Raw genomic sequence first — 108,008 nt, 5'->3', positions numbered from 1 at the left:
TCCTTTTTTAAAGGATGCCCCACTTCCCGGTCTCCCAAATAAAGACAAATAAAGGCAGCCTTGCCCAAAAGTATCCTTCACATTTTAATTTAAATCAGTTTACACAACTCCGCTTGAAGTGTTCTCAGGGGAAAAAAAGGGGGAGATAAGGGGGAAAGGAATGGCCTGTAAAATTGCTACCTTGTTTTTCACGAGAACGAGCCATACTTAGACATACCCTCATTCCCACCCTCTCCCAACACTTTCGTTTTCCTTGCTGGTGGGCGGGGAGATAAGTCAGCAGCTAAGGGTGGGAGGAAAGGAGCTTTTGGCTTTGGCCAACCCCCTTCCTCCCACTCAAGAGAGTCCCGTGACTGAGGAGAAGCCGGAACATCCGATGAGGGAAGATGGATGGCGTCGTCTCAGCCTCTTCCTGCCTCACTCCCGGGGCCGGTTGATGATGACCTCGCCCAAGGCCTCCAGAACTTCCCGCTTGTAGTCCTCAAAGTCTCCATCTATTTGGTTGATGGACTGGTCTTCCACCACCCACAGCTGGCAGTTGGTCTCGGTGATAAGGCGGGCGTCGTGGCTGACAATGATCACAGCTGGAAGAGGGGGCAGAGTTTTTGCAGGGCCAGAAACAGTCTCCCCCCCAATGTTGTGCCCATGTTTGGGGGGCAGGGGAGCCACCATGGACAAGGCCCTGCCTGCCCCCTTCTTCATCATGCATTTATTTACTTCATTTATGCCACACCTTTCTCCTCCGTTTACCTATTTATTTTATCAAATTTCTACTCCTCCCTCCCCAGCCGAAGCCGGTCTCACAGCGGGGATGGGGATCCAAAGCGGCATACATTGTTCCTCTCCTCCATTTTATCCCCACAACAACCTTTGTGAGGTATATTAGATTAAGAGTATGTGACTGGCCCGAAGTCACTCAGCAATCTTCCATGGCAGACTGGGGATTTGAACCCGGGTCTCAGAGTTTCCAATTACGGCTAATAACAGTTAAGAGAATGGCGTTAGTTTGTCCAATTTCCCATTTAAAGCCATTTCAGCTAGGGACTATCACTGCATTCTGTGGCAGTCACTTCTACACATCACTCATGCGTTGCGCGCCTGGGGGGGAAAGGCCCTCCTCCCTTTTGGCTCTTGAATCTATTGCCAGTCAGTTGAACTTGAAGCCTAGTGCTGCCACCTTGTGGTGAGTTAAGAATGGGACAGTTGAAGAGCAAAGGCTTATGACCGAGGGCACGCACGTCCGAGCTCCCACTCCGCCATGAAGCCACCGGGTGACCCTGCAACAATCACTCGCACAGCCCTACCTCACAGGGTTGTTATGAAGATGAAGTGGGGGAGGAGGAAAAGGTCCATATACACTACAAAATACTCTTTGAAGAAAGGGTAGGAGTAGAAACCAAGTTAAGAAATATTTAGGATGCACAGTTTAAGCGGGATTAAAAAAAAAAAAGAGAAAATTTTTGTTGCTTTGTTGTTGTTGTTGCTTTTGCATCAGGACTTTTATGTCCCCCTTGTTTGCTTGCGGCCAGATTTGAGTCCTAGCTAGAAGTTCTATAAAAGCAGAACGATGAGTGTGGCAGTATAGCATCGGTGGCATTACCAAGGGGTAACACATTCAGGGAGCAAAGGAGGGCCTGGTCGTGTCAGGAGGCCCCAGCAACCCTTTCTATCAATCCCACTAATGCCCAGCTGTTGCCTGCGCAAGAGTAAAAGACTGCCGTGTGCCTCCCCCAAACAAACGTCCGGCCTTTCTGCCTAACAGCTTTTTAGTGTTCTTTTGTGACCCCACCCAGATCGTACCACAAGGCCATCACTTACCCCCTTTGTATTCATTGATGGCATCTCCCAAGGCATCGATGGACTCGATATCCAGGTTATTTGTAGGTTCATCCTGGGCAGGGGAGGGGAAGATGAAACAGGAAAGCATTCACTCAAGGAGGAAAAGAGGAGGACTCGCGGCTGTTCGTTGTTCTACCAGAGTCGTGGGGTGGGAGGGCTCATGAGCTGCCTGCAACACTGGAAAGTTCCATGATGCAAAAACCATCACCAGCTCAGAGAGGCGCTACCACCCGGAGGCCCCTGACAATCATTTATAGGCAGTAAGAAAAACAGCAGGAGAACAAGGCCTGGTTCTTATTGAGGTGGTAAGTCCACATCTCGGCTGGGGAAAGACCTCAGCAGGGTATAATGCCATTGAATCCACCCTCCATAGCTCTAGTTTTATCCAGGGGATCTGATCTCTGTCACCTGGAGATCAGTTTTAATTCCAGGCTATCTCCAGCTGCCACCCCCCCCCCCGGAGATTAGCAAATCAAGCTATGTAGCTTCAGAGTGCCCTAACGTGGATGGCCCAGGCTAGCCTGATCTTGTCAGATCTCAGAAGCTAAGCAGGGTCACTCCTGGTTAGCACTTGGATGGGAGACCACCCAGGAATACCAGGTTCGTTATGCAGAGGAAGGCAATGGGAAACCACATATCTCTTGCCTTGAAAACCCTACAGGGTCGCCATAAGTCAGATATGACTTGACGGCAAAAAACAAACAAGCAAAAAAAAACTCAGACTGCCCATGAGTTTCAAATGACCAAATGCTCCTCCACACAAAAATATTTCTTGCACATAGAGAAAAGTTCTAGCCTGGCTTTCTCTCTGACATACAGTCTTCTAGGTGTAGGAATCTTTTTTTTTTTTTAATAGAGCACTTCATCACACAAGCCCCTCAGTAAGAAAATGCCTGCAGAATTACCGCCTTTTGTTAAAAAATAAATTAATTTTATCTACTTCATTCATAATCCCGCCTTCGCCTCCAACAAGGACCCATAGCAGCTTACGTTGTTAAGAACATAAGAACATAAGAAAGGCCCTGCTGGATCAGACCAAGGCCCATCAAGTCCAGCAGTCTGTTCACACAGTGGCCAACCAGGTGCCTCTAGGAAGCCACTAACAAGACGAGTGCAGAAGCACCATCCTGCCTGTGTTCCGCCGCACCCAAAATAATAGGCATGCTCCTCTGATACTAGAGAGAATAGGTATGCAGCATGACTAGTATCCATTCTAACTAACAGTCATGAATACTCCTCTCCTCCATGAATATGTCCACTCCCCTCTTAAAGCCCTCCAAGCTGGCAGCCATCACTACATCCTGGGGCAGGGAGTTCCACAATTTAACTATGCGTTGTGTGAAAAAAGACTTCCTATTATCTGTTTTGAATCTCTCACCTTTTGTTCTCCTCTCCTCTGTTTTATCCTCACTGCAGGGGCGGCTGACAGTATGTGACTGACCCAAAGCCAGCAAACTTCCGTGGTAGAGTGGGGATCTGAACCCAAGTCACCCTGATCCTAGTCTGACACTCTAACCCAGCATTTCTCAACCAGGGTTCCCCGAGAAATCACTAGGGCCGTGTTGGCAAACCTACAGCATGCGTGCCAGACTTGGTATGCCGAGCCCTCTCTGTGGGCACGCGCGGGTAAGTTGAGCAGCCGTCGCGTCTGCCTTCCCTGGACTGCCCACCGCCCAGCTGGGTGGCGGGGGCTTTGAACTGCTCTGCCAGCGCAGTTCAAAGCCCCCCTCTTCCCTGGACTCCCCGCCGCCCAGGGCTTTGAACAAACATTAATTGTTCAAAAGCATGCCAAATGCAAACTTTTACCTTTCAATAAAAAGTTGTTTGTATCATTGAAAGCTCTGTTATTGTGTTTTTCTTTTAAAGCAAAAGATGTTAATGTATGTGTTGTTTTTTCTACACTACAATCTCAGTATTCAGGTTAAATTGCCATGTTGGCACTTTGCAATAAATAAGTGGGTTTAGGGTTGCAGTTTGGGCACTCGGTCTCTAAAAGGTTTGCCATCACTGCACTAGGGGTTCTGTAAGAAATAGTGATGAATAGGCTAAACATATGTAAATCATATGTAATCATATGTAGAGGTTCCCTGAGACATGGATATTATTTCAAGGGTTCCACAAGGGTAAAAAGGTTGAGAAACGCTGCTTTAACCACTACACCACCCTGGCTCTCAACAAGAGTCCCTGCTTGGGTGCCCACTTAACAGATGCAGGGTCTGGTTGGGACAGCTTTAGCAGAGACAAAGAGGGGGTGCTCACCGACAGTCCAAAAGCCCCCCCTGCCGAAAATCTGACCGAGGGACTGGGGCAAATAGGAAGGGAGCTTAGATGGGATTTTTGGCACAGCGGCATGTAGACCAGGCGGTGGCATGGAAGGGAGGCAGCACCAAAACAACACGTTCCCTGAATTGTGGTATTAAAGCTACTTCCTCCTACAAAACCTTCCGCTCCTTTCCCTTAAATAAACTCACCAGAACAAGGACGTCCGGCTCCCTGCAAGCCAGTTCAGCGAACACTACACGGGCTTTCTGTCCCCCTGGAAAAGCGAGCAGACAAGGAAATGAGGGTAAGAACAGATGATGAAAGAACAGGAAGAAATCCTCTCTGCAAAGTTGGCTGGGGATGAGAGCCTGTGCTCCCAAGGGGGACCGGGGATGATAAACAACAACCCAACTCCCACCCATATCAGCTCCCAGTCAGCCTGTGGTGGGCTGTGCAAACTGCCCATCTTCATCCTGGCATTACTATGCCACTATATGGATCAATGAGGGAAATGTTCATTTTGCACAAAGCACACACTGCAGTCCAAGAATATCGCACACAAACACATACACACACTCCTATAGATACTTCATGCACTTCTGAACCCTCATCATTCCAAGAAAGGAGCCAAAGAGGTTCAAGAACCACGGGAGTCTTGGGCACGCATCCGAAGTTCACATTTTCCCACACAAGCCCTTGTCCTTTGATAGCCCTGGATGTCTGCCTGCACTGTTCAGTTTCCCAGGCCAATTCCCTCCCACCTCTCCCCTTCCTAATCAGCCTTTTTTTTTCTTCCTGTCATATCACAATTGACTTATGGCAACGCCGTAGGGTTTTCAAGGCAAGAGAAGAACAGAGGTGGCTTGCCATTGCCTTCCTCTGTGTAGCAACCCTGGAATTCCTTGGTCTTCCATCCAGGTACTAACCAAGGCCAGCCCTGCTTAGCGCCTGAGATCTGGCAATCCAGGTCATGGGAAATCAGCCATAGCTGGATCTTTCTCACCAGTAGTCCCTTGCCCAAGCCTGACTCCCACATAGGCCCTGTACAACCTCTTCTCCAGAAGCCAACCTCCCTCATACCAGAGAGCTTGCAGATCTGGATGGTGTGGGCGTGGCTCTCCAGGCCAAAACGCCCGAGGCATTTGCGCGCATCCTGGTAGGGCAGGTTGAAGTTACGCTGCAGGTACTCCGTTGCTGTCTCCTGCATGTTCAGTTGATCAGCGTATTGCTGGTTGAAGAACCCGATTTTCTACCAGGAGAAAAAACAAGAGGGGATTATTATGGCCAAGAAGGGGGAGCTTAGCTAGCCCAAGCGGCCCCTGCTTCCAGTCCTAGAATGGGATTGATCAGGCCTTGGGTTAGGAGATGCTGGTTTGCAGCAAAAGCCCGAAATGACTACACTGATATGCACAGCAACGTTAAGTGAAAGGGTTTAGTGAACAACGAAACACAGGAAAGGAGGAGGGAACAGGTAAAAAGGAGGGCCTGCTCACCCCGCCCCCAGCTTCCCCAAATTTTGTCCCACCTTCCCCAGAAGATCCTTACAGTATTGCCAATACTCACTAGCCTGTGGTTTTTCCTCATTTCTCCTCTTGTCTGGAAAGATATGAAGGGAGAGGGAGAGAAAAGTTAATTAGTATCCCACCCAAATTATGTTCCTGTGCAGATTCAGACAGAGATGTTATTTAAAACATGTGTGTGTGTGTGTGTGTGTGTGTGTGTGTGTGTGTGTTAAGTGTCATCAAGTAACTTCCGACTCATGGCGACCCTATGAATCAATGTCCTCCAAAACGTCCTATCTTTAACAGCCTTGCTCAGATCTTGCAAATTGAGGGCCTTTATAGAGTCAATCCATCTCTTGTTGGGTCTTCCTCTTTTCCTGCTGCCTTCAACTTTTCCTAGCATGATTGGCTTTTCCAGTGACTCTTGTCTTCTCATAATGTGACCAAAGTACGACAGCCTCATTTTAGTCATTTAGCTTCTAGGGTCAGTTCAGGCTTGATTTGATCTATAACCCACTGATTTGTTTTTCTGGTAGTCCACAGTATCTGTAACATTCTCCTCCAACACCACATTTCAAAGGAATCTATTTTCTTCCTATCAGCTTTCTTCATCGTCCAGAATAGGGAATACAATGGCATGAATTAACTCGATCTTGGTTACCAGTTAAAAACATGATCCATTAAAAACATGACCCGGCCACTAACAGGGCCAAAAGGCAGTGTCCTGTGTGAGAGCTCAGTTGGCAATTTGACTGGAAGAATCTTTTGTCCAGCTGTAAGACCCAAAAGGACTAGTTTAGATGCAACAGTAAAGGTTTAGTCTGGCTTCAACTAGCCCTTTTCTGTTTCTTTATTTTGGATTAAGAATGCTGGGCCCGTTGGCTGGAGTACTGGAAAGCAAAGTTGGTGAGGATGCACACCAGAACCGCCCTATTTCATTTTTGGCTTTAAGAGGATACCGAAGTGTAGCAGCCAAGAGAAGGGCCCAAGGAAGCAAAGGGTAACTTCACGCTTAGCACAATAGGAAGGTAAAATCACTATTGCTAAGCAGGGTTGGCTCTGGCTAGTATTTGGATGGGAGACCTCCAAGGAATACCAGGGTTGTGATGTGGAGGCAGGCAATGGCAAAACACCTCTGAACGTCTCTTGCTTTGAAAACCCTACAAGCAGGGGTGTTGAACTCATTTGTTACGAGGGCCGGATATGGCATAAATGTCATTTGGTCGAGCTGGGCCATGAGGGGGAGGGGGGGCTTCTTCGGCTGGCTCGCGGACAGGATAAGTGCTCCCAAAGGGGCTGAATCCGGCCCATGAGCCCTATGTTTGACACCCCTGCCCTATGGGGTTGCCATACATCAACTGTGACTTGACAGCACTTTCCGCCACCACGTCTCATTACTGACTATCTCCTGAGCATCCATCCTAAAATTCTCAGTGTTGTCAGGGAAAGGTCAGCAACAGATGTGAGAAAGGGTTGTCAGCTCCGTGTACCTCAGGTGGGACTGAGTTTGCCAAGACAACAGGAGGGCTTGCAAGCTGTACAATGGAATGCCCAGGCTTAACGTGACAGCGTACACTGGGCAACCAAAGGTCCCAGGTTCAATCCCAGGCGTTTCCTGTTAGAAAGATCCACCTAAGACATTAAAGATCCACTGCTTGTCAAAGTGGATAATACTAACCTAGATGGATTGACAGTCAGGCACTAAATGTATTACACCTGCCTCATACAATGTGGGCACTTTGTAAGCTCCATCTCATGTGGTATGTGTGTTAACTCTGCCTTCAAGAAACCCTCGTGTTTTTAAATTGATTTAGAGACATCGCTGGAGAAGTTCTTAGCACTGCTCGAGCGCCAATGAAGATGATCATTCCGGACTGTATTGCTGGGAGTGTATAAAAAAACACACACTGAAAATAGAGCAGCAGGAGCTACAGGGAGAAGGAGGTCCGAATGCAAAAAAGTAGAATAAGGCTCTCTTACCGGCGGCAGCTTCCCTGTTAACAGCAGCAGCAGCGTACTCTTTCCCACACCGTTGGGGCCCACGATACAGACTGGGGGGGGGGGGGAAGGGAGAAGAGGGAGAGGAAGCATCAACAGACTCCAACACTCTGCAGGCAGACAATCCTGAAGGTGACCCACTTTCCTTTCTTCCAGTGTGTAGAACAATTGGTTTGGCAGGCCACGTAAAAGGTGGAAGGGTAAGGGGGTGCAGTTTTAATTGCTAAGAACATTACCAAAAAAAAAAAAAAAAAAGTGTCATTGTGTTTTAATGTAAGTGTTGCCCCTGAAGGAACAGGTCCACAGCTTGAGAGTACTGCTGGATTCTGGCCTTCAGAGGCGAGGCAAGTGACAAGACAGGGCTTTTTCAGTGATGGCACCTCACTTATGGAACGCTCTTCTCTATGAGGCTCGTTCCCACACTGCTTTCTTTTAGGTGCCAAGCCAAAACATTTTTTGTTCTTTCAGGCTTTTAGTTAATAGTGTTAACACTATTTTAGTTTGGAAACTTATTTCAAGCTGTCAGAGGTCTGTTTTTGGTGTATGTTTTCAATGCTGGGATGGGTTTTTATTAATATCTTTTAAAGTTTTGTTTTTATTATTTTACTTGTTAAGCCATCTTAGGCAGATTCCTGGAGAGATGGCGTACAAATTTCCTAAGTGTCAAGTCAAGTTTATTAATACGGTTGACTGACCAATCACGTGGCCAACACATCAAAATTTCCAGACACAATAGTTTTGCACCGCAGAATCACAGACATATAAAGGTGTAAGGTCAATAGAAGCAACCCCTGGTTAAAATTATCATATTAAAATTGATAAAATTGTAAAATATTCTAACAATCATTCTCTAATAAAGCTCTGCCTATTTTAATAGCAACAGTGTAGAACTTGGCAGTTTGGAGCGTAAGCTGAGGGTCTTCTCCTAATAGGAGCTTCTTTGCCAAAAGCTCAACTGACTCGTCAGGGAATTTACCAAGTATGGGGGAAATAAACTTTGATCTAACTTTGTGGTAGAAAATGTCCCAAATGAATACATTAATAAATTGTAATTTACGACGGTGCAGGAGGATATAAAGAATAAAATAAACAAAACAATTTTTTAATGAACCAGCGCGCTGATGTGGTACTTAGAGAGAGTCAGAGTTATCATCGCAGGGACTCTCTTCAGATCACTTACTTCGAGACTCCAGGTCAATCCCAAAGTCCAGATTTTTGAAGAGAGGCTTCTGTGCTTCATAGCCAAAGTCCACACCTGTAAGAAAGAACAAAAAGGGGAAAACAGACAACAGGGGAGGAAAGAGATCTCAGTTTGGAGGCAGTACTCCCCGCCACAGCTACTGCTAAGACCTCTGGTGGCAATGACTGGCAATCTGCCAACCCAGGAGTGGCAGACTGCAGAGCCCACAATCAAGCAACGGCATTGTGGTTCAGTCCTCCAAATCCTTTCAAAAAGATGGCTGTCACACACATGTAACACTGGTCCTGTCTCTGCAAACAGATGGAAGCAATGCCCTGCACACACGGGCTGGTGTACCAAGCCACGCAAGCACACCTGTACTTGTGGAAGGGAGCTTTTCGGCCCTCGCCACTCTTGCTCCAATCTACCATGCCCCCCTAAAAAGTAGAAGAAGGGTCAGTTTTTCTATGCCGAATTTCTCTACCACTTAAGGGAGAATCAAACCGGCTTACAATCACCCTTCCCCTCCCCACAACAGACACCCTCTGAGGTAAACAGTGCAGTGCCCCCTCCCCCCACTCAAGTGGCTCACTGCCTCAGAACAGCCTGTCCCAAAGTCACCCACTCCATTCTAGGCCACAGCTTCCCCCTACCTCCAACCCCAAGAAAAAGCAGGCTTCCTACCATGCAGGCCCAGAATGGGCGGGCTGAGGGGTGGTGGGTTCGGAAAGGTAAATTTCACAGTGTACTCCTTAGGCCGCTTCAGTAGCTCAGGGGCTTCGTTGGCCTCTTCGTCTGGGTTCTTCTTGCGGCACTTCTGCTGCTTGCGGGTCAAAGCCTCCTTCGTCTGTTTTTCCTGATCAGAACAAATCAAATTAATGGACTGGATTGAAAAGTTTACCGGACGGCCTATCTGGGCCACTGTGTCCTTTCACCTTGCCAAACAGAAGAATTTCAGGGCACCCACCAAGGGCAACCAACGACCGACAGAATCACATATGAACTCATGAAGCTGCCTATCACACCCTTGGTCCATCAAAGTTGATATTGTCTACTCAGACTGGCAGCAGCTCTCCAGGGTCTCAGGCAGAGGTCTTTCACATCATCCACTTGCCTGGTCCCTTTAACTGGAGCTGCTGGGAATTGAACTTGGGACCTTCAGTATACCAAGCAGATGTTCTACCACTGAGCCACAGCCCCTCCCTTTGTTTCTACTGTCCCGTAGGAAAACCCTCATTTTTAGACCTCTGAGGGCAAGCTGAAGCCAAGGGTCAATTTCCCCTATTGTTACATCCATTTCCCAGGAATGAGGTAAACTGAAGAGAAGAATTACAAGGCATCAAGCTCATGGTACAAATTCTCTGCAGCAACCCTAATAGCCCAGACTTGCCCAATCTTGTCAAAGCTTGCAAGCCGAGCAGGGTCAATACTTGGATGGGAGACCACCAAGAAAAGACTGGGGTTGCTATGCCGAGGAAGGCAATGGCAAACCACCTCTGCTCACCTCTTGCCTTGAAAACCCGTGAGGTGGAATTTCACTTTTCAGCATGAGTCAGTGACTCTATGGCACACTTTACTTGACAGGTTCTCTCTCCTCAAGCAACAGAACTGCCAGGAAGCCCCTGGAGCAGGACGTAAGCTTGTGACATGTTGGTCCCATGTTACTGGCTCCTGGGACAGAATCCAAACCAAAGACTTACTGCTTGCTTGGTGGACTTCCCTCCAGCCTTGAGATCTTTCAGCTTCTTCTCTTGTTTCTCGTACTGCTTGAGCAGCTCCTTCTGTTTCTGCTGATACATCTTCTTGAAGGTCACTTAAAATGAAGCAGGGAAAGGGACGCCCCTTAATAAAAGCGCTGGCTGGCTGGATCCGATCTACCTAGTCCATATTTCTGTTCTCCAGCTGAGGCCAGCCAGACACCCCCAAGGAAGACCACATGGAGGAAGTGGCTCCTATGATATGGTCTGGTAATCTGGAGTCCGCTGCCTCTGAACATAGAGATTGCCATATTTGCAGTTACAGCCAGTGATGAAGACCTATCCTCCATCAACAAGCTTATGAATTACAAATGGCCAGAAAATTTCCTGGAACTCCACCACAGATTAGAAAGGTGTCCTTAAAGAAATCTCTTAAGGTAAAGGTTCCCTGTGCAAGCACCGGGTCGTTCCTGACCCATGGGGTGACGTCACATCCCGACGTTTACTAGGCAGACTTTGTTTACGGGGTGGTTTGCCATTGCCTTCCCCAGTCATCCTCCCTTTACCCCCAGCAAGCTGGGTACTCATTTCACCGACCTCGGAAGGATGGAAGGCTGAGTCAACCTTGAGCCGGCTACCTGAAACCAACTTCCATCGGGATCGAACTCAGGTCGTGAGCAGAGCTTTTGACTGCAGTATTGCAGCTTAACACTCTGCACCACGGGGCTTGTCTCAAAGAAATTGCTTAGCTTAGACAAAATGATTAGTTGAGCTGAGGCTTGCTGGCATTGAGCTTGGGGGTGGGTGGGACCCCTGTTTCTGGAACTATTGCAGGTTTCCTAGAAAAGTGTTTTGGTGAGAGCCAGTGTAGTATAGAGGTGAGTATCAGACTAGGATCTGGGAGATCCAGATTCAGAACCGCACAGGATAATCTTGGGCCAATCATACTCTCACAGCCTAACCAACCTCACAGAGTTGTGAGAATAGGATTACCAGAACTATATATGCCACTCTGAGCAACTTGGGTGAAAGACAAGATAGAAATGAGAACCTTGCATGGTCATGGGAGAGACAGACCTCTGTACTAAGTGGTCTAATACCAAGCCGCCACTCCTCGGACACATGCTTCTATTAGACTGACTCCTAGATCAAGAGTAGGGCTTCCAGGTCTAATAGTAGTCTACTCAGCCTCCATTCCTTGGACACATGCTTCTACTAGACTGGCTCCGAGATCAGGAGTACGGCTTACAGGAAGGCTCACAACCTCATTATATCCCCCATGCATACCTTTCTTAAAATATAGGTCTCTAATTTGCTACTATCATCAACACAGAATGTAAACGGGGGTGCTAGAATTCTGCCCTAATTCCTGCATAGAAAAAAATGCATAAGATGTCACAGCTGGGGTGGGGGGGAGCTATGACAATCAGAAGGCTGCCTGACAAATCTAAAAGCACTTGAAGTCAAATGGCAAAGTGTATTAAAGGCTCCTTTGTTTGCCAGAAGCAACACAAAAGGCACTATCATTGTTGCTTCTCCACAAGGCAGATACGGCCGTGCTTCTTCACCAGGTCTTTTCCTGAAGGACATTTTGCAGTAATTATTTCAGAATGCTTGTTGCCTTCTTAGTTCTACCGTATTCATATGTTTTGTTTTTTTAATTGTAAGACACCTTGGGCTGTTTAGGGAAAAGAGGGCAAAAACCAAACAAAAGGTTTGTAATCTGAAATTCTGACAGATTTCTAAATTTTGCAATACTTGGTTGCAGTTCTGTACATGAGGTACACGGGCAGTGTTCCCTTTCCGCCACACTGTCTAAAGTCACAACAACAGCATTGGCCTGGAAACACGTTCTTTCCTGCTCCTGCCAGTTTTCTCTCTTTCTTTCAGCCATGAGGAATTCAAGAGTGTGCTCACTGTAGTTCCCCCGATAGTAGAAGAGCTTCTGCATGTCCAGGTGGACAATGTCTGTGCACACGTCGTCCAGGAAGCCCTGGTCGTGGGAGACAATGAGGAGGGTTTTCTTCCACGTCTGGAGGTAGCTGATAGAAAGAACAAAGCAAATATGAAGGGGGGGGGAGTAAAGCATTAGGAACTTAAAAAAATTCATACCCCACTTTTCTCTCCAATAGGGACCCAAATAAGCTTACAATATCATTCTCCCTTCCTCCACTGTAGCTTCGCAACAACCACCCTGTGAGGTAGGTTAGCCTGAGAGAGAGTGACTGGCCAAGATCACTCCGCAAGCTTCCCTGGCAGAGTTGGGATTCAAACCTGAGCCTCCCAGATGCCAGTCCAACACTGTAATTACTACACCACGCCAGATCTATAATAACCTCTGGTCTCATTTTAGTTTCCGAGGGTAGCCAGGTTGGTCTGCAGTAGAATAACTAGATTCAAGTCCAGCAGCATTTTAGAAAAAACAAATCAGTGGGATATAGATCAAATCAAGCCTGAACTGACCCTAGAAGCTAAAATGACTAAACTGAGGCTGTCGCATTTTGGTCACGTCATGAGACGACAAGAGTCACTGGAAAAGACAGTCATGCTAGGAAAAGTTGAGGGCAGCAGGAAAACCCAACAAGAGATGGATGGACTCAATAAAGGAAGCCACAGCCTTCAATTTGCAAGATCTGAGCAAGGCTGTCAAAGATAGGACATTTTGGAGGACTTCCATTCTTAGGGTCGCCATGAGTCGGAAGGGACTTGACGGCACTTCACACAGCATTTTAGAGACCAACAAGATTTTCAGGATATAAGCTTTTGGGAATCTAAACCCCCTTTGTCAGATAAACATCTGGCGAAGGAAGCTTTGACTATCAAAAGCTCATACCCTGAAAATCCTGTTAGTTTTTTTTTATTTCACAGATACGGTATGAAATGTGTAACAGTTTGCTGGTTTACACTGAATGTGTGCCTAATGTCTACACCTAATGGTGTATTTTAATGTTGATGTTTTATGTGATTTTAGATGCTGCTACCCGCCCTGGGCCCGGTCTGACTGGGAATGAGGCCGGGCTATAAAAAATAATCTGTCTGGCGAAATAGACATGCTTTATTAGCACGATGAATTTTGAAATTCTATAAAAATTCACTGGTTGACCTTCAGTTAGTCTCGCTCAGTCTTTACTTCCCTCACAGGATTGGAGAGAGGATAAAATGGAGGGGGAGAGAAAGACGTACATTCCCCTGAGCACGCTAGAAGAAGAGCAAGGTGACAAAATACCAGAACTGAAGACATTTTGCCATGACCCACCGGGAATTCACCCCACCACTAGAAGTGCACCCCTCCCACAAACTGTGGCTTCTGGGAATTCACCAGGCATGGCTCACCCTCCTTAGGACTGTGGATCAGCCCCGAGGAAGCCTGCAGCCATAGAAACCCATCCAATCTTTCACACACTTGATTACTTGGGAACTTACTTGTTAAGCCAGATGACGGCATTCAGATCCAAATGGTTGGTGGGCTCATCTAGCATTAACAAGGTGGGCTCCATGAACAGCGCTCTGAGGGAAAAGAATAGTGAGAAACAGCTGCCCTCATAGCACCCTCTAAAAAGCCAAGCTCTTTCTGAGAAAGGGAAACCAGCTAACTGAGGCAGAAAGGACTGTCGAAATATTGGGGACGCCACTAATTTAGATTAAAGAGCAGGTGTTGCTCTGCTGAAAAGGGATAAAATGCTGATTGATAAGGGGATGGGAGAAGGGAGGCTGTTCCCAACGTATGGGAGAGGGGCACAAAGGAAAATGCTACATGTGCTGAATAGGAAACAATCAGCAAGAAAACACTACAAAAGTAAAGACTAGAACCTTGACCCTGGTATCAAACAAACACGGGAGAGTAAGTTAAGAAATCAGAGAGAGGGGGGACATACACTATGGCAGAAGGGAGAGTTGAATTTAGAAGATGAGTTCTGAGGAGGGAGTAGATGGTAGGATGGAAGTGGGTTTTCAGGCAGTCATAATCAGGGATAGGAATGTATAAAGCTGCCTTCTACAACTGATTGTCATTTATGATGGAACAAAATTTTCTTCTTTTAAAGTGTCCGTACAAACACATCTGGCAATGTGGTTATTATGCCAATAAAGGTTCATGTGTGTGTGTGCTGCCTTCTACTCGTCTCAGATGTTCATATACTATTCAAGTTTTATAACAGTTCAGGCCACTGGTCCATTTAACACAGTACTGCCTACCCTATAGGCAGTGTCTCCAAGAACTTAGGCAGAGGTGCTTCCCATCCATGTTATTCAAGGCCCTTTTAACTGGCAATGTTTTGAATTAAGCCTGGGACTTTCCAACTGTAAAGCATGCATTTTAGCACTGAACTAGTTCCTGCCAAAGCAGTTTTAAAAAAAAGGTACAGCCTCAGGTATCCAGTGCTTTTCAACCTGCTCATCAATGACCTGGAGTTGGGGTGAACAGCGAGGTGGCCAAGTTTGCAGATGATGCCAAGTTATTTAGATTGGTTAAGACAAAATCGGACTGTGAAGAGCTCCACAAGGATCTCTTCAAACTCGAGGAATGGGCATTAAAAATGGTAAATGAGATTCAATGTGAGCAAGTGTAAAGTGATGCATATTGGGGGCAAAAAAATCCCAACTTCACACATACACTGAAGGAATCTACAGTGGCAGCGACAGAGCAAGAAAGGGATCTTGGGGTGGTAGTGGATTGCTTGATAAAGATGTCAACCCAGTGTGCGGCTGCTGTTAAAAAGGCAAATTCCATGCTGGACATAATTAGACGAGGAATAGAGAAGAAAACTGCCACTATCATACTGCCTTTGTACAAATCTATGGTGAGACCACACTTGGAATACTGTGTACAATTCTGGTCGCCACACCTTAAAAAGGACATTGCAGAGCTTGAGAAGGTGCAGAAAAGAGCAGCCAAAATGATCAGGGGCTAGAGCTACTGCCTTATGAGGAGCGGTTAAGATGCTTAGGGCTGTTTAGCTTGGAAAGAAGGTGGTTAAGGGGAGACATGATAGGAAACCAACCCAGACAGGTTTCTGAGATCAAGGTATCTGTACAACTGGCTCCCAACAGGCAGACATTTGGGAAAAGGCATAAAGAGAACAGCACGCTTGACTGATAAGAGCAGTAATTCCATTACACATAATCATAATCCCTCTCCCTTTGCTTAAAAAAAATAGCATTCAAGGTGTGCATTAAAGTTCTGGTTTGGGGGTGGGTAGCACTTTAACACAAAGCTGCTTGTGGCAGGAGACAGTCTAAAGTTAATGCAGTAACTTTCCGACCCTTTGTGTGTGTGCGCGCCATTAAGTCACAGCCAACTTACGGCGAGCCCGAAGGGTTCTCAAGACAAGAGATGTTCAGAGGTGGTTTGCCATTGCCTACCTCTGTGTAACAACCCTGGGCTTCCTTGGTGGTCTCCCATCCAAGTACTAACCAGGGCCGACACCGCTTAGCTTCCGAGATCTGACTAGCCTGGGCTATCCAGGTTAGAGCAAGAACCATCTACTTCCCCCCCCCCCATTACTACCCTGGCTACTAGAGCCAGGGCTTTTTCGGACCTGGCTCTGGCCTGGTGGAGTGCTCTGCCTAGTAACATCGGGGCCCTGCAGGACATGAAAGAGTTCCGCAGGGCCTGTAAGACAGAGCTATTCCACTAGGACTATGACTGAGGACAGCCGCAGGTACCGTGAGGGAAAAAAGTATTTGATCCCCTGCTAAATTTGCCCGTTTGCCCTCTGATGAAGAAATGACCAGTCCATAATTTTAATGGTAGGTTTATTGTAGCTGTGAGAGACAGAATAACAACAGGAAAAATCCCAGAAACCCAGAAGACAAAAGTCAGAGATTGATGTGCATTATAATGAGTGAAATAAGTATTTGATCCCCTATCAACCAGCCAGATTAGGGTTAGGGTTCTGCTGTCGACAGAAGCAATCAATCCTTCAGATTCCAAACTAGCCACCATGACCAAGACCAAAGAGCTGTCCAAGGATGTCAGGGACAAGATTGTAGACCTGCACAAGGCTGGACTGGGCTACAAGACTATTGCCAAGCAGCTTGGTGAGAAAGTGACAACCCTAACCCTAACTGTCAACCTCCCTCAGTCTGGGGCTCCATGAAAGATCTCATCTCGTGGAGTTGCAATGATCATGAGAACGGTGATGAAGCAGCCCAGAACTACACGGGGGGAACTTGTGAATGATCTCAGGGCAGCTGGGACCATAGTCACCATGAAAACAGTTGGTAACACACTACGCCGTGAAGGACTGAGATCTTGCAGAGCCCGCAAGGTCCCCTTGCTCAAGACAGCACATGTACAGGCCCATCTGCAGTTTGCCAATGCACATCTGAATGACCCAGAGGAGAACTGGGTGAAAGTGTTGTGGTCAGATGAGACCAAAATCGAGCTCTTTGGCATCAACACAACTCGCCGTGTTTGGAGGAGGAGGAATGCTGCCTACGACCCCAAGAACACCATCCCCACCATCAAACATGGAGGGGGACATATTATGCTTTGGGGGTATTTTTCTGCTAAGGGGACAGGACACCTTCACAGCATCGAAGGGACGATGGACGAGACCATGTATCATCAAATCTTGGGTGAGCACCTCCTTCCCTCAGCCAGGGCATTGAAAATGGCTCGAGGATGGGTATTCCAGCATAATGACCCAAAACACACGGCCAAGGCAACAAAGGAGTGGCTCAAGAAGAAGCACATTAAGGTCCTTGAGTGGCCTAGCCAGTCTCCAGACCTTAATCCCATCGAAAATCTGTGGAGGGAGCTGAAGGTTCGAGTAGCTACACATCAGCCTCGAAATCTTACTGACTTGGAGAGGATCTGCAAAGAGGAGTGGGACAAAATATCTCCTGAGATTTGTGCAAACCTGGTGGCCACCTACAAGAAACGTCTGACCTCTGTAATTGCCAACAAGGGTTTTGCCACCAAGTACTAAGTCATCTTTTGCAAAGGGATCAAATACTTATTTCACTCATTATAATGCACATCAATCTCTGACTTTTGTCTTCTGGGTTTCTGGGGTTTTTCCTGTTGTTATTCTGTCTCTCACAGCTACAATAGACCTATCATTAAAATTATGGACGTCATTTCTTCATCAGAGGGCAAACGGGCAAATTCAGCAGGGGATCAAATACTTTTTCCCCTCACTGTATTATCAATGCTGGCCTCCCTACTTCCTCCCCCTCTTATTTACAACTATTATTGAATTGTGGGGGGGGGGTTGCTGACTCAGTTTGAAGGTTTTACCTGGTGTTGACACTTTGCTCTAGCAGGCACCATAATATACGGCACCTTGTGTTCATGATTTTAGAAATAATTTTAGAACGATATTTTATGGTTTTAATGTATTCTATTGTTCTGTTGTCTCAATGTTGTTACCCGCCCTGAGCCTGGCCTTAGTCAGGGAGGGTGGGTTATAAATATAACAAGTAATTAAGTAAGTAATTACCTGGCCAGGGACACCCTCATGCGCCAGCCCCCTGAGAACTTCTTGGTTTGTCGGTTCTGCATCTCTGGGTTGAAGCCCAAACCAGCCAGGATTCTCCGAGCTTTGGCCTCAGCCGCGGCAGCTCCCATCGCCCGCAATTCTTCATAGACCTGGGGGTGGAAGGAGGAGAAGAGGCATGTTGGGATGGGAGACAAACAAAGGAACAGACTTGTGGAGCAGACAGACGTTACCAACTGTGTGTGGAGAGAAGAGAAGATTTCTGACACTATTTGTTTACAAAATTTATATCCTGCCTTTCTGCTCTTACAACGGCTGGCAGCGGATAACAATATGCTTGGGGGGGGGGTGAAACCCTTTGCTCTTCCCCATCAACATGAAGATCAGCCATTGCTTATTTACTCAGGCACCTGCTGTTCAGAACTTTCATACTGTTGAACTCGTTAGTATCAATTCTATTTTCAATGTCAGTTTTTTATTGTATTTCATACTGGTTGTTTTAATTTTATTTTTCTTACTTTGTAAGCCATCTTACGAACTACCGTGAAATTGAAAGATGTAACACAGTATCTCTTAAATAAAATCCCAGTCTAACCAACCTGAAGTAGAAGGCTGTGATCTTGTTATATGCCCACAACTCTTAGCTTGTGGCTTGCAGCCTCTGGCCTTATGTGAGCTGAGCCAGAGAGGTTGAATTATACTGTCTTGTGTGTGGATCTATATAGGTTAAATTATGTTTTTAAAAACAATTCCACAAGCTGCTTAGATTTTACCAATGTGAGGAGAAAAGTGGGATAAAAATACTTAATGTACAATTAAATTGACAAGGGAACCATACCAATGATCATCTGAAGCAGTGAGCTGTGGCTCACGAAAGCTCATACCCTACCAGAAATTTTGTTCGTCTTTAAGGTGCTACTGGACTCTTGCTCTTTTCTACTGCTAGTGGCAGACTAACACGGCTACCCATTGTCATTCATACCAATGGTCAGAAAGCAGAAGGAGGTTCAGTCTAAGCCCAAGCCTTAGTCAGCCTCAAGAAAAACCAAAGGTATATAAATGCTTGAAATGTGAGAAGAGCTTTAGTGGCAGAAGAACATACTTCACATCAAAGCGCTCTATACTTGGGGAGAAGCAACTGTTTGCGCTGGAAACAAAAAGGGCTTTACTGATACAAAAATCCTTCCTTGTTTTAGTTAGGGGTTGCCAATACAAAAACCCTTCCTCATTTTAGTTAGGGGTTGCCAACCTCCAGGTGGCACCTGGAGATCTGCTGTTACTATTTATCTCCTGATGACAAAGAGCAGTTCTCCTGAAGAAAGTGGCTGATTGGGAGGGTGGACTATATCCTGCAGAGGTCCCTCCCCAGCCTCCACTCCCCCAAATCTCCAGGTATTTCCCAACTCAGAGCTGGCAACCCTTGTTTTACTAGCTGTCAGCTTAACCCAACACTGCGAACTCTCCATGCTAATATTCGCCTAATCATATGCCATACTTCATGCAAGGATACCGAATGTTCATGAGTACCTTTTCCAGCCGCTCCCCGGCGGTATCATCGCCTTTCTCCAGCAGCGCCTGAAGCTTTTTCTCTTCCTCCAGCAACCGTAGCCGCTTGGTGTCAGCTTTCAGGACAGCTTGCACTGCAGGGGTCTCGTCTGCAACCACCTCTGCCAGGGTGAAGAAAGCCACGGTAAATGACAGCGCAAGACCCCTGCCTTTGAGGCCTAACTCCAGAGTGGTTTGGAACTCTACACAGAAGAACGTTCGCAACTTCCCTATGAACCACCGTTTCAAGCTCCTTGCTTGGTCAGGGTTGGTCTTCCAGCTGCTCACCACTCCAGTTCCTTTATTTAAACCGTTCCATCCTGCCTTGTCTCCTCACTCAAGGCAACACACACAAATCAAAGCATCCCCAAAGTAACTTTTCCAACACACAGCACTGATATTGCATTCAGTGTAAATAAATAACAAACAAGAAATAAACTAAAATACGTTTGAGTGTTAACGATGCTGGTGATATGAAATGATGCGAATGGTAGTCTCTGCTTGTGTTCGCGGTTTTTAGTTGTCGTGCAAAAGGGAGATTTGTATGAACTCCCTCTTCACACTGCATTGAACACGTGAAGCTGCCTTATACTGAATCAGACCTTTGGTCCATCAAAGCCGGTTTTGTCTACTCAGGCCAGCAGTGGCTCTCCAGGGTCTCAGGCAGGGGTCTTTCACATCACCTACTTGCCCAGTCCCTTTAACTGGAGATGCCAGGGATTGAACCTGGGACCTTCTGTATGCATTTCATAGCAGCATTTTCAGGGTCATTCTGACCTGCAGCTGGAAAGGAGAAGTCCTGTTCCCCTGACAGAAATATCTTATGCCAGCAGAGATTTACCATGTGGCCCAACACACTGTCACCATAAAGTCATGATTCACAAACCTACTTCAAACCATGGTTTTTGATGCTTGGTTTGCCAGCTGACCACAAAACCATGGTTTTTGTCAACTTGCACATCATATCAGACCATTCAGTTAAGTTTCCTTACACCTGATTCTCTCAGCCTGCCTGCCTCAAAGAGGAACTGTATGGTTAAAAGTGAGGCGAGCTCATTCAGGTCACTTGGGAGCTCTTCAGAGAAAGGACATGATACAAGCATGAGAGCATATCAATACTGGACTTGGGAAAAACAGTGGGTTGCCAAGTCTGTGCCAGCCCCACTGCAGGGTGTTTCTCCTTACTTCTTTCCTTTAAACAGGGCATTTCCTCTCTCAGTAATTATTTTCCTTATTTTGCAAGACGGGGTTAGGAAACCTGTAGAATCAGCCTGAGGCACTACTAGGCTTACCCCCTGCTCAGCCATGAGTGGCCTTTGAGGGAGTTTGCTATCACTTTGGCTACCTGAGCTGGGCCTGATGTTAGGATACAGAAAGGGAAGACTATATTGGAAATTTGCTCTAAGCCCCCAAGACATGGAGAAAAGGAAGCCTCCATGGAGATATAAACGTAAAAACATTACCCTATTTTTTTCCAAATTCTGAAGCTGTTATTAGGAGAGTCTGTTTTCTCCAGTTGGGAGAGGCCGTGGCTCAGTGGTAGAGCATCTGCTTGGCATGCAGAAGGTCCCAGGTTCAATCCCTGGCATGTCTACTTAAAAGGACCAGGCAGTAGGTGAAAGACCACAACCTGAGGCCCTACTGCCAGTCTGAGTAGACAATACTGACCTTGATGGCCAAATGGTCTGATTCACTATTAGGCAGCTTCATGCGTTCATGTGTGTGCACAGTGCTATTGCAGTCATCCATGTTTCTAACTCCTCCCCCAAATTCCTGCCCAGACGGAATTCTGAAGGCTTCACCTTCAAACTCACCACATCCATACTTTGGAGACCAACAAAAGACCTCCCCCCCCTATACACACACACAACCTCTGTACCTTGTTCACAGAGCAGCACATCAATGTTGGGAGGGATGCTCAGAGCCCTGTTAGCAATGTGTTTCAGCAAGGTGGTCTTGCCTTTCCTGAAGAGGAAGGGGGGAGGAAAGACAATTATTGTGCCTGTGTAAAGGGAAAGGGCCACTACAGTAACCCACTCATGCCACCCCTGAATCACAATGAATGCATTCATACAGACAATATAAAGGTAAAGGTCCTCTGTGCAAGCACCGGGTCACTCTTGACCCATGGGGTGATGTCACATCCCGACGTTTTCTAGGCAGACTGTGTTTACGGGGTGTTTTGCCAGTGCCGTCCCCCAGTCATCTTTCCTTTACCCCCAGGAAGCTGGGTACTCATTTTACCGACCTCGGAAGGATGGAAGGCTGAGTCAACCTTGAGCCGGCTACCTGAAACCGACTTCTGTCGGGATCGAATTCAGGTCATGAGCAGAGCTGTGGACTGCAATACTGCAGCTTACCACTCTGTGCCACGGGGCTCCTATACAGACAATACTACTGTGTTAATAGAATAAATCACAGCCAGGCCTGTCCCATTCCCCCCTCCCCCGAAGGCTCTCTGCAATGTAGCTTCTTCTCGCATGGTTCCCTTATCAGATAAAGTAAGCAAACAAAATGGTGGAGGTATCCAGCCCGCCCCCGCTACTTACCCATTCGGCCCCACGAGGCCATATCGGCGCCCGGCCACAATGTACAAATCAGCATTAACGAATAACTCTTTGCCATGAGCCGAGATGCTAAATTTCTCCAGCTGTAAAGGAAGGGCAGGGAGATGATATTAGGGGATGGATGGAAGACCTATCTGTACCTATTCTCTTGGCAGCAGGGTGGACTGAAAGAAAATCAATTTGTTTAAATCTGATTTTAAAAAAGTCAGCCCTATATTAAGTGTCCCTTTAAAACTAAGAGTTTAAATTTTTAAAATGGTATAATAACATGTTAAATTGTACCCTTCTCTATTAAAACTGAACTCAACCTCTTACAGGAATTTAAGCTTGCTTGTCTGTGCCAAGAGGAAAAAGAGCATTTTTGGACAACCAAGAGCATTATCAATACTGTTATTGCGTATTACTGTGGCAAATGATGAATGCTTATGAAATAGCAGACATGTTTACTTTCTAGTAAATGCAGGAATGGGGCTTTTGCCTAATGATCACTGCCAGCCTGGTTTTGAAGCAGTTTTGGGCCCTTAGCCCAGTGCAGAGTTTGGTGTGCTGATCGAGGCCCATGGCCCCAGTCTTCTGGCTTGGTGTCCTTGCAGGGGTTCAGAGCACCAAACAGAAATGCGTCAGTTTCATAGCCACTCTCCCTCCTTGACAAGCAGAGATAATTCTGTAGTGCAAAAGGTGTGTTGGCTGCATATTAATAACGCTGTCATGCTCCATATGTTTTTAGCTGGAACAAAGCAGCCAATTAGCTTACAGTCATAGAATCATAGACTTGGAAGGTACCTCCAGGGTCATCTAGTCCAACCCCCTGCATAATGCAGGAAATTCACAACTGCTCACCCCCACACTCCATGCGAAGATGGACAAAAAAACCCCCAAAAAACCTCCAGGATCCCTGGCCAATCTGGCCTGAAGGAAAATCTCTTCCTGACCCTAAAGTGGCAATCAGCATTTCCCTGGGCACATACAGTATACAAAATAGGAAACTTGACAAATTCAGCCTTTTCCCCATAGGAACTTTTAAAACATCCACTTTGCTTAGCAGCTGCTGTGCCCCATTCCTAACAATCCGTTGTTGCTGTCTTTTACCAGTATATAGGGTTGCCAACAGGCCTGGGGAAAAAAATGTCCTGGCACTTTAACAGATGCTTAATGTGTGGAAGTGGGCAGGTGAAGCTTTTCATGGCATGGGGGTAAACAACATCCCATTAAGCTTCTTTGGAAGGGACAGGATGCTTCTCTCCAGGCTTGCTGGCAACCCTGCTGGTCCACCGTCTCTCTTCCAAAAGGCTCAGACTCTGCCCTTCCTTGATCAGATAATGGCACACACCACTTCCTTCTATGCAGAGCGACGACACAGAAAGGTCACTCGACCTCCTATTTATGCAGCCAGGAGTTATATATCAAAACCCTTATGTGGCTGAGAGATACAGTCGGCAAAAGCTCGGGCTGTTAGGGAAGGAGGGAGAGCCGACCAGCCATATCCAAACTACCAGCCATATCCAAACTACCAGCCATATCCAAACATTCCCCTCTCCACAACTCGATCACTATTTTTTCTTTTGCACTGCCAGAGTGGGCCGTGACGTCCTGAGGGATGCAGTCAACACTGAGCTATGTTCTCTGCCAGGAATCCTCTTGCGTTACAAACCCAGTGTAATAAAGTGTGACAAGAAGGCAGGAAGGCAACAGGAATAATCCAAATGATGATTAAATTGGGATAAAAGGCATATTTCCACTCAGTGTATATATTCATTGTGTATAATTGAACAGTAGATACAATATTATTGAAGTATTATTGTAATCCCTTATTTTCCCCTTACCCTTTTAATGTTTTTTTCCTTTATTCTTTTGAAAATAAAAAATAATTTAAAAAAGGAATAATCCAAAATAAGAGAAAAAGACAGGGATAGGGGAGGCAGGACATAAAGTGATGGTGGTACCTTGATATCAGAGGCATTTTCCAGCATAGCCTGTCGGGAGGACACTTCTGCTTGTGACACCGAGAAGTCATTCTCTGCTGCATTGGCTGCTTTCAGGGATGCTATCTGCCGTTCAAACTCCATCTGATGGAGAAAGGAAGAGTGCCAGTTGTGAAGCACCAGCAAAGGAGACCCCGTTGCCTATTCTTCATTACCCTTTTACCAGCCAGTTCTGTACAGCCTGAAAACTGGTTCTTCTCAAACATCATTCCACTAGGCCCCCTTTACCAAGCACTTCAATTTATGATTCTACAGGGGAGACTTTTTACCAGAGAACGTTCTTGCCTGGGTGGCGTTGCTTCTCTCTGAACATTTCCTCTTCCTTTCAACTTGGGAGGCTCCTTTGCTCACTTTTTGCTCCTCAGACCTTCCACACAATTTTTGAAAGTCTGAACAAGGCTACCACCTATGGTTCACTTGACTCCCCTCACCATTTTACCGAGCCAAGAAGTGTCCCTTTGTAAATATGTTTAGAACTGAGACTGGTCTCTCTCTCTCACACACACACAGGCTCCATGCTCCTCAATATACCTTCCGTTTTGTTCATGTATATTTAACTGTAACACAAACAAGTGAACAAAGTGGAATGATTCAAAACTCAAATATAAACAATTACCACAAATTGAAAACTGCAACACTGTTTCATCTATACATAGTTAAGAATTGTATTCTATAAATTATAAATATTTATATGTTTATGTGAATAAATTGGGAGAGCCAGCGCGGGTGGACTCTAATCTGGAGAACAGGGTTCGATTCCCCATTCCTCCACATGAAGCCTGCTTGGTGACCTTGGGCCAGTCACAGTTCTCTCAGAACTCTCTCAGCCCACGCAGAGGCAGTTAATGGCAAACCATGAATGTCTCTTGCCTTGAAAACCCTACGGCGTCACCGTAAGTCAGCTGTGACTTGATCACACTTTCCACAAGTGAATAGATTACATCAAAATAGTTTTGTCAGCTTTTTTTCTGATGCAGAAAAACGTGTCTTTGACCGCCCCTCCACCCCCAGAGAGTATTTCAGCTGCCTAGAAGCAATTCTAGGGCTTGACCAACAAACGGTTTAATTTCTCAAGTGAGAAGTCAGCCTTCTTTTCTGAAGCCTACTCTTGAACAAATGTATTTGTGTGTGTGTGTGTGTGGTGGTGGTGGTGGCTGTGGTTAGCCAGTGTTAAGGGAAAGGACCCGCTACACATGCCTAGAGGTACTCTCATCCTGGTGTTCATATCCCGCAGACCTTAACTCTGGGCTAACTGTATGTGGACTTCTCAAGTTCTCTTTCTGACAGACTTTCACTGAACAAGTTCCTCAGGGGGGCTTAAACATCAAAGGGAGCCATGCAAAGGATTTTGGGAACACACAGTTGGCAAAGCTCAGAAAGGAAGAATCTGTTTGCCCTATGAGGCTCCATTCAAACCCTCTCCCCTCCAATACAAAGCTAACCTGCTTCTTGAGTTTCTTCTTCTCCTTTTTGCTGAGGTGTGCATAGGGATCGTCTTCCTTCTTCTCCTCCTCGTCCTCTTCCTCCTCCTCCGACTGCTACAGTATTTAAAGCAAATGTGTGTTAGCAAGTGGGGACAGGCGGGAAAAGTCAAAAGCACTTACTGCTCGGAAATTTTACCTCAGGGCAAGTCACTTTGCAGCAAGACCCTTGCCCATCCTTCTAGTGTGGTGTAGTGGTTAAGAGTGATGGTTTGGAGCGGTGGAGTCTGATCTGGAGAACTGGGTTTGATTCCCCCACTCCTCCACATGAGCGGCGGAGGCTAATCTGGTGAACTGGATGTTTCCCCACTCCTACACCTGAAGCCAGCTGGGTGACCTTGGGCTAGTCAGAGCTCTCTCAGCCGCACCAACTTCACAGGGTGTCTGTTGTGGGGAGGGGGAGGGAGATGGTTGTAAGCCGGTTTGAGTCTCCCTTAAGTGGTAGAGAAATTCGGCATATAAAAACCAACTCTTCTTCTTCTTATCTTGTAGAAGGTCCACAGGGTTAAACTCTGTGGAACTTGAAGGGAATGTCTATTAGGAGGGCTGACGGTTGCACCCGTGTGACCTGCTCTAGCTCACCAGGGAACAATACAGTTGCCAGAATAAGTATTCTGAGTAGGCGGAAGACTGAGAAGCCTCCAGTTTACCTCCCCGTTGCTTAGCTAATCCACACTATGTCCAACACACACTGTCTTGCAGGAGGCAGACGGGAGCTTTATGGCACAGAGATATTTGAGTCATGATGTACCAAAGGTTGGAACATGTTTTAAGTGGTAGGGTGCAGAAACAAGCTTTGCAGTTCCCACGGGTACAGCATTTTGTAGGAACTGACTTGTGTGTACTTCATGATGGTAGGCAGAAAACACGGGCAGAGAATGAGATCACAGCGGAGAATTGTGTGCATGCTGAGGTTCATTCCCAAGCCCCACTGCATGTAGTCAGAGGCTGTATGAACAGGGCCAATTTAAACAACTGGTGTTGGATTCAAACTAAGCCATGTCTCCAGATGCAGGGTGAGGATTCCTTACTGCCTTGCTGCTCTGTTTAGACTTCTCTTTGCCCATTGCAGACTCCTCCTCCTCCTCGTCTTCATCACCGTAACTGTCATCCTCTTCTTCGTTCATTTCCTCCGCTTCCAGAGCAGTGAACTTGTTCTGTGGAACAAAAAAAAAACAAACCCCAAGAAAAGAGCTGAAAATTTATTACCTCAGACAGCCTGAGCCCAGCCTCACCAAAGACTATGGTGAACTGCAGCATTCCCTTCACTTGGACAGTCCCTCAAGTCTCAGGACCTTTCATTCTTGGGTAGGAAACTCAAGAAGCAGGGCTGAGAAATTTTTAAAGAAAAATCCTGCGATTGATGGGAATTTAGAATATGTCATTAAAAACTAGTAAAAGCCCCATGGCGCAGAGTGGTAAACTGTAGTACTGCAGTCCAAGCTCTGCTCACAACCTGAGTTCAATCCCAACGGAAGTTGGTTTCAGGTAGCCGGCTCAAGGTTGATTCAGCCTTCCATCCTTCCGAGGTTGGTAAAATGAGGACCAGTTTGCTGGGGGTAAAGGGAGGATGCCTGGGGAAGGCACTGGCAAATCACCCCGTAAAACAGAGTCTGCCTAGAAAGCGTCGGGATGTGACGTCACCCCATGGGTCAGGAATGACCCGGTGCTTGCACAGGGGACCTCTTCCTTTTACATTAAAAACTAGGACTACAAAGGCATTTTGGGAAGAAACAATGAAATGGTGCATCATCAGGGTGTCACTGCTTTCCAAGCATTTATACCATTGCTTTGCGTCCAAGGTGATAAGGAGGGATAGAAACGTTTTAAAGATATACATAAATATCCATCTTTGTCAGAGGGTTTTTAATTGGCGGTTGATCTCTCCTCTGCTAAAAACCCAAACAAATCAAATGCACATGAGGAGGCTAGTTGGAGAAAGTGGCTGGGAAGGACAGGTGCTGTAAAATTAGCGAAGCTAAGCAGGAATGGAAGCTCACAGGAGACCGCTGGTAGCCCCACATAAGAGTGAGGCATCCTTGCAAGAAAATTACATTTTGTCTTACAAAAAATGACTGGAAATCCTATTGAAACAATGGGAGATGAGGATTGCTTGTAAAGATTCATTTCCACTAAAAATGTATTTTTTTCAAGTTAAAAAAAAGGAAAATTGTAAGCTCCACCGTGTCTTCGTTCTTTCCTCACAACAGCCCATTCCCTCCCTCATCCAGTTCTACAACCTGAGTGGTGACTGGAACACCCCCCAAAATGATGCTCAACAACAGAATTGACTGAGTAGCTCAAAGGCCATACAGAGTAGAAGAGTTGGTTTTTTTTTATAGGCTGACTTTCTCTGCCGCTTAAGGGAGACTCAAACCAGCTTACAATCACCTTCTCTTCCCCTCCCCACAACAGACACCCTGTGAGGTAGGTGGGGCTGACTAGCCCAAGGTCACCCAGCTGGCTTCATGTGTAGGGAGTGGGGAAACAAATCCAGTTCACCAGATTAGCCTCAGCCGCTCATGTGGAGGAGCAGGGAATCAAACCTGGTTCTCCAGATCTGAGTCCACTGCTCCGAACCACCGCTCTTACCACTACACCACGCTGGCTCTCTAAGTTCCTAACACTTTGGTCAAATGTTTCAGGATAAGTTAAAGGTGGGAGGTACCTACGGACGCAGGAGCTCATTAAAAAAGGAAAGGAGACAGCCTTGCAAGTTCACGGTCCCAATTTTACAAGAACAGTAGTATCGTAAAAACCTTGGGAAGAAATGCTCTCCTCTCCTTTTTGTTCTCACAGATCCAGCCCTCCTTGTCACTTCCTAGCGCTGCTTAACATTTCCCTATTTGAAGAGTTGGCCCCACGTGATGACAGAAAAGGCAGCACCAGCTTCACCCCCTCAGGCATGCCTATTGCAAGCAGCCGTGAGAAACTCAGCGGCGGATGGCAGATCTTCCCTCTGCTCCACACAGCCTCAGAGGCCGACAGCACTGCAACCCCACCCCTGCTGGGCTAGACTGGGGCCTCATCTTCAGGTTCTCTTACCTTGGAAGGCAGATCCTTTTTCCCTTTGGCCTTTTTCCCAGCTTCGTCAGGTTGATCAGCCTCTCTTTCCACTGTCTGAAAGAACAGAAAGTTGTGAATAGGGAAGAGATGGCACAAAGGTTGCCATTACTGTGCCATCTCCTTCTTCCCTGCCTACAGGTCTCTTGGGACTCATTCCCTCCCTTCAACGATGCAAAGTTGTATCCTGCGAGGAGGAGAGTTAGCAGACACAACCGAGAGGTGATTAAATAATTATTTCCCCGAGATCCTCCCTCTTAGGAGACCTCTTCCATTGATATCTCAAGGAGAGGGGGCTGAGAGCAGATGGAGCAAAGGACAGCTCGCAAAGTAAAATGCAGAGGAAGCCTCATCATTGAGGGAGGGGGTATCCACCAGAACGGGGAGAAAGAAGAAGAATTGGTTTTTATATCCCGCTTTTTCTCTACCTTTAAGGAGTCTCAAAGCGGCTTACAATCACCTTTCCTTCCTCTCCCCACAACAGACACCATGTGAGGTAGGTGAGGCTGAAAGAGTCCAGAGAGAACTGTAACTGGCCCAAGGTCACCCAGCAAGCTTCATTGGTAGGAGTGGGGAAACCAACCAACTTCATCAGATTAGAGTCCACTGCTCTTAACCACTACATCATGCTGGCTCACTATAGTGACTGTATCACTATATTTGGCAGCCAACCTTGCAATCTTGGCAAATGTTAATCAGGATAAAGGTTAAGGTAGATACCTTTATCCTGAAGAACTAGCTTTTCAAATGCAGGGAATTTTGCAAGCGAGGGAGCATTTAAACAGGGGGCTCCCTGAGATCTTCTCAGCACGTATGATTTATGGAGCATAACTCTGTCAAGGATGTAGCACACACTTCCCCTGAAATGGTTCTCTGGGGGCGAAGAGGGGTGTCTGCTGACTCCTTGATATTCTGAGAGTTTGGTGACAGAGACCCTCCCTGAAGGGAGATATCTCCCCAAGGGTATGTAAGCAGCTGCTAGCCTTAGGCACTGAGGAAAAACAGGTGGTGGCTCAAGAAAAGCTGATCAGCTGCTCAGGTCAGCAATTCGATGCTCAGGTAAAACCCAAATGGGGACTTTCAGGGAAATAAAGGGAAGACCCCAATTATATTGCACGTGTCCTAGACAAAGGAGCCATTTTGCCCACCTGGTACAAACCTCAGTGAGTCTTTCGACTGTCTATCCACCCACTACCTGATCACAATCCTCTTATGGGCTTGCTGTTCCTAGAGGCGCCATCATATCTACCTTTGCTTTGCTCTTGGGCTTCTTGGCTTCCTCACTGTCTTCCTCTTCCTCCTCATCCTCATCGTCACTTTGAGCCAAGATGGCAAAGGCGGAGACTCCACTCTTATACAGCAGAGGAAGAAAATAAAAATGAGATGTACAGAAAGACACAGTCGGAGCCAAACAGCGACACCCTACCCTGGAAACAATAAATCGATGGGGGAGGGTGAAAGAAAGGTGTCTCTTCTCCAAGGCCCTGAACAAAACAGAAACGACACCTGGAAAATCTGAAGCTTTTCAGAATTTGCATCTCAAGTTTTCAGCCAAAGGTTCCCCTTGTTTTCATTCCTTCCGCCACTAGGAAGCGGCTCTCCTCACAACTGTCTAGGTATCAATAGAGGGGTGGGGAAGCTAGAGTTGGATCTTTTGAATTGCAAAGGGAAGGATTTCATGGAGCAGAGCTCTCCACCTTGGGCCTACAGCCCTGAAAAGCACAAGAAGATGGGGCAGGTCAGCGACTGAGGCAAGATGGGAAAACTGGCAGAACTCCACAACAGCACACCCTCCCCTCGCAGTTCACACAAAGGAAGGGGGGGCGATTTCTACACACTTCTCCTCAAGCTGCGAGTGTCTCCAGTAATCTAGGGATGGGAGCTTTCGTGCGTGGAGCTCTCCTGTCAATGCAGCCACTTCCCAATGCTCAAAGATTCATTAGTATTTTGTGCCACTCCTGACTCCTATGAACAAACCTGCCCATTCTCTTGCTTGCTCTACAGCTGAAATCCCTTCTGAAATGTTCCAACCTTGTTAAGAACATAAGAAAAGCCATGCTGGAACAGACCAAGGCCCATCAAGTCCAGCAGTCTGTTCACACAGTGGCCAACCAGGTGCCTCTAGGAAGCCCCCAAACAAGACGACGGCAGCAGCACCGTCCTGCCTGTGTTCCACAGCACCTAATATATTCGGCATGCTCCTCTGATCCTGGAGAATAGGTGTGCATCATGAATGGTATAAATTTTGACTAGTAGCCCTGGATAGCCCTTTCCTCCATGAACATGTCCACTCCCCTCTTAAAGCCTTCCAAGTTGGCAGCCATCACCACATCCAGGGGTAGGGAGTTCCACAATTTGACTATGCGTTGTGTGAAGTAATACTTCCTTTTGGTTCTTGTAGGTTATCCGGGCTGTGTAACCGTGGTCTTGGAATTTTCTTTCCTGACGTTTCGCCAGCAACTGTGGCAGGCATCTTCAGAGTAGTAACACTGAAGGACAGTGTCTCTCAGTGTCAAGGGTGTAGGAAGAGTAATATATAGTCAGAAAGGGGTTGGGTTTGAGCTGAGTATTGTCCTGCAAAAGTATTGTCCTGTAAGTATCAAGATAATGTGCTAATGAGGGTATGGTATGTTAATATGGAACCATTGTATCCTGAAGTGATCTGTTAATTTGTGTAATCCAAAACTAATCTGTATGGCTATTGTTGAATGTTGTCTTTGTCTGGAGGTTTTTCAGGGCAGGAAGCCAAGCCTTATTCATTCTTAAACTCTCCTCTTTTCTGTTAAAGTTGTGCTGATGTTTATGAATTTCAATGGCTTCTCTGTGCAATCTGACAAAATAGTTGGTAGAATTGTCCAGTCTTTCAGTGTCTTGGAATAAGACCCTGTGTCCTGTTTGTGTCAGTCCATGTTCAGCCACTGCTGATTTCTCAGGTTGGCCAAGTCTGCAGTATCTTTCATGTTCTTTTATCCTTGTTTGTATGCTGCGTTTTGTGGTCCCGATGTAAACTTCTCCACAGCTGCAAGGTATACGATATACTCCTGCAGAGGTGAGGGGGTCTCTTTTGTCTTTTGCTGATCGTAGCATTTGTTGTATTTTCTTGGTGGGTTTAAACACTGTTTGTAGGTTATGTTTTTTCAAAAGTTTCTCCATCCTATCAGTGACTCCTTTAATAAATGGCAAGAATACCTTTCCTATGGGAGACTGTTTTTCTTGAGTTTTCTGATTTTTGTTTGGTTCAATGGCCCTTCTGATTTCATTCTTGGAGTAGCCGTTTGCTAGCAGTGCGTGATTTAGATGGTTAGTTTCTTCCTTGAGAAACTGTGGTTCACAGATCCGTCTTGCACGGTCCATTAATGTTTTGATTATTCCTCTTTTCTGTCGGGGGTGGTGGTTGGAGTTTTTGTGTAAGTAGCGATCTGTGTGAGTTGGTTTCCGGTAGACCTTGTGACCTAACTGAAGGTTTGATTTACGGATGACAAGGGTATCAAGAAATGGGAGTTTACCCTCAATTTCCTTTTCCATGGTAAACTGAATGTTTGGATGGATATTATTAAGATGGTTTAGAAAGTCCATTAATTTTTCTTCACCATGGCTCCAAATGGTAAATGTATCATCTACGAACCTGAACCAGACTGTAGGTTTGTAAGGTGCTGATTCTAATGCTGTCTTTTCAAAATATTCCATGTAAAAGTTTGCTATTACTGGACTGAGTGGACTTCCCATAGCTACTCCATCAATCTGTTCATAAAATTCTTGATCCCATAGGAAATAACTTGTTGTCAAACAATGGTGAAATAAGGCTGTTATATCTTCTGGAAAAATCTGGTTAATCAATGAGATTGTGTCTTTAACTGGAACCTTGGTAAAGAGGGATACAACATCAAAACTGATTAATATATCCTTCGGATTGAGTCTTAACGGACTGATTTTGTTGATGAAGTGAGTTGAATCTTTGATGTAAGAAGTGGTTTTTCCAATGTGGTCCTGTAGGAGGGTGGTCAAATATTTAGCTAATTCATATGTTGGGGAACCAATGGCACTCACGATGGGTCGGAGTGGAACGGAATCCTTATGAATTTTAGGTAGTCCATATAATCGTGGTGGTTGTGCTTCAGTCTTGCATAGTTTTCTGTGTGTGTCGGGATGAAGAGTGGAATTCTTGATCAGAATGCTAGTTTTCCTGGTAATTTTGCAAGTTACAAACCTACAGTCTGGTTCAGGTTCGTAGATGATACATTTACCATTTGGAGCCATGGTGAAGAAAAATTAATGGACTTTCTAAACCATCTTAATAATATCCATCCAAACATTCAGTTTACCATGGAAAAGGAAATTGAGGGTAAACTCCCATTTCTTGATACCCTTGTCATCCGTAAATCAAACCTTCAGTTAGGTCACAAGGTCTACCGGAAACCAACTCACACAGATCGCTACTTACACAAAAACTCCAACCACCACCCCCGACAGAAAAGAGGAATAATCAAAACATTAATGGACCGTGCAAGACGGATCTGTGAACCACAGTTTCTCAAGGAAGAAACTAACCATCTAAATCACGCACTGCTAGCAAACGGCTACTCCAAGAATGAAATCAGAAGGGCCATTGAACCAAACAAAAATCAGAAAACTCAAGAAAAACAGTCTCCCATAGGAAAGGTATTCTTGCCATTTATTAAAGGAGTCACTGATAGGATGGAGAAACTTTTGAAAAAACATAACCTACAAACAGTGTTTAAACCCACCAAGAAAATACAACAAATGCTACGATCAGCAAAAGACAAAAGAGACCCCCTCACCTCTGCAGGAGTATATCGTATACCTTGCAGCTGTGGAGAAGTTTACATCGGGACCACAAAACGCAGCATACAAACAAGGATAAAAGAACATGAAAGATACTGCAGACTTGGCCAACCTGAGAAATCAGCAGTGGCTGAACATGGACTGACACAAACAGGACACAGGGTCTTATTCCAAGACACTGAAAGACTGGACAATTCTACCAACTATTTTGTCAGATTGCACAGAGAAGCCATTGAAATTCATAAACATCAGCACAACTTTAACAGAAAAGAGGAGAGTTTAAGAATGAATAAGGCTTGGCTTCCTGCCCTGAAAAACCTCCAGACAAAGACAACATTCAACAATAGCCATACAGATTAGTTTTGGATTACACAAATTAACAGATCACTTCAGGATACAATGGTTCCATATTAACATACCATACCCTCATTAGCACATTATCTTGATACTTACAGGACAATACTTTTGCAGGACAATACTCAGCTCAAACCCAACCCCTTTCTGACTATATATTACTCTTCCTACACCCTTGACACTGAGAGACACTGTCCTTCAGTGTTACTACTCTGAAGATGCCTGCCACAGTTGCTGGCGAAACGTCAGGAAAGAAAATTCCAAGACCACGGTTACACAGCCCGGATAACCTACAAGAACCAATGAACTCTGACCGTGAAAGCCTTCGACAATACTTCCTTTTATCTGTTTTGAATCTCTCACCCTCCAGCTTCAGCTGACGACCCCGCGTTCTGGTATTATGAGGGAGAAAAACTTATCCCTGTCCACTTGCGCCATACCTTGCATAATTTTATAACTGAAAAAAACCCAATCCTGCTATTATGAGTGAACTTAAGGAAATTACACACGTTAGCAAGAGAGGTGCATGCATCTGGCATTTATTTCTTTTATTTTATATCCCCCTTTTCTCCCCAGTTGGGACTCAAAGTGGTTTTATTCAGGGCTCAAAAAACCTGGTGCGTGAGATCTGAAGAGTAAGTTCAGGGTTGCAGTTTGTTGTGGAAACAAACTGTTCAGACACACAGAATCACCCAAGGCACCACATCTCGAGTGCCTCTCAGAACAACGTTGATGTGCCATACAAGGTAACAGAGCTTAACAGGAGATAAGCAAGTGAAGGATTATAAATCAGCCTGAATAACAAAACACAGGAGCCAAACCTGCTGTTTTCCTTTGTTCTTTTCATTTTTTCTGCTCTTCCTCTTTATGTCCTCCTCCTCTTCTTCTTGCTGCTAGAAAACACACACAAGGAAAGCCAGGAGTACTTATCCTTTCTTTTCCCAGTAAACTAGCATTAGGAAACCCTTCTAGTTGTTAGAGCAGTCCAACATTCAAAATACCTAAGGAGGAATCTCTTGTATCTGAGGCTTTCAAGAAAACGTGGGGGCAGAATCTACGAACACCTGAAGCAGTCTTATACTAACCATTGACTACTTGTTGCTAAACCAGAGACGTTTTCAGACCCCAGCAGCATGAGAAATTAAGTAAAGACCCAACAACGTTGGAGCGACATACCACAAGGACCTCACCCTCCCAGGTATCCCATTTGCAACCCCTCTCACAATAATATTGAGCACCCTCAGAGGACAGGAGTCCACCAAGCTGGACAACCACGGATGGGCACTTGCCATATGTTTTTGGAACTGCCTCATGCTTGCCTGATCATTTGAGTTTTCAAACATTACTCATTTCTTTCTATCTGGCTAGGCTTTGGCAAGTGGAGGTTAAAGCAGGATTTTAAAAGTCTGCTTTATACAGAGTCAGGACAAAGGTCCACTTAGCTACAGCGCTGTCTGCTTGCAGGGGCTCTCCAGGCTGTCAGGCTTCCCTGCCTCTTGCTACTGGGGGTCCTTCCTCTGTGAATGGCATGGACTGAACTGATGCTGGTTCCATCACTGAGCATGCGCCCGTCCTTCCTGTGGATATTCTAGCCCAGTATTATCAGCTGATCAGCAGTGGGTCTCCTGTGGGACATGAACCTAGGACTTTACTGCATGTATACTATGCCTTTCTTCTGGAATGTATAGGACGCTCCCAGGAGGCCTCCCATCCAGGTTGAACCAGAGTGGTGTAGTGGTCAAGAGTGGTGGACTCTAATCTGGAGAACCGGGTTTGATTCTCCCCTCCTCCACATGAGCAGCAGACTCTAATCTGGTGAACCGGGTTGGTTTCCCCCACTCTTACACATTTGGTTTGTGGTTTAAGGTTATCAACCTGTAGTAGTTGCCATTGTGCTTTCTTTTAATATGACTTTTAATGTTTTTAATATAGACATCAGCGCCTTAAAATAAACACATTTCTATATATTATTTAGTCTTTCTCCACCCAACCTTTGGGTACCCACCCCATCCCACCCCACTTCTCCACAAGCTCCCCATTTAGAGTCATTCCCTAAACCGCAGCTTGGGGATTCTGCACCACACCTCACCTTGTTGATCTTATTATCAGGCTTTGGTGGCTCTTCCTCTTCCTCGCTCTGCTCCTGACTCAAGGCGGCAAACAAATTCCCTCCCTAAAGACAACCGAGAGAGCAAATGGCAGCGAACAGACCATCCGTGCCAGCACTGTACAGGTTAACTCCCTAGCAAACATTTATCCTCCTGTCCTGCCCTTCCCCTAAAAAGTTTCGTGAAACACACAACATGGTTCTCTCCTCCATTTTATCCTCACAAAATCCTTGTGCTGTAGGCTAGGCCGAGAGAGAACAAGCTGACCAAAGGCAAGGCAGGCAGGGATTAGAACACGGTTAAAGGCCGCCGCATATTGGGATAAGGTGGCAAAAACGGATTTTAAAGGTATAGTTAATGAATTATAGATTAATGTATTTTTTAATTAATGAATAATAACAGATTTTTATATACTGTCAAAACACCGCTCCGGAAGTCCAATGGTGGAGGGCACATAGGTGGGTGGTAGGATTTGGGCACTATAGACCTCTTTTTTAAAAGATAGTAAATAATGTATTAGTAATGGATGTAATAGTGCTCTGTATATGTATTTGTGTATTTTATGTTCTTTTTTTGTATTGGATTATGATTTTATTATTGTTTAATTTTTTATTTTTTACTTTTTATGTTTAATTATAAAAAGCAATAAAAAAAGTTTTTTTAAAAAAGGACCTGGGTCTCCCCACTCCTAGCGCCACACCCCGGCCACTACGCCACAACAGCTCACAATGTGCATCAAGAAGCCTGCTGGAGAGACTGCAGGTGGCAGCTGGAACTCCTCCTCTAATGGAGCCAGAAGAATGTGGCTTTCTGACTGACTAGCCAGGAAACCCCCGGCATGGGTAAAATGTTAACTTATATTTTAACTAAGGTCATTTCTGCACATGCTGAATAATGCACTTTCAATCTGGTTTCAATGCACTTTGAAGCTGGATTTTACTGTGCGGAACGGCAAAATCAACTTGCAAACTGTAGTTAAAGTGCATTGAAAGTGGATTGAAAGTGCATTATCCAGCATGATTAAATATTAACCAATATTAAAAAGGTATCTGAAGAAGTGAGCTGCGACTCACGAATGCTCATACCCTGCCAGAAATTTTGTTAGTCTTTAAGATGCCGCTGGACTCTTGCTCTTTTCTACTGCTACAGACAGACTAACACAGCTAACTATCGTAACATCATAACTAATGCATTCTTCTATCTTGTAAGTCGCTTTGAAGACGTTTTAGTGGAAAGGGGTGTGTAACAGAATCATTGCTAGACCACCCCAAAACTCCTCCCCCCTCATCCCCATCTCTGACAACACTTTTATAAGCTCAAACATCACAAGGTCATCATGACAACCATAAGGACCCTGAGAGTCGAATAAAGAGACAGGCGGCAGTTACGTTTTGCAAAGTTCTGCGATGGCTCCAGTTGTCTGAGATTTTGGCCATCCCTGGAAGCTAGCTTAGCATGTTGATCCCCCTAGGCCAAGAGCGGCCAACAGCAATTTCCCACCCAACAGAGGAAGTTTCCAAAGCCCAAGAACTCACCTTCTTTTTCTTACTAGCTTTGACAATGGGGGCAGGCACTGGAAAAGAAACAAGTTGTGATTGGCTATGCTGGAAAGGAAGATAAGGATCAAAACTCGCAGGCAAGACCCCTCCCCCTCAATTGAACCCTACCTATAAAGGGCTCTATCAGTACACGACTTCAGCCGCTAGAACTGTAAATGCCAGATACTGGAAATCTAATAGAATTCCCAACATCAAAGAGTGGAACAACAAACTTTCCGATTTTGCAGATGGCTAAACTAACGCAACTTGTTAATTTGAAATCATCAGATGAATTTGTGTTGAGAGGGCAGCCTTTCTATATTATCTAAGTGGAAAATAAATTAGTCAATAAGGTTGAATGAAATTTAAAAGAGAATTTTCAGAGGTATATTAAGATGTACCAACATTTAAGAGACTTAATAGAAGATATGGTATAAGAATTTCATAAGTTTAGCTGACGTACAGGCTTAATGGATGAAATATATTTTTGTTTACTTTAAAGAATCCTAAGATCAAGCAATGTTTTGAATAATATAATATTTGTGAACACTTCTTTTTTACCTTTTAAACCAAAACTATGTGGAAGCTTAGAGGATGACGTATCTTTTATCTTATTTCCCCCCCTTTCCTTTTTTTCCTTTTTGTACCCCTCCCTTATAAAATATAAATAAAAACTCGCAGGCAAGATCACCATATCCCACGCAGAAAAGGCCTCTCGGTTTTTACGAGCCATGCACCAGGGCATCACTCCACAGGTGCACGTCCCCCTACCAACTGTTTACCATGTGACAGAAAAGCTGCACCTGTGGAACCTACTTCCTCACATCCCTGAAGAACATAACAAACGGCTTGTAAGTCAGACCACGGGTGCAGCTAGTCTAGACCTGTCCCCAACAGTAGCCGGTCAAATATCACAGAAAGTTGACAGGCAGGTCATGACATGATATTTATATAACCTCAGAGTTGGAACGGACATCTAGTCCAACCTTCTGCCAACACCGGCACTGCAACAACATTCCCGACAAGTAGGTATCCATTTGATACTTTAAAAACCTCCAATGACAAAGAATCCAGCACCTCATGAGGGAGATTGCTCCAGTGTTGAACACCGATAGCGGTGCCCTGTTTTCTCGATGCATCCCCTTGTGATTACAGAGGTGCCGCACCACAGCTCACACCCACTGAATGCGCCTCTGTCCTTTCAAAAAGGATTATTGCCGACCTGACCTCTGCACCAGTAGAATGAGCCAACAGAGCGCTGAAAGGTCAGACTGTGGCACCTCTGACTGCAGGGGAGGGGGATTACACTGCAGGGGGGGATTACATTTGTCAAAGTTCCCTCACATTAATAATTCTTGGTAATGAGAACACTGGCACAGCATGTAAAGGGCCCCTAGGCTATAATCCATCTCCCTGAGGTGCTAACGTAGCATTTGCCGGGGGGCGGGGGTTACATGACAGGGAACATTAACAATGTGACTCTCCCCACCTGCAGTGAGAAGTGATACAGCCAGGACCAAGGCCTCATAGGAGGCTTGGATCTCTGAAGGGAAAGGAGGAAGGGTTGGGGAAGAAGAGCTCAGAGAAAACCTCCCCCTCCAAATCCCTGCTTCCAACCTTCATCTTCCTCATCACTGGCTTGGGCCGACAGCTTCTTGAGCCTCTCGATCAGCTGGCTCTCTTCCTCATCTTCCTCCGCCCCTTTTTTCTTTCGGTCCTTTTTCTTATCTCTTCTCTTTTTTTGCTGCTGAAGCCACACACACATTGAAAAAAATTGGAGGAAAGATCAATTGCAGCGCTCAGCAAAACACAGTCCTGGTTGTTGTCAGAGCTATTGTGGCTAACCAGGATGCCTTCTACTGACAAGGCCCCACAATAAGTAACAAGCACGGTGGATTTTTAAAATCTACTCACCTGTTGCTGTTGCTCCTTTTCCTTCTCAGCCACCTGCTCCTCACTGGTGTGCTTCTCCTCCACGGCCAACTCTTCAAAGAACTTGGGAGGCAGGAAAAAGTATTGCGTAATTACAGAGTAAAGTGCAAATCTGGTTATTTTTTGTAATGTGGGCGAGGGTCACAAGAATGGCACAGCTCCACTTTTTTCCAAAGCAAGACTTGCCTTTGCTTTATTTATTTATACCCCAGCCGAAGCCGGGCTCAGGGCGGCTAACAATATTAAAACTTAACTATTTCATCAAAACAATAAAAACTATGTATAATAATCTGTAACCATTAAAACACTTCAGCAATTTATCAATTCTGGGAACCAATCGATTCCAATGAAGAAAACAAGTGGTCTGCTGTAGAGAAGAGCCAAAGAAGGTCACAACCACAGTCAGCCCCACCCCGCCCCAGATAATATCATAATAACATGGGGGGGGGGGGTAGGGAGGCCAGATCCGATGGAACTGTTGCTGCCCTCAACTATAGGCCTGGCGGAATACCTCTGTTTTGCAGGCCCTGCAGGATTCTCTGAGGTCTTGCGGGGCCCTGGTCTTGTTAAAAAGAGAATTCCACCAGGCCGGAGCCAGGCCGAAAAAGCCCTGGCTCTAGTGGAGGACGGCAGGACAGTCTTAGGGCCTTTTGGCCACTGTGTGAACAGACTGCTGGACTTGATGTACCTTGGTCTGATCCAGCATGGCCTTTCTTATGTTCTTTGTAGCGTCAGAAGCACACCACGCGGACATATTTTAGGGGAGAAGCCCTGGCTTGGTGGCAGAGCACCTGCTCCGTATGCAGAAGGTCTGACGTTCAGTCTCGGGCGCTTCCACATAAAGGATCTCAGCAGGTGCCTGGGAGAGGCCTCTTCTTGACCTGGGAGAGCCCGAAGAGCTGCTGCCAGTCAGAGCAGGGAATTCTGAGCTAGATATACAAATGGCTTGATAAGACCAGCTTCATACGTCCATCAGCCTGGCCCCGACGAAGTTTCTCCATGACCTAACACCCTCCTTCTTCCTGAAGCCACACACACTTACTGTATGTACTCTATGTAGTACAATGCTTTCCCATGTGCTGAAGGGCCTGTGTGGTGCAGCAGCATGGCATTTTAAACCAGCTTAAAATGATAATTCGTCCTCAGCCTGGCCTCATCTAAATTTCTCCATGACCCTTCACCCTCGTCCTTTCTGAGACCACACACTGTATGTACTCTATGTAGTATAATGCTTTTCCACATGCTGAAGGCCTAATGTGGTGCAGCAGCATGGCATTTTAACCCAGCTTAAAATGATCATTCGTGAAGTCTTACTTGGTAGGGGCTTATGGGGATAAGAAACATAAGAAAGGCCCTGCTGGATCAGGTCCAGCAGTCTGTTCACACAGTGGCCAACCGGGTGCCTTTAGGAAGCCCACAAACAAGACGACTGCAGCAGCACCATCCTGCCTGTGTTTCACAGCACCTAACATAACGGGCATGCTCCTCTGATCCTGGAGAGAATAGGTCTCCATCATGACTAGTATTCGTTTTGACTAGTAGCCATGAGCTACAAGCTGCAAAGCATTCTGGGTACTCTGAAAAGTGCTATAGGTGTGATTAATAACTGTTGCAGACTCTCAAACACCTCCAAGTACTCAGCGACATAACCGTAGCACCTCTGAGAGTACTCATGAGGTAAACACCAGGAGCCCAGACAGCCTCCAGATTCATGCAGCTTAAGCACCCCCTTCAGTCCAAACAACTGTGTTGAAACTGAACCTTACCGATTTTTTTGTCTTTTTATCCTTCTTCCCCTTCTTTACCGCTTTGTCTGAAAGAAAGAATCAGAAGATGTCTGGGGATATTGGCTTTCCTGAAGAAAAGCTAAGGACTCAGAAATATTAAGCTCCCTCTAGCCACTGTGCCTATCACACAACCCATACACACACGTCTTTCCTCCCTCCCATGGAGGCTGGGAGCCAGAACCCAGGATTAAACACACACACAATTCTATGTGTCAATACCTTATTTACAACTGTAATAATTATGAATTACTTTTCACAATGTTGCTCAATATATCCCATAGGTGCTTAGAATAAAATAAACTTAAAAATGGTACGCCAAAATACTTTATGTCAACTGTAACAGCTATCTATAGGTTTCCTGAAAAACAAACCTATCACAGAAAGGTTCTAGCCCACAAAATTAGCCCAGCTGCTAACATAAGCCATTTTGCCGTGGCGGTACAAAACTGGAATACCCTTATTCTACAAAATCAGCAAACTGCAAATAAACTGCATAAGCCAAAAAGGTGCAATGATTGTATATATCAAAAAGTATCACAACCAAAAAGTATGTGTCAATAACACATGTTCACAGACAGAGCAATAAACAAATATACATCACATACTATAGAAATATTAAGACTAACACACAGTATTTTCTTAATCTCTTGCCGGAGATATGAACAGTGAATACATCACAGAAGAAAGGTAAGTGGACAAATAGTAGTCCATATGGCTTGAAGCTTGTATTTTATTCTTTTCCTGTTTCCAAAGGAGAAAACTTCAAAGAGGAGAAGACGCAGACTATATGATGAATCTATAAGAATATTAGAAGAAGAAGAAGACTTTCTCTACCACTTAAGGCAGAATCAAACCGGCTTACAATCACCTTCCCTTCCCCTCCCCAAAACAGACACCCTGTGAGGTAGGTGAGGCTGAAACAGTGTGACTAGCCCAAGGTCACCCAGCTGGCTTCGTGTGTAGGACCGGGGAAACAAACCCAGTTTTCCAGATTAGCTTCCGCCGCTCATGTGGAGGAGTTGGGAATCAAACCCGGTTCTCCAGATCAGACTCCACCACTCCAAACCACTGCTCTTAACCACTACACCACGCTGGCTCTCATACATTATTATGTTGGAGAATTGAAAAGGCTTAGCTTATTCTGAGCAATGCGAAACGGTCTTTAAAAGAGGTAACCAGGCCGTCTTCTCTTTTCTTCTTTGAAGTTTTCTCCTTTGGAAAAAGGAAAAGAATAAAAAAAAGCTTCAAGCCATATTTGTGCCGTAGCAACAGCCTGAAGAGGTGAGAAAAAACAAACTCATCTTGATTTCATTTATAATAAAGGTCCCTGACTGTCCGGCTGGAGAAAACCCTCTCTTGTCACTGGCAAATATACAACATGCCTGCTTTCCTATCTTAGTAAACCTGGAAGGGTTAAGTTTGGCAGGTCTTGGGAAGGGGGATCCCTACAGAGGGCACTCCAAAAAGCAAAAGGCCTGCTCTTGATATCAGCTGATCTCACCACTGAAGGAAGTCACATTCAGAAAACGACTCCTCCTAAAGCACATGCAGAAAAATGGACTGCTTATGCTACAATAGGGCTATTTAGGTCGTCGAGAAAGTTCCTAGTGATGTTCTCTCAAGATCCATGATTCATACACCCTGTCACCATCATAGCCATGCTACTTCATTCTGGACCAGATGAAATTTTGGGTAAGTCTTCAAGGGTATCCCCATATAAGGCACATTACAGTAGTCAAGTAGAGGCAATACCAAGGCACTTTTCAGATGCCTGACGTCTAGAAGGGGGCAGGGAGCAACTAACACACAGCCAACACTCCAAAAAGCACTCCTTGCTAAAGCTGGTCCCCTGGTCATCCCAGGCCACTCTAAAAAATTAAGATTTTTTAAAATAAATTTTTATTAAATTTTAACAAAACATACAGTAAGAAAAAAGAAAAATATTATTAACAAAGAAATTAAGAATTAAAAAGAAAAGTAAAATACAATAACATTAAAAAAAGAAAAAAAAGTTGTAAAAGGGTATTCTTACTACCACATATTCAATACAATCATAATCAATCAAAATATCCAATAATACTCTTTCTCCTCCACCCACCAAAAAGTGACCCTCCACCCGACTTCCGAAGAAGTGTCTGGATAGTTATGCTTATCTTTTATCTAAAGTCAAAGTTATTAAACATTATTTTTCTATAACTCACTAAATAATATCGTGAGATCCATTTTTGCCATCTTATTCCAATATGAGGATGCCTTAGACCATATTTGTTTAAATTAATCCATATCTTTTCCATGTAGAAATTCTGTTAATCTGGCCATCCTCATTTATAACCACATTTTCTCTCTCCAGTCAACAATTGAAGACTTATTTACTTGTTTCTATATTTTGGTTTTACAATTCTTGCAGCGGCAAAACTATATTGACAAATAATCCTGTCCTGGTCAGAAATGTTTTTTGGTGGGACTCCCAACAAACAAAATTATGGTTTCCTTTTTACTCTACTATTAATCAAATTATTTGTTTCTTTCACTATTTTTTTCCAATTTTTTTTGATTTTTTTACACGTCCACCATACAAAAAATTAAGATATAACCTGCTGTGCAGAGCAGAGAACAGAGGATGGGATTCCTGGCCCCAAACGTGACACTGTAAAGAGAGATGCCCTCAATACCCATTCCCCAGGGCCCCTTTCTCTCCTTCCCCAGGGCCCCTTTCTCTCCTTCCCCACACTTTTAATATCTGTGAGAAAAACACTGCATGTTGGATTTCTTCACCAGGACACAGCAGAAGGAAACGGTAGCCATACTTTCTCCAGGACCTCAGGAAATCCTCCAGAAGCAAAGTAACAACATCCTTTTGTGAGGGGAATTTGTTTTTCAAATTATTATTTTAATCCCAATCTTTAAAACAATGCAGCCTACACACCAGGCAGGGATAAGTGGTTAAAAATCTCCATAGACTATGCTCTGCACATACCAGCTTGCTGGTTGTCCCCGGCCCGAGAAGTGTCCGGCTGCCCTCAACCAGGGCTAAGCCTGGTGGAACCCTCTCTCCAATGAGACCAGGGTCACGTGGGACTTAATGCAGTTACGTTGGGCCTGTCAGACCCAGATGTTTCGCCAGGCCTATGGTTGAGGGCAGCAACGGTTTCCAACATAGCTGGCGTCCCTTCCCATTCCCCTTGCTGCTTATTCCATCAGATCTCGTAACAGGGGGCCCTGACTGCTTCCCCAGGCCGGCTGTGGCCCTGTGGCGCTAGGAAACGAGCATCATCTGACTTTAATTTAGAACTTGTTGGTTTTTATATGGGGGCCATTTTTGCATATTTTGTGTTTTATGGTGCTTTTATCTGATGTTAGCCCCCCGAAGCTTGGCTTCAGCCGGGAGAAAGGGTGGGACACAAGTCTAAAAACCAAATATAAAATATATAAATAAGAGATAATTTTTATCCTGTCCTTCCTGCAAGGATCTCACTGGTGATGGTCTTTCTCCCTTCATCTGTTTATCCTCACAATAGCTCTGTGGGGTGGGGGGAGAGAAAGAGAGACAGACCCCTGGTCCCAGTCCAGCTTTCTAACTTCTAAACCACCCTGGCTCTTTTAAACAGCCAGTCATCTGTCGTGACTAATAATCACTTCCAAAAGCTCAAACGGGGACAGCTTTTGTAAAATTAAAAGAGAACTGGTTGTTTTTCGTTCAGCCCATCCCTGTGTCACAAATAGCTGACATACACATGTACGAGTAAGGCAGAGATACCACAGGACGGGCAGCGTGGTATAGGGATTTGGGTACTAGGCTCGGACCAGGTTCAAATCCCCACTAATGCCGTGGAAGCTTCCCGGGTGACCTTGGGCCAGTCACTCACTCGAAGCCTAACCTACCTCACAGGGTTGGTGTCATTGTGAGGATAAAATGGAGGACGGTGAACAATGCTGTTAAGCCACTTTGGGTCCCCACTGAAGAGAAAAATGGGTATAAATATCAAAACAAATAAATGAAAGAAAAAGCATGATCAGAAGTCACGTTTTCCCAGCTGAAAAGCTCTTGCATCTTTCATGGCAGGTAGAAATTCAACCAGCAAACCTTTCTCCATTCAGGGGAAAAGTAGCATTTTCTGAATTCCTCTCTGTCAAGCTATTAAATACAGTGCAGAAAAATAAAGAGGACAGCCATATGAAAACATCTACCAAGTGAGGAACAGCTTTAGTCACTCAATTATGAAGCACCCTACTTCATCCAAGGCGTCAGCCCAACCACAATTAACTGAACTCACCGTAGCCCAATTCCTTTCATCTTACTCAGCTCACACTCCAGCCTGTCTTGTAACCTTCACCCCAGCCAGTTTCCCCACAGGAGGCAGTTGAATTGGCCTTTTGAACAAGCTACATGGCAGGCACAAGTTCAACAGATGAATCTTTTACTAGCATGGATTTCTGCCTCTCACACAACTAGTAAAGGTCCAGGAAGCTTATGGGAGAACATCCACATGTATCTGGCAATGCTAAGACCACAGTGGTGGGTGCTTGAGCTCAGCTCAGTTCCCTTTCATGCTGAAACCCCCCCACCCCGATATTTTGCCCCAGGAATCTGCAAATGGGGGCACAAGTGGTTTGACAGACTCTTACGTCTAGTGGCCAGGCTGCCACTAGAGGCTGTCAGGGGCAATAATGTCCAAAAGCATAAAGGGTCTAATTTCAGATGCCACCAGGCACATCAAAAAGATCCTGACCTTTTATTCCAAATATGGAACAGTTGTCATTAGGGTTGCCAATAGTCAGAGGCTTTGTATACCTTTTAACAGATTCGAGACAGCAAGGAAAGAGGGAAGTCAAGAGAAACCTTACAGGCAAGGAAGCTAAAGGCCTGCATGGCAGAGATGAATTGTCTGAAGGCAAGGGTGCCAGGAGAAGCAGGACCAAGGCAACAGGAGGAACGAGGCAGCACAGAGTTGGGAAGCACAGGGGGTAAAGGAGTGGGTGAGGAATCTTGGCACAGGACAGGAGAGGTGGTGTACTCTTGGCAGAAAGGGAGACAGAAAGGCAGAGGAGCTTTAGGGGCTGTGGAACCAAAAAGCTAAACAGATGTGCATCAGCTGGATTCCAAATATGGATTGGAACCTCACCAGATAATATCTCTGGATACAGATTTCTAATGTGCCTATCTTGTTGGGTCTCACCTCCATCTTATCCTAAGAGCCTATTCATTATTTAAAAATTAGATATTTTCTGTGTGTGTGTTTGGGTTGGCAATGAGCAGTCAATGTTCACTGGAATTCGAATGTAGAATAAGCATGTTGGGTTGATCAGTTTTACCCTGTATGCCTTAAGAATTCATGTTCCTAGTTCTTTTTCATAGGTTAAAAGAAGGGAAACAAACTAAAAGGGTAGGAACAAAACTAATTCAACCATATAAAGACACAGATGGATGACCATGTAAAGCATAGTGGCTCTTAAGAAATTATCAAAACTCTTCCGCTTACCCCATCACAGTGCCCTATCTCAGATTTCCTTCATCCATAATTAGAGGTACATTTCCAATATTACTTAAAGAGCCCATTCCAACCTCCGGCTAAAAAGTGGATTCAAGATAAGGAAAACTCCAGGGACTCCCCACGTCACATCTGGGTCCAGTTCAGAACCCCTCTCCCCTCTCCATTGCCAAGGCCTATCAGTGTGGTCAGAAGGGGAGGAAGAGGCAGGCCTTACGTTTGGAGCTGGACACAAATCTCACACAGAACTCCCTCTTCAAGCACCTTTTCAGTTATATTTCAACCAAGATCAGTACTGATGAGTAGAAAAGAGAAAGAATCCAGTAGCACCTTAAAGACTAACACAAATATTTTCTGGCAGGGTATGAGCTTTCGTGAGCCACAGCTCACTTCTTCAGATACCAAGCTCATACCCTGCCAGAAAATATTTTTGTTAGTCTTTAAGGTGCTACTGGACTCTTGCTCTTTTCTACTACGGCAGAGACTAACACGGCTACCCACTGTGAATTATCAGTACTGATGAGAATTCCAGGACTGGTAACTGTGTTAGCGTGTAGCAGCAAAATAAAACAGGAGTTTTATCTGTAATGATGTTGCGGGGGTACACCTCTTTTGGGGACATGTGTGAGTATGAAAAGCAGGGTTAAGATATTATTATAAATTACTATTACTACTACGATTACCAACAAACTTTTTCCTTTACAGAATTAACAACGCAAGAACGACACATCCCCAACCCCACAGAGTTTTAATTTAGACAGGGGAATGAGAGCGGGGCGGGGGATTCAGCAAGTCCATTGCTACGTACTTTGAGAGGATTTTTCTGCCCCTTCCCAAGAACACAGATGGTTCCACAACCCAAGGGGTGGCATTTAATATGAAATAACGAATCCAAATGTAAGGAATAGGAGGTGGGGGCTTAGTGATTACCCCAAACCTCCCGCCTTCTTTCATATGACCCCCAGGATTTCCTCCCACCTCTTTCCAAGTGGCCTTTAAAAAAAAACACCCAGGTCCTCCCTTCCCCCACTTTGTGCTGACCAGGCCCCCCCTCCCCCCAAAAGCCCAACCCTCCTCCTTTCTTACCTCCAGCCCCCTCCCTGGGGACGCTCTTCTCTTCCTCGTCCCCGACCCATTGTTCCTGGTGCTGGTGCTGCTTTCCTCCCTTGGGCATGGCTGATCACTCTTCCTCTTCCGTCCCTGCAGCCGCCACTTACTCTCCGGCGACTCTGCCGCCTCCCTGCAGTCTTGGCTACCCACATGCAACCCTCTGCCGCACCGCGCCTGCGCGTAGAGATGACACGGGGATGACGCCTCCAAAGCCCAAACCATAGAGACGCAAAAAGGACTTTGTTATGACTACTGCGCAACGTATGGCTGGAAGGGATGCATGATAGAGACCAGGAAGCGTTAACGTCCTAGAGCGGAACGAAAAAAAAAAACACCCATAGAGACCCGGAAGTGTGGTACAGATTGTCTAACAGTGGTTCCCAACCTTTTTTTGACCAGGGACCACTAGGACTTTTTTGTTCGGTGCAGGGACCCCAAGCCTGAAAATAAAAATTCAGAGAATCTGAAAATAAACTTTAATCATAACTGTTAAACATTAAACTTAGAATAATATTTGAATATATATTTTTATAATAGAGAACTTTTAATTGAAAATATTAATTTATTATGGGTTTATAACTTTGTTTCACGGACCTAAATTTAGTTCTCGCGGACCCCTGGGGGTCCATGGACCCCCGGTTGGGAACCAGTGGTCTAGAAGCAGTAGATGTGCTTTCGGATGAATAGACGTGTCTCTCCGACCCCTGCATGTAGGGGTAGTTGTGTTGCAGCAGCAAAAATAAACAGTCCAGTGGCACCTCAAAAACTAGCATTTATTCCAGCATAAGATTACGTGTATCGGAGTTTACTTCATCAGATGCGTGGACTGAACGTCTGTTACACAGATACACTTATACCTTACATTACATACCAACAACAGAAGGAGGGTATGTTACAAAAACAGGACAGTATGAATCAAGATGCAACCCAAAACAGTAAACAACCCGCTCAGAGCAATCCTGTGCATATATACTCAGAAGTAAGTACCATTTTATTCAGTGGGGTTTACTCCCAGGTAAGCATTCTTTGGATTGCAGTCAGAGTGGGTGAGGACAATTATGGAACAGTAGTCAAGAGCAGGAGGGGGCCTTCATGTCTATAAGAAAGGCGTACAGCAGAAGGCAGATGTGCTTTGCGAGGCTTAGGCTTTGATACATCAAAACAGGGAGGGAGCATGGCTCAGTGGTAGAGCATCTGCTCGACATGCAGAAGGTCACAGGTTCAATCCCCGACATCGCCAGTTAAAGAGAATAGGCAAGTAGTTGATGTGAAAGACCTCTGCCTGAGACCCTGGAGAGCCACTGCCGGTCTGAGTAGACAATACTGACTCTGATGGACCAAGAGTCTGATTCAGTATAAGGCAGCTTCACGTGTTCAAGCATGTTGCAGGTTTAGACCATAACAGTGCAGCTAATTCATACAGGCAGCTGTATGAAATGGAGTTCATTAAAGGACTTGCCAGTATGCATCAGTATTTGGGATGGAATGTTATATTTAATGTAAAGCTGAATTACATCTTGGAGCTTTGGGAGCAGAGTGTTTTATTTTAATAAAATACTGTCGAGGTCATGTAGCACCACCAGCTTATAAGAACAACATCCAGAGTTAACAGCCACATTCTTTCGGTGCACCAAATCTTGTGGCACAGTTAATGTGGCATTAAGCTCTGGTCAGAAGAAGTGCCTTCTGTTTTTACTGTAACAGTTCCTCAGAAGAGCAGTTGAGTTACTGAAAAGTTTTAAAACTCTAAGCAATGCTCTCTTCAATAGGTGCAGGCAGCTCCAATCACTGTTTACTCAGACTCCGGCCCTATGCACATCACGTCCAAGTAAATATGCACTGGATTTGCAACTCAGTTGGGAGGCTCTATTGAACACAGAGGCACTGCTCTTTTATTATTGCCCATTTCTCAGGGTGGCCCCTCCCTCTATTTTATTTTCACCACAACCCTGTGAGGTAGGTTTTGACAGAGAATGACTGACCCAAGGCCATCCAATGAGTTTCATGGCAAAAGGGACTGGAACCCAGGTTTTCTTAGCCATAGTCTGTCAGTGTAACCAGTACACCATACTATGACTTCTTGACAAGCACGCCCAGGATCAGCTGACTGCATTGGTCTTGTGTGTGCTTACTTCTATTGCCCACAGAACCAAGGGCTAATGCGGTCAGCCAACTGCAGACCTTTGCCTTGGAAACATATTTTTCCTCTTCACCCCCCCCCCCAATGCTCATTACAGTGTGACATTTGGAATGATCTCTCATAAAGCCTGGCCAGTGTTAAACCTACTGCTATACAATGCTGTTTTCCATTCGATCAATGAAAGTAGCTATTGCATGCTTGAGACAGTGCCTTATTTTGTTTCTCTGTACATGCATACCTCGGAGATATTGTGGTTTCACAGTGCATATAAAAGTTATGTTTACACTATACTGTAGTCTATTAGGTGTGCAATAGCATTATGTGTAAAAAACCCCCCAACAATGTACATACCTTAATTAAAAATAGTTTATTGCTACAAAATGTTAACCATCATTTGAGCTTTCAGCGAGTCGTAATCTTTTTGCTGATGGAGGGTCTCGCCTCGATGGTGATGGCTGCTGACTGATCAGGGCAGTGGTCGCTGAAGGCTGGGGCGGGTGTGGCAATTTCTTAAAATAAGACAACAATGAAGTTTGCCGCATCGATTGCCTCTTCCTTTCGCGAAAGATTTCTCTGTAGCAGGCGATGCTGTTTGATAGCATTTTACCCACAATAGAGCTTCTTTCGAAATTGGAGTCAATCCTCTCAAACCCCGCCGCTGCTTTATCAACTAAGTTTATGTAATATTCTAAATCCTTCGTCGTCATTTCGACAGTGTTCACAGCAACTTCCCCACGAGTTGATTCCATCTCAAGAAACTGCTTTCTTTGCTCATCCATAAGAAGCAGCTCCTCGTCCGTTAAAGTTTTATCATGAGATTGCAGCAATTCAATCACGTCTTCAGGCTGCACTTCTAATTCTAGTTCTTTTGCTATTTCCATCACATCTGCAGTTACTTCCTCCACTGAAGACTTGAACCCTTCAAAGTCATCCATAAGGGTTGGAATCAACTTCTTCCAAACTCCTGTTAATGTTGATACATTTACCTCCTCCCATGAATCACGAATGTTCTTAATGGCATCTAGAATGGTGAATCCTTTCCAGAAGCTTTTCAATTTGCTTTGCCCAGATCCATCAGAGGAATCACCATCTACGGCAGCTGCAGCCTTACGAAATATATTTCTTAAATAATAACACTTGAAAGTCAAAATTACTCCTTGATTCATAGGCTGCAGAATGGATGTTGTGTTAGGAGGCATGAAAATGACATTAATCTCCTTGTACATCTCCATCAGAGCTCTTGGGTGACCGGGTGCATTGTCAACGAGCAGTAATATTTTGAAAGGAATCTTTTTGTCTGAGCAGTAGGTCTCAACAGTGGGCTTAAAATATTCGGTAAACCATGTTGTGAACAGATGTGCTGTCATCCAAGCTTTGCTGTTCCATGTATAGAGCACAGGCAGAGTAGATTTAGCATAATTCTTCAGGGCTCTAGGATTTTCGGAATGGTAAATAAACATCGGCTTCAACTTAAAGTCACCAGCCGCATTAGCCCCTAACAAGAGAGTCAGCCTGTCCTCTGAAGCTTTGAAGCCAGGCGTTGACTTCTCCTCTCTAGCTATGAAAGTCCTAGATGGCATCTTCTTCCAATATAAGGCTGTTTCGTCTACGTTGAAAATCTGTTGTTTAGTGTAGCCACCGCCGTCAATTATCTTAGCTAGAGCTTCTGGATAACTTGCTGCAGCTTTCACGTCAGCGCTTGCTGCTTCACCTTGCACTCTAACGTTATGGAGACGGCTTCTTTCCTTAAACCTCATGAACCAACCCCTGCTAGCTTCAAACTTTTCTCCTGCCGCTTCCTCACCTCTCTCAGCCTTCATAGAATTGAAGAGAGTTAGGGCCTTGCTCTGGATTCGGCTTTGGCTTAAGGGAACGTTGTGGCTGGTTTGATCCTCTATCCAGACCACTAAAACTTTCTCCATATCAGCAATCAGGCTGTTTCGCTTTCTTATCATCCGCGTGTTCACTGGGGTAGCGTTTTTGATTTCCTTCAAGAACTTTTCCTTTGCGTTCACAACTTGGCTGACTGTTTGGCGCAGGATGCCTAGCTTTCGGCCAATCTCGGCTTTCGACAGGCCTTCCTCACTCAGCTTGATCATTTCTATCTTTTGACTCAAAGTGAGAGACGTGCGGCTCTTCCTTTCACTTGAACGCTTAGAGGCCATTGTAGGGTTATCAATTGGCCCAATGTGTTGTGTCTCAGGGAATAGGGAGGCCAGAGGAGAGGGAGACAGGCGGGGAAACTGCTGGTCGGAGGAGCAGTCAGAACACACACGACACTGATCGATTAAGTTTGCCGTCTTATACGGGCGTGGCTCGTGGCGCCCTAAAACAACTGCAATAACAACATCAGAGATCACAGATCACCATCACAGATATAATAATAATGGAAAAGTTTGAAATATTGAGAGAATTACCAAAACGTGACACAGAGACACGAGGTGAGCACACGCTGTTGGAAAAACGGTGCCGATAGGCTTGCTCCACGCAGGGTTGCCGCGAACCTTCAATTTGTAAAAATGGCAATATCTGCGAAGCGCAATAAAGCGAAGCGCAATAAAACGTGGTATGCCTGCACTTTTCTTGCACTCCAGGCGGCATTCAAGGGTCCCTTTGGAACATCTGGAGTGGACAAGCCATTCCACCGCTGGTGGAAGTCGGATGCAATCCGGTGGTTTGGTTAAGCCTCCTTCCTTCATGAGCGGGGGGGGGGATCTTCACTGCAAGCCTATTCAGAATTAAACCCACCGATGGCAACGAGTCTAGACTGGAGCGATTCTGCGTTACCGGACTAACCTCTGAGCGCCCCTCCTCCGAAATGGTACAACCTGACCCGTCCCTCTAAGCAGACTCGCGAATCTCTCTTCCCCCCCCCCCCCGCTGGGCTTTCTGAATGGTACAGCTCACAGACGTCCTTCCAAGAACGTAGCGTTCTATTCTCTTCCCACACATTTTCCTTGATTTCCCCCAATGGATTCGGCCAGCCACCCCTTTCGCTCCTATTCCTTGGTTTTTCCCCCATTGACGTCACGACCCCGCATTCTTGAGCTGGCGGCAGGCCCCGCCTTTCAATCCTTCCGGCTCCCCCCCCTTGCCCCACGCTCATTGGCTCCTGCTCTCCCCGCCGAGCGGTATTCTTCTTTTGGCTCCGCCCGCTCTGCTGTCCTCTCCGGTGCTGCGAGTCGGTGTGCTGCTGGAGCAGCAGGAGGCGACGGCAGCCGGGGTAGGACATGCCCCGTAAGAGGCCGTTCAGCGCTAAACAGAAGAAGAAGCAGCTGCAGGACAAACGGGAGCGAAAGCGGCAAGGTGAGCGCGCGCGGGAGGAGGAGGCGGGGCCCGGAGTGAGGGGGCGGAGGAGGAGGCGCAGCCCCTCCCCCGTGAGGGAACATCTGGAAAGATGCAGCCCCCCCCCCCACTTCCTCCTTGAGAGTGTCTGGAGGAATTGTACCTTGCAGTCTTTTGACTTCTCCCGTGTCAGGATGGTTGGGGGAGGGTGGGAAAGGCGGTGTCCTTTTCTCACTTCAGCACCGGGACTCATGATGGTCTCTAGAACATCGGGACAGGAGAGGCCTCTCCTCCTTCTCCTTGAAACGTTTTTTTTTGTGGAGGGGGTGACCTCTTCCTTTCTTCCGCTGAAACAACTTGGAATGGAATGAGAAGGGTCGAACCTGGATCCTATGGAAAACATTTGCAGAGAGGCAAGCCTCTTTCCTAAAATACCTAGAAGGCACCTGTCTCCCCTTTTCGAAACATCTGGAGAGGGGTGGGTGGATGAGCCAGGCCTTTCACACATTGTAAGAAACGAAGCATTCCCTTTCCTAAAGGGTTTGGAAAATGACTCTAAATTCTGTTTCTCAATTTCTAAAGAAAGGTGATTCTGATTCTTCCTCTTTCTAGGATTTGTTTTTTTACTTATGCCAATTGGATTCCCCCCATCATTCACTCCTCTCCCTCTGTGTATGGAAGCATGCATACAGGCACACACAGAGTTCTCAACTCCTTCCTTAGACACTGTACCCTTGCCTATGAAGTCCTTGAAATAGCTGGTGATTGGATACTCCTTGGTTTTGGCTTCTGTTTTAAATATTGTGCAGTGTAAATCTGTGGTTCCCCCCCAACCCCAGTGTTATGACTTCTTTGGTCCCTCTTACCCATGCTTGAAGGCTGATACTTCTGTTGTAAAGCGTAGGGGTGCTTTGCACTCCTAACATCTGCAATGCAGTGGGCATTATATCACCCTCTCTTTTCTCCCCCTTAAATTGCTTAGCAAAAGAATGCCTCTTTCTCCAAGATATTTGAAAATGTGATGGGCTCCATACACCTCCCCCCCATACCTGGACGAAAACAACAGGCTGCCTGAGTATAGCAGTTTGTTTCTTTGCTCCCCAAATGTTTTTAGGACAATAAATGTTTATTCCATTTTACTTTTCTTATTAATGTATGCATTTTGCTGAGTTTTGTAATTTTGGGTAGACATGGGCAACCAGGTCCTAGTTTGCTGAGAAGTAAGGTTCACTTTATTCAAGTGAGACTTACTTCCAAATTACTGGGTTGGATCAAAACAACTTTTCCATTGGGGGAAAAGGGAGGAGGGTATCCTCTTTGGCCACCAAAAAGGCTATTCTGGGGCTCATGGGACCTGCCAGGACAAAAGCCCAATAGGGGTGTGGGCTGGAGTAAAGATGGAATTAGGTGAGATTGAGCAGGGAAGGTTGGCTGGATTCAACTCACTGTGGACTCGGGGAGAAGGAGTTGATGTAAAAACTGCACTTGAACTGGGAGGGTTGTGTCCAGTCATTCTATTCTGGTTGTGGTCCTGAATGCCTTTCAGTGGAACTTGCTTCCAGGATAACTAGTGGGACTTGATTCCACGTCAAGTCTGCACAACCCGCAGTTTGCCAAGAGGAACAGAGCTCAACAGGCCTCAGTTTTGACTTGCCAGGTAATTGGCAGCTTTCCTTCGCACTGTCACATGGTGGGCTGCCATGCGCGACCAGTGGGCAGTGCTCAGCTTGGTGAGTCATGCTGTGTGGGCCTCTTCTACAACTTCCTCACCTCCTTTACGCAAAACTGGCGGGATCTTGTCCATCCTTCTGTCCCCGAGTTGGATTCTGGTAATTGCGATCACTATAGTCAGATGGGTGAGATTCCCTCTCTCTCTTTTTCATTTAATCCAATGGAATATGTGGTTTAAAGGACGAAGCCTATTTTAAAAAATGCCAGTGTTGTCGAGTAAAGGTAGGCACGCATAAGAGCGCGTTGCCAGTATAACTGCGTCAACGCTAAGCCATTCATACCAGTATAATACGGCCCGTTTCTATGCTGTCATATTTAAAAATAGCTAATATGGTCTGAGTTATTGAACTGATCTTTAGAGGGTTTTGTTGATAGTAGCACATTCGGCAGACACAGACCAAAAGAGGAAGGTAATCTTCTTGGGTAGCTGCATTAAGTGAACTAGGGAAATTCTTGTGAAATTTTTTTAAAAAACCTTTGTGACAGGTAGAGAGAGATGAGATCAGCTCAGGCTGCTGCTGTGCTATGTGAACTGGAAATACTCTGAAAGAAAAGTGCTGAGCTTCCACTCCAGGTAGTAGGATGCAGAAGCCATAGAGGGGCTATGAATCATGTGCTTGTGGGTACTGAAATAACGCTGCTCAGAATTCAGCAGGCAGACAGGCTTGGGGCAAAAGTTTTACTTTGCAGCTCCCAGATCAGAGAGCGCAGGTTGATGGGAAACACTCGGAGCAGATGAGGGTGCGTGTTGCTGTTGTTTCGGTGGGGAAGATCGGTCTCGGCAGAGTGACCATGACACCACAGATGTGTTGCCTTGCTAATTATTATAGGAGCACGGTAACGGTTTCCCAATTTTGTAGCATGCAGTTAAGGATGAGAGAACGGTATCTTGCCTTTGACAACTCCGTGAGTTCAGGGCTGCAGTGACATTTGAACAAGGGGCTTGCTGGCTCATGCGATCCATTGCAACGGAGATCACAGGTTTCGTGGTGTTTTTTAAACCTAAGTTTCAGGTGTGTGGGGCCCCAGGAGATGGAGGTGGGTGAGTCCTTCCCTCCTCCACTGTTCTGCGTATCAAAATACATGTACCTTCACTCATGTACATGTACCTTTTTAAAAACCCTTCCAAGGGTAATGGGAAAACAGAAGGACAGTTTTCGTAGGATGCAGGGGCGGAAGAATTAACCCGCTCCATCCAGATCAGACCCTCGCACCTCCTAAATTTGGCTTTAAAAGGTGCTGGAAGATCTGTGATCTCTCTCTCTGGTGTAACCTTTGTCCGTGATGAGACACCAGATATTTTAGAGGGAAAATAAAGAACATTGCTTTGGTATTCTAGATCTGACCCTTAAAAATTGCTTTGCAAATAAAAAAGAGTGCTTTACTGCAGCCTGGCAGATAAGTCCATTTCCTCGACTGCGTGCATGAAAAGTGTCAGAGGTTGTCTTGACTGGTAGCACTTTTCAAGCTGTGCAGCCTGATTGAGACAGTGGCTCTCTGAGGCTGTGCTGTTCACAGGAACATAAGTAAACAGACCCTGCTGTGTTTGAGGGAATATGCTGGACTTCCATGTTGTTCCTATATGTTTTCAGAGAGGGCTAGGTGACATTTTTTAACCCCTTCAGGAAGATCATGTTCCATGAACATCACAGGAAATACCTCAGAGATCTTCTTGGCTATGCTTGACTAACTGCTGTACTCAGTACCAGGTAGGGTTGCCAGCTGGCCCTTTAATAGAGGCTTAATGCATGGAAATGGGCAAGTGAAGGTTTTCATGGCATGGGGACCAATAATGTCCCATTATACCTTTGCAGAAGCCACAGGATGTTTGTTGTCAGGGCCAGTTGGCAACCCTAGTAGTGAAACCGTGTGTCTCTGAATGGAGGAAGCTCACACATGAACACATTAAGCTGCCTTATACTGAATCAGACTCTTGGTCCATTAAAGTCAGTACCGTCTACTCAGACCGGCAGTGGCTGTCCAGGGTCTCAGGCAGAGGTCTTTCACATCACTGCCTAGCTCGGACTCTAGTGATTTAATGTTACCAGAACGAACTGTGCAGGAATTAGGATATACTATTCAAATTTTTTAAAAGAGTGTAAGGAGCTATGTTGGCCAAAGCATGATGTAGTGCTTAGGAGCAGTGGACTCTAATCTGGAGAATGGGGTTTTTGATTCCCCACTCCTCTGCAATGAGCAGCAGACTCTAATCTGATTGGTTTCCTCACTCCTTCACATGAAGCCTGCTGGGTGACTTGGGGCTAGTCACAGTTCTCTCTGAACTCTCTCATCCCCACCTGCCTCACAGGGTGTGTGTTGTGGGGAGAAGAAGGAAAGGCAATTGTAAGCTGGTTTTAGACTCCTTAATATAAAAGTATAATAGTATAAAAACCAAAAATAGTATAAAAACCAATAGTATAAAAACCAAAGTATAATAGTATAAAAACCAACTCGTCTTCTTCAGAGCAAAATAAATAAAATTAAAGAACAACAGTAGGGCAATATCTTTTTATTACGACTAGCCGCAGTGTCACAAAACCACGCAAGGTGGAGTTTCTCAGAACTTTTCATTAGGTTGGATGTTCAGTAAACAAAGAGAAAAATGTGTTTCAGGGCATAAGGGAGGAAACCCTATCCTGCATTCAATAGCGACACAGGATGCATTTGAGTTGGAAGTAGATTTCATGGTGCCTCAGCCACTATCTAGTATAGTTGTCCTGCCTTCCTAGCAGCTGGGTGGAGTTGTCTATCTCAGTCTTTTCAGAAGGGAAGAGTACAAAACAGGTTTCAAGATGTGCCTAGATGACTGGGATAAAGAAGCAACCCCCTGCCCAAAAAAGTCCATCCATCTTTTGAGAGTATGAAAGCCAATTCCTTCTTCACTTTCAATTCCTTTCCCAGCATGAAGAATGCAGCAGTCAAAGAGTTAAGTGTTGAAAGTGCATTTGATAAACTGAAGTAACTGGTCCTTGTGAACATGACCCTAGCGATTCTGTTACTTTCCATAAGGGAGTATTGTTGTGACTGGTCTTGCAAACCCTTTAAGTAACTTGATTCTACAAATATCTTTAAATAGACTGCACAATAGCTACTATCAAAGTTAAGAGGTTTATTTTTAAATCCAGAGGTTTATTTTTAAATCCAGTCAGCTAGATTTATCCTCTCAGATGATGAACTCTGTTTACAAGGGCACTTTCACATGTGCTGAATAATGCACTTTCAATCCATTTTCAATGCACTTTGCAGCTGGATTTTACTATGTTAAATGGCAAAATCCACTTGCAAGCGACTGTTAAAGTGCATTGAAAATGTGTGAAAGCATCCCAAGAGTTGGCCTTAAGACAGCTTTGGCCTGGTATCTTGGGAGGGAAGGGACATTATATAGAGAAGTAGAGAGCCAGCGTGGTGTCGTGGTTAAGGTGTCGGACTGGGATCTGGGAAACCCTGGTTCGAATCCCCACTCTGCCATGCAAACTTGCTGGATGACCTTGGGCTACACACTTTCAGCCTCGACCCTGGCAAGTATTTGGATGGGAGACCCAAGGAATACCATCAAGGTCATGACGCGGAGCAATGGCAAACCACCTCTGAACTTCTCTTGCCTTGAAAACATTATGGGGTCGCTGTAAATCAGCTGTGACTTGAAGGCAAAAAACTCACACAGCATTTTCTCTATGGTCTCAAGTCAAGTGGCTGTGTAAAGCTACAGTGGTAGCCTGATTCTGTTCATATTTGCTTAGAAGTACATCCCACTGAGAACCTGGCACGAGAAATCACTCCTAACTAGGGATTTACTGAAGACCCTTCCGTAGGGTTAAACTGTTCCCCTAGCTGTCCTTTTAATAACAGTTTGATCTTCACAATTTATCAAGCTGTTTTTTTTTAGCTCTGTGCCATAAAGACCTTCAAGTACAGACTTCTGTATTTTAAACCTCTGTTAAAGGGACAGGGCTGTCCCCACCCCACCCGGCCAGTTGGCAACCTTCCCCCTGCTCATTATGCTTCTCACCATCTTGACTTTTAAACGAGGAAAAGCAAGATGCCCTAAAATCGGCATCTGTGTGAAAATTTAGTGAAACGATATGTCACTGCAAGGGGTGTGTGGGAGTCGCAGACCAGTTTGCGGTGAATTCCAGTCAATGGTGGCAGTAGAGGAACCTTTGATTGGTCCTGGCTGGGGCACCTCCTATGTTCTCTGGGCGACTGTATGTGCAGCATTGCTGAACAGTTGCGCTTTCACAGTTACAAGATAATGATTTTGTACTCTTTCCTTTGACAATTTAGAACGTATCAGTAGGATACGTAACAGTAGTAACAGGAATTCTAGCTTTAAAAAAAAAAGTCTTTTTAAGGCTGAAGTCAGCCCACTTTAAGGTAATGCCAGACATCTGGTGCTCGGCTGTCTGGCCTATTGATCCTTTCTTCCCGGGCAGATAAATGGAGCTGTGTGTGGCTCAGCCAACCTCTTCGGGAGGGAAGAGAAGCAGCTGGCTGCCACACATGTTCATATTAAATGGAACACCCTGCAAGACTGAAGGTGGGTGTGTACAGTATGACTCTTGAGAAGATGCATGAAGCAGCCAGATACCTAGGCAGGCGATTATCAAGCTCAATATTATCTGCTTTGAATGGCAGCAGTTCTCCAGGGTCTTGGGCAGAGTTCGTTCCCATCACCTGCTTACTAGGGTTGGGAAATTCCTAGAGATTTGGGGGGTGACCTTAGCAAGGTTAAATGCCATAGAGTCCACCCTCCAAAGCAGCCGTTTTCTCTAGAGGAATGGATCTCTGTAGTATGGAGATCAATTGTAATTCTAGGAGATCTCCAGGCCACACCTGGAGATTGGCAACCCTACTTGCTACATCATCCTTTCAACTGGAGGTGTCGAGGACTGGTCCTGGGACCTCCTGAATGCAAATCAGTTGCTCTAACAACTCCCTAAATGATAGAGCCCCCCTCTTATACACTCCATTTCCCTCTACTCATAAATAGCCATGCTTGCACATTGGCTTTCTTTCCCTGTGCGCTTCAGAGTCTTGGGACTTTGAGACTGCAAGGGAAGAAGGTATCCTGAGTTCAGCTGCAGAATGGGCTCTAATACTTGAAGGGAGAAATGGAGCCCTTACACAGTCTCCTTGGCACCACACTAGAATCATAGAGTTGGAAGGGACCACTAGGGTCATCTAGTCGAACCCCCTGCACAATACAGAAAATTCACAACTTCCTCCCCCACACCCCCAGTGACCCTACTGCATGCCCAGAAAATGGCAAACAAACAAAACCTTCCAGGATCCCTGGCCTGGAGGAAAATTGCTTCCTGACCCCAAAGTGGCGATCAGCATTTCCCTGGGCATGTAAGAAAGGGCCACAAGAGCCAAACACTGATGCAAACCTTCCTGCCCTCCCTCTCAGTGATCTGCCTAAGTTCACACTGTATTAAACTAGACTACAATGTTGAGGCTGTGTGCACTTTGAGCTGCCTCTTATTCCCTTTCTTCCTTAGAGAGACTCTAGCCTGAAGAATGAGTTATTGTCTTCATGGTTTGAGATGTAGTATAACCTCAACTGGAAGGGAGGCATTCTTGCCACCAATGACCAAGAAAGTTATTTGCAAGCTTGCAGAAGAGTGGGGTGGTGTTGGTGTTCTTGGATGTATTAGGGAGGATTGAGGAACATCACAGTTGTGTGGGTAGATTTTACCCTTCTAAACAACTCTGACATCTGAGGTGAGGGGCAGAAAATTGCAGTGGCTTTTTTTGTGATTAGTCAAACTGCAAGGTAATCCACCCCCCATGGAAGTATCTTATGCAATCTTCTGTGCCTTTCCACTTCAGCCATTAATGTATATAAATACAATCTTGGTGAACATAACGTGTGTGCGAGCTCTACGAAAACAAGTGATGGGAGGGATCAGGCCTTTCACTCTGTTTTCTCCTCAGGATAGGCCTGCTGACCCACCTACCGTAACTTTGCTTTAAGGATAACGATGAAATGGGGATGAGAGGACATGAAAGAATAAAGAAGCCAGAGGAGTTAGGACGTCTGTCTTGAGGCGTTATGGGGAGGGTTTGTTCTGTGGCTCAGCGGCAAAGCTTCCGCTTTGCACGGAGAAGGTCCCAAGTTCAATCTCCGGCATCTCCAGCTAAAAGAATCAGACGATGTGAAAGGCCACTGCCAGTCAGAGCAGACAATACTGACCTCGATGGACCAAGGGGTCTGACATGGTATACAGCAGTTTCATGTTCTGTGAGAGAGACAAATGCTCTTTAAAAAAATAACTTGAGGTAGCTAAAGTTGTTTATTTCTGGGTTTTTTTTTTTTTTTTTTAGTGTTAGTTTAATAATGACCACACCGTTAGCTGTTCGATACAGGGCTGGTGTATGTGTTCTGGCAGCCCTGTCGGAGGCAACTGAGATCACCGCAGAGTAGGGTTGCCAGGTCCCTCTTCACCATTGGCAGGAGGTTTTTGGGGCGGAGCATGAGGAGGGTGGGGTTTGGGGAGGGGAGGGACTTCAATGCCATAGAGTCCAATTGCCAAAGCGGCCATTTTCTCCAGGTGAACTGATCTCTATCGGCTGGAGATCAGTTGTAATAGCAGGAGATCTCCAGCTAGTACCTGGAAGTTGGCAACCCTACCTCAGAGGGTATATGTGTGGCTGCAACATGGGTGGGCCCTGACCTGGTTGGCCCACCCTAGCCTGATCTCATCAGAACTTGGAAGCTAGGCAGGGCCAGCCCTGGTTGATATTTGGATGGAAGACCACCAAGGAATACCAGGGTCGCTATGCAGAGGCAGGCAATGGCAAACCACCTCTGAATGTCTCTTGCCTTGAAAACCCTATGGGGTCACCATAAGTTACCTGCAACAGGACAGCGCTTTCTACCACCAATAATATGGGTTGCGGGGGTGGCTTCAGTGTGAACTGTTCCTGGTGTGTGGAAGGACATCCTCATGGTTCCCCCCCTTTTTTTTACTAGTCCTACTAATGGCTCAGGGATAATGTGGTGGTGGTGGGTGACAGGCCCAGTTTCCTCATTGCAGGCAGTTCCCCGGGCTAAATTGGTGTGGGCCAGGTATATGTTGTGTGTGTGTGTTAAGTGCCGTCAAGTCGTTTCCGACTCATGGTGCTCCTATGAATCAATGTTCTCCAAAGTCTCCTATCCTTAACAGCCTTGCTCAGATCTTGCAAACTGTGGGCCGTGGCTTCCTTTATAGAGTCAGTCCATCTCTTGTTGGGTCTTCCTCTTTTCCTTCTGCCTTCAACATTTCCTAGCATGATTGTCTTTTCCAGTGATTCTTGTCTTCTCATAATATGTCCAAAGTACGGCAGCTTCAGTTTAGTCATTTTAGCTTCTAGGGTCAGTTCAGGTATATGTTACTGACAGCCTAAAGACATAATTTAGCCCTTGGAGATTTCCCATCTGATCCCCAGCATAGTTTAGAGCAGTGGTTCTCAACCTTTTTCCGACCGTGGCCCCCTTCCAACCTTGTTTCCTTCCTGTGCCCACCCCCCATCCCACCCGTAGAAAGGTAGCTATTTAAATGTTTTGTTTGTAAATAGCCAAGGAACAAAGAAGCATAAATAGCTGCACAAAATACCCACATGCAGTTCTTATTGGGAAAATGAAATTTACCAAAAAAAAAAAAAACACCCCCCCCCCACAAAATGGGAATACAACACGCTAATAAACAACAGTGTTCACATACAAGGGAGAACAAAGCCTCTACCACCATTGCATAGGACAGGGGTGGGGAACGTCAGGCCCGGGGGCTGTTTCAGGCCTGCAAAATCATTTGGTCTGGCCCTTGGTGGGTCCTGGCAGATCTCTTGCTCAGAAGTATTGAAGACTGGCGATCCGCCCCCTCCCACGGACAGGAATAGCCTCTCTTCAAGGCGGAATAGCCTCTATTCAAGGCGGATGGTCTGTTGGCACCCAGCTGGTGCAACAGACCATCCTGTGCTAACAGGTGGGTGAGTGCGCCACTGGTTGGATGCCTGCCTGCTTGCCCGTGGAGGGGGGGGGGTTCATCGGGGCAGCTGCCTGCTTGGGGCTTGGTTGGCTAATTTTTAAGTTGATAATTTTGTATGGCCCGCGAATGATGTTATAAATATCCAAATGGCCCTTGGCGGAAAAAAGGTTCCCCACCTCTGGCATAGGATTACAGCGATACAAAAATCCACAGGTGCAAACGATGCATAGAAGTGCAATGAAGAAAGTCATGTGTTAGGTTTTCATGTGTTTCTGTTTTCTTCACTTCTCACTTCCCTCTGTGGCCCACTAGTCCCGTGCCGATGTCAGTGGATTTAAAAAGATGTAACTCTGCTTAGAATGGTGCTGTTAGTCACTAGAGACGAAAAGGGAATCTGACAGATCCTATATGGTGTTCACACTCTGGGGATTGGCTTATAGCTTGAGCTAGACTTTACCCAGGAAATGTGTGAAGTATCTCTTTGACAATTTTTCTCCCTCTCTTTTGTTCCTGAAAAGCAATTTGGGAGGTTGCCAGTTTGAAAGGAAGAAGGTACCAGGGAGAAAAATGTTTAACCCTTTCCTTTCCTATTGTTTGTTGACTCGAAAGTTATCCTCCCCAAGTTTCTTTTCTCCCAAAGGAGGAAAAGATATGGAGATGGAAAGCAGCTAAGGGTGTGTGTGTGGGAAAATAACGGAGACTGGACTAAAAACAGGAAAGGCATAAGCTGCCCACTGTCCCGCACCACTCAAAGCGGCAGCCTCCCAAACTGCTTGTCATGACTCTTCAAGGGTTGCCAGGTCTCCCTGGCCACTGGCGGGGAGTGGGCCCATTGCCAGTTCCTGTTGTGTGAACAGCACAGAGGGTCTGTGAGAGCCTGCCTCATGCACCTCAGGCAGATGGGATTGGGGTGCATTGAAGAGGACTTCTGAGGTTCATTGCATTGGGGTGCATTGAAGAGGACTATTGAGATTCATTTAGGGACTGGGAATAGGGTTTCCAGGTCCCTCTTCACCGCCGGCGGGAGGTTTTTGGGGCGGAGCCTGAGGAGGGCGGGGTTTGGGAAGGGGAGGGACTCCAATACCATAGAGTCCAATTGCCAAAGCGGCCATTTTCTCCGGGTGAATTGATTTATATCGGGCCGGAGATCAGTTGTAATAGCAGGAGATCTTCAGCTAGTACCTGGAGGTTGGCAACCCTAACTGGGAATCTGAATCCATTGTGACTGCTCACATGGGGAGGATGGGAGAGGCTTGATTTATACATAGTAATAGAATGGACCTTAGGCTACCGATGGTGGGCAGCCCACATTTGTGAATGCCTTCTCTGTAAACAACTGCCTGCGTGAAGAATATGAACACAACAGACTGGGCTATTATCTTTTTCTCTGATGTGCTTATAGATGTAGAATATGTATTGTGGTTTTTACTCTACCTGTTTAGGTTCCTATTTTGCTTCATATGTAGATTAGGCGTTGCGGTGGGGGGAGAGGGGGATAGCTCAGTTTTTCCTGCAGAAAGTCCCAGATTCAATCCCTAGGGCAGTTGCCAGTCAGAATAGAGAATACTGACCTTGATAGACCGGTGGTCTGACTTGGTAGAAGACACAGCTTTGTGTGTGTTCAGTATGTATTTGTGTGAAAACAGGGTGGAAATAAAGTGGTAAGTGCTGAGATGGTAGGACGACATTTTGGAATGATCCCACATAGGTTGGAAATTCTCGCAAGTAGAAAAACCACTGATGCTGAGAGAGAGAGAAGCTTTCTCCCTACTGTGCTAGTTTTCTGTGTGCGTGGATTTTTTTTTAATGCAAAGGAGCATTCAGAACTAGACTGTACCACATCAAGTGGTGTCCATTCTACTACCTCATGTATAAACCAGGCCTTAGGGAGCTTTTTGCTGGGTCTTGTTATGTGCAGGAGTTGAGCCAACGTTGCTGACCCTTCAACCTTTGCTCATTGTTAAATACAGTCCCTGTTTAAAAATTAGGTTGTATGTTTGGAGATGCTTAAAGCAGTGGTGTCAAACATAAGGCCTGCGGGCTGGATCTGGCTCCTTGAGAGCTCTTACCAGGCCCTCAACCCAGCCAAGGCAGCCACCCACCCACCCCCACTCTCGATCTGGCCTGGCGAGGCATGGCCCGGCCCGACCAAGTGACATTTATGTCATATCCAAGCCCTCATAACAATTGAGTTTGTCACCCCTGGCTTAAAGGCTCTTTGTGGCTGCCATGATCTGCAGACTAGCTTGCTGTCGCAAACAAATCCAGGAGAACAGGAGCATGTTTAAAAAAACCATTTTTTTTGCCCTCACGTGACAGCTGACTTAGGGCGACGCCTTAGGGTTTTCAAGGTACGTGACATTTGGAGGTGGTTTGCCATTGCCTGCCTCCGCATCACGGCCCTGGTAGTCCTTGGAGGTCTTCCTTCAAAATATTAGCTGAGAATGTGTGGCTGGTCGAGGGTCACCCAGCAAGCTTCTGTGAGGATTAGAACCTGATTTTCCCAGGTCCTAGTCCGACACCTTAAGTACTACACTATGCTGGCTCTCCATGGACCTTATTAATGAGGGATGGATTAAGAAAATTATGACCAAATTTGGGGATGTCCCTGACATGCTGGCAAATTATGGTTGCCACAGGGGAATACAGAGTGTCACATAAGCCTGGGACATTTGTTCTTGTCGACGGCATTTATGTTATAGCCAATGCACTCATCTGGCCTCTAGTGAAGCGATGCTGCAGAATTTAGCGGGAGGGTTGCCATCTTCTACCATCCCCATAAACATCTGCAGTTAAGGCCAATAGTGCATCTGTATGTTTTTGGTTTGTTCCTTTGATTCTGGTGCACGTCTTGAAAAAAAATCAGTCCATCGCCCGCCCACTTTCCCCCCTCTCCAAATCATGCCAGACAGACGTGGGCTGGAAGCGGCTGATAGCAAGCCTAGCGGCCCCACCCGCCAGTGAGTCACCCAGCCCCCTTCTCGCTGGCTCATACTTGTGTGTCACTTCCCCCAATATCAGCGAGGCTTATGCAGTTCTTTCTGACAAGGATACTTTATGTGCAACCTGTCAAGGTCGAGCTGCTGATCCGTTGCTGTGTCTGCTTATAGATCTCAGAAATCTCTCCTGCTGTCCTCTCCCCACCCCCCCGAAACTCCATAGGCCCTCCTTTCCTTTCAGAACCGGATATCACCCTCACGTACAAAAACTGTTTCTGTTCTGCTTCTATTAACCTTCTTCAGAAACTTAGGAGTCCTGCTTGAACTCCTCGCGTTGTATGCTGTGCATAAACGTGGTTAGAATCCAAGTGGTTCTACCTAACTTTAATTAGATAACAAAAGCGCCACGAAATGCAAAATATAAAATATTACCTAGATCAGGCTGGTCCAAACTGCGGCCCCCAGGCCGCATGCAGCCCATGACAGCTATGAATGCGGCCCAACACAAAATTGCAAACTGACTTAAAACATTATGAATCTACTATCGTTAGTGTTAGTGTATTTTATGTGCGGCCCAAAACAATTCTTCCAATGTGGCCCAGGGAAGCCAAAAGATTGGACACTCCTGACCTAGATGATACTAAATAACCCCCCACCCCCCGCAAATCTCCAATAGCCCTTTCCATTGTTTCTGGATACCTGTCTGCCTCTTTCATGGGTCTTGGGACCAGTGGGTGGAATGGTGATCTTAGAAGACTTTATCAAACCCTTGCTTGTATGCCTAGGTCAAGTGCAATCTGCAGTGTCACTAACTAATTAGAACATATTTTAAATTATATCATAAATATATATTTGTAATTTTACATATATAGGCATGTCTTACTGTGTTATTATGTTTATTACAATCAAATTTGGGTTATAACTGAGTTTGTACATCATTTCTTAATAAGGAAGATAAGAGAAAGAAAGAAGACAGGACAAGAAATGTTGAAAACATCTGATATTATTTTTAGTTGGTAGTTTTTAATGTATTAGTGAGTTTATCGCAACATATTCTGGGTGCCAAGGAAGAAAGGAGAAAAGAGTGTATTATGTGTAATTCCTTATTACCTTTTCCTGATTTTCCTCTCCCCCTTTTGTCTTATCTTTTAATAAATAAATAAATAAGTAAGTAAATGAAAGAACTGGGGAGGGGGAATCATTCCCTCAATCAGATTCTTGAGATTAAGCAAAAAATAATCCAGCGTGATGAGTTGGTTAGAGTATCAGAAAAGGGTCTGGGGGACCCAGGTTTGAATCTCTACCTTGTCATGTAGAAGCTTTCTGGTTGTCCTTAGGTCAGTCACTCTCTCGGCCTAACCTACCCTAGAAGGTGGTTGTTGTGAGGATAAAATGAATGAAGGGGAACAATATTGTAAGCAACTCTGGGGGCCCTTTGGGGAGAAGAGAGGGTTATAAATATCTAAATAAATCTGCTGAGTTTCTCCAAAGCAACTTTATTGGGGCAAAAAGGCGGGGTGGGGGGAGTCTACTCTGTTCTCAGCATTCAGTCTCTTACGATGGAACAACTGAATTTATAAAATTATTAAAAGCATGGCGAGAACAGAAGGAGAGACATATTAAAACTCAGTGTTCATGATTACATGAAGCTGCCTTACACTGAATCAGACCCTCGGTCCATCAAAGTCAGTATTGTCTACTCAGACCAGCAGCGGCTCTCCAGGGTCTCAGGCAGGGGTCTTTCACATCACCGACTTGCCTGGTCCCTTTAACTGGAGATGCTGGGGATTGAACCTGGGACCTTCTGCATGCCAAGCAGAGGCTCTACCACTGAGCCACAGCCCCTCCTCAATTTAATAGTGTTGTTGCATTAAATTGATTAGCAGTAGGTTCAAGGCAGGCATATAATATTTCATAAATCTCTGGAATTAACTGGAACAAAATTCGATGATGGCCATTGACTTTTGTGGCTTTAAAAGGGGAATAGCTAAACTGATGGAGGAGGGGTCTGTCAAAGGCTGCAGTAACCATGGAGCTGTCAAGTGCGCCAAATACCAAATTCTGGGGGGCAAACAAAGCGTACTATTGTGCTTGTGGCATTCCTGGAAGCATCTGTCTGCCCACTGTAGAAAAACAAATGAAAGGCTAGATGGACCTTAATTTGATCTGGGAAGACAGTTTCCTTCCTTGTGGGAAACAGTCTCTCATTTGGCTCCTTTCAATGGATCAGGGCTAGCATCAACTGGAGCTGGACTTTGTCACAGCAGTGGGAGTCTGAACTTCTGGCTTCAGCTCTGCTTTCCTGGGAGCAGAAGACAACATGACCGACATTCAGAGGAAGAACGGATATTTGGACTGAGGGTTGAGCAGGGCCTCATAAAAACTGTGCTGGGAAAGATGTTGGTCCTGAAATACTTGATTCTGCTCTCGCCTCTGATAAGTGGTTGTGGACTAGTCCTGTGGGTGGGGATGGGAGTAAAGAATCCTGACCTCTTTGTCCTGAAAGGACAGTGATTCTAACAGGGAATCGAGCAAGGTTGATGAATGGCTCAAATTTCTAAACATCAGCCATGCACCATATTGCACCAGAATCAGATTTCCCTAAAGGTCTGGAAATTTTCCATCTGAAGTGTCAGGGCTGCTAGAACTGGAGCGTGGCCTGGAGAGATGGGGAAGGAGAAGAGATCCGCCATCTTGGAGACAGATTGGTAATGGTCTCCTTGTTTACCCCAGCGTGGTGTAGTGGTTAAGAGCGGCGGACTGTAATCTGGAGAACTGGTTGGTTTCCCCACTCCTACACATGAAGCCAGCTGGGTGACCTTGGGCTTTTCTCTCAGAACTCTCTCAGCCTCACCTACCTTACAAGGTGTCTGTTGTGGGGAGAGGAAGGGAAGGAGATTGTAAGCCGGTTTGATTCTCCTTAAAAGGCAGAGAAAGTCAGCATATAAAAACCAACTCTTCTTCTGCTGCTGCTGTCTCCCCCGCCAGGTTTTCAAGATGGCGTGAGATCGAGCTCGAACAGCCGGAGCGGCAGCCATGATAGGCACGAGGACCACACGGACACATCGGACAGTGAGTCGTTCTCCCTACAGGTCCGCAAGCTCAACCAGCAGCCTCAGGTCCGCAAGCCAGGGGAGCATGGCTACGATCCCAACAGGTAACGTGGGAATACTTCCCTGCACTGATTGAAGAGTGGCTCTTGAGGCTCTTGGAGAAGTGTTCTGCTCCTGAGCCTGGCCTTGGCCAGGGAGGGTGGGTTATAAATTGAAAAAATAAATATCCTTTCCCTCCGCACACACCCTCGCCATTACAGCTGCCTCATTTCCTTTAGTTGCCGTTCTCATCCCACCCTGACAGGTACCGATTGCACTTTGAGCGAGAGAGCAGAGAGGAGGTGGAACGGAGAAAGAAGATCGCACGGGAAAAGATCTTGGAGCCGGTACCAGAAGTTGAGATGGAGGTGGATATAGAGGATGTTTACAAGACTGGCTCGGGTGAGTGGAAGGGGCATTCCTAGAGAATCTCATTTAATGGCTAGCACTGAAAAGCTGCTCCTCCCCTTTAATGCGCCACTACTCCTGGGCTGCAATTAGTCTTTGGCCCAGTGGAAATGGAAGCACTCTGTATATTTAGGCACCTTGAATAGTCTGAAAATGAGCCTTTTAGGATGGACTCTGGGGTTCGAGTACAAAGGTTTCCTTTAATACTGAAACGTATGGCCGTCTCTAGGCACAGTTCTCAAACTTGAGCAACCTGCGGACCCCTATTTTGATTTAAATTGTTTTTCACAGACCCCACCCCCACCCCACCCCAGCCCTATTTTTCTTGCTCAGCTCACCGGCACACGCTGTGTGCCTGACTGTCTCTTTTCCAAGTGTTTGTCAAGCTGTGTGTTCTCTGCGAAGGCTTCCATTCCTTTGTGTCCTCAGAACCCTGCAGTGAGACCCTTTATCAGCAACACTTTAAAATGAAGTTTAAGAAAAATTTCTCTTATCGCCTGAGCCTGGCCTACAGGACTCAGATGTTAGCTGATTCTGTATGGCCACTACGCAAAAGGCCCTGACCTCCTTCCCCGCCCCCCCCTTTATTGGAAGGGACTTTGCACCATAAAAATGTAAAGGTCCCCTGTGCAAGCACCGGGTCATTCCTGACCCATGGGGTGACGTCACATCCCAGCGTTTCCTAGGCAGACTTTGTTTACGGGGTGGTTTGCCAGTGCCTTCCCCAGTCATCTTCCCTTTACCCCCAGGAAGCTGGGTACTCATTTTACCGACCTCGGAAGGATGGAAGGCTGAGTCAACCTTGAGCCAGCTACCTGAAACCAACTTCTGTTGGGGTTTGCACCAAAGACAACCCCAAATTTCCTTATTGGTTAATGACTTCTAGGTAGAGGCCTCCTGAAAGGAGTCTGGAAATCCTTTTAAGAACTGCCACCAATATCATGCAAAACCTGAATTTCCGGTATTCCGCTGAAAACTGCCATCAGCTGTTATTGTCTGTGGATTCAGCTGAATCCTTGGCTGTGGATTGGCTGAATTCTTTGGCCCTGGAAAATAGACTGATGGCATTAGGACGGTACCTCCTTGGTGCCTCTCAGCTGATTAGAGTTCCGAGGGCTGAGTTATTGGTTGCTGGGAACCAATCAGCACATTTTTTGGTCAGTGTGGCGAGGTGATCTGGAAACTAGTTGATTGCTGGTAGGGGCAGCTGTATGAGCTCTCCCCACCCCCACCCCCGCCCATTTGTATGGTTGAAAGAGTTGATTCCATCCCCTGAGGCAGAGAGTCCCTGCCTCCATTCCTAAAAATCCGAGACAGCTCTGTTTTTATGCTGGATGTGTGGAAACTTTATCCTTACAAATGACTTGCAGACCCCCTGGAATTGCCCCACATGAAGCTGCCTTATACTGAATCAGACCCTTGGTCCATCGAAGTCAGTATTGTCTACTCAGACTGGCAGCGGCTCTCCAGGGTCTCAGGCAGAGGTCTTTCACATCACCTCCTTGCCTAGTCCCTTTAACGGGAGATGCCGGGGATTGAACCTGGGACCTTCTGCATGCCAAGCAGATGCTCTGCCACTGAGCCACAGCCCTGGTTTAAGGAACTGAGGTCCCCAAACCCCAATTTGAGAAACACTTAACCCGTAGGATTACTGCTTCCAGGACTAAAGCTCTTGTTTAGTGCTCTAGCTACTTTTAACCCTAGACCAGAGGCTTAGAACTCATTTGTTACCAGGGCCGGATATAACATAAATGTCACTTAGTCGGGCAGGGCCATGACTCGCCAGCCCAGATCGGGACTGGTGTGCGTGTGTGGCTGGCTTGCAGGCCGGACAAGAGCTCTTACGGGGCCAGATGTTTGACACCCCAGCTCTAGACTGTTGGCGACTCCTCTTCTTCGACTCCCTTCCTTCCTGCTGTGTAGCTCATCACTGGTTGATTCAGACACAGCCGTAACTCAGTTTTCTCTCCTGTTCCTGTGTCACAGTACAGAGTCTCCATTCTGGTCTCCTGTAATCACCTTGACATTGCTCAGACCCTCAAATGGTACCTGGGGAAGGACCAGCGCAGTGTTGGAGAGCAATTGATGGAACTCCATCAGTTGATGGAGAGCGACTGATGTTACAGTTTCTCTCTCTTTCCACAGCTCAGTGATAGAGCGCATGCTTTGCAAACCGATGCTTCCAGGTTGTATCGCTGCCATCTCCCGTTAAAGGATCTCAGGAGATGGGAAAGACTGTTTTCTAGCTGAGGACTCAGAGAACTGCTGCCATTCAGAATAGATACTACTGTCAGAGTCAATAATAATGAGCTCAACAGACCACTGGTCTGATACAGAGTCACACCACTGGCCCATCTAACTCAGTATGATCTACTTTGACAGTAGTCGCTACTCTGTCAGCTTCATGTTTTCCTCTCAAATCTTGGCTGCGTTTCGCCACTGATCCTCACCTTTCTTCTGCTATCAGCACTGGATTTTCCCAAGCGCCCGCTCTGGAATTATCAGATGACCAAGGAGCAGCTGCTGGCCCGAGAAGATAAGTGTTTCCGTGAATATCTGGAGAACATCTATAGTACATTCCAGCCAAGCCATCTGAGTTACTTTGAGCACAACCTGGAGGTGAGGTTTCAAGAGCTTGAGGCTGCAGTTTGGGCGCTGGAGTTCAGGGGTTTATCTCTGAGCTTCCTTGCCTCTTCGGATTCCTTTTGGCGTCTTTGTGTGGCTTCCTCATCATAAGAACATAAGGCCATGCTGGATCAGACCAAGGTCCATCAAGTCCAGCGGTATGTTCACACAGTGGCCAACTAGGCATACCAGATCATCGGTTCTCTGTGCTTTCTCCAGCTGGATCAAACATGTAGAGAGAAATGATGAGGAAACTATGGGAAATGAAGTGAGGAAGCTCAGGCAGAAACTGCTGCAGTTCAGCATCTAAACTGCAGCAAAACCTCTGTGTGAAATGACCTCTTCTGCAGTACAGAAACCCGCATTTATCAATTCAGAATAAAGTATCGAAGTGACATAAAATGACAAATATTTGGCTGCTTTGCATTACTAATTTTGCTGTTAAGGATTCAAAATATCCAGCACTTTGGAGATTGAGGGGCAGGAATTAGGGTGGCCGAGGGAAATGAGAGAGAGAGAGGCAAGTTCACACAAACAGGTTTTTACAAATGCATCCGAACTCTCATTCTGTCCCTAGTGAGATCTAATTCATATATTTGGTTTCCTACTTTTTATGCAGGAAATGGTGAAAACCCATGAGTAGACATGTGGTGGTTGCATGTGCGTTTCCTTGTGCACGTGTACTAGAAAGGCACAAGTGACTTCCCAGTGCAATGAAATACACATGTGAACCACTGTCCCACACGTTGATCTAAAGGTGCATTTTGTACCATTTCCTGTACGTCTTGTTGTGATCACTTTTAGTGTGGCAAATGCATGGCTTTGTTTATAGATTCTTCTCCAGGGATGTTCAACTTAAAGCAGCCTTGGAAGTGGGAACTGATAGAGCCAGCATGGTGTAGTAGTTAAGAGCGGTGGTTTGGAGCAGTGGACTCTAATCTGGTGAACCTGGTTAGTTTCCCCACTCCTACACATGAAGCCAGCTGAGTGACCTTGGGCTAGTCACACTTTCTCGGCCGCACCTACCTCACAGGGTGTCTGTTGTGGGGAGGAGAAGGTGATTGTAAGCCAGTTTGATTCTTATGTGGTAGAGAAAGTCGGCATATAAAAACCAACTCTTCTTCTTCAAACTGGAGTTGAGCTTTGTGACCAAACAGCCATATGCTTGAAAAAGCTAGGAAAGAACACAGGCTTAAAAGGGGGCACGCATTCTGACTACTCAGAGTGACTGGTTGGGTCATCAGGAATGGCCTCGCTCAGGCCTTTTTGTAATCTCCTGGTTTCCCTTGCAGACATGGAGGCAGCTGTGGCGTGTTCTGGAGATGTCAGACATCGTGTTGCTCATTACAGACATCCGGCACCCGGTAAGGATGCTTGGCTTTGCCGTTGTCGACGGGCCGTCTGTCCTTCCACATCCTCGGTCACATTTGGTTTAACAACCATGGGAAGGAACAAGCTGTATTCTGTCTTTTCAAGTATTCAGAACCCTTTTCTTGAGCAGAGGAGAATTCTAGGTAGGGTCAGTTTATTTCATTAAACATAGTTCTTCTAATGGGAAAATGCTTGGAAGAAACGTAGAGCGGTATTTTCTGTAGTTCCTGTAGCTTGGAAGTCTTTCCTTTTTTGCGGTACTGTGATAGCAATTTTATGTTAATTTCTAGAAGAGCGTTAGAGAACCCCGCAGTGGGTTTTACACTTCTGAGCAAGGGCTAGGACAGGGGTGTCAAACATATGGCCCACGGGCTGAATCCGGCCCCTTGACAGCTCTTATCCGGCCCGTGAGCCAAACAGGGCAGTCAGCCCCCCCCCCCCCCTCCTGATCTGGGCTGTCGAGATATGGCCCGGCCCGACGAAGTGACATGTATGTCATATCCAACCCTTGTAACAAATGAGTTTGACATTCCTGGGCTAGGACTTGAGACCCAGACAATATAGAGACGAGTGTTGTATCCTACCACATAATTTCTTTTTTTCTTTGAAGATATTTTCATATGGCTGCCCTTCCCTGACTTGTCTTAGTGCTTGCTAATTTGTACTTGCCCGCATGGTGTAGTGGTTAAAAGAGGTGGTTTGGAGCGGTGGACTCTGATTTGGAGAACCGGGTTTGATTCCCCCACTCCTACACATGAGCGGAGGAGGCTAATCTGAATTCGTTTCCCCACTCCTACACACGAAGGCAGCTGGGTGACTTTGGGCAAGTTACAGCTCTGTTAGAGCTCTCTCAGCCCCACCTACCTCACAGGGTGTCCATTGTGGGGCGGGGAAGGGAAGGTGATTGTAAGCTGGTTTGATTTTTCCTTAAGTGGTGGAGAAAGTCGGCATATAAAAACCAACTCTTCTTCTTCTACTACTTCTTAAGGAAACTGGAGAGATTTGACCCTTCCAGCCACAAAGTAACAATGGGGGGTATATATGGAGCTGATTTCCTATCGAAATAAAGACACTGAACAAAGGGGGGTGGGGATGGGGAGCCGTTGTTTTGAGTTAGTTAATGCCAAAGCTCTCACTCACCAAAGGATAGGCAAGAGCAATATAGCAATACCCTTTGATACCACGCTGGTGTTATGAAACCCCACGTGGTCAAGTTTAGAGAAGTGCATGTTTAAACTTGCAGCGACAGATATCTGGCTAAAAACATAAGTCGCCAGCCACAGAAAAGAAAAGTTTCAAGTTTTAAGCAGCAGATTAGTATCCTGCTGCTTTGCTGTGAGCTTCTTGGTGAACAATAGATGACTGATGGGAAGTGGGGGGAGCTGTGCTTGTAAACACACAGTGGAAATGCTTCAGGGAGCTATACTGGCCATGCCCACATTCCCAAGTGTTTCCAGAAATGGGGCCCTCTTCACTACTAACATTATAATGTCTTCTAAGAGACAGTCGGGCCAGTCAACCATTTGTTTAATGCTGAATTTGGTCAAAGGCCAACAATACAGGCTGCATATGTATTGAGCCAGCATGGTGTAGTGGTTAAGAGCGGTGGTTTGGAGCAGTGGACTCTGATCTGGAGAACCAGGTTTGATTCCCCACTCCTCCACATGAGCAGCGGAGGCTAATCTGGTGAACTGGATTTGTTTCCGCACACCTCCACATGAAGCCAGCTGGATGACCTTGGGCTAGTCACAGGTCTCTCAGCCTCGCCTACCTCACAGGGTGTCTGTTGTGGGAAGGGAAGGAGATTGTAAGCCGTTTTGAGTCTTCCTTAAGTGGTAGAGAAAGTTGGCATATAAAAACCAACTTGTCGTCTTCTTCTGCATAAACCGGCCACTGCTTGCCACCTAGTTCTAATCCCCTGTCTATTAGAGCGAAATCCACATTCCTAGTCCAGATTACTAGGGCTGATATTTGGCTATCCTCTGCCTTCCTGGCCCCTCCTACCCAGGTGATCAACTTTCCCCCAGCCCTCTACGACTTTGTGACCAAGCAGATGAAAAACCTTATCCTGGTACTGAACAAGATTGACTTGGCACCCCCCAGCCTGGTAGTGGCCTGGAAGTACTACTTCAAGAGCCGGTTCCCAGAAGTTCACGTGGTTTGCTTCACTTCCTACCCACAGCAAGACCAGGATCCAAGTGCAGGTATTTCCAACATAGTTATATAGTGGTGATCTTGGTGACCTGTCAGGAGCCTTCGTCGTAACACTGAGTGGGATAACAGTTTTCTGAATTTCAGCCACTTACTTTGTTTCCATGTTCAGATGCAGAAATGGAGACTGAAGTGTGTTGGGAAGAGCTGCTGACCCCTAGTCAGATCAGGGCTTCTTGTTGACTTGCTTTAAGTAAAAGGCAAGAGTTGACTGACTGCCAGAGCTCTCACTGAGAGCCAGTGTGGTATAGTGGTTAAGAGCGGTGGACTCTGATCTGGAGAACCGGGTTTGATTCCCCACTCCTCCACATGAGCTGCGGAGGCTAATCTGGTGAACTGGACTTGTTTCCCCACTCCTACACATGAAGCCAGCTGGGTGACCTTGGGCTAGTCACAGCGCTCTCAGCCCCACCTACCTCACAGGGTGTCTGTAGAGGGGAGGGGAAGGGAAGGTGATTGTAAGCTGGTTTGATTTTTCCTTAAGTGGTAGAGAAAGTTGGCATGTAAAAACCAACCTTGTTCTTCATTCACCAAGGAAGGGCTAACAGCACTATAGTGTCACCAAGTCACAGCACATTGTATTACAATTTATTATTAAAACAATCAGCCATAAAAGCCATCCATGTACTCCATTTAATGAATTCAACAAGTAAATAATGACAGGCTTACTAGCTGGTATGCGGGGTTAAGTTTTCATGGTTCAGTTATTGCATGCAGTGGCTATCAGAATGGGCCAAGATAATTATGCAGTTGTAGAAAAGAGAACCCAGAATGTTTTGCTCTTGTAGTCCACCATTATCATAATCTCAGGATAGCAAACTTGGGGATAACCATCTCTGAATCTTGATTCTCTAAACAAACCCTGCAAGGAGAACAGGACTTGGAAGGTGGGAGAGGAATAGATTGCTTGTTACTTACAAGGCCGCAGGTTCAGTTCGTGGAATCTCTTGTGTAAGGATCTTCGAGAGCTGGCAAAGTTCTCTGAGATTTCAGAAAGCTTTTGCAGGTCGGGGAAGGCAGCACTGACTTGGAGGGGGTTGAAGGTCTAAGGAAGGTCTTTCCGTCCTAAATCTTAACTCGCTCACCCTAATGCCTGTTTTCCAAGATAGGAAAAGAAACTAAGATGCCTAATTCTGAGCAACAGCACCCCCAGCAACATAGAATCATAGAGTTGTAAGGGACCATCAGGGTCATATAGTCCAACCCCCTGCACAATGCAGGAAATTCACAACTACCTCCCCTCCATACTTTGTGATGAAAGCCAGACATGCCAGTTGGTTTCTTGTCTCTTCTCGCCTCCCCCACACACACTCCACATCACACTTTTAAAGCTCCTGAGATCCTATCTTCCTGGTCCTGGCTTACACCCCTATTTCCCCTGCCCTACCTCAGTAGACCCCACGCTCCTCCCGTACCTCATGATTAAAAACCTAAGAAGTCTTGGTCTTCTGGTGTTTTCCCTCTTGCCAGTGTTTAAGAAACGGCGGAAGCGTCGGAAGGGATGGAGCACAGCCATGGGGCCTGATCAGCTGCTGAATGCCTGCGAAAGCATCACGGCCGGGAGAGGTGAGCTAGGTGGCATCTTGTGGCGTGGGTCACTCCATTTTCGTCAGTGAGACTTGGTATGTTTTTACCAACAGGGACTTCTGGAGATCAAGCCTGCTTGTAAGTCCCATCCTCAGGCTCACCTTTTGAGCTCATGTGGGTGGGAAATTGCCGTGAAAGCTCAGGGGTGAAGGAGAAAGCATTCTGTATGTTCTCAGATGAACTCCTCAGAATGTAAGAGCCCTGCTGGATAAGACTAAAATACTCATCGGATCCAGCGTCGTGTTTCCCACAGTGCCCAACTTGCATAGGGTTGCCAGCTCTCTCTTCGCCACCGGCGGGAGGTTTTAGGGGAGGAGCCTGAGGAGGGCAGGGTTTGGGGCGGGGTGGGACTTCAATGCCATAGAGTCCAATGGCCAAAGCGGCCATTTTCTCCAGGTGAACTGATCTCTATCGGCTGGAGATCAGTTGTAATAGCAGGAGATCTCCAGCTAGTACCTGGAGGTTGGCAACCCTATTCCCACAGTGCCCAACTAGCATGAAGCCAACTAACCTCCTCCCCAGGCTAGCCTGATCTCGTCAGATCTCGGAAGCTAAGCAGGGTCAGCCCTGGTTAGTATTTGGATGGGAGACCACCAAGGAATACCAGGGTTGCTGTGCAGAGGAAGGCACTGGCAAACCACCTTTGTTAGTCTCTTGCCATGAAAACCCCAAAAGGGGTCGCCATAAGTTGGCTGCGACTTGTAGGCACTTTACACACACACACAGGGTTGCCAGGTCCCTCTTTGCCACCGGCAGGAGGTTTTTGGGGTGGAGCCTGAGGAGGGCGGGGTTTGGGGAGGGGAGGGACTTCAATGCCATAGAGTCCAATTGCCAAAGTGGCCATTTTATCCAGGTGAACTGAACTCTATCAGCTGGAGATCAGTAGTAATAGCAGGAGATCCCCAGCTAGTACCTGGAGGCTGGCAACCCAACCTCCTCCCGGTGTTGCTTTTCTTCAGTTGACTTGAGCAGCTGGAAGGAGAAGATCGAGCGGGATGCAGCCAGCGCTCACCTGCCGCTTGAAGACTCGGAGGAAGAGGAGGAAGATGATGACGGGGCCGCTGTACTAGTAGAGCACCAAACGGATGTGGCTATGGAGGCTGGGGAGCCCTTCCAGGAGCTCTATAAGGATGGAATTCTGACCGTAGGCTGCGTGGGTGAGTGTGCCATCTGCTGGTGGAGAGGAAGCCGAGCCTTCTAGCTAGGAACCATAGCGGAGATGGATGCTGTCACGCTTGTTTAAACAAATACGTACTGCAAAAAAATCAGCACTTACGACCCAAACACAAGACAATGACTTGTATTGCTGAATACCCCGAAGGTAATACAAATATGAATGTTACAACCAAGCAGTTGAACATGCAAAAACCAAAGTACAAGGTAGTACAAAGAGTAAATGTCATCAGAAGACGAATAACATCAGATGGGTTTCCGGTAAAAATCCCATTTCGCTTCTGCTTTCTCAATTACGGCAATCCTGAGACGATGCATACAAGAAACATATGTTCCATGTACAAGGCGTGTATCTTCCTAATATCAGCTGATGGCTATCTGAACAAATAAGCTTTATTAACGGTGCAATCCTAACCAGACTTCAGTGGACTTGTTTGTGTGTTAATACCGTCAAGTCGCTTCCAACTCATGGTCACCCTATGAATCAATGTCCTCCAAAATGTCCTATGCTTAACAGCCTTGCTCAGGTCTTGCAAATTGAGGGCCGTGGCCTCCTGTATAGAGTCAATCCATCTCTTGTTGGGTCTTCTTCTTTTCCTGCTGCCTTCAACTTTTCCTAGCATGATTGTCTTTTCTAATAACTCTTGTCTTGTCAGTTGACTTAACAGGGTGTAAATCTGGACGGTGCTGTAAATTTACTCCATTTTCCCAGAAGCACACCTACTAGTATACAGCTGAACTTTTGGATCCTTCTTGGAACAGAACAAGGGATATAAAGAACATTATTAAAACAGTCAGGAAATAGTATAGCACTATCTACTGGCAAATGAAAACGGCAGCAACACCAGAGAGAAAAATGGTTTTGGACTTTAAAATTCCAGTACCTCCATTGTATTTATGTCAGTACTCTGTGCCTTTTGATAATTATTTACTCTTGCTCTTCTACTGGGCTGTTCTGCAATCTTTGGGGTTACACAGAATGCTTCAGCATTCAAAAAGGGGGGAAAACATGTAAAAGGGCAATAGGTCAGTGGCAGAATTCTGCGTTGAATGCAGAAGGTTCAGTCCCCAGCACTTAAAAAAGGATCTTGAGTTGCAGGTGCCAGAAGAGACCTTCTTTGAACACGTTTGTTTGTTTTTGGATTTGTAACCCACCCTCTGTCCCCGACAAAGCCAGGCTCAGGGCAGCTAACATCAATGATACTTCATAAAATACAATAAAAACCAATCAATTCAATACAATAATTAATTTAAAACCAACAATTCCAGGCTAAAGCAACATCAATGGCGCTTGATCTTGACCCGCAGGACATTGGCCGAATATAGAAGAATATAGGAGGAGGCAGGGAGGCCAGCTCTGATGAAAACTGTTGCTGCTCTAAACCATAGGCCTGGCGGAACATCTTGGTCTTACAGGCCCTGCAGAACCGTGAGAAGTCCCCATAGGGCCTTAGTCTCCTCTGAGAGGGAGTTCCACCAGTCCGGGGCCAATGCTGAAAAAACCCTGGCTCTGGTTGAGGACAGCCCAACACTTCTCGAGCCAGGGACAGCCAGCAAGTTGGCATCTGCTGAGTGTAGTGCTCTCTGGGGGGTGTACTGGGAGAGGCGGTCCCGCAGATACAATGGCCCCAGACTGTTTAAGGCTGAAGGTGCCTTGTACTGAATCAGACCATCGGTCCATCAAGGTCAGCATTGCCTACCGAGGCTGGCAGCGGCTCTCCAGAGTCTCAAGCAGAGGTCTTTCACATCACTTACTATCCGGTCCTTTTAACTGGAGATGCCAGGGATTGAACCTGCAGCCTTCTGCATGGCAAGCGGATGCTCTACCACTGAGCCATGTCCGTGCCTAAAAACTCTGGAGAGCCAGAGTTGGTGACCTAGGGGGACTGAAAGTCCAGCTCGGTACAAGGTAGCTTTGTATGTTCATAATCACGTCAGTCATCTGAACGGCAAAGTTGCCAGTATGTTTAAGACAATAACTGTGCCAGTCATGTGACAGAGAGATGGAAAGAGCCCCATTCAGTCTCACAGATCACTCTATCAGCTGATGCAAAGTGAAGTATGCTGGCCCTGTCCAGGACAGCAGAAGGGAGAGAGCGGCGTGCAAATTGGGGCTGTCAATTACTTTTTCAGAACAGCAACAGCACATCACATGCCACTTCCTGAACTCCACTGACATATTTTTAAACAAGCTCATTTTTCATCAGCTCTTTAAAAAAAAGTTCCTCCATGCTGAAAGTATGAACAGTAAAGCAGAGAAAAGAAGCGTTTTTTTTCATTGCATCCATTTCTTTGGATGTAGAAGCTTGTGACTAAATGACTAAACTGAGGCTATTGTACTTTGGCCACATTATGAGAAGACCGGAGTCACTGGAAAAGACAATAATGCCAGGAAAAGTTGAGGGCAGCAGGAAAGAGGAAGACCCACAGGAGATGGATTGGATTTATAAAGGAAGCCACGGCCCTCCATTTGCAAGACCTGAGCAAGGCTGTTAAAGATAAGATGTTTTGGAGGACATTGATTCATAGGGTCACCATGAGTCGGAAGCGACTTGATGGCACTTAACCTGCACACAGAAGCTTGTGAGCTATGCAGAGCCATTCATTAGCTGGAATGGAAAGGTAATACTTCCAACTTCCATTAAAAAATAACTACTCCCCCCATATTCGTTATTTATTTATTAAAACAAGTATATCCTGCCCTTCCTCTGGATCAAGGTGGCCTACAATGATAGTTAACATGTCCCCATCTAAAACCAAAGATAAAATAACAAGCCCTAAATCCCCCCAAGAGCCCCGTGGCGCAGAGTGGTAAGCTGCAGTACTGCAGTCCAAGCTCTGCTCACGACCTGAGTTTGATTCCAATGGAAGTCGGTTTCAGGTAGCCAGCTCAAGGTTGACTCAGCCTTCCATCCTTCCGAGGTCGGTCAAATGAGTACCCAGCTTGCTGGGGGTAAAGGGAAGATGACTGGGGAAGGCACTGGCAAACCACCCCGTAAACAAAGTCTGCCTAGTAAACGTCGGGATGTGATGTCACCCCATGGGTCAGGAATGACCCGGTGCTTGCACAGGGGACCTTTACCTTTAAATCCCCCACCTTACAAGATCCCTGCTATTCAACCCCCCTTGAAATTCCAGGCCAAACAGGCAGGCCTTGCAGCACCCCCTGAAGATCTCCAAGGAAGGGGGCGCCAGTCGTCTCATCAGAGAGCCCATGCCGCAGTGCTGGAGCCATGATAGAAAAGGCTCGGGCTCTGGTGAATGCCAGATGGGCCTCCCTAAGAGGTGGGATAGCCAACAGATGACTGTAATGGGCGCACGGAGACATATGGAAGGACTGTCTTGTGGGCTGATCCTGTGGAGATATGGGCACTGTTTGAGCCCATTGATTTTTAGCACCGGAACTCTTTGTGGTATTTTGATTGTTTAAGACAAAAAATAAATAAAAAACAAATCAACAACAACTAGTAAAAATGGATACTAGTCACGATGCATACTTAATCTCTCCAGGATCAAAGGAGCATGCCTATTATTTTGGGTGCGGTGGAACACAGGCAGGATGGTGCTGCTGCAGTCGTCTTATTTGGGGGCTTCCTAGAGGCACCTGGTTTGTCACTATGTGAACAGACTGCTGGACTTGATGGGCCTTGGTCTGATCCAGCATGGCCTTTCTGATGTTCTTACGTTCTTATGTAACAAAGTGAACAAAACAGCAGTTAAATGTGTGGCAATAATTTCTTTGAAAAACATTGAGGAAGAGGGAATACGGCGCACTCTAAAAACCTCATTCTCATTACCTTGGGTAGGTTTGGTTAGAGAAGCCTGCTTTCCAGAGGGAGGTCCCGATTGGCTGAGCCCCAAAACGCCTTCTGGATTCTAACTCCACCCTCACTGCTCTGCTTTCCCTCCCTGCAGGCTTCCCCAACGTGGGCAAGTCCTCCCTCATCAACGGGCTGGTGGGCCACAAAGTGGTGAGCGTCTCCCGCACGCCGGGCCACACCAAGTACTTCCAGACTTACTTCCTGACGCCCACAGTCAAGTTGTGCGACTGCCCTGGACTCATCTTCCCTTCCCTTGTGGAGAGGCAGCAGCAGGTAAACAAAAAAACATGACAGGGAAAGGTAGAGGGTGGGAATTTGGTACGGAGTTGTACTGAAGGAGCTGGAAGCTGAGGATCCTAGGACGGAGATGAGATGGGAATCGATGGGAGATGGTGGAAAGAAAGTAAAAGCAAAGGTGAGAATGTCTGGCAGTGCACTTCTAAGCGGAGTTACACCCTCATAAGCCCACTGAAGTCAGTGGTCTGAGAAGGGTGTAAGTTAAGTGTCTCATCATAGGGTTTTCAAGGTAAAGGCTGGTCGGGTCGGATGGCACTTAATCTGCTACTGGGGTAGAGCAGAGGACAAGTACAAGTAGCGCTGTTCTTAATGATGCGATTGGACTAAAGCCGAAAGGACGTTCAGTGGTTGACATGAATAGATGCAAAAGGAAAGTCCGAAGCTGTTTGACGCTGTTCGACAACGAAGTTAAGTGTGCTTTGGACTGCACTACCGGTGAGGGTCTAGGCTGACTGCCGATTTGAACCCAAGTCTCCTTGAGTCTTAGTACGGCCCGTTGTCCATTCTACCACACTTGCTAAAATTGTCAGCAGCCACGTTGGCCTATTAGAGAAAATGAAGGAAACACTAGTAATGTAGCATCTTTTACTAGGACGAGCCAACATTTCGCAGGTTAACGTTCACGTTCATTCATTGTTTGCTGGCTTAGCGCTTGCTTGACCGGCAGTCAAATCTGTGAACGGACGCTGCTGAAAAACATTGCGTTTCGGAGGACATTGGCTGATTTGAACGTGCTGTCCATGATGGTTCATTCCCACAAGTCAATATACAAAGCAGTCCTATACTGTCTATAAACCCAGTAAGAAAAATCACAGCATGTGGCCAAAATTAAGATAAATTCCAATTGTCAATCACACATAGAATACTCACAATAACCACCATTAAACATCCATGTAATATACATTAATCAACTTCCAGAGAGATAAAGTCCAATTACAATAAAGTACGCTTTGCTGAAGTCCAAACCCCAAAAGGGCAAAAAGGCAAGCTTCGCTGAAATATTTGTTGCAGCTGGCAAACTTCACTGAAGAGTTCGTTGTGACTGGAAGGAAGGTAACACTCTAGCATTGGAAGAGTTCCAGATGGAAAATATAGCGGCAGTCTACTCGATAATTGGAATTTATCTTAATTTTGGCCACATGCTGTGATTTTTCTCTCTCATTCCTACAAGTGCTGGTGGCCACATTACAGCACCCCTTTACCCTATGGAAACCGACTCCTGCCTCTGAGCCTGCACTTTGTTATGTAGCCCAGTCACCAAGTGACAAGCATCCATGAGTGAACCAACTGGAGACCAGAATGCACTTGCAGTCGCCGGATCAACCCCTGGCATTTGCAATCAAGTGATCCCAAGCGTGATCCTGTCGCGGCTGGTCAGTGAAGGAATTACTGGCCTGTGGACCCTTCACCTGGCTTTGCAGAAGGCAGCTACTGGCCTGTGGACCCTTCACCTGGCTTTGCAGAAGGCAGCTCCTCATGTTTGCTCAGTGGCATACTTTTTTCGGCTGAGGGAGCTTCATGTCAAGGAAGGGATTCCTGCTAGGGGCTTTCCTTTGTTGAACGCAGGCCTCTAGCCGCTAGGCCACTTGGGCAAAATGAGGGAAAGTTCATTGTGATGCAAGCCACGTTCCCATCTCTTTTGGGGGAGATTTGAGAATTAGTGTGGGAAGGGAGACAGTAGACTAGGGAAAGTGCTGAAGGGGGCTTCTTGGTTTGGGATTCCTGAGGGATTATTTTTGTGTGTGTGCACTCTGGGTTTTTTGCTGCTCCTGGCTAAATGACAGAGAGGGGCAGGCATCTGATAGAATCATAGAGTTGGAAGGGACCACCAGGGTAATCTAGTCCAACCCCCTACACAATGCAGGAAATTCACAACTACATCACCCCCACACCCCCAGTGACCCCCACTCCATGCCCAGAAGATGGCAAAGATGCCCTCCCTCTCATCATCTGCTTAAGGTTATAGAATCAGCATTACTGACAGATGGCCATCTAACCACTTCTTAAAAACCTCTAGGGAAGGAGCTTACCACCTCCCGAGGAAGCCTGTTTGACTGAGGAACTGCTCTAACTGTTAGAATATTCTTCCTAATGTCTAGACGGAAACTCTCTTGATTTAATTTCAACCCGTTGGTTCAACCTTCTGGGGCAACAGAAAACAACTCGGCACCCTCCTCTATGTGACAGCCCTTCAAGTACTTGAAGATGGTTATCATATCCCCTCTCAGTCTTCTTCTCTTCAGGCGAAACATACCCAGCTACTTCAACCTTTCCTCATAGGACTTGGTCTCCAGACCCCTCACCATCTTTGTTGCCCTCCTCTGGACATGTTCCAGCTTGACTACATCTTTCTTAAATTGCGGTGCCCAAAACTGAACACAGTACTCTAGGTGAGGTCTAACCAGAGCAGAGTAAAGCAATATCAGCACTTCGCGTGATCTGGACACTATACTTCTGTTGATACAGCCCAAGACTGCATTTGCCTTTTTAGCTATCGCATCACACTGCTGACTCATGTTCAGTGTTTGGTCTACTAAGGCCCCAAGATCCTTTTCGCACACACTACTGCTAAGACAAGTCTCCCCCATCTAATAATTATGCATTTGATTTTTGCTACCTAAATGTAGAACTTTACATTTATCTGTGTTGAAGTGCATTTTATTAGTTTTAAGGTGTCCTTCCTCTTATCCTAGATCCTGGCTGGTATCTACCCTATTTCCCAGATCCAGGACCCCTACACTTCTGTGGGGTACCTGGCTGGCCGAATCCCTGTCCAGGCTTTGCTCAAGCTGCGGCATCCAGACGTGGAACCTGGCAAGCCTGAACCTCTGTGGTGCGCTTGGGATGTCTGCGAAGGTAAAATGATCGGTGTAGCGAGGAGGCGGTGTTATAACCGGCGGAAAAGGGAAGGCCCGGCGCAGCGTGGAAGTCTGCTTCTAGCTTTGCTATCCTGGTGCCGTGGTTTGGAGTGGCGGACTCTAATCTGGTGAAATTGATTTGTTTCCCCGCTCCTACATGTGAAGCCAGCTGGGTGACCATAGGGTAGTCACAGTTCTCTCTGAACTCTCTCAGTCTCACCTACCTCACAGGGTGTCTGTTGTGGGGAGTGGAAGGAAAGGCGATTGTAAACCGGTTTCATTCTCCTTAAAAAAAGGTAGAGAAAGTTGGCATATAAAAACCAGAGTGGTGTAGTGGTTTGGAGTGGTGGACTCTGATCTGGTGAACTGGATTTGGTTCGCCACTCCTCCATATGAAGCCTGCTGTGGACCTTGGGCTAGTCACAGCTCTTAGAGCTCTCTCAGCTCCACCTATCTCACAGGGTGTCTGTTGTGGGGAGGGGAAGGTGATTGTGAGCCGGTTTGATTCTTCCTTAAGTAGTAGAGAAAGTTGGTATATAAAAACCAACTCTTCTGCGTCTTCTTCTTTGCAGCCTGGGCTGAGAAACGAGGCTACAAGACTGCCAAAGGAGGCCGCAATGATGTCTACCGAGCAGCCAACAGCCTCCTACGGCTGGCTGTGGACGGGCGCCTCTGTTTATGCATGCGGCCCCCAGGCTACGCTACGCACAAAGGTACTATGGAGCAGGGTGTTATGGGAAGCTTGCCCAGCATTCCACTGGGTCAAAGGAAACAGGTTTGTGAAAAAGTGATGTTCTGCCAATTTGAACAAGTGGAGCTGGAGGCTCAGATTTATAGCAACAAGGCCACTCCTCTTGGGGGCCACCTGGCTTCTACTGCCCCCAGTTCCATTGGCTGTGCCTCTCTTAACATACCAGCCCTGCCTTGGCACTGTTCTTTCTGGTTCTAGGTTGGTACCTGTTCTGACCCACAGAAACACAACGTCTGCCCTTGAGTCTGCAATTTCTTACACAGCCCAGACTTTTTATTTCGAGTGAGAGTAAACTCGGCAGGAGGGCAGCAGTTCAAGTGCGGTGGCTCTGGACTGGAATAGAAACTGCAGGGAGGTGCTGCCAAGGCAGGAAGTGATGTCAGCTTGGTTGGGCCTTGTGCAGTACAAATACAGGGCAGGAATGGTGTTGCTGCTGGTTTTGTATGTCGTGTGTGGGTGAATTTTAACTTGGCATGAGCGGAGCAATCTTTATTGTCTGCTAGGTTTCTCTGGTTGAAAATTTGCCTTTGTACCCTGACAAGTTTTTATGCTGGCTTTGCTATTCTGAAAGGGCTGTTGTCAAAGAAAACAAGGCCTCCGTCCTTGGGCGCTGATAAGATGGTACAGAGTAGAATTTTGAGTTACCCTCCCTGAAGCTACAAGAAGCTAGATACAATTTGTAAGCCGCGTGAATGCGTCAATACTTGCCTATGTCTAATTGGGTGGGATAATTCTTCTTTTGCAGTGCTTCCTTAGTTACGCTGTGATGTCATTAAAAACTATAAAAGTTATATGCATAATGAGCTCATAAGAACTTGCCTGTCTTTAAGTGACTTAGACTAGGTAAACATCTCAGCTCGAGCTTTTAATAAAGGATTACTTTAACGGCTCTATTTTGTTTGGAGTGCATGATTGGGCTACCCTTATTGGAACGTGCAATACATTCCCCATCGTGTGTAAGCCTGGAAGAAAAAAGTTCAAGTACTGAAAGGTGGTTCAGTTTTTGCAGATGGTGCTCTGAAGGCACACTGTTTGATATTGAGTCTACAATTCACTTTACTGAGAATCTCTTTTTTTGTTAAAGCAAGGTTCTAGTCCTCAAGGCTGCCAAGAAAACTTTATAATGACTGAAGCTGGAGAATGAGCAGAAAAATTCTTAATACTTATTCTGCTACATCCACTCACACTCCAGTTTCAGGCTTTCAGAGATTTCACCAAGCATTGCTGAAATACTTTTCTGCATCCTTGAGGACTAGAAACATTTTTGTTTTAAAAAGACAGTGCTTTAGAGTCCTGCATAGCTCTCTGATCTTGAGAGTGGATTGAATGACCTTTGACAGTCACCTCTCCTGGTCGTCTCCCTTCCTACAGCCACCTGGGAACGTCACCCAGAGACCGCTGAGATCTCTGCTCTGCAAGAGGCTCACCGCCAAGATGGAAAGCACAGCTCCGGCGAGGAAGAGGAGGAAGACGAAATCTCCAGCTCAGGAGAAGAGGAGGACGAAGAGAAAGACCGGGACGCTGATGAAGAAGGAGAGGAGGAGGAGCCCTTCACCGCACCCCGGAGTGGACCTGGCCTGCCCGTTCCCCCCAGAAGGGGAAAGTTTGCTGGCCAGAACTTGTTTGCTTTGCTGGGGGAGGATGAGTGTTAGCAGCTGCCCCTGCTGGACAGACTGAGAGGGGGAGGCCCTGCCCCAGAGTGCATTCCCAAGCTCCAGAGCTACTGTGTATATCAATAAAGGTGATGTTTATTTCCTGGCCCATCTCCACTGGTGGGTGTTGGCATCAGGCGGGGAGCGGGCTAATCACAAGGGCCAATGAGGTTTGCCTTCCTGGATCAGTCAAGGCCTGTGCAGTTTAGTGCTCCTTCCATATTCTGGCCAGTCCAATGCTGTTCACCTGGGAAGCTCATAAGCAGGGGTGTCAAGGCGACACCCACTGTCTCTGCCCTGATCCCCACCTCTGGGAATCAGAGGCATAATGCTTTGGAATGGAAAGGTTCCTTTTTGTTGTTGTTACGGTGAGCAGCCAGCGAGAGAGTTCTCCTCCACAACATTGTCTTTGCCATCTGTATGATTCCAGAGGTAGCCACGGTAGTCCATTGTAACATAATCTGCCTGGATAGATTATAGAAGGGTGTGTGATCAATGTAAAATCTTTCAGCGGCACATAGCAGATGAAGTATGCATGGCATGGAGAGAGTGGACAGGGAGAATCTTTTCTCCCCTCGCATAATACCAGAACGCGGGATCATCTGCTGAGGCTGGAGGGTGAGAGATTCAAAACAGACAAAAGGAAGTTTTTTTCACACAACACATTGTTAAGTTGTGGAACCTCTGCCCCAGGATGTGGTGATGGCTGCCAGCTTGGAAGGCTTTAAGAGGGGAGTGGACAGGTTCATGGAGAATAGGGGTATTCATGGCTATTTAGTAAAAATGAATACTAGTCATGATCCATACCTATTCTCGCCAAGTTGGACTAGATGACCCTGGTGGTCCCTTTCAACTCTATGATTCTATGAGGATCAGAGGAGCATGCCTATTATATGAGGTGCCATGGAACACAGGCAGGATGCTGCTGCTGCAGTCGTTTGTGGGCTTCCTAGAGGCACCTGGTTGGCCGCTATGTGAACGGACTGCTGGACTTGATGAGCCTTGGTCTGATCCAGCATGGCTTTTTCTTATGTTCTTATGAAGTCCTAGTACCTGATCCAGCTGTCTCATTGCTCATGGATCCTGCCAGCCTCGTCAGCCTTCCCTTGCTATTAACTTCTGAGAATCGTTCCCGGCTGTTAACCTTGTCGAGGTGGCATTCTGGAATTGCAGCCGCTACGACGTCTGTAGCAATACTGCCCTCTCATGGAGCAACAGAGCAACGCAGTCCGTACACGTTCACTGGTTTCTGGTGTCACAGCTTCATTGGGTCCGGCTTTTGTTGCTTTGGGATGGTGCGATTGTCGGAGTCCCCTAGACGTCTTTGGAGTGCTGTAAGGGCGGTCTTACCAGGAGGTGACATCACCTTCATTGTGGCCCTCCCACTTTATTCACATCCGTCTAACAATTTGCCTTGCTCAAGCAACTGTAGTGCTAGCATTGTGGCGTTGATGGTAAAACTCAGGGGCTGTGGCTCAGTGGCGGAACATCTGCTTGGCATGCAGAAGGTCCCAGGTTCAATCCCCGGCATCTCCAGTTAAAGGGACTAGGCGAGCAGGTGATGTGCAAGACCTCTGCTTGAGACCCTGGAGAGCCACTGCCGGTCTGAGTAGACAATACTGACTTTGGTGGACCAAGGGTCTGATTCATTATAAGGCAGCTTCATGTGTTCACCATATTCTTGGTGTCTTTATGAGGCAGTCCCGTATAATTCTAAAGCACCAATACCCCAGCAGATAAGTCCCAGGCAAGAAACTGCCTCATCTGTTTAGCAACCATTATAAAGCTGAGAATGGAAAGGGAAGAACAAACATGTTTGTGTCTTCTGAAAAAGAACTTATTTTGCAGTGATCCCCCCCTTTGCCATGCCCCCCCCACTTTGGAAGAGTATGAGACTATACTCAGGAGATAGTGGCGGAGAAGAGGTATCTTTGCTGCCCAGGCACACCACCATAATACTCTCTTCGTTTGGTCCAACTGCACATACCTTTCTGTGGAATGTGCATTCAGATATACACACTGGTCTATATTTTGGGGAGAAGCCATGTAATATCTATTCCTGCCTTTGTGTTGGTCCCCCCACCTTCGTTGTAATCTTTACCAAACCTTTTTGGAAAGGCCACAGTCAAACTGGGAACAGGCAGGGGCACAGTTTTGCAGGTCCTACCCACATAAGCAACATTTTCCATTCCTCACTCCTTTTAGTTGCTGTTCTGCCCCACCCCAAGAGGGATTGTGGGGCTTTTTAAAATGATCAGTAAAAACTAGGGCCCAATACTGTTAGTGATTCATTGCAACATTCTACACAGCTGCAGATTTCATTTCTTTTTTAAAAAAGTAAGGCTCTAGCCTTTTTGGTTGCTTAGTTATAGGAGGAAAGGCTGCAGCTTTCCCCATATAACTCAGCAACCAAAAGGGCTAGAGCCTAACTTTTTTTTTTAAAAAAAGCTGGGAACTAGGATGTTGTTGCAACAGATCTTTATACAATTGAAATCTTGTTTTTACTAGTTGTTTTTAAAAATGCCATCTGAAGTTGGGGCAGAAAATAGCAGCCGCAGAGGGTTGAGACATGAAAGCGTGGGGGTATTTCCATGGAGATGCTGTGTTGTCACTATGAATGCTTCTCCATTCACAGCAGCAACCAGAGCAGAGGGGAGACAGGTGCACTGCCCTGAGCCCCTTAGAGGAAGAGCAGGAGCTTTTTAAAAATGGAAAGCATTCAGCATGGCTGAGGGGCTGTGGCTCAGTGGTAGAGCATCTGCTTGGCATGCAGAAGGTCCCAGGTTCAGTCCCTGGCATCTCCAGTTAAAGGGATTAGGCAGGTAGGTGATGGGAAAGACCTCTGCCTGAGACCCTGGAGAACCACTGCCAGTCTGAGTAGACAATACTGACTTTGATGGACCAAGGGTCTGATTCAGTAGAAGTCAGCTTCATGTGTTCATCATACTCAGAGCGTTGTCTCCGAATGGAAGCAGCCCAAGAGTTGGCATGTCAGCAAAGTTGTTTAGATCCAGAGGATCCATTCCTGGCCCTCCACCCATGTAATTTGCCTTCGGTGACATTATTACATAGACACATTTATTGTGTTAGCTTCTCTGGATTTGAGCATGCAGTGAAGAAGCACTCTTAAATTTTAAAAAAAGTTTCCAAGTAGTAGCCGATGAAAAATGGCAAGGAAGAGGTGCAAAAATTAAAAGAGTAAAGGGTGTGTGTGAGCGTTTAATTCCCTCTAATCAGCAATTTTCTCAGAGTAAAAACTGAACCTCTGCCCGTGCAGCACTAGCAATTAGTTCTCTCTTCACAAACTAATTTTATTTTTAATTGTCAAACTTGTTTGCTGTCTGGATGTTAGAATGCATGCCTCAATCCTGTGTTCATATATATGTCAGGCCCATATATATATGGGCCTGACATGGGGAGTAGTACCATGTACCTTTTCACCAGCTAGAAAAGGTCCCTGGACTGAAAACTATGGAGGCTCTAGCAATGTTGTGCCTGTACAGCTCCCTCCCTGCGCCCACCCAGAGGTGGGGGATGATGCTATGCAGGCCTAGCGGGCCCCCAACCTTTTTGAGCTTGTGGGCACATTTGGAGTTCTGAGGCCCCTCTTTGCCACCGGCGGGAGGTTTTGGGGGCGGAGCCTGGAGAGGGGAGGGACTTCAACACCATAGAGTCCAATGGCCAAAGCGGCCATGTTCTCCAGGGGAACTGATCTCTATCGGCTGGAGATCAGCTGTAATAGCAGGAGATCTCCTGCCACCACCTGGAGGCTGGCAACCTTCGGGTGGAGGTACCATAAATTGGCACGGGAGGGAGGAAGCAACATTTGAGGGTGCAGGACGGTCCTGATAGTTGCCACTACAGTCGGGCCTCTGTGCCGGCTGCAATTGCCAGCCCACCTCCTTCGTGCCAGAGGTGGGCCGGGAGTGGCCTCGTGGGGGCCCGGCGTGCAAGCGCGGAGGCGCAGGGCCCATTTCGTTACCGCCAATTCCCAGAGCTTACACGGTCCCAGATAATAAAGGGTGAACTGATCAGTGGCTTCATGTGGTTCTGGATCCTGTGGCAATGAGGCGGGCGCAACACAAAACGGCAGTCAACGGGAGCCGGAGCCAGCCACAAAATGGCTGGCACAGCTTACTTTCAGTCACACACTGACGATCCTTGTGTTGTAGTGGCAGCCGCTGCCAACGTAATTTTTTTTTTTAATCTGCACAGCCCATCAGAAGCCTTGCTGAACAAAAACCCCACTTGGCCCCATCCACTTTCTAAAAACACTTGGTGGGTGCCAGGAAAGGTGTCGGCAGGTGCCATGGCACCCTCGGGCACTGCGTTGGGGACCCCTGTTCTAGCCATACTTGCCTGGTGCAAATCCAGTGACTTTGCCTATCAGAGCACGTGCAGCAGTAGTCCCTCCCTCCCAAAGCTTCAAACAGCCCCCCCGCTTTCCTCCTCTTTGGGTTGAAGCAATGGGTGCGTGCACAGATACCGCCTGGGGCAGGAAGCCGAAGCGGCACACCCTCTTCCCATCTGCACCCTTAAAAGAGACAGAGGGTGCAGTCCACGTTTCAATCAGCTTTTCATGCAGGAGGTCCAAGGTTCATCCCCCAGCATCTCCAGAAATGCTGGATTCTCCAATCCAGCAATGCTGGTTCTATGACCTTAGGCAGATCATGAGAGGGAGGGCATCTTGGCCATCTTCTGGGCAAGGATGAGGGCCACTGGGGTTGTGGGGGAGAGATAGTTGTGAAGTTCCTGCATTGTGCAGGGGGTTGGACTAGATGATCCTGGTGGTCCCTTTCAACTCTATGAATTTTCTATGAAGTTCTCAGAACCTCTATGAGGTTCTCAGGACAAGAGACTTAACAGGTGGTTTGCCATTGCCTTCCTCTGCATAGCAACTCTGGTATTCCTTGGTGGTCTCCCATCCAAATACTAACCAGGGTCAGCCCCGCTTAGCTTCCAAGATCTGACAAGATCAGGCCAAGCTCATTAGCAAGGGACATTGTCTTTTTCATGGAATCACAATCTACATTTGCAATTTCAAAAATGGTTCATTGTACAGCCTGGAGCGAGCGGGGGTCTGCTTTGCACGCAGAAGGTCCCAAATTCAATCTCTGGCACATCCAGTTGCTTTAAGTGATAAAGGTAGTAGGTAGGGTCGCCAACCTCCAGCTGGCACCTGGAGGTCTCCTGCTATTACAACTGATCTCCAGATGACCAAGATCAGTTCCCCTGGACAAAACAGCTGCTTTGGAGGGTGGATTCTATGACATTATACACTGCCCTCTCCAGGCTCCACCCCCAAAATCTCCAGATATTTCCCAACCCAGAGCCAGCAACTCTAATAGTAGGTGTTGTAAAAAGTCTCCATCTGAGACAGTAGACTGCCTAGATCAGTGGTCTGGCTCAGGCCTCTTCCTGTGCCACGGCTCAATCATGAGAGGGAGTGCATCTTGGCCATCTTCTGGGCATGGAGTATGGGTCACTGGGGATGTGTGTGTGGGGGGGAGGTAGTTGAGAACTTCCTGCATTGTGCAGGGGGTTGGACTAGATGACCCCGGTGTCCCTTCCAACTTTATGATTCTATGAAACACAATGGAAAAAAGAATGACTGTTCTCACTGTTGCGGAGTATGAAGTCGGCAGCTGCAAATCCAGGAGTAGCTTAAGAGTACTTACAGGTAGGCTGAAGTATGCTCAGCAGGGTGATAAGAGAATGGCCAGTATCTCAAACTGTGGAGCCATATTAACATTCTGTTCTTTGACTGCAAAAGTCACTTTCATTAATGTAACAGTCTTGGCAGCATCGCACGATTTTCAAGATACTCAAGTCTAGACTAGCCACCACTGCAGAAGGCGCGTGATGCTTTCCATCTCGTAATAGATCAGATCTATTTCTGTCATCCACATACAGGCATTGGTCTGACAGTGTTTCTACAGGCGGAAGGATTTCTTCCTGCAGACCACGGTTTTCTGGTCTTCCCCAACCAAGCTTTAAGAGAGCTGACCCAAACCACTAGATATCGGTATACTCTACCTTATTACACAGCAGAAGAAAACAGACATACAAGAGAAGACATCCATGATTTAAAAATATTCCATCGGCAGATATAAAAATCGCAACAGGGAAAAAGAAAGGGAAGCGTGTAAAGCAAGCGGCTGGATTTTCAAGGCATTGCATTACACAAGCAAGGCTGGGTTCCTGATTCAATGCCAGCCCCAGAAATCGTAAGTCTCAAGAGTCCATCCACATTAGGAATTGTCTGGTTCAGACCTCACAAGCGGTCCTGTATGTTTACAAATTGTACAGAAGAGGACACCAGGCGCAGACGTTTCCACCCTGAATGCTTGCAGTGGTGCTGAATCTGGCTGGATTCTCTTTGGAGACACCAGGCACTTCTTAGGATCCGGACCCGACAACCCTACCCAAGCACGCGGTTATAAAATCTAGGAATGCTGGACCCCTTGCCTCTTCCCCCCCCCCACATCCTCTAGGATGGCGTCACCCCTTATCAGAAAGATTAAGACCCGTTTAGGAAGAAGTGGGCATTCTAGAATTGGGCAGCGGCAACCCTTCTGCCCCCAGATCTGACAGTCAAACCTAGAAATCTGGACTTCCAACTTTAACAGCCTGATTGCATACAACGGACCTCCATAACAAAGAAACAAAAAAAAAAAAGAGTCCATTTAAAATTGATCCAAAGCTTACAGAAATCAGTGCAAGTTTCCAATTATTTTGAAGAATAGTTTAACAAAAAACCATTGCCATGAGTAGGGTTTAAAGGATAGCTCATTCCCAATCTGGACAGAACTGGGACATTTTGCCCTTTGGAAGCCATTTTCCCCTGTGATGCAACCAGGCATCAGCTTCTGAGTCAAGGGTGCTAAAGGGTACGGCTAAGAATGAAGTGACTCAGAGGAAAAGCACACAGGAGGACAGGAGATTAATCAAGGTCTTGGAGCTTTTAGCCCAGAAGAATATGAATGTCTAAAAAAAAAACACAACCCTCACCGGCCATTTCACAAATTCTCAAGGCTCCTACCATTTAAGAACAATTCCTGCTCAGTATTGAAGTTAAAACCCAATGCTTTAAAAATCCTCTTGGCACAATCTCTGCTGCAGAGCTTAAAAATAATAATAATGATGAACTTAGCCACATCCTTATGGGCCAAAGCATAATACCATAGAATTGGAAAACACTGGGTTGCCAGTTTTTGTATTGGCAGAACTCCTGTGCCTTAACATCTGTGACAGGCAGAAATCTAAAAGATGCAGCTTTCTCAAGGATGGGAAACATGTTGCCTGTACAATTCCAGCCTGGCATGCAGCTGTTAAGGACACAGGAACTTTCCAGAAAACTAATATTGGCAACACTACTCAGATGCCATCAGCTGTAACAGCAAAATTCTTTTTCTCAGAGCTGGTGGCAAAACTGTGCAGTGTGAAGACGTAATTTTAACCCTTTACATACCGTTCCTTGTCCCAAACCTGGGAGACAAAACAAACATCCCTGAGTTTTAGGGATGTTTCGGGGTCCCCTGAGTTTCAAACACCCCCCATGAAGGTCTCTGACCTAGTGGATTCTGTGCCATGAGCTACGTGTCTGTGTATGTGCTGTAGCAGGCGGGGTGCTGGAAGCCAGAACTCCTGGGTTCTTTTGGTAGGCCACTGAAGCTTCAGTGCATAAAGAACAAAGGAAGAGTGAATACGCTGCATCATTCAGTGCTTTAGCGCGGGGGAGAGCAGGGGACCAGTCTGCCGTGGCCTGACAAGCCATAACTGCCACCACACTGGGGCCTTTCTTCAGTTCTCCTTGTAGGTCGAGGGGCCATTTTGAGCCAGGAGGTCGCCGTAGGCCGCCTCTTCTCGGGAGAAGACCTGAAACTTCTTGTCCAGCTGCGATCGGAGGTAGTGGTAGTCTTGCTGATCGAGGCCGTGGGCGCAGGTCAGGTAGGCCGTGAAGAGCAAGGCAAGGAGCAGGCGGTCAAGAGAGAGGCAAGGAACGCCCCAGAGGAGGAGAAGGAACTCCAGGTACACAGGGTGGCGAAGGTGGGAGTAGAGGCGGACGGCCCGTGAGGACTTCACTGCCAAAGGGTCTCCCATCCCCAGGCAGTGGTAATAAACCTAAAGGGAGAACAGCCAGTTAAGGAAACATCTTTCTTACTTCCTGTAGCTTGCTAAAACTAGGGTCCTAGTACATATTTTTGTATCATTTAATGTGTCATGTCAACACTTATGTTTTGCTTCAGTTCTGTTTTTTAGAACTCTGGTTGGTTCTGAAACCCAAATCCTATTTCATTGTTTACTCAATGTCCCATGTAGATTGTATTGACTCACTCTGTGTAATCCACCTTGAGCCCAAGCGGGAAAGACAGACTATAAATAATGTAACTAAATAAAAACAAATTAAAAAATATAAGCTGCAGAAAACAGATTTTGTTTCTAAAAATTATTACCCCTCCCCTTTTGAACATCTAGCTGTTTAGCAGGACTACTACAGGCATACACATCTGTTAAAATGGAGAAATAACTCCAAAGGTTATCATGAATTCAGCGCAAAGTCACATTTTTATACTATTTCACTGTTATACTCTTTTCAAATAATTTACAAATTTTTCCTTTTGCTAAAGTGCTTGTCTGCATAAAGCTTATTTTTCAGCCGACACATTTTAAAATAGTGTCATTCTTCTTCCACCAAGACTTTCCAGACAGGAACAAATCCTTTTCAACATTCCCATTTTCAGTTTCCCGCTTAATCTTGGAACAGCAATCAGTTACTGGAGGGGGGACGGAGAAGGGGGAGAGAAACTTCTCATCCAGGTTAGATGTTTTGGTTTTTACATGGTATTGATGAATCTACTCTGAAGAAGCTGTTGGTACAGGGGGTCAAACAGGGCCAGCTCTTAAGCAGACAGAAAGTAAAAGAATTCAGCCTTGAAGGATCAGCCAAAAGGATCTCTTCAAACTGGAGGAATGGGCAATAAAGTGGCAAATGAGATTCAATATGAGCAAGTGTAAAGTGATGCATATTGGGGCAAAAATCCCAACTGCACATATACACTGATGGGATCTGTGCTGGCAGCAACCAGCCAAGAAATGGATCTTAGGGTGGTAGTGGATTGCTCGATGAAGATGTCAATCCAGTGTGCAGCTGCTGTAAAAAAGGTAAATTCCATGTTGGCCGTAATTAGACAAGGAATAGAGAAGAAAACTGCTGCTATCATACCGCCTTTGTACAAATCTATGGTGAGACCACACTGGGAATACTGTGTACAATTCTGGTCACCATACCTAAAAAAGGATCTTGCAGAGCTTGAGAAGGTGCAGAAAAGGGCAACCAAAATGATCAGGGGGCTAGAGCAACTGCCTTATGAGAAGCGATTAAAAAGCTTAGGGCTGTTTAGCTTGAAAAGAAGGCAGTTAAGAGGAGACATGATAGAGGTCTATAAAATTATGCATGGTGGACGGGGAGAGTGGACAGGAAGAAACTTTTCTTCCTCTCTCATAATACTAGAACAGGGGGTCGTCTGCTGAAACTGGAGGGTGACAGATTCAAAACGGATAAAAAGATTTATACTCCACTTTTCTCCCCAGTGGGCACTTTATGTAGCTTACTACATAGTTCTCCCATCCTCAACTTTACCCCAGCAGCCATCACCCTAAGAAGTTAGGTAACTAGCCCAAGGTCTCCCACCAAACTTCCATGGCAGAGTGGGGATTTGAACATGAGTCTACCAGGTGATAGTCTGACATTTTAATCACCACACCATGCTGACTTCTTCCTGCATTGTGCAGGGGGTTGGACTAGATGACCCTGCTGGTACCTTCCAACTCTATGATGCTATGATTCTATGACTTCTCATCCCATGGATCAGTCAGCCTTGCTAAGTCAGTGGACTTGGCATTCTCTAGGGAGAAAAAGCCTCCAAGGTACCTGTTTGATCCCCATCAGCTCAGCATAGTCAAAGATGAGAACGATGCTAAAGATGATCAGCCAGGCAACAAAGTGGAGGATGAAGCAGATGAGTGGAACCCAGGTGTACCAGGGTTCCGTGTGGGCATTCCAGAGAGTGGGACCATCTCGTACTGGCTGCCAGTACCTCATCAGTAACTGTGCGGGAGAGCAGAAGATGTATTAGTGGCATTCATATATATATGCATGCCTAGGTTGTATCTAGGACAGCAATCACATCCTGCAAACACCAATTCGAATGGCTTTGTGAAGTCCACATTCTGATAATATTTCTATTAAACCTAGAAATATTTCTCTGCTTTGTGGTAAAAGAGAAACAAAGGACCTCTTACGCTGTCTATTCTGCACTTCAGCTTTAGTTGTCAGAGGCAACACCCAAAACACAACTGTTGCTTCAAAACTGGGATAATTTAAGAGGGGTGTGCATGTTTTCTGCCACAAGAATGTGAAAAACAGGGCTGTTGTGGTTGAAACAGGTTGGTTGAAAGGCATATTATTGTGCCAATAACAGGAATAGCCTGATTCCATGTAAGAGAGGTTCTTCAGTGGCTATGGATCATGATAATCAAATGGAACCTCCATGCTCAGTGGTGGTATACCTCTGAACACAGGCTTTGGGCTCCTGTTGGAGCATTTGGTTACCCAGTGTGGGACTACTGACCTAATGAGGTAGGGCTCTTCATACATCCCGATTCGTTTAAGACTACCCTGAAGTGTCAAGTGTGGCATATGAACCACGTCGCCCACGTGGAACAGCAGAAAGGAGCAAATGCCGAATCTGAAAAGAGGAGTTTGCTTCGGCTGCCTCACCGCCCTTCCAACCAGATGTTGCTTATGAAATCAGACAGCAGGATGCAAAGGGAATTTAGTTTGCATCTCAACTTCTCTCTAGCTTTGGATTTCCTGCACCAAGCAGGGGTTGGACTCGTTGGGGGCCCTTCCAACTCCAGGACTCCTCTGCTTGGACAGCATTCACTCCTAGTCTCATTTTTATACTTCACCATGGGGACTTCTCCCTTCCCTAGATCACTAGCCTTCAGTACTTCCATTCCTTTTTCACATTTATAACCCACCTTGTCCCCAAAAAGCTCAGGATAGCATACACCTCCTCTCGATCCTGTGAAGCAGCTGACAAAGAATGAACGGTTCCACCCAAAACCCGTGGTGATTCAAACAGGGATTCAAACCCAGGCCCTTCCTGTTCCAAGTCCAACCACTACACAACACCAGATCTCGTGATCCGCCCTATTTCTGCAAGTCGACTCTCCTACCTGGAGGGCCAGGGCTGTGCAGAAGACATAAAAAGATCTCTGCAGGACCCCCAAACAGCTGCCGGTCCAGCGCTTGACCCGCTCCGTGGCCATAAGACTGTGCTGCAGGATGAAGAGGGTGATCAGACCCACATCCATCATTAGGGGGTGCAGAATTTTAGAGTCCCTCAGGACAGCTCTCCATTCATAACTGGGGGCAGCATCTGCAAAGAGAAAGGGCTTAATCAAACAGAGGCCTACTGCAACCTGTTCCCTTCTGGCATACTGGTTGGCAGGCACTTGGAACCAATCCTAAGGCTGCTCTGCCTTCCCTCTCTTTCTCACCATCTTCTTAAAGTCTTGTATAGCCATAGGGCTTATGTGGGCCTGCTTTACAGAGAAGGAAACAGGCTATGAGAATACTGTTTACCTGCAAGCTGGGGGAAAAAATAATTTCAGGCATCTGGTCACAAGGGCATCCTGAAATCTGGGGGCAAGGGACTGGAAGGTGAAGGTTAACGAACAATATTGGTTAAGTCTGTATACAGTATCACACTTGTGCTAGTGAAACCTCTGACACTATTTGAGCCAACTCGGCAGGGAAGCACAGAACGTTCATAAGCATTCAAACTTCTCAGTGATGAAAGCTGTCAGAATGACTGAGGTCCCTACCCAGCTTCTGTGGCAAGTTCTCATGGGGTCTAGTAAAAGAGATAGCTTTGTGGGTCAAGTCTTCATAAATCCCAGGGAGAAATGGGTCCAAATCCATGTCTGCAAACTTCTATTTATTGACTATCCAATAGAGGCATTCAAAGGACATCCTGTTGGTACAAATCATGGTGCTTTTCCTAGACCCTTTTCCTAGAAAGCCACCAATAGAATAATACTTACTGTTTATAGTATGTGATACCAGCTGTCCAGATATACCTGCCAGGCTAACTGGAAAATTTAGCAATTGTCACTCACAGCAGCTACTATTTCGGAGCACCGGAATAAACAGAAACTGCTCTTGCATTACCATTAGAATCTCCAAACATGCTGCTAAACAGTTTCTAGTCCTCATGACTGTGGAAGAAATCCAAAAAATGTAACTGTTGTTTCTTGTTACACCTTCCTAGATCCTTTTGTTCTTCCAGTTTGAATAGTGTTTGGGGATTCTGAGGGTTTAGGATTAAGAAGGCCATTAATCTTACACACATCTTCCCCCACACACACATCTTCTGCTCAACATGCATAAGATCCCAGGTTCAATCCCCGGCATCTCCAGTTAAAGGGACTAGGCAAGTAGGTGATGTGAAAGACCTCTGAAAGACCTGGAGAGCCACTGGCGGTCTGAGTAGACAATACTGACTTTGATGGACCAAGGGCCTGATTCAATATGAGGCAGCTTCATGTGTTCATGTGTGTTCACCCACTATTTTACTCTACCAAGAGTAAGCCATACTAATCCTACGGCAGATTCATTCTGGGACCCAAGAACAGAGCTCAAGTGGAGGTCTCGGGCAATAAAATAAAATGTAACCTAACACTTCCCCACAGGCATGATCATCCATCCACCAGAAGAGTGCCTCCACCCCATTTCTGCCAACCCAGTGGGCAAAGAAGGATGCCGGATGAGACCAGAGGCTTTTCTGCCACAGTGCTTTGAGGATCTTCGGCAGATTCCATGCTGTCAAGTGGTCCGCCAGATGACCTAGAGGCAGACCCACAGGGGAAAACTACCTCCCGGGTTGACTTGGCGCTCTGCTCTAAACTTCTGCAGTGGCCCAGCTTAGGTCTGTGGGGTAACAGGAAATCGCAGGCAGGCAGGCGCCACCTCCGGCTTCCCGTTGGCATCATCTCCACTCCGCCTCGCCCCCCCACCCCCCGCCACACATTTGTTAATTGGGATTCACATGTATTTCTATGGCTGCATTTAAGACTTCCCCAGATTGCAGAAGGCCGGGGCGAGTTGCGGATTTCAAAAATGCAAACGATCGCAACATAAAAAGTCCTCTTGTCTCAACGAACATCACACCACTATTTAGGATTTAAGTTTTATCAAGCAGTATAATTCATTCGGAGAAAGGTATCGTAACCCACCCGCAGCCTTCTGGATATGACAAGTAAAAATAAAATAAAATCTAAACACTTAATAATGTTTTAAGGGGGGGGGAAATCCCCCGAAGACGCCGCTAACAACTTTTCGGCGACCTCTCTACGCTGATTTCCCCTCCCCAAATCCTCCTTTCTCCCCCCCCCCCCAGCAAGGACTCGCACCGGCTCTGTGCTGGGGGGCGCCAGCCCCCGTTGGCGGCTGCACGAACAGCACACGCAGAGAAACGAAGCGGATCAGCTCCACGCCGGTCCCAAAGGTGAAAAGGAAACTGAGTAGGGCCGGAACCAGCAACAAGAGGGGCAAGAACGCCATGGCGCGGAAAGGCGCTTCTCCCGCCGTCCAGAGGAGCCGCCCCAGTGGGGAGGGGCTTCCCCCGGAATCCCCACGCCTTCCAATGACGTCACAGGGCGTCGAACGAAGAGAGCGCGCGTCCCTCCCTGGGCCGGAAAAAGGGGGGATTCCCCCTAGAGTTCCAGACTCCGCCTCCGGTCCGGATGACGTCACCAAGGGGGAGGGAGGCTGACGTTTCTCTCGGGAGCCCCGCTTGCCCGAGTGATGTCAGAACTCACGGGCGGCTAAACTTGGTACGCCCGAGGTTGACGTCAAACGAGGTTTTATCCAGAGAGCCGTTCACTGGGAAATCCCCCATATGTATTCCCCTGGCAAGAAAATCCCTGCGGATAATTATACCTCTGAAGAAACCCTGTGCCATTTATGCATGGGAGGTTTTGCCTTGGATTGGCCACTCTTTAGATGCAGTTCCCCCCCCCCCCATCCATATTCTCAAAACTCAACAACAAGCCCCCCATGCAGAGTTTTGAGAATTCGGATGGGGAAAATGTGCATCTAGAGCAGTGGTTCCCAACCTTTTTTTGACCAGGGACCACTAGGACTTTTTGTTCCGTGCAGGGACCCCAAGGTTCAAAACAAAAATTCAGAGAATTTGAAAATAAACTTTAATCATAACTGTTAAACATTAAACTTAGAATAATATTTGAATATATATTTTTATAATAGAGAACTTTTAATTGAAAATATTAATTTATTATGGGTTTATAACTTTGTTTCGCGGACCTTTTAGTTCTCACGGACCCCTGGGGGCCCACGGACCCCTGGTTGGGAACCAGTGATCTAGAGAGTGGCAAGTCCAAGGCAAAACCTCCCATGAATAAATGGCCCTGGATTCTGAAAGCTACATAGGAAGTTCTTGCTGTTTTGCTGCCTTAGCTGCACTCAGGCAACCCTCTTAATCCGGTGTATACATAACCCCGAACTAAAACGAACGAGTGTGTGTGTGTGAACAGAAGACAGTTTCCAACTCTCCCATGCATAGGATTCACCAGTGACCAGTTCCTTCTGGCAGACAGCCTCACTGAGGACTAGCAGCTTTGGAAATGGCAGCTTTGCCTTCCAAGGATCCAACAGGTTACAAAACCTTCAACTCACCCAGAGCCATGGGAGGAGGAATGTGCAGTGTCCAGCCACAAAGCAGAGGCGTTGACTCCAGGGGAAGAAAACGCATTCATAAGAGCAAGCAGAGAGTTCATTAAACCCATTTTACAAGCCCCAAAATATCAAAGAGATTTTTCATTGCTCCAGATGTATCAAATTTAGTATTTGGCGCTGTATTGTTACAAGATCAGGGCCTAAAACATCCAGTAGCATACCTGAGCAGAAAGGTTATTGAAAGACAAGAGAAACTACTCTTTGGTTCAATAGGAATGTCTTGCTATTATTTGGGCACTGAATAAACATAGATGCTATGGGGCCAAGAATTTACATTCCTAACAGATCACCATTCTCAACATGGTTGTATATGATGGGAAATTTATTGCAGGTTCCAAGGAGGGTTGCCCAATGAAGCACTCCAAATGAAACAGAGCCATTAAAGTAATCCTTTATTAAAAGCTTGAGCTAAGAAGTTCACCTAGTCTAAGTCACTTAAAGACAGGGAAGTTCTTTTTTTAAAAAACTCTTTATTTTACATTTATTTTTATAATAACAACAACAAAATAAAAATACAACGTTAGGTTAAACATCATACAGTCGAGATATGTTTCAATACTTGGTTCCAATATATTCCAATATTATTCCGATATATTCCAATATTATTCATCAGTACTTTTTACAGAAATTGTACCATTTGTTGTATTCACTTAGCAGAACTTAATAAATGCAAACCAAACGATAGTTTCATGGGCATCGTTTACTTTGTGATGCCCATTTCCCACATATTCAAGAAAAGGCAGCCACCTATTTAAAAAGTTTGTAGAGTAAGATAAGTTATTTATTACTTTGAGTTGTGAAGATACCTTATCTAAAATTAAAAGGTTCCACACCTTCTCATACCACTGCCCAGTAGAAGGCATCTTTGCTTTTTTCCTGTAAAAGGCAATGAGAAATTTTGCTGCCAGTAGCAGTATTGAGATCAGTTCCCTTGTTTTGGGTAGAGAGTTGTTGTATATCAAATTTTTCTAGTAGGAAAATTATGGCATCATAAGGGACTTTGTAAAAGGCAGGGAAGTTCTAATGAGCTCATTATGCATATAACTTTTATATTTTTAATGACATCACAGTGTTACCAGGGAAGAACTAAAAAGGAAAAATTATACCATCCAATTAGACATAGGCAAGCATTGACGTATTCATGCAGCTTAGAAATTGTATCTAGCTTCTTGTAGCTACAGGGAGGGTAACTCAAAATTCTACTCATCTTAGCAGTGCCCAAGGATGGAGGCTTTGTTTTCTTTGACAATAGTCCTTTTAAAATAGCAAAGCCAGCATAACAACTTGTCAGGGTGCATTTTCAGCCAGAGTAACCTAGCAGACAATAAAGATGGCTCCGCTTATGCTAAGTTAAAATTCACCCACATACAACGAAGAACATGAATACTCAGTTACAAAGGTGGCCACAGTATATACCATGGACATCTAGTATATTATATAGACTGTATAATATGGTCATCCAGTATATAAAAGGCACAGACAACCTAGTGGCATATGCATTATCACAGTATGAGTCAAGGTTCAATCCACACCAACCACAGATGCCATCAGACCAGAGGTGCCAGTCCAAGACAGGACCAACAACAGATGCCATCAGACCAGAGGTGCCAGTCTAGACTGGACCAACAACAGATGCCATCAGACCAGAGGTGCCAGTCTAGACTGGACCAACAACAGTTGCCATCAGACCAGAGGAGCCAGTCTAGACTGGACCAACAACAGATGCCATCAGACCAGAGGTGCCAGTCGAGTCCGGACCAACAACAGATGACATCAGACCAGAGGTGCCAGTCTAGTCCGGACCAACAACAGATGACATCAGACCAGAGGTGCCAGTTGAGTCCGGACCAACAACAGATGACATCAGACCGGAGATGCCAGTCGAGTCCGGACCAACAACAGATGACATCAGACCAGAGGTGCCAGTCCTGACCAGACCAATAGTAAAGGACTTTGGACCAGAGGATTGTGGCCTTGGAGAACAAAAAAGATGACTTTAGCAGATTGTCAGGCCTGCTTTCCACTGCTCTCTGCAGCCTGCCAGACTGTTTTGATTTTACCAGGTGCCTCTCAAGGCTGAGCCTGCTGTCGAATTCCTATTCCAGCGCTCTCTCTCGTGGGAATGGCTCCTCGTTAGGAGGGGGGTTACCATGACTGCCAATGTTATCTCGATGTGGCTAATGCTTTCCCATATAGGCCCTGTGCTGCGCTACTAGTTCCCATTCGTGCCAACTTACCTGTTAGCTCTGTAAGCCTGTTAGTTTTCTTTTAATAAATCAACTTTTTGGACTACTCATCTGTGGATGTTGTTTATGAGATTACTACAGGGACAAGTGCTCACACAGATTGCTGAGACCATTTCAAATCTTGTTTCTGAACCTCCAGATGCGGCACAAAGTTCTTTTGTAAAGAGATTGTTCCTCTTATCAAGTGTGTGTGGCGGGGTGGTGGTGGTGGTGGTGATCTGTAATTATTACTGACTTCTGAATTGTTTATTAATAATTCAGTGTTTGTGTAAGTTAGAATTATAGGATCATAGAGCTGGAAGGGGCCATACAGGCCATCTGTTCCAACCCCTGGTCAATGCAGGATCAGCCTAGAACATCCCTAACAAGTGTTCGTCCAGCAACTGCTTGAAGACTGCCAGAAAGGGAGTTCATCTCCTCCCTAGGTAGGTTTTAAGAAGGGAGTGGACATGTTCATGGAGAAGGGTATTCATGGCTACTAGCCAAAATGAATACTAGTCATGATGCATACCTATTCTCTCTAGTATCAGAGGAGCATGTCTATTATAGTAGGGGCTGTGGAACACAGGCAGGATGCTGATGCAGCCATCTTGTTTGTGGGCTTCCTAGAGGCAACCTGGTTGGCCACCGTGTGAACAGACTGCTCGACTTGATGGGCCTTGGTCTGATCCAGCAGGGCTTTTCTTATGTTCTTATGAATTGCATCTTGTTCACATCTGCCGACTTTTCCAGTGTATTCACATCTTGTTGAATTCTGTATCTTCTGGGGTGTTCGCTACTCCTCCCAATTTGGTGTCATCTGCAAATTTAATGAGTAGTCCCTCCACCCTCTCCCCAAGATCATTTATAAAATTATTGAAAAGAAATAAGCCCAGAACCGAGGCCTGTTGTACCCCACTGGACACTTATCTCCATTCAGATGAAATGCCATTGACAACTACTCTGAGGGTGGGTCTCCAACCAGTTCCCAATCCACCTAACTATCCTAGAGTCCACCCCACAGTCCTGGACTCTAATCTGGTGAACCAGGAGCAGCAGACTCTAAACTGGTGAACCAGGTTGGTTTCCCCACTCTTCCACATGAAGCCAGCTGGGTGACCTTGGGCTAGTCACTGTTCTCTCTGAACTCTCCCATCACCACCTACCTCACAAGGTGTCTGTTGTGGGAGAGGAAGGGAAGAAGATTGTAAGCCGGTTTGATTCTCTTTAAAAGATAGAGAAAGTCAGCATATAAAAACTGACTCTTCTTCTTCAGATTGACCACTTCAAAATCTGCTCCAATATCTTCCCTGGGACAGAGGGACTGACTGGCCTGTGGTTTCCTGGGTCATCCCTCCTACCTTTTTTGAAGACTGGGATAACATTTGCGCTCCTCCTGTTTTGTGGTATATCTCCCGTCCTCCAAGAGGTCTTGAAGGTGATGGACAACAGCTCTGAAAGCTCTCTAGAAAGTTCTTTGAGCACTCTAGGGTGCATACCATGTGGCCTGGGGGACACATCCAGTGCAGTCATATGCCTCTCAACAACCTCTCTGTTTATGTCAACCAGAAGCTCAGATGCCATGGTTTGCCTATTACCATTTCTATATGGGCTCATTCTCTCCTTCACTCAGCACTCTGAACAAGAAAAAAAAGAGAAATAAAGCATTTGTTTTACTACATTTAGTTCACTCTAACAGAGACTATATGGGATGTTATTTACCTCTTCAGCTGCCCATTTCATAGAATCACAGAATCATTGAGTTGGAAGGGGGCCATACAGGCCATCTAGTCCAACCCCCTGCTCAATGCAGGATCAGCCAAGCATCCTTGACAAGTGTTTTTCCAGCCTCTGCTCAAAGACTGCCAGTGAGAGGGAGCTCACCACCTGCCTAGGTACCGTATATACTTGCGTATAAGCCGAGTTTTTCAGCCCAAAAAAAGGGCTGAAAAAAGCCAACTCGGCTTATACGTGGGTCAATACAGTAAAGGAGGGGAGGGAGGGGGGGAGGGGAAGGAGGGGGAGAGGGGGAACTTACCGCCGCCGCTGCCGTCCCGATCGCCTTCCTGGCGGCCTGGGAGCAGCCAGTGGGGCCTGCCTGCGCGCAGGCGGGCCTCGTGGCCACCCCTGCCACCGTCCTTACCACAGGCCCGAGCGCCTTCCCGGCGGCCTGGGAGTGGCCAGCGGGGCCTGCCTGCGCACAGGCGGGCCTCGCGGCCGCCCCCACCACCAGCCTTGTCACCGGCCCGAGCGCCGGCCCGATTGCCTTCCTGGCGGCCTGGGAGCGGCCAGCAGGGCCTGCCTGCGCGCAGGTGGGCCTCGTGGCCGCCCCCGCCACCGTCCTTACCGCCGGCCCAAGCGCCGGCCCGATCGCCTTCCTGGCGGCCACACCCGCCGCCATCCCTGCCGCCTCCAGCCGATCAGAGGGCCTCGTCTTCCCAGTAAGTAAGGGGTTCAGGGGCTCTTCCCCCTCCCCCCTAGGGTGGCGCTGGGGCCAGGGTGGGTCTGGAGGGCCTGGGAGGGGGTGGCGCTGGGGTCGGGGTAGGTCTGGAGGGCCCGGGAGGCCGGGCGGGAGGTCATCCTGGGGCTGGGGCGTTGTATAAGCCGACCCTCGGCTTATATGCGGGTGCCTAATTTTTCCCCATTTTTGGGGTGAAATTAGGCACCTTGGCTTATACGCGGGTTGGCTTATTCACGAGTATATACGGTAGCTGATTCTACTGTCGAACAACTCTTACTGTAATCCCCCCCCAATATCCAGTCAGTACCTTTCCACCCTCAATTTAAACCCAATATTGTGAGTCCTATCCTCTGTTGCCAACAGGAACAGCTTCCACACACTAAGCCTCTCAGAAAAGGGCAGGAAATGTTTTCCCTCCAGGCCTGTTAACAAGTCTAATGCACATACTTTAACACACTAAAGTAGTGGGATGAAAAGTGAATTTTCTCAGTATGCTCCATAAATGTACAATCTCAGTGGAGGAATTCAAGGGGGCTCTGAGGAGTCATGGCTGGAGAAATCCCAAATAAGAGCTTACTCCAGGTCTTTTCCAGCTCATTTGCGGGGGGTGGGGGGTTCCAGAACAGTAGGAGGGAATCCTTCCTGCTTCATTTTGGAAGAATGTGAGGGGTGGGTGGGGAGGACGACCGAGATTGGGGAATTTGTGTCCTGCAACATTCAGCTGCCAACTCCAAGGATACCTGCCCATTTCCACAATACTGGATGTTGTTGGAGGGTCTGACCCCTTTGAACTTACTGAATTGTTGGGTTGGGAGACACAACCTTTTCCTTTCAACCCAAATTAATCCTACTGACAGAAGTCTTTGGATTTCAAAGTGATGAGACCCCAAAAAGTTCGCAGCAGG

The 108,008-nt window shown here is 46.4% G+C and overlaps 4 protein-coding genes across 4 annotated transcripts; 1 reads left to right on the top strand and 3 right to left on the bottom strand.

Annotated features, from left to right (window-relative positions):
- Window positions 1-406: 406 nt before the first annotated feature.
- On the bottom strand, window positions 407-47,853 carry ABCF1 (ATP binding cassette subfamily F member 1). The gene is made up of 25 exons (XM_056866868.1): window positions 47,656-47,853; window positions 41,060-41,106; window positions 39,276-39,356; window positions 38,979-39,105; window positions 37,359-37,396; window positions 35,795-35,888; window positions 34,537-34,601; window positions 26,527-26,658; window positions 25,457-25,552; window positions 23,976-24,098; window positions 22,015-22,115; window positions 21,345-21,430; window positions 19,448-19,587; window positions 17,924-18,072; window positions 13,902-13,985; window positions 12,396-12,520; window positions 10,482-10,594; window positions 9,466-9,637; window positions 8,782-8,856; window positions 7,584-7,654; window positions 5,665-5,697; window positions 5,182-5,350; window positions 4,311-4,375; window positions 1,819-1,891; window positions 407-584 (listed from the first exon to the last, which is right to left on the bottom strand). Exons 1-25 carry the CDS (start codon window positions 47,741-47,743, stop codon window positions 418-420), a joined length of 2,514 nt encoding a protein of 837 aa, XP_056722846.1. The 5' UTR covers window positions 47,744-47,853; the 3' UTR covers window positions 407-417.
- Window positions 47,854-50,202: 2,349 nt separating this feature from the next.
- Window positions 50,203-51,984, bottom strand: TIGD1 (tigger transposable element derived 1). Its single transcript, XM_056845630.1, has one exon. The coding sequence runs from the start codon at window positions 51,982-51,984 to the stop codon at window positions 50,203-50,205; it is 1,782 nt and encodes a 593-aa protein (XP_056701608.1).
- Window positions 51,985-53,008: 1,024 nt separating this feature from the next.
- Window positions 53,009-87,674, top strand: GNL1 (G protein nucleolar 1 (putative)). The gene is made up of 12 exons (XM_056866721.1): window positions 53,009-53,125; window positions 68,733-68,901; window positions 69,102-69,238; window positions 71,712-71,863; window positions 73,162-73,233; window positions 75,249-75,444; window positions 76,922-77,017; window positions 77,998-78,195; window positions 82,127-82,305; window positions 85,023-85,185; window positions 85,760-85,900; window positions 87,310-87,674. The coding sequence occupies exons 1-12, from the start codon at window positions 53,050-53,052 to the stop codon at window positions 87,588-87,590; spliced, it is 1,860 nt and encodes a 619-aa protein (XP_056722699.1). The 5' UTR covers window positions 53,009-53,049; the 3' UTR covers window positions 87,591-87,674.
- Window positions 87,675-95,221: 7,547 nt separating this feature from the next.
- Window positions 95,222-101,249, bottom strand: NRM (nurim). The gene is made up of 4 exons (XM_056866853.1): window positions 101,073-101,249; window positions 98,835-99,037; window positions 97,525-97,701; window positions 95,222-95,714 (listed from the first exon to the last, which is right to left on the bottom strand). The coding sequence occupies exons 1-4, from the start codon at window positions 101,221-101,223 to the stop codon at window positions 95,394-95,396; spliced, it is 852 nt and encodes a 283-aa protein (XP_056722831.1). The 5' UTR covers window positions 101,224-101,249; the 3' UTR covers window positions 95,222-95,393.
- Between the last annotated feature and the right edge of the window lie 6,759 nt (window positions 101,250-108,008).

This window comes from Euleptes europaea, chromosome 1, assembly GCF_029931775.1.
Source record: "Euleptes europaea isolate rEulEur1 chromosome 1, rEulEur1.hap1, whole genome shotgun sequence".
NCBI lineage: Eukaryota > Metazoa > Chordata > Lepidosauria > Squamata > Sphaerodactylidae > Euleptes > Euleptes europaea.
This window is presented reverse-complemented; position numbering and strand designations above follow the sequence as displayed.

Bases quoted from the DNA above. Each gene is read 5' to 3' on its own strand.
- ABCF1 (XM_056866868.1), bottom strand. From the start codon at position 47,743: ATGCCCAAGGGAGGAAAGCAGCACCAGCACCAGGAACAATGGGTCGGG. The intron at 37,397-38,978 runs GTTGGAAGCAGG...TTTCTTTTCCAG, and splicing joins CAGTGATGAGGAAGATGAAG to TGCCTGCCCCCATTGTCAAA. The intron at 34,602-35,794 runs GTGCAGAATCCC...TCTAGCAGCAAG, and splicing joins GATCAACAAGGTGAGGTGTG to AAGAAGAGGAGGAGGACATA.
- TIGD1 (XM_056845630.1), bottom strand. From the start codon at position 51,984: ATGGCCTCTAAGCGTTCAAGTGAAAGGAAGAGCCGCACGTCTCTCACT.
- GNL1 (XM_056866721.1), top strand. From the start codon at position 53,050: ATGCCCCGTAAGAGGCCGTTCAGCGCTAAACAGAAGAAGAAGCAGCTG. The intron at 68,902-69,101 runs GTAACGTGGGAA...CCACCCTGACAG, and splicing joins CATGGCTACGATCCCAACAG to GTACCGATTGCACTTTGAGC. The intron at 71,864-73,161 runs GTGAGGTTTCAA...TTTCCCTTGCAG, and splicing joins ACTTTGAGCACAACCTGGAG to ACATGGAGGCAGCTGTGGCG.
- NRM (XM_056866853.1), bottom strand. From the start codon at position 101,223: ATGGCGTTCTTGCCCCTCTTGTTGCTGGTTCCGGCCCTACTCAGTTTC. The intron at 99,038-101,072 runs GTGCGAGTCCTT...TTCTCTTTGCAG, and splicing joins CGCCCCCCAGCACAGAGCCG to ATGCTGCCCCCAGTTATGAA. The intron at 97,702-98,834 runs GTAGGAGAGTCG...TCTCCCGCACAG, and splicing joins GCACAGCCCTGGCCCTCCAG to TTACTGATGAGGTACTGGCA.